This window comes from Necator americanus, chromosome X, assembly GCF_031761385.1.
Source record: "Necator americanus strain Aroian chromosome X, whole genome shotgun sequence".
NCBI classification, from domain to species: domain Eukaryota; kingdom Metazoa; phylum Nematoda; class Chromadorea; order Rhabditida; family Ancylostomatidae; genus Necator; species Necator americanus.
In genome coordinates, this window is record NC_087376.1 from 1,706,771 (window position 1) to 1,828,411 (window position 121,641).

Here is a 121,641-nt window from a genome sequence, read left to right on the forward strand (position 1 = left end):
TTACTCCGCCAAATATTGGCCGTAAAGGAAGTAAGGTCTTCTTGTACGATACTCCTAAAAATTTGTAAAAAAAAATTGTCGAAAAAAATGTCTGGCGTACACATCAACGCAGCATCAAAAAACAAACCCATCATGAAATTGCACTTTTGACGACTAATTGCCGTGATTGCGTACTATACTTCGGTATTTATGGCTTCTGAATCACATGAAAACAACGTGTGTAACACTGTAGAACAACATTCGTGGTTTTCTTTTTTCTTTTTTTGTAAAGTGATTTGTAGTTGAATTGTGAAATTGAGGGAAACGAGATGATTGTGAGGGACAGCGAGAGGTTTGGCTGGTGAGGAAATCCGTTTAGCTAATCGAGTATGTAGCGACGTAATGAGTGGACTCCAAAATGTAATGATGATGCGTCGTCGTATGAGGCGAAACTTCCGCCGTTCGATTACTCGACCTGTTTTGGTCGGACAAATGATAGTAACAGATATGTGGAGGTACGTACATGTATTGATGTTCGGAACGGTCGCTGACTCGGCGACCTCAACGAGCGGTGGATCTCGTCCGGCTGTCATCCTAAAATCGTTCCCATACGACATCTACACGCAAAAGAAAACGTATTTTAATCGTTAATCAGGGGAATTCTTGGAAGAAAAAAATGCGAGAAAAAGAACGAGGTGATCAAGCATACGAAGCGACAGAGGTGTGCGATTGCGGACAATGCTGATAGCGCCTTTCCTAAACGCGTTGGAAGAGTGAAAGAGAGATAATCTGCTTATGGCAGGTACCAACAACGCTAAAAGACCCAAATCAAACGTGAAAATGTAATCAAAGATTAGTGGTTCATTTAATGCCTACGAAATTCTGGAAGATGACGAGGGAATAGGATTCGATCGACGAGACTAGAATAGCAGCATACCTCTTCCATCTGGGGGGCGGAACTGCAGACTCCTTGTCTGAGCCTAGTAATTGAGGTAAAAAAAAAGACAACGTGAAGATAGAAATAAGTTGATTATACAGTAGTAGTAGTAGCAGTCAATGATCGAATGTGAATCTTTTCAAACTCACCTTAGACGGTGAAGATGTGAGGGGGAAAATCTCCAAACACGAAAATAACCAGACCTAGAATATTCCTGAATTTTAATATCAAAATATAGAAGTCCATTAGCATTTGTGAGTAAAAATAGTCGTACGACACTTAGAGTGAACGCTCATAGAGCTACTGACATGGATTTGGGTGTGGAAGTTTGACAATTTTCCACTTAACCTATCCTTATTTTAATCATAGAAATAGGAATTTCAGTAAATTTAAGCAAAAGTTTAGTGCATTAGATTTTATCCATGTTATTTGAGTTATCACTATCCAGATAAGCTCTCTTACGTAATTAAAGTTAAAAACATTTTAACCGTTTTTTTTTTAAACAACATAGTTCGGGTGGGAGGCCGTGATTATAATTGAATAAGAGATGTCCCAGGGGTATCATACAATAATTACCTACTGGTAAGCTGTTCGTAGAAATTTTTGTCGCCTTTTAAGTGAGTTAATTTAGAAACGTTCTTCCTGATTCTTGGAATATATTAATAGTGAGGTATGAGCAACTAGAGCACTTATTAAACATAAGTTTTCACTCACATACACACACATACACACACAATACACAACGATTTGTGGTCGATAATTGGCCCGGACTATGGTAAATCCAGTCAGTTTTACGAGTACTTCTGTTCTGATCTTCAAAACAACATCTACACACGGGATCATATTACTGATCAAATTCGTCATAATAAAATATAATAATTTTTTTTTCAATAGAACATACACAAATACTCTCGACATAAACGCGTCGCCTTCGACGCTCATTAGGCTTATGGCGGATTATTTGTGTTTGTATTTGATTGATAAGCGGAATTATAACGATAAGAAAAGGTCCCTACAACATTGACGTGAACAAAAGCCGACAATAATGAAATTTGATTAGTCAGAATCGACAAAAACGTCGTGGATAAGGAGCTTTTTCATTGCGAATTCTTGCTGAGGTGAACGAATTTGAAACATACTCCAAAAAGGGGATTTTCTAAAATTTATCAATTATATTTCCCCGGATCCGGATGAAAAATCAAAGACCATGACGAAAAATAATTTCATAAAATTAGTGATGATTCTATTAGATGCACAACATTTACAGAGATTTTTACGTTTAACAAACTCGATAAACGAGATAGATGAAGAATGAGACGGCGGCGTATTCTCTCGTGAAAAATGCCCAAATAAGATTACGCATTTACAATCCCGGTGCCATATAATGGGCGCAAATTGAGGAAATAAATCACCATGGTGGTCTATTAGACATATTGGGATATGAGACAATTATGGGTGTCCCCGGGTCCTGAGACCTCTCATGACAGCGTTGACGAGTTCTAAGCGTTCAGTATGTTGTCGATTGAGGTAACGTTGAGAGTAGATGTATGAATCAGTTCGGTTGAATAAATATTTTGTACTGTTTGATGACGTCAACTTGTTAAATCGCCTCACTACTACCTAACCACCTCCGATCCTCTTAAAGATTCTCGTAGGAATTTGTGGTGATCGAATACAAATGCCTGTCTCCCCAGTTGCTTATACCGAATTAAGCCCGTTGAATCGTATGTATTTGGACGTATTAGTGAGAAGAGTGGGTCATTATTAAAGGATCGTCTCAGACGTGTCCCGCAACGATTGTTGTGCGGCGTCTTTGAGACTTACATTACTCATAAATGCACGCGCGCTCGCACGGCTTAAATCAACCGGAAAATATGTCGCATAATTCCCTTTAATTACTCATATTTGCAAACATAGACACAGGGATACGGTAGGATTTGGTAGATGAGGGCTCGTCGATTTCTAAGAAGATTCTTGAGTACAGTGGTTCTATGGAGTCTTTCGCTGGTACGATGCGATTTTTCGAAATCGCCAAAAGGAAGCGATTTAAGGTCCCATCCGTGTCCAGTTCATCGCACGTACCTTAACTGAAGTTATCGTAATCAGATTATCTGTCTCCGGAACGGAGAATATCGGTGACACGAGCGAGGGTGACATTACTTTAGTAGAATTAGCTGAGTTCACACCATAACGCGATAATATAACGCGATATAGATATGCGACGACGCGACCGCCTTGGCAGATGACGCGATTAGATGCGACAGTGGGATTTAGGCACTCGACCGCGAAATGCGAAACGTTTTGTCATTTCAATCGCGTAGACGACATGACATTATAAGGAAATACGAAATCTATACGTGCTATACTACAGTATGCTTGTTGGTAGTGAAAAGAATAAGGATTCAGGGTGAAGAAATTAAAATATGGAACGTGTGGACTTAAACGTATCAGAATATACATATTTGTTAAGCTGTTCGCTTATGATCGCACATCGTTTTTAGCAGATTTATAGAGAAATCGCTTTAAAACGTACAGTGAAATTAAATCGCTCTCGACTGCGATTTTATTGTAACACTGGCAAAATGGTGAATTAAATGTTTGAGGACAGAATTAAACAAATGATTTTGGAATTATTTCGAAAATAAAAATGTTCTAGGAAGGAAAAAAGCATGGAAGAAATGCAAAGATGATTTTAATGTGAGCAAATGGAGTGCAATGTGGCGATAGCTGCACCTTTGATGTATGAGTTTGATATGCAAACGATTATTGAGTCATACGAGCAAATCGGATCGTCGTCCCACCACGCCACAACTGTCGGGCGTTTTAGCTGAACGCCGTACAGCCTATCGAATCCCGTCTATTTTTGTACATTTTTTTTTCTTGCTTAAATCTTATCGTCTAATTCCTTCATGCTATACTGAGAAATTTATGCTAATTCGGATTGTTTATAAGCACCTGCCTAGATTAATACGCTTTTCACTACTCATGATTATAAGATTGACGTTATTCGTAGAATCTCAACGAACACATTCCGTTTCGAATCACTCTTCTAATCATCTCATATCATCGAACTCTTCTTGCTTCTTGCGAAAAATGTCAAAATAACATTCGTTAACAATAAATGTTTTGAAAATGTTTTGTGGAAAGGAAAATAGGAGCTTATAATGACAAAGTCTACTGTGTCACCTTTAGAAAGAAAGTGAAATGGCGTAATGTGTGACGAGGTATGTTCCATGCTTAGTGAATACATCGCATCACCGTTGGCTATCCAGGTCAACTTAGCCAACGAACAAAGACCTTCAACGAGGTGCGAACTCAATGAGGCGAGAAATGTGCATGTTCAGTTCGCAGTACACGGACATTAACACCATCTATTGGTTATTAGCTGACCGAAAATTTAGGTCATTTTAGCATTTATTTCGTTGCTTAAATGGTCCGTTTAATGTTGTCGAATTCACACACACACACACGCACACACACAAACACACACACGCACCTGTCAGAAATATTTTCGAATAGATAAATCAAGGGGGAAACGTTTTAATTCCCAACAATGTGATTATAAAAGAATCACAAATTCGGGAAAAAAGTGGAAAACCTATAAACCAGTATCGGATATTCACATGATTTGAAAAGTTTCGCTAATTAACTCACGTGCACAATATTCGTTGTCGATTTATCGTTGCAGAATCGGATTCTGTTTTTTCTCATCAGAATTTCTGACAAAATTTGTCACCTAAGGGAAGTGGATATTTGGTAATAGAAGATTTTCCAATGGAAAGCTTAATTGAATATTGAAAAGTGAAGGAAAAGCGGAGAGGCTGCGTAAGGATGGGGCGGGTAGGCAATTTATGTGCGGCCAATCACGACGCGCCGGCACACCTCTACGGGCTGATGAAATTAGAGTTGTGAATATGTACGGTAGGTAGGTTACAGCATTCGAGTTCCACTAGGATTTTTCCCTAATACATCTTCCAAACACAAATCTGCTACTCCTCCACATTTTTGAATCCTTCACAAGTTGCCGAGATAGAGAGGAAAAATTCCCGGGCGGAAAAAAACGTAGGGGGAAAATAGAACGTTTGCAGATCGATGATAATCACCGAAAAATTACATATCCGATTCCATAATTTTTAAAAAGTGTTCTAAAAGCTTTTTACGACTGAACACATTTTTCAAAAAGTACTCCTAATTAATTGAATAAACAATTCAGATATTGTACTTTATTTTTAAAAATTCCAATTCTCAGAAACGTATCAACGTCATGTTGCAGTTAAAATCTATGTTTAAAATTAAAAAAAGAGCTTTCTTACAGTCTAAAGGTGTTTTCTCTGCGAAGACGTAGAAAAGATATATGTACTAGAGTGTGAAATTGCGTTGGTCACAGGAATTTCCTGAGTTTCTCTGGAAAAAATAAAAAAAAAAGAAATCTCTTATTCCTCTTTCTAATCACGCCATTAACCTTTCATTCTACAAAAGTAATCCATCACAATAATAATAGCAGAACACATCCATTACTTATCAATGATGAATTATTTTTCGCTAATAACCAGTAACTATGTGTAAATGAGTGAACGACGGAGATGGTTGTAGTTCATACTTCATACCTGTGTTATCATTCGACGAGCGACAACTCATCAATCATGCGCAAAGAACTTCGGCACACACTACGCAGAATCCACAAACTATGCTCAACAACACAGATTATGGATATTGGAAGATATTCGTAAATTCCCTGGGAATTGAACATACCCGAACATCTCTCAACAGACGAATTTTTCAAAAGAAAATAACGTCAGAAATCCAAGAAATTCTGGAGACGCTTCTGTTTTTATGACAGCCGGTAATGTTGACGATGGCGCCACAGAGGTAATTTACCTAGTCGAAAATCAAATATTGCATTTCGAGGATCACATAATCGAGATCGCTTCCTGGCGACGCGCCAAATTATCGGGCGGTCCATTGTGGTCTGAAAGCTGCCGCCTATGAAGGTTCAAATGTCGCGCGATCTAATTGCGATGGCGATTGAAGGGCGACAGGTAATCGCGACTGCCTAATTAGCTAAGCAATTGTAAACGAATTTACCCATTTGGAACGATGGTGGATGCGGAGATTCGCTAGTTTTGTTCTGTTATGACTGGAGCAAGAAACATGACACGCAAAAGAGGAGAATCGCGGTGATTCTCGTGCTCGCTGCCTCGAACGATGGGCACCAATGAATAATGGGCATACACTAAACGCACGACAGTGAAGCGCGCTTATTAAGGTATTTCGAATGAGGAATGGCTGGTCGTGCGCAGAGCGAGGGGAGCCGAATTATGAGGGAAATCATTGCGACACGGCGGCAATTTGTCCATAGGCCCCCCAGCAAAATACATCCAATGAGTTGGCGGTTTCCTCCTCCTTCTCATGCCCTGCTGCCATCTTGACATTATACGATCGACATTAGGACATTACACTAACGGACGCACGCATGAATGTACAAGTTAGCTTACCTCGGCAAGGGATTGATATATCCCATGGAATCGTCACGAATGTAGCTGGTAGTATGAGGTGAGGAGGACATTCGAGCGAACCGAATGGCCGCCAAACCGCCCACGAAGTCGCTTCATAAAAGACATTTTCGCAGCGCAACCAACACGCGTGCTGTACGCTTTGTGTAATTACTGTAAACGTCTTTCTGTGCCTGTAATCGGCCACAAACAAAATTTAATTCGACTAGTTTCTCAACGACTCAAACGCACACATAAGGCATCATCTTTTGATTGGTTGTTTGCGATGGAAATGCGGTCCTGGTCTACTGTAGGCATCTTATACCAGTTCCATGTGGAGACGAGGGCGGTTGTTGCGGTTGTGAGGAGGGCGAAAAGTTGAGCTGCTGAGGTGTTTTGCGCACGCCATCATGCGAATCGCTTATATGCTGTTGTCTTGAATCGAACACGATTTATCGCTCTAATGAATAGCGACAGCGAGTTAGTAGTATAGGAACAATAGGCTAATTGCGTAATTAAAAATCGGAGCGGAAAAGAATTGCGCTAACTTAGTCGGATTACTGTAGTCGACGAGGTAAGTAGTTAGTGAGAAGTTGTTTTTTTCTAACCTCTAACAAGCTACCATGTCCAACGTTAGCTGTTGATGATTGTGATTTCGTGGTGCAAACGACATACAATTTGTGGTTAAAATGTCGCGAATCATGGATTTTCGAGCACAGAAATGGGATAACGTGAAACACGATTTTGTATCGCGTCGTATGTTTACATAGGATTCCAATAAAATCCTAACAAATTTAATTACTCGCACTTGGACTGCGAAATTGGCCCATTAGCACGGCATCGTCTTGCTTTTATTAAAATCCTCAACGACCAAACGCTGGCTACGAAATGAACGAATGCATAGCTGCTGCTCACGCTCATGCCACAATTGAGAATCGTAAACATCCACGAGAAGATGGGAACGAACACACATAGCGGAACATCTCCATACACACACCATCGTGACATCATTGTGGGGGGGGGGGGTGAGCAGCACCAGGAAGTCGAGCACCTGCAGGTGGTGCACGGGGGGCATGATGCGATAGGCGGCCGCCGGCAGACTCACCCCCTAGGTATATTCATCCAATTCGCCCGAGGTAATGCGATTAACGCCAGATTCGCTGAGCGATCAACTGATTCCGAATCAGGGCAATTTGAGGAGATAAAAATCGTTTCGAACGATGGGGTTCGACTGCTATAGAATCGGGTACATTTGGGGTTATTGCATTTGTAGCGCCGAAAAAAAAATCGGGAACTCGCGAACCCAATTCCTCATTCATGGAATTGACGTATTTTTCTGAGGTGTCGTCTACAAGAGGATCATACATTAATTCGGGTTTTTTTTTCGAGCTGTTCAGATCGAACGTAGTTGCCAGGCAGTGGCGATGGATGGCATTTCGAGTGGCGACAACATCGCAAAGATTAGTTCGCCCATACGGACAGTCTGACGTGTTCCACAATGATTCATCCATACATAAACGCTTTAATAATCGCTAACGTTTTCAGCTTTCTTTTCGGTTGACCTCTGCATATTTAAGCAATTTATGCGATTATCGAGACAGGTGCATGAAAGATTAGGCTCCAAAAAGGATTCACTTGAGAAATAGAAATAATTTTCACTTGAGCATGAAAAAAATCCATGCAACTCTATTTTGCAGATTTTCAGCTTGAACAGTACCATCTTTACATAATAGAAACAAATCACTCTGATTTTTTCCAGAGTTGAAGGTATTTATCCGATTCCAAAACTAATGAAATAAGTTATTCGACACCATTAAATGGACTAAACACTTATTAGAAATGAGTTAAACAGAATTTTATGACCTCACTAAAAACATTAGTTCCTTGATTTGTTAGATACTGTCACAATTATTGGTGCGCCAAAAAGAATGTCCCCAAGTAGTTTTAGCTGTAATCTAGAAGGATAAAAGAAGAAAAAAAAAAGAAAGAGGGCTAAAAAAGAAAAAAAAAGAACAGAAGGCTTAAGCTAAATAATAGATGATAAGTGAATGTTAATTCTTTGTATTTAATCTTTTCTTTGAACCTTATTTGCCGTTCTTATTTTCGCGTACACATTTCTCACTTCACAGTAATCATTTCCAAAATAATACAGTTTGAAAAGATACAACGTTGGAACACTTGAATAATTTATGGCACCTAAAATTCTGGTTCAAAAAAACTTTTTGGGATCTTTTTAATTCTTTTCTGTCCTACAAAATATATTCTGAGGTTTTTTTTTAAAAGAAAGATCAGATTTCTACTTGTTTTTAAGAATACAAAAACGTGAAGCTTCAGCCGAAATGAACGTGAAGCACGAAGGGAACTGAAGAGTGTAACATAAATTTGTAATTATGTTTAAATTTTGACAGGACTATATGTCCTGAATCAGAGAATCCGTAAATTTTTGTCTTCAGTTCCTTCTATCTTTTAAGTATAGTTGTTTATAATGTATAAAGTGACTACAGAAATATATTTGAGACCCTAAGCACCTATTGAGTTCTAATTATAATGAATTTTATTAAGAATAGATGTTTCTTCGTTTAAAAGGATTGTCTCACCTTGATCTTCTACTTCTTTGAATGGTTTTTCTTTAGAAAAGGCATGAACTAAACTAACGACCTATTCATGAGGAGGAATAACGAGAAAAATTAATAAAATTACCTGGTCTTCGAAGTGGAACCATTTACCTCGACAGATGATGTTAGTGACTGAGAATCTGAGGATATTGCAATAATTCGCAGAACGAAATGAAAAGCAAATTTATGAGGAGAATTGCCTAATTCGATATATATGCAGTTAACTTGCATTAGAGGAAAATACTTCCGATCCCATATTCATTCGTAGATACTATGATAGAAATACATATGTATATGTTAGATTTATGGTATTTTTATATGAAAACTTCCTGATAAAACTGCAAATTTTTCTTGTAGATGAAAAGAAAAAAAACTAAACATATATGTATATGCGTCGAAATTCAATAATTATGATAATGACAAGCGAAATGTGTGGAAGAAGCGTGCCGACAATGAATCATCTCCTTCCATTGTTATCAATTGTAAACGAGCTTTAGTTGCTTGGATGCGTCAAAGAAAGCTATTAAGAGAAGTTCAAGCGAAAAAAAAATGTGGAATAATCCACATTATTATTGAGGATTTGAAAGAATGGGATAGTCCTCCGGCAGCAAAGAACCATCATACATTTTAAATTAGATGTAGACATTTTAAAGTGAACACCAAAAATTTTTGTGAAAATATCCACGAATTTTCCCTTAAAGGACAACAATAACAGTACAAATTAAGTAATTTTGTTGTCTCCAGAAAGGAGGAATGTATTAGGTCCACTTTAAAGAGAAGTTTTGGAAAAAAAAAACGTCTTTTCGACTAGGTCCTGTCTCTTATCACCTACTTCACAATATATGTTTCTCTATATTACTAGACGGTGGGTCTCATCCTGGACATACTTATTAATCCTGATAAGGATTAGGATTTTTCCGGTTGGCCTCTTCTACAGAAGCTGTGGAGAGGAAAAAAGTAAGTAAATTTATAGAATCAATGTAAGAAGAGATGTTGTATCCATAAATGAGGTCGTAATATGGGAATCATGGAAAATTAACTGAGTTCCACCCTTTTGTGGATTTATCCTTCACTTGTTTTTGTACATGAATAGGCTGTGGATGAAAGATAAGTCAAATGTAACCAGTTAACTCTGTTTCGTACAATGATTACTTTCTAATTACCCTTACAGATCAAGGAAATCCAGGATATTTAACTTACATGGAAGAATATATTGGAGTAAAATGGCCGACTACTCAACGACTTACCTTTCGACATATACCTTACTATTATTATTATTATTATTATTATTATTATTATTATTATTATTATTATTATTATTATTATTATTATTATTATTATTATTATTATTATTATTATTATTATTACTATTATTATTGTTATTACTGTTTTATTATTATTGCTACTGTTATTATTATTATTATTATTATTATTATTATTATTATTATTATTATTATTATTATTATTATTATTATTATCATTAATATTACTATTTTATTATTATTGCTACTGTTATTATTATTATTATTATTACATGAAATCAGCTCAGTTACATACTTTTTTGTTTATAGACGATTTTAACAGATCGATGACAGTATTCAGTAAAATCCGACCATATCAAAGAGGTTAGCAGTCGTGAGGAAGTCATGAGGAATCATATCGGAAATTATATAAGATGAACAGAATATTTATATCGTTGATTTCGCAAATGAAAACAAATAGGATATACATTACAGCAATGCAAGCATGCATACCTTCGATTTGTCACCGACAAGTTCGGCCTCGTTTGCACTTCTGATTAAAATCCTTAGATAAAAGTATAAACACTTCAAAATACTGTGAGAAATAACTCTGTAATAATTTAGAATTCATCAATAGAAATAACCATTGAATTTGAAATGTTCAACTCTAAAATAATATAGAGTTATTTACTTCTTCATGTTTTACTTATTAAAATTAAACGCCTTAGGTCATCTTAGGATATCACGGAAGTTATCCAAAAATAGTACAGGACTATACTTTCAAATGTTACTGTCAATAAACTTTCATTAATAGAGGTAATCTAATCAAAATCTTCATATATTTTGCTGCCAATAAAAATTGTTAATTAATCTCAGGATATGAAATCCTGGACTTCATCGAAGAACTAAACTTTCGTAGAAAAGTTATGCCTTCAAAACAGGAAGAAACTCCGTCCTTAAAGTGCTTTTGGATTTTCAGTGGAAATATGCACCAAAACTGGACAAATCAATTTGTTTCGCTTTTACAAACTCGAAATTTTTTCGAACATAGTGAGAGATTTCCTGTAATTCATTTAAAAATTTTAGTTAATCCTGGAAAGACGAAAAATCACGACATTCACTCAAAAACCACAAATTTCACTTAAACTAGAGGATTTTTTTCCCATAAAAAGTATGTGTTGTGGAATTTTTCCATGATCACCTTCTTAGACAGCGTAACTCACAAGGTCTGGATTGATCCACATCTATCAATGATCATTGATCTACATCTTTCTCTATCTCAATCATTTTTTTAGCGTTTAGAAAATTGATCCGTAGGTCGAAATTAGAGGTCGTAATGAGTGAAAAAGGGGGATAAGGAGAAGAGGACGGATCTTTCAAAGCTGAAATTTACAACTACTTATTTCTATTAAAAAAAACAAATAGTTTGCAATGTCAACGGCTCATTTTTGGGAAGTCACTTGAGGTCAGCAGTCAATATTTGAAGTATGAGGTGATAAATATTTGTATTCCCTTAAATCTTGAGAAATAAATCTTTTCCTGGTTGATTTCCTGTAGGCACTAATCGAACATATATTTGTTACTTAAAAGAGATCAATGATCAACGTAAAAAGGAAGGGAGGATAATTTTAGCGCCAAGAAAGAAAGAAAAGATGAGAAAGGGAAAGAGAGGGAAAATTTTGCACTAATTCAGCAATAAATTTGATGAGATTAAAGATGTTTACGTGTGAATCCATGAATTGAAGTAGTGAGGAAATTGAAATCGACAGCCCACCATCATTCAGAAACCGATAAAGTGTGAGGGCTATTTGAATAACGATAGCTCGCATATGTTTCGTGTTATAAAAGCTGAGCGACGAAAGCTTTACGAGTGAAATTAAGTGATTGCTTGCAGGTGAAGACCGATGATACTCTCAAAATCCAGCACATAGTGCTATCTCGTATCGAAAAATAACAACAAACTATCCGAGAAAAAAAAAAGATCCAGCCATATTTAGAGAATTTTTTTCAATAAAATTGCCGAACTTTGTCGAACTAATAAATTAGTTTCTGGAGAAATCATCGAGAAAAAAAATCATTACGCTTTTGTTGCTATACGACACGTTGTTTCCGTTCCAACGTCCGATGTGTTCCACGCATTTTTCGCTCATTACATGATTAGAAGTTTGTTAAAAATTCCATCAAATGCACTTCAGATTTTCCCTCGACGGTTACTAAAATATTTATTCGCAAAACGAATTCCACCAGGTAGTTATTCTTATTTTTGTGATTTCTATCGCAAGCGAATAAGGAAGAGATTTTATCGCATTATTTATTTACGTCAACGTAAATTCGAATTCCATATGAATCACATCCCATAAATCCTAGAAGATCTATGGACATTTTTGGGTACGGGAAGTGATTTGAGTTCTATCGTCACAAAGCTTCATATATAAAGAGTTCAATAAATACGGAAGAAATTTTGAGTCACTTAACGGAATGTTCAGGATGATCGACCACAAAAAAAAATCAACCAACATAAATTTAGCCGAAGAACAAAATAAAATAAAGGATCGAAGGCGAAAATAACAAAAACCAAAGGAATGTGATCAAAGTTTAGGTTAAAAATTGAGGAACAATAGACTAGAATGTGCCAGCATCATCGATTGAGGTAGCCGAGTGGCATTAGATCAGATGTGACCTCGAATTGCAACGCTACGTTCACATCTAATGGTTTCGTTTCCACGTTTTTATCTATTTGTTTTCTCTTAACTTGTGAAAATTGCTGCTTCGTCTACCTTAATGGCCTCGCTTAGATGTTGAGGAACAAAAAAAAAACAGAGAGGTGTAGAAGAAAAATGAATGTGGTTCATAAAGAGAAGAATAGGTAAGCAGGAATCAAATCCGAAGAAGGAAATCGATTTGAACTCTATCTTTGATTTCCTAGATCTCTTAATAATTATTAAGAGTTGTAGATCACTTCTCAGGATGTAAGAAATATTTCTCTGCATATTTACAAAGCTATCAATTCACGTGCATCCAGAAATAATACAAATATTTAACGCGGAGTATACGGAGCAATACTATTTTATTCATTAAACCTGTTAAGGAATAAGAATAGTCCGAATGATTTCAGTATCCATGGCGTCTTAACAGTCTCAGGATTTAATGCGAGTAATAATATCGACAACTAATGAGCATAATCTATCATTATCTTGTCACAGTTGTCACAATGATCAACATCAACTGGGTCAGACCAACGTTTTATGATTGTTACAGTGTCAATAATTAAGTACATTTTGTAACCTCGCCTAAATATCCATAAATGAATGTTTCTGCAGGGTTATCGCCCTTAGATCCATCTAGATTCCTAGACCGAGAAGAGTTTTGTTCAAATCTTTTTTTTTGGTCACGTAATTATAGAATAGCTAGGACCGTGATAGGGTGTTTATCCAAAAATACGGCGAGAATGGTTTATTTATTATTTATTTATTTCGAACAAAACAATCAGTGGTTCTTTTGAGGAATGCCCCAAAATAGTGATTCTTCGAATTTCTTTGTTGTGTCTACTAAAAATCGATATTGTAGGAACTATCTACAATATCGATGTTCATCTAAATCTGGGAGAATTAATAATTAATAGTAAATAGAGTAACAAATTATTCAAATAATTTAAAGCTTGTTCTCCAGATCCTTAGGTCCCTCAAATCTATTTAAAGAAATTGAAGGAATCATAAATTCCTAGGTCCCATTCGTATGAAAGCACTAAAATTTGATCCGCAATGAGTGTTTCAGTTTTCTGATGAACCTAATAGAAATGTAATCTTAAGCCGAATACCTGTATGAAAGAAATAAAATACCTATAAAATTAAATCCATCAAATACTTACAAGATTAAAAGATTAGAAGTGCAAATTATTAAGATTTTGACAATAGTCGCTGATGCTTGTAACAATTTCGTAAAATTCCAAGCAATTTATCATATTTCAGTAATAATATCTCCATTACTACTACAATTTCCCCCGTTTATCAGAACTTATTATTTTACGGGCATCCACGATGCGCGATCGTGGATTCCAGTAATTTATTATTGCGAACATGAACATAAACTCACTGAGATGGATCAAAAATCAAATTACTGTAATCACGTGCAGCTATATAGAAAATTGTGTACAGTTGATAGACCGTAACCAATGAATAGATTGTGGAATTTTTAAAGCGATAAGGGTAAAATGGTGAGGAAAGATCGTACAGTGCGTAATATCACGCGTATAGGAAATAATTTCAAGATCTTGCGACGGATAGCACAAGGAAAACAAAAGCAGAAAACGTCGTCAAAGATTGTTGTGAGTGTTTTGTAATAATCGACTACTGAAATGAGTAATCATTAAAAATTTTTGTATAGATTTACTGTAGGATTGCGGGGAATATTAAAAGGATGTAGAGATACTAACTTGTTTTTCTCATAATGCAAATGTTGTTCTTCCCGGAAAAGTGTGATTTTATAGAAAATAAAACAAAATACGCCATTATAATGAAATGTGCAACCGTAAACAAAACTGCAGTACTGCGGAACGGTGCCCCAAAATGTGTCCATTAGTCAGTGCTTTAATGGCGATGATTGTTTTCGAATGAATCATTCTAGAAACTGTCTAATTAAAATCAACGATGCTAAGGTTGCCGTTCCCCCCCCCCCCCCACCCTTTTGATTTAGCAAATGTCGACGTCAGGAAATCATCGAAAACTTGATGAAAACTTCGAAAACTCGAATAACTGACATTTTAGTAGCGTCTAATATCACAATTTAATGTCAATATTTGGAGAACTTTCAGAAATGTTTTCTCGAAATATGTATCTAATAAAATAAGACCTCCTGAAATCTATGAGGATGGTTCTTTTCTCTAGGAATACACCTGATAAACTCGGATAAATCACTTAACTTACCTCAAACTACATCAATAGCTCCCGTTTGAGGGCTGAACAGTTGTGTGGAGGTTACAAAATATACGTATTTCAACAATTGAAGGTTACAGTAACACCTTTAAACTGTAAGTTAGTTGTTAACATATTTTGCATTGTGATATGAGGTAATACTGTTATGTAGGAACTCAAAATTTTGCAAATTAGCGGACAAACAGATGAGTGATGGGTTGGTAACTGAGATGATACCGGAGTTCGTTGAAAAGTTACTTAATTTCACGTTAGTGTCCAGGATTTTGTAAAATTAAACTTGAAATTTTAGAAATGAGATGCATAATGTTGAAACCAGACGAAAATTCCAGGGAATAACTTTGATTTTTGAGTGGATTTTCCAAGGATCTTTTCAATTTCTCTCTTTATTCAAGGACAATTTTGTAGAGCCGTTCAACGATCTGAAACCATTCATAGACATCTCAGGCTCTAGGATCTAGGAAAGGTTTCACTTTTCATCCTCTTCTTTCTTCAACTCTGAGTTACGGTAGCAATGAATGGGGAACTAGGGCCCAGGATTTTAATTAGGAAACCATTCCCACCTCTCCATTGAAAATCACGACCTGCGGACTTTAACGTCAACCCTGATCGAAAGCTCTTTAAGATCCTGAATATGGAGTATTCCAGACATAGTTTGATTATAAGAATCAAATATTTGTAACATTTTTAATAGCAGGACCTTTAATAGTTTTATTCGTGGACAATGAGAGAGTAGATAACTGAAAAGCTGAGGGAATGGCTGAAAACATCCCAAAACTTCGGAATAACACAAGTCAGGACATGTTAAACAGCATGTTCCACTTATTTTTAAGTTTAAACTGTGCTAAACGAAATATAATAGGGAATTTGTAAGAAATTCAACATGTAGCACTTCCTGGATCATATGACTAGTGAAATTTTTAAGAAGTAAGATTCTAAACAGTGAAGTGGTTTCTCTTTTCTTTGAAACAAAAAATTAAAAATTGGAAACACTCAAAAAAGTCACATTTTTCACGACAACTGAGAAAATCCTTCGGTACTTTTTTGATCGATAAAAAAAAACGTAGAAGGGTCCCATTTTGTAACAGAAAAAAAAATTTTTTTAAAGGGGAAAAAATTTTATGAGGATCGAAAAGAATAATCTGAGGGAATTTCTTTCTCTTCTTATATAGTGGATTTGGTGAAAGACAGTGGATACAGAGCAAAAAAAAATAGTATAGCCTTTGTCTCAGTCCTATGCAGGGACCTATTCGATTATTGTTAGCATACTGTAAAAATTATGGACCTAACGAAATTACAGATGAAATCCTACGGTTCTGAATTACCGTATGAATGTGGTGATTGAGTGAACAAGTGAGGCTGTCACTCGTGTGTATAACATGTGTCGAGTTGAACGAGCTGAATATTACAACCTTCACTAATCAGCTTAGAGCTGAAGCTTCGATCATATTACCACATAACCATCCTGACAGATGACAACCACCCTGGGCAAATGTCACTCAAACATCTCATCATACATTGACAATTCAAATTTTCTTCTATCACAGTACATCTTTGACCTGTATACGTGCAAAAAGGGCAATTTGTAACTCCTCCAGAAAAAAAAAAACGTGTACATCCGAAAAACCAATGTTACAAGAGTTCAACGGCACTAACCTCATAAATCTCTGAGAATCTTAAGGAAATAAAAGTCCAGAACAGTTATAGATTCTTCCTGAGTATGGATGGGACTACTTGAAGATCGGAAAATTCTACAAAAAGTCCTACATTCATGAGATTTCACTACAGATTGGCAGCAAAATCACGGAGGCGAACTTTTTTTTTCTTTACCCTATAATTTTTCTTTTTTTTTTTAATTTCCCTACAGATCTGAAAAAAAAAGACTGCACTTCTATTCGTTGTAGTAGACCATGACCATTGATCACTTTCATTTATTATTATTATTATTATTATTATTATTATTATTATTATTATTATTATTATTATTATTATTATTACTATCATTATTATTATTATTATTATTATTATTATTATTACTATTATTATTGTTATTAGTGTTTTATTATTATTGCTACTGTTATTATTATTATTATTATTATTATTATTATTATTATTATTATTATTATTATTGTTATTATTATTACTAGTGCTCCTGATTTTTATTTCGACTGAATTCTTCTGAATGCTCTCTATAGACTTCCCCTAATTTCCGAACTCTTATATTATATTCTTATTCTTATATTTAAAAAAAATTGATGAAGAATCATCGGTCTTCCTAAGTAAACTTCTGGAGTTATCTATAATCACCATCCTTATCTACCAACTAACATCAGTTTGGAATTCCAATGCTATCCTCAAAATAGAAGTTTTTATGTCATAATAGAATATGGATTTGTATATATATATTTGATAACATCTGACAGATAATTTTATCAGGATGAAAAATTAGGATGATCTGAGATGATCACAAATGAGATGAGACATTTGCGGCTTGAATCACGTCAACGATGATGTTGATTCCACGAACTTCCACATTTAATTCGATATTGTCGCCGATGAAACCGAATATGTTGAGCCGATTATGGCAAACTCTAAACAAACGCTCTGACAGAAATAGACACTTTAGAATGATGACGTCCCTTAAAAAATATTAATGAACGCTCTACAAAACACTTTTCTATCCTGAAATCAGTTACTGTGAAGAAAAAACTCATCGCCGTCATCACGGTAGAATCCAAGAATTGAATTTTGATTTTTTCAAAAATTCGAAATTCAAGCCAGAAATTCCTTCATCCGAGTCAGATTCCTGTCATCAAAAATCAATAATGAAGACATTTGATAACACTTACAATGAAGGACAAGGATAAAATGTCTTGCACTAATCAATCCGCACAGGGATGCGCCACCACGTTCACTTCAATCCAGAATCTTCCGAGGTTCGCGAACGTATAACCTGGCCTATACAATGCCCTGCGGAGGCTAGCCGATGTGTCATGTCAGTGTTTTTATCCTCGAAGAGGAGCCTAGTACCAATTTATGGACCCCTGAGGGATGAAAAGCTTGGTGAGCACTACGGCGGAATCGAACCTCAGTCGCTCCGGCTACATCGCAACCTCTTACCGATTGCGCTACACCGCTTCGCGTTTTTTTTATAGGTTTACTGATATTTTCACTGAATCCTTGCTTGTACTCGTTTTCCAGGAAAAAAAGAACCTCACACTTTCATATGAAACTTTTTTAGTGCGATTCATGAAGAATGAACTCCACAATTAATCGTCAACCTATTTTTTTTCTCAAATTTAAAAAAAGAGATTGAAATAAAATAAAAGATAAAGAAATAAAATAAAAGATAACTCTACTGGTCTAATAGAAGTTTGGTTGCACTCTTTCTCTTGAGGTTAGTTTGAGAACTGACAAAAATGATTAAGCTAGCAAGATATAAAGTAGATCAAATCATTATTGGCCCTTTTGAGCTCCTACCCGTCCAAAGATTTCATAAGCACTCAGTTCAAAGTTCGTTATAATAAAATTAAAATATTCGCTTACAGTAACTTTTCATTTGAAAAGTTTAATTTAGTTATTGTGGATTAGCCTATATCTAAAAGTGTTTATCGTGAGCTTAATGTTTTCTAAACACATTTCTTCGAACAATTTCGATCTACGGATCGATCCTCGCCACTAGGCATCCCTGATCCTGCCAACCATTCTCTGTTGTCCTCTTTTCTAAGTTCTTCACCAACTCATAGCTGTTCTAATTTTCTCTTGTAATCATTATTGTTATTATTATTATTATCGTTGTTGTTGTTGTTGTTGTTGTTGCTGTTGTCGTCGTCCCATCATAGTTTTAGTTTGAAATTTACTGTAGTACTTCTTCAAAGGAGCTATGGGGAATTAACTGGTGCAGAGTGTCGAAAATTAACATTTAACGAAGTTTCGGTAGGTCGACGTTTTCAAATCCTGTAAATTATACAAGACATCCACACATCTACATATGCGTTCCCTAAATTCATCTCAAAGTGACTTTACATCTAATTTTTGAAATTCTCTCCACAGAATTCCTTTTCATGAAAAATTTCGCCATCTTCGTTTTGTTATGGCACAAATATATGAGGTATTAAATACCTTAATGTCATAATTTTATCCGAACAAGACGCATGGACTTTTAGGTTGGCCGGGTTACTGTAGTCACTTGTCCTATGGATTTACCATCGTGATCTTTGCTTTTGAACACAACACTATGCTTATTCTTCGTCGTTTCAAACTGAGTTGCCAATGATTTCCTCATAATTTTATAGTTTTTTTTTTCAATAGATTTTATAGCTCATGCTTTTACTTCTTTGTTTTTACAGCCTACCTACATTTTCACATCTCCTCAGGTTTTAATACCCACTGTTTTGAGTTAATATTTTTGATTACTAAATCGTGCATGTGCCGGAACCGTTCACGTGACTAATTCCTGCTCATTCTATTCTATTCTCGATGCTGGATTTTCTGTTGTTTACTTAAATATATTTATCCTTTTGGCATCCCATTGAGTGTGATAAATAATTAAGTACTGTAGGCGATAGTAGTGCTTATGTAGAAGTATCCGACTTTCTTCTCGTATGGATCAATCCTTGTGTAGTTTGGTAGTAGCAGCTTTTACTGGATCTTTCAGCTACTTCCAGGAGTTTCTGCTGACTTTACCATTTCTCTGTTGTTCTTAGTAATAGTAAGCGAATATTTCAATGGCATTATCCGCTCCTGCTAATAATCCTGTCCAATTGCAGATCCATAAAGACCGAGGCTGCTCATTGTTCGAAACGTTTCCACAGGCAACTCTTATTGAAACTTTGGAATTTTGAAAAGCTCTTTCTCTCAGTATTCAATCTCAGCATTCAAAAAAAAAACATGCTGTAAATCAAACTACCATCAATTTTTCATTTGGGCAATCTATAATTTCCCACATGAACATGAACAACAAAACGAAGAAATCAACTGTTAAAGACTGATGGGATTAAATTAAGAGAATGTTTAAAAGAAAAAAAAAGGTTCGCACCGCTTACAGGGGAATTTCTAATTGGGAACATACAGTGGTGCTCAGCAAAAATTATGTGAGTATCAAAATTTGAGTATCATCCCTTCTACGGAAAAAAAAGAATGAAATTAAACCCAGTTTACACCGGATTTCACAAATGTGAAGGGTTTTTAAAATCATATGCTCATTTGGCTAGAATAATAATAATTATAATAATATAAATCGATGATAAGCAATTGAAATCATACCAACTGAGTATAACATAGATCACTAAAAACGTTATAAAAAAATCGTTAAAAACAACGACGATTAGAAATTCGGCCGTCATCGTCACAATTACATCGTACGCAAATGCACACAGTCTTTTTAACCGTATCACAGTTAGGAACAATTAGGTCATAACAAAATATTGTAAAACATTCGAAAAAAAAATACGAAATGATGTAGGGATATATGATACAAATGCTGCACTCTTCAAACATTAATTTATAACTATAAGCTTTTGATGAGCTCATAGCTCCACGATATACACCGTAACACAAAAAAAAATTACTATAATACAAGGACCATCACAAGGAACGAAGGTCGCGAGTGCCACTTTTCGGCGGCGGCATGCTGGAAAAAAAAATCGTGTGGGATGAGTACAGAAGGATGTGCACCTCAATTTTACCTCGGTTGTTGCCCGTATGGATTCGGTACAACTCCAGGTATATAGCCGATATGAGGATGTCCCATCGCCGGCGGTCCGGGAGGGAATGGCGGTGCGTTGGGAGGATATGGTGCGTACGGATTCGATACGTACGCTACGGGTCCTTGAGGGGCTGTAACATCAAAACTACAGAGGTTTTCTGGTTGAACATATAATTTTTCTTCAAAATCCTTTTGTATAAACATTATATTTATATAATATGTAATACAAATACTATAAGTTATAACATATTATGTAATATGTAAAAACTTGATACGATAACTTAAATTCAGATCACTTTTAATTTTTTAGGATTAATTTTGTGGTCATTAGAAAGCTGCATATATTCCTCTCGCAACAATATACTTCACTAATACAATCCGCCCTTCATCCAATAACTAAAATATCCAGCTAATTCCTGGCTCGAGTTGTTATTTCTTTCAATTAGATGATAAATGAATTATTTAAAAAAAAAGAAAAAACCGTGCAAATGCAACTGATAGCTTACCAGCACAATAAGGCATTTGAGGAAGTGGTGGTGCGTTCGCGTACGGATTTGGAACGAGCGTGGGTAGTCCTCTGAGATTAAAATTGTTGAAAAATCTTAGAAAAGTGGAAAAACACCAGCCCTTCAAGTCACTTTCAAAGGTAAACAATATTTTAATACAAATTGAGACAACCTACATATTCGCACTCCTTTCGGTAGCAGCATACGATGGTGCTGTGGTATCAGTCGGCACCCCTTCTGATCTTATTGATGAAGGGGCCAATAGAGATGTAGCTGTACTCGTTAAAATTTTCGCCTCCGGCACTATCGCAGCAGGCACATACTGCACCGTCGTATTAGTTGACGTCGGTGTTCCTGCTACGACTCGTGGTTTCTCTTCTTTGAGATCCGTAACAGCTCTAGGAGGAGCTGCAGGTTGTGAAGGAGTCGACGGCTTCTCCGCAGCTAGAGGTTTTCTCTCAGTTGTTTGAGCCGGGACACTCGGAGTGGACGTAGGAGGAGCCAATGGTTTAGCAGGAGGCGGGGCATTTGATTGCGAAACAGGAACAGCACTGGGGATTGGGTTCGGTTTTGATTCTGAGGGAGGAACACCGTTTTTCTGAAATTATTAAACAATAACGCATCGCTTATGGTAATTCATTATTTGAAAATGGTAGGACTTCACACCTCAAGAGGGTCGACTCCGGTTGGAGGATCAGGAATTTTCGCAGGGTTTGGTTCCAGGCGTGGCTTCTTAACCTTCGGTTTGAGATCTTAAAAAGATTATTAATAAGTAAACAACTTATCGATTGATAAGACGGAGGAAAAAGTTAATTGAACTCAAAATCTTACCTAGGTCATTGTCACTGTCCATGTCTGACTCTTCATTCTTGTCTTCGGCTTCGGTCGTTGACTTGGGAGGCTGCGCGGAGTTAGTTGCGGATGCGACTGGAGGTCTACACGGAATTGGCAGTGCTCGTCGAAGGGGTGTTTTCTCCTCTTCCTCCTCCTCTTCTTCCTCTTCATCGTCATCTTCGTCGTTCTCAGCGTCCTCATCTGGTTCGAAGACATCCGACTCAGAATCAGAACTGGAAAGAAAATATTTCAAGTGGAGGAAAAAGTACTCAGAAAAAAAAAAACTGACGTTATTTTCCTCTTTTTCGCCTTCTTCTCATCCGGAACTTTCTCTTCCTGTTCAGTTTCACCGTTTTCCGCATCTTCATTCTCATTACTTTCATCCTCGTCTTCACTGTCCTCCACAACTGGTGCTTTTGATTTTACCACCGCTTTCCGGAGAGGTCTGCCAGTTCGAGTTCGAGGAGCATCGCTGTCCTCATCTTCCTCTTCTGGCTCTACCTCATCATCTTCGTCGTTAGTTTCATCGCTGTACACCTCTACACGTGTTTTCTTCTTCTTTTTCTTAGCCTCTGAGTCATCTGAATATGTCTCATCCTCATCCTCTTCTTCCTCGGAATCGCTCTCCGATTGCCTTAAAAAACGCTTTCAATCATCATTACAGAAAAATGGTTATTACTCTGAATGGCCTGCATACCATCGAGATCGTTTCTTCGACTTTTCTTTGACCTTTTTCTTCTTCTTCCGTCTAGGACCGGCATAACTATCGTCGGAACCGGAAACGATGAAATCCTCATCGCTCTGAGTTGCAACAAGTCTACCGCGTCCACCGCCTCCTCCAGATCTACAACAGGGAAAAATTTTAATGCTTCAAAAATTCATTTAATCAGCTCTCGCTAACCTTTCTCGTCTGAGTTCAGTCTCCGAAGGTACATAATCGGATGAGGACTGCGCATCCTCATCAGCTTCCTCCTCTTCTGATCTGAATACAAGAAGGAAAAATAAAATGAAATGAAAAACGAAGGAAATGAAAGTGATGAAATGGAAGAATGAAACTAAAGAGTTGAGAATGGAATAGAGCAATAAACATAACAACGTACTCATTTGCCTTATACTCATCCGATTCTGAATCTGAATCATCGTTGTCATTCAAATCATTCAATTTTCGACGATGTTTAGGAATTTGACGTGGAGGAGCTCCGGTTGAAGCTCTGGAAATAAAATGCTGAATAGAGAAGTTTCTAATCATTTTCTGGATATTCTTCATCACCTTGGTGTACCATCTTCTAGTTGCTTCTGAGCTTCTATAATATTTGCCATGTCCTTCCCTCGACCTGCACCTCCTTGTGGGCGAGCAACCTCTGGAAAAGGTAGCGTACTAAGCTGACGGAAATTATACATACAAAAAAAAATTGAGTTTGAAGAAGTTCAGAAAAAAAAACAACAAATAAACAAACAACAAAAACCCAACCTTTCATTGCATCAGGTGGAGGAGGGGATTCGTTCAGTCTACACGCTTCTTTGATCACGGAATCAAACTCGGAGAATTTGTAGTCAACCTGCGTACAAATGATATTCGAATCAAGTAAACAGATCTCCCTCACTATAAACAAATCTTTCCACATTTTTTTTCAACGAAATAAACCAACTAAATCATCATAGTTGGGAAAAAGTAGAGATCGTGAGTTCCGAGCAAAGTTTTTTTTTCTTTTTTTTTTTGAAAACAAAGAAGAAGGAAGATGTAAATAAACAAACACAGAAGACACACATTTACCTTCTTTACGGATCTCCTTGACCGTCCCTCAGCAACCGTTTGGACTTGGATTGGCGTGTATCGACGTACATTCGGAGTAATTCTCCTGAATAGAACTCTATAAAGTTAAATGATTTTAAAAAAAGAAAGTCATCTCTTAGAATTCTAGACGATTGGATCTTTTAATGGACCTCTGCTTTTGACCAGAGGAATATTTACGTTTTAACTCATAGCGATAACCAACGACGTGGTCGTTGGGTAGAACCGCAGGAGTTCTAGTGGACGACGCAAGAAGAGTGATCTAACTGAGTTCAATTGAGGAAATGATAGTAGAAAATATCCCAAATATCTTGAATGAATGCTGTTTCCACTTTATTATTATTATTGTGTCATGCACAAGGTTTTTTCTTTCAATGAACATACATGCGGAACTACCGCAGAGTAATAACGAGATAGCAGAGAACACTCTAACGCTGATCTTTATAGGGTTTGAGATAAGACTTCAGGGAAAAATAAGATGAAGATAATCTATTCCTAAAATTTCACTTCATGGATACCATGACGTTTCCCGTATGAAGGTCCTTCTTATTAAATGACGGACATACGTCACGAGTACATTTTAGTGGAAAACGATCAAACGGACTGATAACGCTCGGGATGAAAACAAATCTGCTAACGTCCGCAACTTGAACAATCGAAAGGAAAAAGAATAGAAAGAAAAAAATGAGAATAGAATAAAGAATCACATTGATCAGCCCTATAAAATTATTCGAAATAAAGCTAACAGAATAAGGAAGTGGGAAATAGAATAATTGAGGAAAAAAGTCGACAATTTGTCGTTTTAACCCCTTGTAAATAAAATGATAACTAAGATATATGTTTAAAAATTTGAGAAAAAAAAACGAACTTGACCGCTTTCTTCTTACTACGACGTTGTCCGTCATCACTTGAAGATGAACTTGAACTATCCACAGCGCTTTGTTTTAACTGAAATAAAAAGCAAAGTTTAAACAACTTTTAAGCAATTCATCAATTTGTGAAAGAAAAAAGAAAACAGGAAAGATTCAATTCAATCAAGAATGGTGTAGCGTAGTGGCAAAATATTCTCCCATTGGCTGCACAGTTGATGATTGGAAAATAGCAAACATCAGTCAAGCCCTTCCAAACTTATTCCAGAATTATTGATTGAGAGGAAAAGACACGGACTCCATATATCGGTCCATCTACGCAAATCCTTGTAAAGGCAGCATATCCGTTCTTAAATCTCTACGATTTTGAATAGGTTGTGATTAGATTTCAACGCTACACACATTATCTTTTTTCTCCAATTCTATCAGGATTACGAAAAAAACAACATAATGCTTGGTTCAGTGACTGTCTATACGAGGAAAAATATCGAATACGCTACAAAAAAATACTCTTTAGAAAAAACCAATAAGCTGGCGGTTTGTTGCGGCTAATCGAGCTGAATTGAAAAATGCTAGTACGCCATATTGCACAAAATTAGTTTAAAAAAACCATCCAGAAACCACCTGCGGGCTTAAACGGAACTAATTTACATTCTGCGAAAGACGAATAATTGCACTCGAATAGTTTCTTTCAGGCATAGAATAGATAGTAAAAGATACAGTAATAATAATTGTAGTTAAATAATACCGAAGGACAAGATTCAAGGATTTTTTCTTTTGAAAAAATTGGCAAGAAAAAGTAGAAAGAGGTGCATACGCGTTGGAAAACAGGAAAAGAAATCAGCATATGTGTGAGGCAATAAAGTAAAAATAGAAAGGAATTTATGGGAACAAAAAAAAAAGAGGATTCAAGCTTACTGTGGTTGGAATGATGTTGTTCAATGAGACACCAATGTACTCCATTTCCCGTCGGAATCTGTCTGCTGCCGCTTTCCTTCTGCAAAAACATCGTAAAAAAATCGTTGATTCATAAGTAAAAAAGGGAACGTTCTCATCCTAATAGATTCTATTAATTTCTTTCATTTTTAACACATTTATTTCGGCACGAAAATTATCGTGCACCACTTACTCAAGTGTTAAACTAGAAGCAGATTTTGTTGGTATTTTCTTCATAACACCACTTCCACGATCATATTCTTTGCTTAAACCCATTTCTGCAGTAGGTTTCGAATCATCAACAATCGATACACCATCAAAACCATGTAAATAATTCTTGTCCATGATTGTTATCTGGAATTCCTACGATATTGTAGGTAAGAAGGTATGACAAGGATACGTCCATCGTAGAGGTTCAACTGTGCAGGAAGAGGAAAACATGTGAACAAAGAGCTATTCGTGAGGAAAATGAGGATCGTACTTTTGTCTGTGATCGTGTAGCCAGAATACTATAAACAACTCTTTGTAACAAAGAGAACAGTCGATTCGTAGTCTAGCAAAATGTATTTTTTTTTTGTGTATTGCTTACAATAGCGGCCGGCGCGCAATCGACGACGTATCGCACATAGATGAGAGGGTGGAGGGACGCAGAGCACTTGGCAACAGGCCAAAACACGGGAATAGGCGCAGCGCCAAGAGACCTAATACGGTCGGTGTGTGTTTAATTAAACACAGTGCAATCGCGTGATTTCTCGTTCATGGAGAATGACCTTCAACGATAACTTTCACGGGGCAAGGATTCACGGCAGCTTGGACGACGACCAAGCGGGAATCGTGGAAACAGCTAGCAGTCGTCAATAGTGGCTTGCACTTTACGAGTCACATGCATTGCATTTCGTGTCCGTTAACATGTGGAAACGCTTAATTTTCTTCTAAATATAGTATATGAAAGCATATGAAAATGAGATTGGATGAAATGAAATGAATAGTTGAAGAATAAGTCGATTGGAAGACTCCTTCGCATTGAAAACGCGACGAAAACTCTGGCATAATACTTACTCATCCTGAATAACAACTATGACTCATCCTTTTGCGCCGTTTCAAGTGCAACCTCATCTCAGTCAACTACAACGATACTGGACTACGACAGGAAACAGGTAAGGTTCCTATTCAGCTCATAAAATATAAGCTAAAAGGATAATAAATAGAGGCCGCGGAAAAATGGAGGCCAGATCTGAAGTACTTGAAAGAGCACAATTCAAATACCCCATTGAAAATCGCTTTTCATTCATAATACACAATTTCTCCTATTCTAACACATAAATAGATACTCTAGCGTCAACGCACTTGGCAACAAGCCAAAACATGAAACAAACGAGAACTTAAAAGAACTATAATAGAATAACTATGCCTATATCGAGCATCAACCATTCGAATATTGAAAATACGACCAAACACGTGCAAAAAACACGTGCACACTAATGTGATGCGTATTCAAGTAGAAAATCGAGTGTTTACGGAACACCTGAACGTCCTAAAGATTGATCGTGATCGCTAAGGATTCCTCAAGTTCATGCCCTTCAGTGAAAGAGTCAAGGTTGAGTTGAGTGTTACTCATGAAACTAGTTTTACAGAAACTAGTAACATTCACAATGTTTTTAAGTGTGAAAATGTCGAAAACTCTCGTGTTGTACTTATCATCTGAACACAGAACTCACTTCTTTTCCTCTGCGGCTGCTTTTTTCTGATGAATTAAGAGCATCTCTTGGACGTATGTGAGACATTCGATCAACATTCCATGTTCACATTTTGGGCAGTACCACTTTCCACCAGGAACGAACCTTTAATTAAACGCTTACTCTGGGAAAGAATAGAAAAAAAGTGGAGAACGAAAAAAAGTTCTTGGAAAACCGCGACAAATCCCTTATACATTCGGTCATTATTGCACGGCTCAGAAAAATTCTCGGATCACGACTCTGTTGTGCTGGATTTTTAAACTGGACTTTGAGTCCCCTAATAATCTCACTTGATCTCTATCTCATATTAATTTCTTGGCAAAAAATCCCTTCATTCACTCCAAGCAAAAAAAAAGAACTAGGTTTGATTCGCCTAAATACGGAAGTTTCCTGTATATCCAGAAATTGTCAACAAATATTCGACAAATAGATGTACCAGTGTGTAAACAGAGGATAAAGCAAATGAAACAAAATTAGAAGTTCCTAATTCCTATTTTATTGAAAGAAAACGGACAGAAATGCGGGAAATAATGGGACCACAGAAAAATTTTAAAGGGAACGAAGAAAAACAGGAAGAACTAACCATAAAGGTGGTTTTAAACACGTCGTGTGCCATGCATCATCACAATTGTCGCATAACAGCAACTAAATCTCAAGGAAATATTCGAATTTTCAAAAAAAAAACCAAGTTAAAATTAAAAACAGCAAAATGATCGAGTGAAAAAAAACAACCGAAAAAAGCAAAAAATAATCCAGAACCCACTATTTCTTCATTGTCGCTACGTTTGCAAGCACCACATGAAAAATCACCTTCAGCTCTTCGACGAACCTCTTCTTCCTGAAACTATGAATGACAAATCAGATGTCTCTTAAAGATTAAAAAATAAACAACTGACCTCTTCGCCTGAATCATCCTCATCTTCCATATCATCAACGATCTTCCTCTTTCTACCTCGGCGCTTCCTGAAAATCTTCCATAAACATAACAAAAATACTAACAACAATAAAAAGACTAACAATGACACTAATAAAAATTACCCTGTAGATTTTCTAGGGGTTTTTGGCTTGAATTCGTCATCACTGCTTGCAGATCCATCACATTCTCCATCAGATGTGCCTGCAGATCCGTCCGATTCGTCGGAAACGGCTGGTGTCGACGAGTCCTGAAACGAAACCCTTCGGATGGGAACAATTTCCATACAAATTACGGCCCCCACGTTAGAATTCCCATAGAAAAAGAACTACAGAACTCACCCTCTTCACAACCTCTTCTTTTATGTCCTCATTCACTTCGGAAACGTTCGGTTTTTTCTCATGCGTCTTCCTCGGAGTAATGTACTTTCGGATATTGGTCTGAGCCTTTTGAGATGCACTTCTACGGGGTAAAATTCGACGATCACCCTTCAAAATACAAGTCAAATAGTGGCGAACAGGTGGCGAAATCAATCAATTCCCACAAAATACAGTAAGAGTGTCATGATTTCTTTTGGGGACCCAAACAAAATAGACAATGCGGAAAGTATGGGACAATTAACGTGTACAAATACATTAGCACTTCATTCTGCACGATCTCACCTCTTCGACCTCTTCTTGTTTTTCTTCTTCCTCGTGGACAGCTTCCTCCTGTGTCTCTTGAGGATTCTCAATCCTAGCATTTCGTCTATTTCGTCGTTCTTCCTTCTCTTTCACCATCGTCTCTCTCATTCGCTGGAAATAAACCCTCAAATCCTAGAGAAACGATGGATTCCTCCCATTCTCACCTTTATTGCTGCTTCGTCAAGGAACATGTCGACAAACGTGCCTTTCTTTGTTACCATGTTTGTCAATGTGTGATCAGCATCACCTTCACCAGGTTTATTCTGGAACGAAGTAAAATTCAAAGTATTACGGTATACAGGGACGACTTTCTGGGTATCAGTGAACATACAAAGTCGCGTTTATCGTTTGGATTCTTTACGTAACCCAAATCTTCGGCCTTTAACTTTGCGATGAGACTCTCGAGATCCGTCATGTCACTGGAAGAAACTTCATTGATTGAGCTTATCAGTTTTTTTTAAGTAAAGACCTAATAAATCAAAGCTGAAAAGTCCACTTTAATGCGATTTTGAAGGATAAAACAGAGGAATAAACCTATCCAGAGTTCTCGAATTTCCTTTGGAGAAATCGACTAGGAATCTCACACTCACCGTGCCACTAAGGTCCATGAATAACCACTTTCATCATCTTGTTCCGTTGTGTATAAGCGTAGGCCAAATTTTGAATCGATCTGGAAATAGTAAGCAAGACCATCCTTATCCACTCCCGTTACCATATGTCTCATATCCATCGCTCTTAACGCAGTTGGTATCTGGAAATTGATCGATACATTTTGAAAATTTCCTCAAAACAACGTGGATTCATTAAAAATGAATTAAAAAATTGTCAAAATAAAAACTCACACTTTCTCTTAACCTCAAATTATGCTCTAATTGTAACTCGCACAATGTTCTCAGGATCTTCAACTTGCTGGATATAGACATATGGACGTATCCATATCTGAAATGTTTGTTTGTTGATGTAATTAAAAATTGAAAAGAACATATTGAGGTCCTTCGACACCACTTTATCAGTTGATCACTTAATTTGAATTCACATTATCCACAAACTTTAAGACTGAACAAGTCAGTTGAAAGGTTTTGAAGAAATTCTGGCTGGGAATGAGCTTAATAAGCGGATCAATTCTGAGGATCAAAGCGATTTCCACGTTTACGGACATTAGCTTATGATTCCAATTCATATTTATGTCAACAAATAACAAGAGAGGAAAGTGAGGAAGGTAAAATTTTTAAAAATAGTAGGGACTTACGTCTCCAGTTGTCGTTTTTCCGATGCTAGTAAACCAGTACTGCCGAGGTACTTAAGTAGGCACTTTTCAAAACTGTCATTACTGACGGTCTTCACAATAGAACGACGTAGCAGCTTCAGATGAAGGTCAACCAATTCTTTAGACACTTAAATTATAATTTTTGAATTTAAGGACTAAACCGTAAAGGATATTAACTCAATACCTCTGCCGTCCTCTAATGTAGTGAACATATTTTCTAGTTGTGGAAAACTGACCGGTTCCATTCCTAAGAGATAAAAGAAATCTGATTTTTTTTCTTTTCTTTACAATTTGTGAGTGAAAACCTTGAGAATAAATGTAAACGAACTCATGAGAGTGAAGAATTTGTTGATAAAACTGCAGATGACAGCAAAGTCCGGATCACATCGCAATTGTTCGGCGTCAATCTGTAACTGAGCGATTACGCTGAATACAGTAATAGTAATCGTAACTGGTAAAGTAAGTTACTTGTGGAGCAGCTGAAGCTTTTCGGATAATTCCAGCTGGTCCCGGCTGTTGAGCATCGCTACCATCACCGTCGTCCACACCCACGTCTACATCCTGCTCTTCTACTGTGCTATCCACACTAGGTATAGCTGTAGTACTGTCATCTTCGGCAGTACCGCAGGTGGCCACCGTCGATGTTCTATCGGTTTCCGGTCGATCCGAAGCCGATTTGTGAGCATTTCCATTTGCTTCAACTTTCACCGGCGGATAGTAGTCGCGGGCTTCTTCGCCAAGCTAAACAAACTGGATCAGATCCGTAAAAATACCATCTACATTCCCGAGTCTCATGTCTCCTAAAGTGTTTTCTTTAGTTCAATAAGATCCCGGAAAGAATATGAACATATTAATGTTGATTTTGTCCTGGATTTCAGAAAAAAACGAAGTCTCCAAGGAAGTGTTTGGTTGTCTTCCAACAACATTCTCAGTCATACAATTTTAAGGCTTAGTACTAGAAAGTTATTTCTGGTGAACTAAAAAAAAGATTATTATTAATTTATTTATTTACAAAAGAAATTCATAATGGGACCACATAAATAGGATTAAGATACATTTGTTGTTCTAGTTACCCTTTTACAGTAAAATCTTTGGGTCAAAAATGAGCGCCCGGAGTTTTTTTTTTAATTTGAAAAGAACCTTTGATATCTTCTTCAAAATAAAGACATCGATATAAAAATATATTCAAGTGGTTGTATTTAACTATAAACCGAAGTTTTGCCAACAAAATAGGATTATATTGATTGTATTTGGTGTATTGATTCCATATCAGAGAACACACAGATTATTGATGGCTCTCCAGTGACCTCCGTAGGTGATTCGACGATGGAGGTCACTGGAAACCAATCCGTAATCATGATGTTTTCCAATATAGAATCAAAACGTGAACAATATCCTTAAAAAGAAATAAAATCCCTGAATCAGGATGTAATTTCGAGCACTAATGGTTACAATTTGGGTGGTCCGTGGAATCTAAAGCTCATTCAGTGGGAAAAATAGAAAAATGAGGGAATGATGACGTAGAATCACGTTTAAAAAACCGGTAAATAATAATAAAAGAAAAAGAAAAAACTTTAAACTTAAAAGATTGGTATTGTAAACTACGATTGACCATGAGTGATCGGGGTAAAAAAAATCCTGGGTAAGAAATCCATACAGTGTAATAGTTGCAGGATTATTACACTGACGTAATTCGACACAAAAAAAATTACTCTCTTCAAATTTGCTACGAGAAACTGTATTATTTATCTCTGTAACGACCAATTACTTGAAAATATCCGAATTTTTGAATGTTAGTAGTGGATAAAAATAGCAAAATTGAATTAAAACATAGTCAAACATAAGTTTTTTTCTAATGTAATAAAAAAAATAAAAGCATCACTAACTCTCATCCCATCATCGACTTCTGGTTTTTCTTCCACTTCGGTTGTAGCAGGTGGTGGAAGGACTGTGGCAGATGGTCGAGGAGATGTGCTCGTTTTCTGGAATATGTACGTATTCAGAAGGCTATGGAATTCTCCTGACGATGAATCATCCGTAAAACCTACATTCACTGCTTCGGTGGTGTTAACTTGTGCAGTGGTTTGAGTACCACTCGAGGGCCCACCCATCGATGCACTCATTTTTTAAAACATGTACAAATCCAAAATAATTAACGAGCAGGATTCATAACATAAGCGACACAAAATTTCTGGAATAAATCTGGATTACCAAAGACTATTTGATTGAAAGAAAATTTAAGCTATCAAACACGAAATTATCTCGGATGGTAAGGGATCACACGTGAGGCCATGGGTAGATCGAAAATTCTCGTCAGTAAGCAAAAATCTTGGAGAAAATTGAAGAATTGACGCTAGGATGTCCACAAAAGAATTTCTTTTACAAAAGAAAATAATTTTTTTTTAGTGTCGAAAGCAATGTAATGCATTATTAGCCTTCGAGTTCGGCAAAAATTAAACTTTTTGATAAAAATAAGCGGAATTCAACGGCGAAAACCTTTCAAACCAAGGAAGTAAAGAAAATATCACATTATTTAATAATTGACGGAAATGAGAGGAAAAAACTAAGTGGAAGGGAGCTACTAAGAAAAGCGAGATGACAGAAATAGAAATAGAACCATTTTAAAGAAAATAGATGAGCGAGAAGGAAATAAATGAGAAGAAAATAGAGAGATAATCGAATTCTGGCGAAGGTAATCAATAAAATACTTCATATAACCTCTTCTTTTCATCATTTAAAAATAAAATACAAGTTTCAAAAATGGAAATATACATTCATAGTTTTGGAAGGATTTATAGATTCATGAAGTACGTAGTAATAGTAGTAAGTGGTAATATTGATCGGGAAAAAAAAGATGATTCATTTAAAAAAGAAAACTTCGAGTGTTTTTTTTTCTTCTGGTAGAAACGAGATCAATAGAAGGAAGTTATCGTGTTTAGAGTGAAAATTATGGAATTGATGGGAATGAATGAGGTGTTATTTTTTCTCGGTTACTTGGCTAGTTATTGATTTCCTCACTTCTACTCATACTCATTTGAGATGTTTGAAATTTTTTGAAGTTAATAAAAATAATATCCAAACAATTGAGAGGTTCGTAGTGATCGCAACTTACTAGCGACATTTCGCAAAAACTCACGCACGCGGCGTCATTCTGCACGTCTGCGTTCGACGCACGCAAACTCCCTGCATCCAGCTCTCGTTATCCTGCACTCTGACTGAAGCGAACGCGAACGGATGCTGATGCTTGAGAACACGTCCTAACTGCTGCACCTCTCAATTGTACGTTGAACGGTCGTTGTCAATTATTCGCACGGAATTAGCTGATTTTATCGAATTTTCACAATGTAGCCACGAGAAACAAAAGAAAACGCTACCGTATTTCTTCACGGACCTAGCGCTAAAATATCAAATATTTTAAAATTATCTGAAAACTATGCGCGTAACAAGTAGTTTAGATTGATGGGAAGTTATGGATTTATGCATTGGAAAAAGTCATCCACAGATCAGTAAAACATTACAAATCCGTTTCAATGAATAATAAACACTACATGTTCCCAAAATTTATTTATATGAACTGTGCGAAAATTCCTAATATAGGCAGAAATGGCTCATTTTCCGAAAACAATCCATACAATCCGATATAACTGCAAAAATTAGAGTTTTGAGATCTCAAAAAAATTTTCAATGAATAATTTCAATGAAAAGGTTAAGGAAATTTTTAAAAAAGTCTCTTCCTGAAGAAAAATATTGACTTTTTGAGTTATTATCAGAAATATCCACAAATATTGAATAGCGTAGTGAGGTTCATGGGAGGGAAAGTACGTAGCCCACACATTGAGTGGCTCAGATCATGGTAGGTCAAATTTCAAGACCACCCTCAGTGAGAACGCTTGAACAGCGTTCCATTTCTTTATATGTTGATGTACCAGATTATTCCACCTTTTTCTTCCCCATGCGTTTTTTTCTTAAATTTTAATTGTAATCTTGAAATAGAGAAAAATAGAGAATATTCATGTAGAGTAGGTTTATTTCCCGAACAACTTTCAACTCCAAGAAATCTAAAATTCGACTTGAGAACTGTCCTTTTTCTTTTTAATTTGTTTATTTTGTAATTTTACCTTAATAAAGTTTTCATGTTGTATGTGTATGTGCACGTATATGTACTAATTAATTAGATCAGTAATAATAAATAAATAATAAAAATTAAATTAATTAACTTGTTTTTTCTGGAAACATCCATAGTTGTGCTATAGAGTAGAAACAAGAAGGAACAGAGATCAACAGACATTCTCCTAAGTTTTATATAGATTTTGCGAAGATACGTGGATTATAAGTAGGATCACCAAATATCTATTTTTTTTTTCTGGAAATGCCAGAGTGATAACGTTAGTTTTTTCCTCATTGGAGGCATTCAACGAGGGTAGATCAAAATTGACGTTGAGATCAACATATTGCCACCACCCATAGGAAAAGAAAAACGTGATTTCTACTTGCTCGGCCTTAGGGCGGTCTTTTTTTCATGGATGTGATCAGTTGAATCATCTTTTCGATTGAATTCCATGCATTGTGTCTGCGATCTTTTTTCCTCTGGATGCATCCTTATTAGATATCAATTCACCTATCCAGTAAGTTAATCCTAGGACATTCGGTTGAAAGCATACAGATATGTATGCCTTATCATATTATGTACTCTTACTCTCTTATTGATATTATATTATTATTATGTACTCTCTTATTGAAACCTTTTTACTTTCAGGATTTTCCAGATATCATACACTCAAATCATGACGGATGCGTTGCGTATCATAAATACTTTGAGGAGGAATTTCTGGAAAAGGTGAGTAACTGTGAACTATGGAAGCGATGAGTAAGCACTGTCCGATCATTCACTGCTTCAATGCAAAACACTCACTCAGCAAATTTCTATGGATTTGTAGCCATCGCATAATGTGAGGTCGAATTTCCCTCGGTAGGTGAGTTCTTTCTTCTTTTATTTGAAAGAATTATACTGTTAAAGATAAATTTTGGCAGTTTTTCCAATGTTACAAGTTTTGAACATACGATTTTCAGTTGACATAAATAGTGCTAGGAGAGTTCAGGAAGAGTTACGTAGTTTATGGATTCATTGAGGGGGATAAAAAAAGGTATTCTGAAGGAGGGCTGTTCTAATTCTCTGGAAGTATCCTAGTTTTTCCAATAATCATGCTGTGTCAGAATTTGTTTAGCTCTAGTCGGCGCTTATGTTTGTCCAGCCGACCGCAGCGCATCCGCAGCAACTGTTGCACTTTTCTCCCTGATCTGCAGACAAAGTTACTAATTTTTCACCAAGTAGTCTTATTTTTTTCTTAAAGCTGTGATTATTTTTGCTTTTGTACATGCTTTCATTTCCTACAATTTGTAGGGAAACTCTGTAGAAGATTTTCCGGAAAAATTTGGGACACCTTGCTAGTTGTGAAATCGATACGTGATGAGATTAAGAGGATTCTTGGATGAATTTATTGCGTGATTAGTTTATACTGATACTAGCATTGCACTTTCCGGATAAAGCGGTTTTGTAGGATTTAAAACACTCTCCTTCCCCTTGTCCACGTCTTATTTTGTAATCTTCATCGGTTTTCTGAAATATTTGCATCCCTATGCACTTTTCAGCGCAATTCCTCAAGAAATAAGGGGACAAATCAGCTGAGTTACTGTTTAAGCTACAATTGAGTAATGAAAACAATGAAAATCAAGGGGGTCATACTTTTGCAGCTGTCCAAAATTTGGCGATTATTGGCGCTGTCTGGATTTTGTCAATTCCAGAAATTTAATCATTTCCTTAGATACCCTAAACAAAAACCTTCTACTGGAGTTCATGTAAAATATTTAATAAAAAACTTAAGGAATAAACAATTTTAGTCTGCTAAATTCACTTGAAATATGCTGGAATTACTACTAAATAGTACTTCAGCGTTCTGTGTTTAATTTCGAATTATCCTCAAGTTTTAGGATCTGTATTTGGTTATCGTTTGCTTCATTAACATTTATTTATGTTCTGAGTTTTCAAATTCATTTAAAAATTCTCTCAGTGTTGTTTATTCGAGGATTTATTTAAGGAGGTTAAAGCAAAATTCTCCCCCGCTCTCTAAACGGCCGCTTGAATGAGCCACTGGCTAAAATAATTTTCTAATTGAAGTTTCTAATTTATTTCTAGACTATAATAAATTCTAAAAGAAGTACTTTCTCCTTAAGTTTTTCTTGAACCAGTTGATACGATGGAAATTTTGAGGAAATTTTTTCCTTGTAGTGGTTTTCTTAAAGGTAAGAAAAATAAAAGAAGTCGATGTTAAGGTAAAAGGTAGAAAGGTTGGAGAGCTCAGGAAAAATCATTGAAAAATTACTGGCACATATATTTTGTGATTATAATATTACTACGGTATTGGTTAGGATTTTTCAATAGAATTTCACGTAGTATTCGATCAAATTGATCATCTAATGCCCAACTATTCAGTAAGAGCTTATGTAAACAAACTAGTTCAGGATGGCGCATTGACACAGCGATCGTTAGATATTTTTGTACGTATTTGATGCACATCAATACACTTGTATCCATGATTATTGTCAAACTATTGTAAATATTTCATAGTGGACTTTTGATAGTGAAAATTTGCATTTAATTGATATGTAATGGTAACTGAGAAGTTCCCAAAAATTCATGGATTCGGGCTCTGCTGTTTTTCCTGTAACTCTTCTACTGTTTTCTTTCATCGGAGTATTGCAAATAATCCACAGTTATTTTGATTCAGTTGATCAAATTTCATCTTATTTACGCTACGTTTGCTACGTATTAAATATTTTTAACTTCTTTTAATTTTTGCTGAACAATGTCAGTGAGAAATGGGGAGTTACAGCCGTTTTTCTACTTTTTCGTTGTCCCTTTTGTGGATTAAGAAATCCACCGTTCCTGAATGCCTCACAAAATATTCCATTCCTAGTCATTTTCTCGTACATTTTCCTTTTTGTGCATTTTTTTAATGTTTACTTTCTTTGAAAAGCGTTACTATCCTTCCGGTTATATGTATCTCTTGTGCCTACCTGATCCTGGAAATAGCTTTTCGATGTTGGTTGAGCTAAAACATCCTGGTAATAGCTAGTGGGAACGTTTCTGGAACTCTGTAATAAAAAGTATTCTCTGTTCTATTATTAATTAACTGTCGTTTTTTTTTATTAATTCAACTGTTATTTTTTTCTCTTTAGGCAATAATGTTCTCCAATATATTCTCATGGATTTGCTGCTCGTCCAAGGAAAAACATTCTCAAAATTCGCCATTGTTTGCTGAATCTGTTTGAATTTTAGATAATATTTCTTGTCACCAATTCTGGAAAGTTGTCCTTCCATGCCTTGACTGCAGGACTTAGGAAGGTACTATCCATCTATTGATTTCCATGGAAGTTTTACATCCACGAAATCAGTTCTAGAAAATGAGATACAATGTACAATTTAAAAGGGGGCCCAAGATTATTACTGAGTCTGGAGATTATTCGGGGGATTCTGGTGATGTTACCCAGAAATAAATCTTAGGAATAATTTCAAAAAAAGAAGAAAAAACTTACATCTTAACAAATTGTTGTATTTTTACATAGTTTTTATGATTTTTGAGACCTAGCACAGTGAAGACTTTGTAGCGAAGTCGTCTACACTGTAGTATTCACCCACTGACCATGGATGAGCTCCTTCCAGAAAGCGTTCGGGAACGCGCAGAGACTTGAGCGTGAAACCTAGGAGTACGGGCTGAGGTTGCGCTTTCATGTTTGCCACATTGCTGAGCATAAGCGGCGGAAATGAGTTGACGAGCGAGTCACTGAGGATTGGCGTGACGATGAGGTTGTGCGCGAACCGTACGGCGAATTGTTTGGACTGTCCGGGCATGGCGGGGCCGATGTTGTGCGGCGGTCGAGCAGTGCCGGCAGTTGGCTATATCTGACGTGTTTGCGTTGCGAGGCGCGCTTACTCCACCCCTGAATCAGGGCTCCACGGATTCGACGAGCACATTTTGCATGTCGTTTCAGTTTTTTTTTCACGGTCTCTGACCCTATCGGGTCGGCGTATCTTTTAGCTGCTAAATGCGATTTCTGTACATCCATCGTTTCGTCGATGGACATACGACGTCCAACTATCTGCTATTCGTGCGTCTACGAGTTTTTCTTGCGGTGAGAGTGTCGGCGAGTCGAAGAAGTTCAGCTTCTTGAGCTTTCCGTCCCGCCTCTCCTCCCAATCATTTCATAGACGACCGCACTTAGCCGAGCCACTCATTCTCGCTCACCGTACCCTGTTCCAGCTTTCCCTCCTCGTCTTCCTCCTGCACCTGCTGCTGACCACGACCTGCCCATCAGATCATATAAACGACTGGACTCCACGTATGGTATGGATGAAAATCGTCAATTCTGGATCGATATTCAATGTGAAACATTTACAAATTGGATCAATCAGCAGGTGGCTATTACGTTTCGAAAACGGCATCATGATCATGCCCTTATTCATGTGTGTGTGTGTGTGTTGCTACAGCGGAGGCCGGATACATCGTACTACCTCATTTAGAGTGATGGGATGTGCAAAAAAGGCACGCGTGCAGTGCATTGTATGAAGTTTGTGAATAGCTGGAACTTCATATGAACAAACCCTTTTGTTGCGGGATATTTCACATTTTCTCCACACACAGCAAGACTCACTTTTTCTGGAATTTTTATAGTAGCACCTCGTCAGGATGCTATTCACTGAAACTTTTAATTCCTAGCTAACTCTATTTTCAAAAGAAAAAAAGAGGTGAACTATACGTGGTGCCCACTAGGAAACAAGGAATTGAGGCAAGAGCTCTAGGATTTGTATGAGTCACGTAACAAACCTCTTGAGTCTCGAGTCACATCGTGTTCTTCTCGATCGATTCGAAGGATTTCTTTTTGCTGGTAAGGGTAGTGTTTGCAAATGTCTCCTAATAAGTGCGCTGATGTGTGCGCAACGAAGGAGCTGCACCAGCTCGAGCTACCTCGTCCCTTCCCCCTCGACTGGTCATTGTTGACATTTGACCGGCTATCCGTTCATTGATAGTTGACAGTTTAGTGAGTGGTGAGGATCTGAGTGACCACCGCACTCGATTGTTCGAACGAGATCACCTCAAGAGGAGTGCCGGGATATTTTTTCCTCTGATAGCGTAGCTAAGCGAAAAAGAAAAAAGAACGAAAAAAAAAACAATAAGCGAACAAGAGAGTGGATGTGGACGGTATGAAGTCTCAAAAAATTTTTCATATAATTTTTCTTGTAATAAAAGGAAAATAAATATACTGGCTGCTCGACGCGCTTCAATATATTTCGAAAAGTGACCTTTTTTCCAGATAGAATCTCCACAAATAACTGATATATCAAAAGATCTCGCCAATGGAGTGACTCTCATCCGGTTGATTGAAGCCTTACAAGGAAGGAAATACTATGGAAAGGTATTCCAGAGAAAAAAAAACTTGAGTAGCTCGGAGAAAAAAAATCTTATGTTGGGCTTTTTTTTCGACATACTCGACTTTCCTTATTATTCTTCTGTGAATTTTTTTCTATTTGCAATCTTCAAGTGTTTATTTACTCACAAATTCTTCGCTCTTAAGTTTTCAACAGTGAAAAATCGCAGAATGCGGGATTTTCAGGAAATAAGCAGTTTTCACAAGAATTTCTATTAAATTCGTGTCAGAATTATTTTTGTTGAAAAATTCCAGATTTATGATGAGGATCCTACAGAAATTCAAATGTTACTCAATGTACAGATGGCGTTGGATGCACTTAGAGAAGATGGCGTTAAAACTGTGAATATAGGTGAGAATATTTATTTATTTTTTTGTTTTTCTTTTTATTTTGTGCTACCTATTTTTGCGATTGTTTTGATTGCTCTTTTTTTTAAAATAATTTTTTTCCAAACTTTAGAGATTTGTTGAAAAGTTCCAGATTTATGATGAGGTCACTACTGGAATTCTTTTTTTTTTCCCAAACTTAAAAAAAAAATTATTCCTGCAAGCATTTCTTCCAAGTGCTCGTCGTAAGAAGAGCTTCGTCTCATGTCGAAACACTCGCACTCTCTTCTTCTGCTAAGGCGATTTTCATGTTGACAAAAGCGTCGAACCTGCCGTGAAGCATCCCTCGTGACTTTCTCCATGGTTCATGTATAAATGGACTGGGAATATTTCAGGAAGTCACGATGTAGTCGAAGGAAACACAAAACTTATACTCGGCCTAGTATGGTGCCTTATTCAACGCTATCAAATAGCATCACGTAGTAAAATTCCACCAAAAAAATTAGTTATGGCCTGGATTCAGGTAAGAAAATGTCAACATTTTTAAAAAGTGATTAGAAGTTGAATTTTCGGATTCAGTCAGTCCTTCCCGAGCTGAAACTCACGAATTTTCGAACAAATTGGAATGATGGAAGAGCATTGAGCGCATTACTGGAATATTGCCAGCCTGGTTTATGTCCAGAATGGAAAGGATTGGATGTGGAACAAGGGTAAGAACTAGATTTTGAGGTCAACATAATTTTCTGGATATTTTCGACGATTTCATGGAATTTAGTTACGCAAACTGTGAAAGAGCGTTGAAATTAGCCACTCAGTACTTGGCTATACCACCTATTATATCGCCAGCTCATCTCAGTAGTCCACATCTGGATGAGTTATCCTGTATAACCTATTTATCATATTTTATTATGAGAGGAGCGTGTGGATATAGAGCCACACTTCACAGAGTTCAACAGGTACGGTTTTGCTGAGAAATTCGAGAATTAGTACAACTACTGAACTCATTTCTGGATAACTGTTGTTTAGCTTCTTCCTGACTGTGCAGTTGATGATTTTGAGATGTCATGGAGTGATGGATACTTGCTTTCATTGTTAGTTGAGGCTGTTGGAGGCCCGGTTAGTTTGATTAATTAAGAAAGGAGGCAAAGGTCAGTGAAAAACTACGGGGAATCAGGAGAATCCAGAAAAGCTCAAAACTGTACATCTCCTGAACTTTCATTTGATTTATGAATTATTATGTTACATTTGTTTATATGTTATTATTTTTACTATGCTTATTGTGTCAATATCTACTATTAAATTTATATTATTATTTACTTCTTGAATTTCCAACTAAGAAATTCAATTTTGAATTTAAGTTTTCAAAAATTTCAAGATCTAAAAATTTTATTTTAAGACCATTGATGTGGAACAGATGAAGTTCGAAACGTTTGAGGACTGCGTAGAGAACATTAATATCGGTCAGTTTCGTTTTTTTTTAAACTGTTAAAATATTTTCATGGATTAAACGGTTGCTTAAAAGCTAGTACCAATATTCTGGATTTGTAATTTGCTTTTTACTGTTTGTTTTTGAAGTCAATTTTCCAAACGACAACTTTTTAAGCGCTTGAATCCGCTGCTGACATTGGAATAGGATCGCTCGTAGGAGCCGAAGATATCGCCGATCCTCAGGGAGAGCATTTAGGTAGGCGGCTTTATGGAAATTTTTCTTTTTTTTAATTTGTATACAGTACATACAGTATCTATGCATCGTACCATCTGCATTTCTCAGTATAAATATTTTAAAGCAAGTATTATTACCTCTTTTTAGAACGAATTTAGAGTTTTTCTTGTTTCATTGTTAAGTTTTCCTCAGTTCTCAAACCTCTATTTTTAATGCCTCATTTCTCTCATTCAGTAGAGATGGAAGAAGAATTTTTTTTTTTTGCGGGGGCGGTGAGCAGCGAAAAGGGCGGGACGTGCGAAAAATCAGTATCTAAAATTAAAATTTAATAAAGGTAATAAGTGTGGGATTCAAAGAGTAACGACGACTAATTTCTCACATTTATTTATTTTTGAATTGTTGATTATTTCTGTATTTTTTAAAGGTATAATGGCACTAGCGGCTGCTTTATGCTCTGTTGGACCTCAACCAAATTTACCAGTCACACAATGTTTCACAAATCAACAGGTAACTTAAAGTAGTTATTATAGAAAATTTGAAGGAGATATGTATAAAAAAAAGTGGAAAAAAGTCTGAAAGGATTGCAACTTATTTATTTAAGATTTATTTATTCAAGAGCTTATTTAAGAGAATATTTAGGTTAACCTCGATCTGGCATTCGCCGATGGTGGTGAGGTCCGCGTTGATGAACTCGGCGTACGAGGTTAGCTTACTTTCAGTTATTTCAATTTTTATTCTTTCTATTGGATCTAATTTTTTGAAATCTTTTTTCTTTATTCTTCTTCTTTGGACCCGACTTGTGATTAATCACATTGATCTACAATCAATGATGTGACCTGACCTAATCAATAATCGCTCGTTTTTCCCAAGTTCTGTAGCATTCATTTTAATTCTTATGCTGTGTTTTGGGTTATACTAGGTTGTCGCTCACTTTTGATCTGCAACCGGTCCGTGAGTTAAAAGCTTTTATCAGATGACGCTATTATTTCTCCTATTTTTTGTTTTTGTTTTTTTGTTTATGCTTTTTTTGAAAACTTAGGGCACATTGTAAAATTTTTTTTGATGATTCATCCATGCGATGCCCATCGATATGAATCCGGGACAAATTTATCGGTTTTTCTGGTAGCAAGCCTTTCAACTGTTGAAATAAATTTGTCCTATTTGCTATTACCGTAATCTAAGTTGTTTATATTATATCATTATTATTTAAGAACCTATTTATATTTGTATTTTATTAACAAGATATATAGGAAAGTGGTAGTATGAATTAAAAATGAACAAAAAATTTCGTGTTTTCCGTTGAAAATGAAAATGAAAGTGGTATATTTTAAACAAGTAATTGTATTGGTGAGGATTTTTTAAATTTTTTTTCTCAACTCCAACTAGAAAATAACGCTTTGAAATGACACCAATAAACCGGATATCGACAGTAATTTCAACTACTATTCGGATCTATGGGGAGTTGTAGCTTTCTACTGATTCAATCTAGCAATTTTTTCTTGAAAAAAAAACTCAGAGATAGCATTTGGTTTTATAAAAATGACAAAAATTAAAGTAAAATATTAAAAAATAAAAGATTTTGTTAGTTTTGTTACGCCAAAATGTCGTTGATATCTATCGACCTTCAAAGGTCCTTCATCCACCACAAAAATTCGGGAATGCAGATCACACAAAAATTACCTCTGTTTTTTTTTTGAGTTTTTCCTGAAGCACGAAGAATGTAATAAAAAATAAAATAAAATAAAATAGTAAAAAATGTGAAAAACACTCCATTTTACCCATAAACAAGAAAAAAATTGTTCATTTTGTCTATTATCCCAGCTTTTTGTGGGAACTCAAACGTTTCTGAGAAGGGAGGTTTAAACATACATAGATTTTAACACAATAAGGACCTGAGGGGAAATATTTATGTAATTCAGTGCGTCACTTTGTAAAATTTCACCAATCTGATAAGCTTTTGGAAAATTCTAACGCGTTTTTTTTTCTGCTCACTATAACAACGATAGCTTTTGTTAGCATTCACAGTTGTGGATTCCACCTCTTACATCCATTGTTTGACTCAAGTCGTCATCGTATGACAGTTGCGTAGGGAATTCTTTTGTAAATATTATTGTGAGTATTTGTGAGTCCACATCTTTCGTTCATGGATATCATGTACTGGAATAAGCCAAGTCGGCTGGCTTCGTTTTGAACGTTTTTTGTTCTTGTCACAACTATATACAGACTTTATTTAAAATAAAGTAATTATAAAGTGAAAAAAATAATAAAATGCTGTAATGAAATACTTGAATAATAATTTTTTGGAAAAGATTTGATTTTATTCTGGTATCCTGGCTTCTCTCTGTTTTGGACTACTACTATCCATAACACTTTTTCGTTTTCCCAACCTTCATAGGTTTCTTAACTATCTAAAATACGAACCTATTCATCTCTATTCATACGCCTGATCGGCTAGGATAACCGGTTTATAACAGCAGAATTCGTGGATCTGCAGAATGCAGCAACAAAGTACTAATTAGTATGTTGTAATTTGAATTTATCCAGTTGTAACATATGTTGTTGTACTTTTGTGGTAATTCTTAGGATCCTTAGGAGGTAGGACCTGTTTCTGAGTGAGATCCATTGCATTCCTGAAATGAGTGGATAGCTTTAGCTTAGCTGAACTATCTAAGTTAAAAATTGAGTACTCTTTCGCATATTTAATTGATTTTCTTCTTCTGATCTTTGATTTTTACTGCTGAAATTTATCCTTCATCACCTGTTTCAAGTAAGAAATGTATTTTTTTCCTAATTCAGTTCGTTTTAGATTTTCCTTGAAATGACTAATTTTTTCTCTGGAACGATTGTCATCATTTATGGAATATTTTTGTAACAATTCTAGGAGGATTTATTAAATATGATAACTAACGTTGAAGAGACAGTTGAAAAGAAGATGAAAAGAAAGTTTCTATTTCCCTCCTTCCTGGATTACTTTGAACGGCCGCAATACAAAAATTTCATAATAAAACAATAACATTTTATTATAAACGAAAAAAACTAATTATAAACAATAATAAAATGAATAAAAAGTGAGTAAATGAAATAAATAATGAATAATAAAATAATACTAGAAAATAATAAATAATTTTGAACTTTTTTCAACTTTTTTTTGCACTTAATAATTTTCTTAACTCTAATTTTTTAATGATTCTCTAGGCTTTCAGTACTAGTAGAAAATAATTGAAGTAGCTCTTGTAGAACTGAAATTTTTAATTCGGTAGAGACGAGAAAAAATTGTAGGTTCCAAGGTTCAAGAAGACTACCCTCGAAATGCATAAATTAAATTAAATTTTTTGCTGATTAAATTAATTAATCTTATTTTTTTACTCAATACATTTTGAATCTCTTGGTTGGGAACTGCTTTAGTAATGAGAATCCAGAACTATAAGCATTGTAATTTTGATTTCATTTTTGATTTTCTCAGTAAACAAGAAAAGTCTTTCACTACCACAGCGAAATGTTGACCAGTTTCGGTAATTTATTGCTCCACCATTTTCTCTGATTGCCTGACAAAAGTGTCACACAAATGTAAACTCAGGATTGATCTTTTTGGAGGTTACTGTGGCTAGGTTGTAACAAAAGTAATGCTAAATAGGTTTTTTTTTCTCGGAAATATCTTATAGCTTTGCTGCTTCGGGAATATCTCCAAATTTTCTCGGATGAAACAGAAATGAGAGAAATTTTAATAATTTTCTTCGGCGATTTTTACATAGTTTTACTGTTTTCCCTGCCTTTTTTCAAAAAAGAAATGCGCGGATAAAAAAGATGGCGAGGATTTTTTTTGTGAGGGTAAGATATTTAAAAGTGTCCGTGAACAAGGTTAAAATATAACTTATATGATTATAAATGGAATTTTAAGCAATTTCAGTGAAAATAGAGAGGTGAGAGAAGAAATCTTTAGGAGACTAACAGAAACTTTTTGAAAACCTCAGCAATCCATACTCGAGGAGACGAGTTCGCACCTCCCTCGCCTCCCTCATCCTTAGGAAAAGTGTAAAAACATTAGTAGTAGATATAATTAAGTGCTTGTTTACGCTTACTGCTCATTCACGTGACAGCACGTGCATAGTTGATTTAAATTTTCTCTTTTATTTAAAGTCACGTGCAGTGTACGACATGGAATTATTTGTTTATTTATTTGTTACGTACAGTAGCGTACAAAAGGAACGCTTGCTACCAAAAACAGCAGACAAAACACAGTAAGAACAAGTTTTTCAGGAAAATCGATAATAAAATTATATTACTGTAATTAACTAATCGTTTTTAGACTAATCTTTTATAATCGTGAGATTTAGGAGCTACATACATTTTAAATGAATTTGATTACATTTTAAATGAAAAATGAATTCATTTTTCTTTTTTTCCAGTGATTGGCCCAGCCGGTCGTCCAGTGTCAGCGGATTCCGTGAAACTTCGAAAGAGTCGAACCTCGTCCGGTGCAGTTTTATCAATTATTCCACGAGAGTCCGGCTATCATCAGGTTCGCCCTATACCTTTTCTAATATGTCTGGTATTTGTGAGGACATTCGTTCGGCCTCATTTCGGAGTTTTTGATCTGCTATAACGAGCACTACGGATGTGTCAGTGGTCGTTTAGTTGGCCTTAAACCTCAAATCGAATTACTCTTCCATTCGATTTTCTTCATTCTTCTGGAAATGTTTCGTGTTTGTTGTGGTCGGCGCGATTATCGATCGACACCTAATAAAGGAAATACTTTTTAAAAAGTATGAGCGCAAATTTCGATTGTGTCTTTGTGATATTTGGGGGATTATCCACGTTCTTGTTCCTCCGACCGTATCGATGACTTTCTACGCTTGCAAAATCCACGAATGAGGATTTCGTGGATGGATTTGTAAGTGCGCGACGAAACGGGTATATGTTGTTGATACATGTTGATCGGGTTCGCGCAACCAAATCCATCCCAATTTGCCATTCAAACTCCGATCCGAAACGTTGAGCGGTCGGGCGGTCGGACGGATGGACGGGGGGCGCAGGGGCGCAGCAGAGTCGCAACGGGCCGCGGAGAGCGTCGAGGAAGACCTTGGCGTATTTATTGCCATCCCGGCTCCGCCTCGAACGCCACACCTTTTCACGGGCCTTTCAGTCAAGCAAACCCTCACATCTCATCGCTACAAACATTCGTTACATACATTTCCCTCATTACTCATCCTCTAACCTCACAATATCCTCTAAAAATCGGTCACCGATCAAGTATAATTTTACTTAGCTTTTTTTTTCTCTTTTTCAAAATTCTTCTTTTTCTTGGAACTTTTCTTCGGATTAGAAAGTGCAGCTTTATCTATTCAGGATTTATGAGATAGTTGATATTTCGTGTATCCATGGATGAATAATATAACCGATATCATTCGCTCTACTGTTATTACGAGCCTGTTCGCCCGCAACTATCGCCTTTCCACCTTGACCTCTTCTGCGGTAGAAAATCCCGTTATTCCGTAGTTGGAAGCGATTTACTTGATACATGAGCTAGTAGTCTTTTTAATAGGATTTTTGATTTAAAAAAAGAGATATAACTAGTCCTTAGTATCCTAGAAAGTTCATGGAATAAATTCCTCTTTGAGTTGCGGATTTTTAATAACGTGCTCTTCTTTTTTTTTGTGTCCGAACCACTTCAATCATTGGTTGAGGTTAATTTAAGTTTTAATTAATTTATTGATTTTGTAATATCTGTTGTGATATGGTAATAACGCAAGTGTTTACGATGAATAGTATGGGGGGTTGACGAACGAATCGAACGATCGCGCATTACAACGGTAAGCGAGCAGTGTGTTCTCCATGGCCATGATACGTTAAAAAAAAAAGTTCGACTTCCGTCAAAACGACAATGACATCAGCTTCCTGCTTTTTTTCCCACCCCACCCCGCCAATATAAAGAGGATCTCTGGATTCATTCGACCATATGTCAAGGATCGGCACTTTTCGCACCACGTTTCATACGTTTCTTTTTTTTTTCTCGTCGAGAAGTGAATCGCTGAATTCGGTCGATAGAACGACGATAGATGTCAGTAGGTTTTTCGGAGTCACTTACTTTACCAAAAAAAAAAAACACAACGTCGCAGCCATGCCCAAAACTGGTAGCCGAGAGAGGATGCGTTCAACGAGGTGAGTGAGCCCCCGCACAACGTTCACGACATGCACCCTCACCATTACTGCGCGAGGGGCTGGCTGGGATCGCCAGTTTTGCTTGGATTCACATGCGAACGATTACCAGTTACAATGTTGGGATTTACATGCATCATTAGAGCGACGAATTCCTTACGGATCATTCCTTTTTTTCGACGTCAGCCGCGTTTTTTGGGTGTCTGCAGCCATCCAAGTTGTATCCTTATATCGCAGCTTCTGTCTTTCCGTTTCTTTAGCTATTTCTCATGGATACACTTAAAATCTCAGGATTTTAAATGGTCCCCAGACTTTTTGGATATTGTTTCGAACGGATCAGTTATGTTTCTGATATCCATCATAGTCCCATTTCATCTTTCCTGACTCCTACATCAAGATTTCCTCTCTGAAAATTTAACAGCCATTATTTTGTCATTTGTTATCCTAGAATTTATGTGTGGATTACAGTTCTGGAACTTATAAGAGTATCCTGAGTTTTCAGTCAGTTGATTTCATTCAATATTGTTTTAGATATCTGGATTTTTTTTGTCTATTTTCCGTCATTAACATTGAGGCGCCGATTTTTTACATCCATATTTATCTCTGGAAATTAACTATGGATTTGTTATCCTCGAAAAGAGATAGGATTCCGCACATATTTCACTCGTATATCTTGGTGGATCTTCCTCGAAGATTTGTCTTATTGCGGATAGCCAGCATTTCACTATGCAAAATATATTTTTCCCATCCTTGAGAAATTTTAAGGATGTATTTTTCAGGAGCGTTATTGCTACTAACGCCTGAAGATTAAAATTGCAATACTTTCGTAGCAAATAGTTGAGGAAAATGTAACTTTTTTGGAGTTTTAGTGAGAATTCATCTTTTCTTTCTCCATAAACAGTTTTTTGTGGATTTCTCCAGCTACAGTTCACCTTTTTTGCCTCTTCGTTAGACATGTTTTTCCAAAATTAAGCTCTAATTCTATAAAAATTTGTATGGATTTGAAATAAATTTTTGTTCAGCGAAGAATATCTGCGAGGTCCGAAAACGTTCTTTACTCATCTGTTTTCTTAGTGTAACATTTTCTGGAATGTTGCCGTTGTGAATGATTACTTTGGGAATGATTTGTCGTTTTCTGTCATCAGTCTTTTTCTTTGTGTGCCCGTCGATGCGCAACTCGGCAATACACCTTACCCTACATAGTTGACATCCACAAAATTTCCTAAATTACTTTATCGATTGATTAAAAATCTGGTCACATATTTTCGTACGAAGTAATTGCGTATTTGATCAAATTAAGATTACGATTCATTCATCTTTCTTCGCTGTTATTTTCTCTTGATAATTGGAAAAATTTTAAAGATCCATCTATGTTTTTTTGTTTTTTGTTGTCACAGATCCTTTTCTTTTTTCCCTTATTATTTTTTATTCATATTCACCAACATTTCTTAGAAATAACAAAGCGATTACTATGTTTTGATAAAGGGAACGAACGGACTCCATCCACGACTTGTTTATAGGTTTATTGTTTATTGTTTGCTCATTGTTGATTGGTTGATCTTGAGAGTGAAATTCTAATTATGTGCTGAAGTAAAATCTACATTATTATCAATTTTAATTTAATTATTCATATTTAATGTAAATAGTGAAGTCCTTGTGAAACTGTTACTGGATAAACTCCGCGCTCAATCGTTCTGGATTCTGGATTGGAACATCAGCCGGACTGGCACTATATGTATTTGACTATTTTCAGCTGTCGATCATAGTTGCCCCGTAATATCTTTTTATTTACTGTGTACAAAATTGGTTTCACTAGCAGAACGTGCCGAACGTCACGAGAAAAACGTGAAATGATGCTCCGAAAACCGTTCTGTGTACGATCATTCTCTTCTCGTATGAAGAAAATGACATGATTTCTCATAATTTTATATCGGTAACGAAATGAAGCATGACAGCAAAAAATGGTACGGATTGGAACGTTCTTGCACGTGCTTGCATAAAAAAGTTTGTGAATAACATGTCGAGACTCTCTAATATATGTCGTTTTCGTTTTGCAAAAACCTGTTTCATCTTGCCGATGTTTTGGTAACTGGACCCTGATGAGGAATTCCTTGCCCGACCGTATACGGACGTATTTTGTCGGTTGTTACCCGTCACTGTAATCGATTCACATATTAGGAACGTGTTTAAAAATCGTTTATAGTTTTTTTTTTAAATGCAAGACATATTTAGTAAATATCAAATACATAGGCTATATAGTATATTACCACAAATGCCATTCTAAAAAGATAATCACATTCAACTAAGGGAAATATACATTTGATAGATAGTTCCTGAAAAGTATGGATATTGCATTTAACGATATACTTCTAATTTTTCGGCACGGTTTTTGAGATTCTCAAATATATTGTTTTTATGACGTGAAATCCTACATATTCCATGTTTTTTTCTTCGATTTTTCGCGAAACATTTACGATCAATGGCAATAAGAGGAGTTTATGGGTTTTTCAAATAGAAATCGCGACGTTTTACAGATGTTTTTTTTACGGTCAGAGATGTGTCCTTCTCCTAGGTCAGACATCATATGACGGGAAAAAATCCTTTTGTCTAGATTTTTAAGTTTTATCGTCGTGAAGTTTTCTAGTTTTTCAACACTTTCACTTCTTGAAAAGAAAAGTGCTTGACTGCTGCTAATATTCGCTTTGCAAAGAGTTTATAAGGGGGATTTTTGGGGAAAAAATTGTGCGAAGTTATAAAAATACTATTTTCTCCTTAATATATAGGCATTAGCTACTTTTTGGTACTTGTTTTTTTCATTATATATTATTTTATTATTTTTATTTTTGCTTATTATTTTTGTTTCTATTGTTACTTTTATTTTGTCGAAAAAAAGGAGAGGAACGGTTTAACAAGCTTTGTTTCTTTTTTCTTTTTTTTTTGAATAGATTTGCTCTCGAAAACTGATTTCTTAAGAGAAAAAAGTACAATTTCATGGAAAAACTACAACCTTATCATTAAATTTTGCAAAAAGCTCCAACATTTTAATTTCATATTTTGAATCAGTTCAGATGTTAATAATTTGATTCAAGAAATGAAAAAAAAATTCGTTGCTCTTGAAAATATAGGAATTCATAGGTTTTTTTTCCTGAAATTGCTGAACGTGCTCGACTACTGGCTCCCAGAAGAAATAATGGATTTTTTTTTTGAAATTAAGTCTTAATTTTGATGTCACGAAGGTGTATACATTCCAGAAAAGTCACATCCTTTATATTAGTAATTCGCCTGGGTCAATTTTTTTGACCCATAAAATATTAATCGGATTTGACAACCGTTTTTCAACCATTAGTTCATGTTCTAATCATATGTACACCCAGTTTTTTTTCCTGAAATATTTGTGGATTTTTTTCCAAAAATGTTGTTAATTAGACATTGTATTATTTAATATTAACTTTGCATTTTTTGTCACATTATTCAATATTTATATATTATTTAGTATTTGTATGAGTCAACTTTTTGTTACAGTCAGTATCTGAACTCCTTCCTTTCTTCCTCATTTCATTACTTCTTCATCTCCTTTCCTCCATTTTTCCTAAAAAAATCAATTTTTGATTATTCTGATCGAGCAACTGTAATTGTATTTGCAATTGTAGAAATAAAGGGAAAACTTCTTTCTCTTTCTTTCCTCTTTTTTCTTCTCTTTCTTCTTTGCATTTCTGTTTTTCTTCTATTTTTCTCCTCCTAACTTGGAAAAAAAAAATATTTTACGCAGCCTTCTTGGAGTGTTTTTGTGCTTTCGCGGTGTTTTTTACAACTTGTTTATTCTGGGAATAAGAGGTAATTGTAGTCAAAAAAAAGGCAGGAGGCCATTCCAGTAAATACATACTTGTGGTTTTCTGTGTGATGTCGTGGTCGTATTGATGAGAGAACGGAGACGGTAATCCAAACTGTCAACTGTAACAACTCATACCACTGGATTATTGTCCAGAATTCTAGTGAACTTCTTTTAATTTTGAAATTAGCGAGAACTGTCGGAACTTTCGGAAAAACCCGATGGATTAGGTTTCCTTCTTGAAAATTCATATTTTAAGGTGAGGATCTATTGTCAAGGGGTGGAGTTACCATCAAGTCCCATCTCATTGCACGTACTGTCACCGGAAGAAACTCGAGCAGCGTCACGAGCGATTTCGAATTCGTCACGTGACGTCGTAGAATCACGTGTTGACGTTGTGCCAACGAATAATAGTGAGGACAACGACGTGCCACTCCAGAAATCCGATTCTGGATCGGACGTTGATATATCGCATAAATCGTTTGCACAACGACGTCTTCACATCATCAAACAATTAGAGACTCGAAACGGTTCGGTACGTGATTTTATATAGTTACTAATTTTTGATTTTTTTTCGTGACCGCACGTGCCAGAGTTTTGGCACGATAGCATTGAGGACTTCTAACTGCTACTTTTACTTCTCTTCCTTTTTTCTCTTCTCTTGGTTGTAGAGAAATTCAGGCTACGTCATCTGTTTCAGACTAAAAAAGGGTCCTCAACCAAAAAACGATCCAACGAACATTTGTCGAAAACAGACAGAAACAACGAAAAGGTCAGTGATTTTGGGTCCCACTCTTTCTTTAAACCGGAATTTTAATGCTGTCAATTTCAGACTGCACAGTTGGAAACGTTCACGAATCAAGACATGTCCGTAAGACCACCCGACGTTGGTCTGGTGTCATTCTCCGGTCTTACCGAACCATGCAGTGTAGGTTCGATTGTGGAAGTTGTGGTAAGTCCATTTATTGTTCCTCTGCTAAATTTCTGGATGTGCAGCTATTCAAATTCATTTTTTAACCTTGTCTGGGCAAATATTTCCGTTTCGCTCATGATTTCCTTTCATATAAATATCGGCTTCTATTACACTGCTACTGATCCCGGCTATTTTTTCCTGGAAGCTCCTTGATTTTTAATTTTAAGGGAGGAGTACATGTGTACTATAATGGTCTCATTTTTTATTGTCACTCCCAAATTTTCCACAAAACATCTGGTAATAAGTCTGTATATTTTCTCTTTTCTTTTGCCTTCAGTGAATTGAATCTATCGAAGAATATCCAGGACCAAAAAGGGAAATTAAAAAAAAAAAACGAATAGATTTAAACAGAGAAAAACTGAGTGAGATCTTTATTCTTGTTTGAATTTTTAAAATTTCATTATTCTAAGTAATAATGAAATAATCCAAGGAAATTAGGAATTTTGTTCCTGCATTTCTTTATTTTTGTTTTTCTCTAGCATTTATGGAGCTTAGAATAAAGTTCTTCAATCTGATATATAAATCCATAGATTTTTTGTGGAGATAAATTCTATGTTATTCGTATTTTAATAAAATATGTTTCATTTCTATATTCATCTATATTATTATCTGAATAATTCACTAATTCAATGCATTAAATTTTCGAATGATTTCCGGGTGGGCTTGGGTTTGCCGGAAATATAATAAATTTTGAAAAAATCAAGGTTGTACAATAAATGATAGAAGAAAATATCAGAATTAAGAGAAATACCACAGACAGAAATGCCTGTAAAACCAGCAAATTTTGACAAAAACTTCATTTTTCAACTTTTTTTCCATAGAAATTTTTGCTATATTGAAATCAACTTTTTTTCCATGGACATTTTTGCCATATTGAATTAATGAATTTTTTTTCTTCTTATTATGAAAACGGGACTCATTTAGTAGTTTGTTTTTCGGTGTGGTCGGACATGGGGGGCGCTGACCCCAAGATAGCATCGCTAGCGTGCTAGCAAGGCTATCGAATGAGAATCGATGATGTGTATAAGGAAATTTGTCGAGGAATTAAAAAGAACAAAATTTTAATTCAATGAAAATAAAGAAATTATTCGCTAATCTGTTCAGATAAATGCCCACGGGGATTGTACGGCCGGATCTGTTCAAGTGGATGCAGTTGCACCGAATGGACGAGCTCAACAATGCGTAGTAACTAAACGTGCTAACTCATATTCGGCTAGTTTTACACCTCAACAAGTTGGTGAGTTCATTCCTAGGATTTGTAAATGGATGAGATTTAGCACCTGAGGAATGAGGAATTGATTAAAAAAAGTATAAAAAAGGAAATGGAAAAAGGATAAAACAATTCTGTTCACTCAGATCTCTGTTAATCTGTGGCACTACCAATGAGTTCCTATAAATGTAACTGATTTACAAGTAATATTTATTGAGAAAAAAGTTCTACAAATTTTTTAGGAAGAGAATTCAGTCTATAACTGGAGTTTTTATTTCATCTATGACCACTTTCTTATTTTTGCGACCTTCTATTTATGTTTTCCTGGCGTTCATACATATCCTTTCTCTTTTCTCCCCGATCAAGGATTTTTTTTTCCAGAATTTGGGTGCCACCTGAATGTTATTGTTTTCAGCTTTCGAAGATATGGAGGGGTTTTTGGAAGAATCATTCTTTTCTTAGGAATAGCTCTGGTTTTTCGTTGACAACTGGTACCTAGCGATTTTTTCAAAGGATTTTTTTTTCAAAATTTGAGGCTTTGGGATTTGTTTCGTTGATGAGCAAGCCAAAAAGTTCTGCAAAAGAGAATTCTAGTGAGGATTCTGTAAGGTTCATGAGCACTTAAAGATTCAGTTTAAGGATGAGGTTCAAGCCCTAGTAGGAACCTATACTAAAAATCCACTGTTAGTTTTTCCGGCTCTTTTCTTAACATGCCACTCGTGGATTTCTTTAAGAAGAATTTCGACAACAATAGTTATTTTCCTTACGGTTACTTTCTCAAGAGAGGTTTGAAATTAGTGAACAAAAGGTCTATTTCTTTTTGGATTTTTTTATTTACTGTGTTTAATGGAGTGCCGAAACGAACGAAAACAAAAAAAAAGAGAGAGGTGAGAAAACAAAGGTAAGTACATGAGTAATAGGTAGACAGACAAAAGGAATTTTCTCTATATACTCCTAGACGTCGGTGTTTTGTCCTTTAGAGGGAGGAGGAGGGGAAAAAAAACCTCACGCGCAAAACGACATTCACATTCTGTCCACTTACTGTCCTCAACCCTCACAAAATCATCCTAAACTAAACGCGTGCGCAATATCGTTGACTATTTCGGTGTATCGAGAAGGTATTCTTATCGGGACCGATATCTCTATAATTCGTCCTCTTCGTAATGACCTTTGACGAGTGATGACGAGGAGTGTATGAGTGAGTTGAGTTTCCTGGAGTGTTGAAGACGTTAAAGGAAGTGTTTACGGAGGGAAAAAAAACTCGAAAAAAAAAACTTCTATCTGAAAGTTTTTGATGAATTGACCTTGAAACGAGGGAATCATATCGATATATTGCATTTCCCGAACATCGTAACTTTTAGGTTTATGGAAAATTGGAATCCTCTACGAGGGAGAACACATTCGAGGAAGCCCATTCTCATGTCAAGTAAGCTTCTTTTCTATCCTTTTTTTTGATTATTATTCATAATTTCATACTTTCCCTCATATTTTCTGTCCACATTCCTCCTCATCTTACCACTGTTCCTATGGAATGGAATCCTAGGTATTCGATGCTGGACTGGTCCAGGTATACGGATTAGATGTTGGTCTAGTGGGACAAGAATTGCGATTTAATGTTAATGCTAGTGAAGCTGGAAGAGGAACTCTGGAGGTAAATACGTTTTTTTTTCTTCGTTGTGGTTTTTTTGGTAGTTTTTTTCAATTATTTACATGTGCGATGCGCAGAATATTTCTCTAAGGGGTCAGGATTTGAGGTGGAGAGTCAATATTTCCGGGCTCTAAGATGAAACTTCAAAGCATGAGGTTGTTTATGAGTAAACATGTAGTGTTTATGCTCAATTAGTGAACGAAGGACCTTGATGTTATGCGTTTTCGAATAAAATGATTAGTCGAATTGAATTGATTGAAGAGAATTAGTCGAACGAATCGTAAATCTATGTAATGGTTTAAGAAAAAATTAACGAGAATTAAAAATTTAAGAAAAAATTTTGCTTGTGAATGCGATTTCTCGAATATTTGTTTGGTAGCTACTGTATGTAGCTTCAATTCATTTAACTGCTATACGTACGTAGTATTGTGCTGCGATAGTGCTGCTATGTTGCTGCAACTACGTTAATCAATATTTGCATTTTGAATTGCAGGTGGTAAAAAAGAGGTACTCTACAAAAAATTTGGACAAAATGTTCAACGATTATGTTTAGTATGTGTTTATTTAGTAATATTTTCCAATAATAATCTTATAATAATTTTTAACGTTTTTTCTTCGTTTTTTTCTTTTTTTAAGTTTTTTATTTAAATGACCAAGGGACAATCATTTTGCTAGAGAAGTCGTTTAAAATGAATGCGAACAGTATTATTTATTGTATTATTTGCTTAAAAAATTATATCGCTTGAATTTTGTTTGTAGGTCAATAAACTTGGCCAGGTCCCTGGAAGTAGTCTAGTACATTTATGTATAATTCCGAAGTGTTTGGGTCTAGTTAGACTTGTTTTAATGGAATAGGTACGGTATCTATTTATTTAGTAGTATTTTTCTGGAATAATTTTACAATAGTTCAATTCAATGGTTTAATAATTATCTCATAACTATCTTATTATAATTAATTAATATTTGAATAGTGCCACCCCTTTTTTTTCCTGGAAATCACTGTTGTGCTGCAATCTTGTTGTGTAAAATTCAGGCGAAATTCTAGTGAGCCCTGCTCCATCTTGTTTTTTTTTTGTTTTATGGCACACTTGCAGGTGTTTTCAATAAATAAATAACTAAATAAATAAATAAGTAACTTGCAAATAGTGTCTAATGACTGCACTGTTGAAAAGTTGATCGTTTTCTGATCGTTACTGTTTTGCTATTAATTCGAATTATTTTTGCAATATATTTTGTAACAGAACAATAACCTGTCGTTCCTGGATTCGAACGTTTCGGCGACTGTTTTCTCGTGTGAATCAGCGTTGATTGAATTAGGAGCGGTTCTTGACTGATTGATTTTCTTCCTCATATGGGTGGTATTATGATGAACTCAACCAATGAAAGTTCCTGGATGAGATTCCTAAATATCTCTTGGTTTAAAGATTATTTGATAATGTGATTTTTACAATATTTCGATGCGTAAAAACCACAAATTGTGGACATTTCCTCAATGTGTTGAAGTTCTCGAAAACATTTTGGATAACTGAACTTTTCTTAGACGTTAAAAAAATTGACCGTTAAAAAAAAATTAAAATTAAATTTAAAAAAATAAAATTAAGTCAAAAAATTAAGTTCTGAAAGGTGTTCGCTTGAAGCCTTGCGCTTTTTTCCACATCCAATCGCTTGCATAACTGCCTTCTTGTCGGCTATTTTCCCTCTCTTCTGTTTTCACTCCTCCCTCAACTCCTGATCCATCGCGATTGAGATGAAATCCACGATCTCTTGCTTATTCATTGTGCTATAAGCGGTGTGTGGAAGGCGAAGAAGCATCGTTCCACCGAGTCGAATCGATGCCAATTACAACTAGTTAACCAAGTTACTCAAGTAGGTTTCGGGTCGAGTTTCGTGGCCGGCGTCGGCGGCGGCGGCGGGCGCCACCCCCGTCGCCACAAGTTGCCGGCGTAGGAATGTCGTGGTGGTGGTGGTGGTGGTGGTCGTACGTCGTACGTCGTATGTCGTAGTGTACGATCAACGTCGTCGTCGTCTCTCTCTCTCCGTCCGTCCGTCCGTCGCGTCCGTTCTGTTCGCGATGAACGTCGCGTCTCCACGTTCCATGCGCTGCCTAATCACTACCAGTCTCTACGTCACTCAACACTGTATGCGGACTGTGATAGCATCGAGCCTACGTATCCTGGCACTTGATCACTATATGATTAGACATTCGGTGCCGACTACATCCTTCTATATTCGTTATGTGTGCGACCGCGATTACATTTGGTCGTTCAGGCGGAAACATACGTATTTCTTGACAAAACTCCTTTTCTAGTCATATCCTCCTTCCACATCCTCTTTCGCATTTGAATTTCCTGGATATTTGAATTTGTATTTGTCCCGCTCATAAACCATGAAAATTTCTATATCAACCTGAACGAAATCCCCTGTTCAGACATATACTCTCATGTAAAATTTGTGCAACAAATATAAAATTTTTAAACAACATTAATGAGATCGTAGGAAGTCCGTATCTTCTGACCTTGATTTGACCGTTCCGTTAAAAATCGAGAAATTGCACTCACTGTTTTTTTTTGGACTTTTCTGAGGAAAAAAATTTCAAAAAAAAGAATAAAAAGGTATTGTATTCACATCTCTTTCCATGTGCACTTGTTTCTTTTCATGATCCCATTTTTGCAGAAAACCCGTCAAAAAAGAAAATAGAATTTCTGTTTGCTCAAAATATTTAGTGGTTTTCCAATAAATGGGTCGTTTCTTAAGGTTTTGATACACAAATCGATTTAAAGAAGAGGTTTTGTTGGCTAGATGGATCAAACTGTTGCTTGTAACTCGAATTTCTACTTTTTGTATTTTTAGGAATTGTATCACTCTATTTTTGTGATGTTTTATATAGTCGGAACTCAAAAATCTCTTTAAAAAACTCAATATTTTTGTATTTGTTTGTGAGGAATTCCTTGAAATATTGATATTGAAATATTTCTCATAGGATTTGATGTGTATACTAAAGGCGAGAAATCGAATTTTCCCGAAATTATCCTGAAGTAGATTTGTGGAAAATTACGCTTGACGATCGATATTTGCTCGACCTCAATAACTTTTTTTCTTTTCGAAGCTCATTCGTGGTGGTATCCTCGAATCAATCACATACTTGAAGGATTCGCTTTTCAAATGTTGAACAATTTTTGCAAATGTTTTTAGTTGCTCATTCTTCCACATGCAGGTTTTTTTCCCGAAAAATATATTTTTATCTTTTTTGTCGCGGTATCCGGTAGTGAGGAGTATCCTAGAATTTTCCGGAACTTTACTTGAATTGATTATAGGTGGTTTTAGTACAATTTAGAGTATAGAAGGATATAGCCGTGAATTTCCTGATGTCTGTTGAGAAAAAAGAACTTTCCTCTGAATACTCATAAAATGAGGTAAAACAGTTAGGTAAACAGGTAAAACAAACAGTAACCAGTTATGTGGCTACACCGTCCGTAAAAATTCAAAATGATTCTTTTTTGAAATACAGTGACATTTTTAATGGAATTCCTTTCTCTTATAGTGGAGAATTATGCTATACATATGTAAAGAAATAAATATGTATATTTTTGAATATTTGCTACTAATTTTCGTTAGGATCAATCTTTAAATCGTCCATTTCTCTGCTAATCACAGACACCAATCAGATGTTTTTTTTAATTTTTTTTCTTTGTGGAAGGAAGTTATTATTTCCCTCTCTAAGACCCTTATCCTTCCGGTTTGTTTTCAAATTAGAAATTAGATCTGTCTTCTCTTTACCTTCTTTCTTTTATGTCTTTTCTACGCAAATCCCCCTCCCAGCAAAAGTTCCTTGTTTAAGGCAGTCTTATTCTAGTTCCAGGATTCTTAGGAATGTTTCTAGTTCAAAATTCCTACCATACCTTGGATCCTATTATTCGATAATGAAAAGAGAATGAAAGAAGTAACGTGGTGGTAGTAACAAGTTCCATCTTTAATGATGTAATAAAAATAGTTACTTTAAACTTTAGATTCGAACATTTCTACTGTACTCCACGCTTACTGTTCTCACTCTATCAATTTTTCTTTCTTAGTTACGTGAAAATTTTCTAGGATTTTACTTTTGAATTTGTAAACTATTTCACTCTTATTATTATTTAAAAATTCAAAATTTAACGAAAATCCTGCCAACCTTTGCGAACTTTTCCAGGTACCTCACAAGGACAGTTTACTTCTTCCTTGAATTCGTTCCTTCAAAATAACTAGTAAAATAAAATAGAAGCAAAAGAATGAAAAATGATTAAAAAAAAGAATAAAAAGGAATAAAAGAGAATAAAAAAGAATAAAAGAGAATAAAAAGAATAAAAAGAGAATTAGTTAAAACTCTTGCTGATCACTTTAGTCATTTTTTCTGATCTTTGCTTTTTTTTATTAAAGAATTTGGGCTAATGATGGATGTAGAAATCATGGAAGAATTTTTTGGAATATTCTAGCATCCTAAAAAGCTATAGATTCTTAAAATATTCTAGCAAACTCTCTTATAAGTTATGGATTTGTCCTGATGTCTTAGTAATGTTTGTTTTGGCGGCATCTTCAAACAATTTTTTTTTGTTCGTGAATCATTCATTTCTGGTCGGTCATTGAGAGTGAATTCAGCGAATTTTCTTATAAAGAACATAATTTTGTTGAACTCGCCGCAGTCAATTGTTTTTTTTTTCAACTATTGAGTCACTTCCATTCCCTGTTTACCTTAATGGATCTATTTGCATTTGTTTTACTTTAGTAATTAAAGTAGAATTGATAAAATTAAAGTAGTAGGTGATAAATGAATGAGTAAAGTACGATTTTTCCCCAAAATGTCATCCTCAAATTTCGTTCTCAACACTCTACATACCTCATTTTTGAGGTTGTTTAGGAAAATTTGCATCTAGCACATATATACACGATCACTACAGTAATACACCAAAACACTTTTTTCCGGAGGTTTTTTGGTTGAGGAAAAAATAGAGCGAAGTCATAAAAACACTGAAAAAGAGGAAGAAAGGAATTTTTATGAATCCTAGGAATTCTTTCACGTTGATTGTATGATGTCATTCTTGCCAACACTATTAATTAATCACAGAATATGATAAGAAAAAATGCTAGGATCTTTGCTTCCATGATGTTTTTAAAAAAAAATTGAAGAAATATTACCGTTTCCTCTCTATTCATAACGCAATGACGTGTGCCGAGAATGATGAGGTAGAAATTTCCCTCCACTTGAAAAATTTGATTTAAGGTCAGCGTATTACGTCACGGTCGTCATATTCCATCAACAATCGAAGAAGAGGGTACTCCACAAGTGTATCGGGTTAACTTTGTTCCCGACGGTGCAGGACAATATAAAATTCACGTACTATTCAATAGAATGGAAGTGAAAGGTATGAAAAATTTCTTTTTCCAGATGAAAATTATATAAAAATTCACTTTTTTTTATTTATATGGCTTTTTTCTTGAGGTTCACCATTTATTCTGGATATCGCTGACGCTTCTGCTGTATCAGTTTTTGGTGAGCAACTTCGTGGTGCATCCGTTGGTCGTCCAGCCTCATTCATGATCCATGCAGCTGCGGCTGGACCGAACGATATCACTGTTGCGATTACAGGCATGATAATTTTCTGGAAATTTTTGTGGACTATTGCTGATTCTGATTTGCGCAAACAATTAGAGATCACATTTTTTGAATTTGTGTTATTTAAATTTTGCAAAAGTGAGTTAAAGAAGATTATATGATAATTTTGCAAGTTAACGTTTGAAAAAAAAAATCGGTAACGCTCCGTGTGGAACGAACTGTAACTGTAATTACAGTCCGTTTTCGTTCTCTCATTGTAACTACATTTAATGGCGATAACTAGATGAGTTTTTTTCTTGGAAGTGCTCTTTTTAAGTGAATTTTGAAGTGTTTCTATTCTACCAACAATCAATAACTACCGTACTTGTCCCTCACATTTATTGATACTGTAAGAAGAAGATACGAGTGGTAGTGGGAGGAAAAAATACAAAAAAATATGTGCTTTATGGCCGAGTATTTTCCGGCCACTTTCCTTTAAAATCCTCTACAAATGTAATAAATATGTTTTCCTTTTTCCTCTATTTTTCCTTCTTTCCACAAAGTAATTATTCAAAATTAAATTTTGACTAACGTAGTTAAACATTTTTTTCCAAGGTAATTTATTAACAGAATTCTGGAGAAAAATAATATTGCGTTCTTTATTCTAAAAGTGAGGTATATAGAAACAAAAACATATGCGAAAATTCCGGAAAACATATAACATTACTGGATGAGGAAAAAATTGAGTAAAGACCTAAAAACATTGAAAAAGAGAAAGACAGAGATTTTTACGAGCTCTAGGAACTTTTTACTCGATAGTAAATTTTTTGATTCTTGAAATCGCGTAAAAACGAAACCATAAACTTAGCATTTATATTATTTCAATCATTATTTATTTATTATTTAATGTTTATAGGAATCAATTGATTTAGAGAGAGAGGACACGAGTCACATTTTTTTTTAATTGTTCGCTTTTTTGGAATCATCAACCGTTGCCCGCTTTTTCTGGAATGTTCATCCTTACGTCTCCGTTCGTTCGAAATATGCTTGAATTTTATTTGTTCGAATATCGTTAAATCTATCATTGATTATTTATTGTTTGCGAAAATCAGAAGCAACAAAATCGTGCCTTGTTTGTCCAACTGTGCTATTTGTAGTCTGATTTTTTTTTTGTTTTTTCATATTCATATTGAATTTTAATATGAATATTTTGTTTGAAAGTACATATGAGCTATCATATGGTTCACATATATGTTTATATATGTGTATATGTATGTGTGAATATGTGTATGTGTGTATGCAAGTGTGAGTGAATGTCCCCGCTTCAGTTGAGTTATTTTTTGTGCCTTGTTTTTTTTTTTCTTTGTCCTTAACACCGTTTGAGTTCTGCTCACGACACTATGAGGATAAATGGAAAAATCCGAGATGCTCGATCGCTTGCTCGCTTCGGATCGCCGGAATACGACCTCAATTCTTCGGATGGATGTTTTTTTCTATGCTCGGCGCATATTTGTGTGCTTACGTTCGTCTCGTTCGATGTCTAGCTAGTTTTGTGAGTGTATAATGTTTATTTTTATGTTTGTTCACGTTGTTTTCACACTATTTTTTTTTCTCTTTCTGTTATATTTCACGTTGACGTGTTGTTAGCGTTAGAGTCCTCTATGCTTGTGGATTTCCCGGATGTCAGGGATTTTTTTTTCGTTTCCTTTAGCACCATCAGGAAATCGTCGTCATGGTGTGGTGACAGCGCTCGATGATGTCTCGTACAAAGTTGAATGGATACCACAGGAAGCAGGTGTGATTATTGTCATGGTACCTTTTGTTTTTTGGTAGTTTTTGACCTACTGGGTATGGATTAGTTCGATTTTCTCCTTTTTTTTTGCATGGATTTCTCGTGGTATTCCCATGGATGTTCTAACAAATGGTCGTGAAAATCACGTAAAATTCTCGTATATGGCAATATTTGCTCAATATTATCTCACACTACCAGCTACTAATCGATTCTTTTTCAATTCACTAAATTTTTATTCATTTATCCCGTCATTTTGTCGTATATGCCCCAGTTAATTGTTCGAGTCTTTGATGAAGGGTCCCATAAGTCCCTATTTCAAGCTTTTTTTAACCTGAATTTTAAAGCGGAACCTGTCAGCTGTATTTTTGTGCACGTTCCTATTTTTTTCGTCCCACAATTCTTGACTAGTACTTTTTGTTGATGACTTAGGACGTGTAAATAGGCGTAGTGAAAATGCACTAGATACCGGGCCGGGTTTCTCGATTGTACTTCGGTTGTACCGGAGTACTTAAGTTGAACAGTACCTATAGGGGTTCATTTAGTTCCCTGATATAATTTAAATCGTTCTGTAGGTCATGGAAAGATTTTTATTTGTAGTTTAGTTCAAATAACAAATGGTTTTTTGTTTATGGCTGGCGATGAATGTGAACAGTTTTCGAAAAGCTTTTGTTTGAGCGTTGTGTTGTCATCGATGATAACACATCGGGACTTCCGGACGGCACCTATTGTTTCTTCTTCTTTTTTTTTCTTCGTAATTTTCACACACACACACACTTCCTTTTCACTTTTCCCCCATCCCTCACGTTATCCTCAATGTCGTTGTTGCTAAGGTAAATCTTTCCGAAAGACCGGTTTCAGAACAGGCACACAGAAATTGAGTTGCATGACACTACATTGCAGCAATCCCCCAAATTATTACTCATGTTCCTCATTTTTCTGGATTTGATTCATTTTTGATTGAATTTGCTTTTATTGCAAAGTACATGTTGTGAATGTGATTGCGCAAAGTTGTTGTTTTCGAATAAAAAACAAAAAAAAAGCTGCCCCGTAATTTTTTCGGTACTAAAACTAGCCGATAAGACACTGTATGACTACGTTACGAGCATGTTTTGTGTACAGAGATGTGTTTTGAGGCTGTTTTGATTTGATTACAACAAATTTTTACTGTAATTGATTGAAATTTAGCTTTTTTTGGTCTTAAATGATTAGTTATTTGAGGTATTAGCCTTAAAAGAAGGATTGTAATGTGAAAACAATCGGTAAACGAAGCTATTTACTAAAAAAAAACAATTATGCGAAATGTTTTTCCCATTTGTTCTTATACGATTCTATTTGTCATATAATTGTCATAAATGACATTTCGCATAAAGAAGCACATTTTATTAATAAAACGACCTCTTTTAATTCCTAATACGATATTTTTTCATCACCATGAAAGAATTATTTAGCACGGGAAACTGCAACTGGAATTTCAGGATTTTTGTGGATCATATAATGCTGTATTGTTTTTTTATGATTAAATGTTATAAATGTTACTGAATCGACTAGAAGTGATTTTTATTTGATTTTCAGGTGAACACGCTGTTGACGTTCGTATATTCGATCAAAGCGTTCAGGATTCACCATTCGCATGTAACGTTGGTGCACCGGAAAAAGTAGCAGTACGTGCGGTCCCAAGACGTATACTCACCAAAGATCTACATACAGAACATAGTTTTGAAAGTAAGTAAACTAGTACTATTAAGTATTTTATTTTGTACGATAGGAAATTATCGTATTGTAACAAATTTACATTACGAAGTTACGAACACACTTGACACTTGTTCGAACAATACACGGAATCGCAACAATGCGCCGCGATTTAAAATCGCACGCTTGACGCTCGACGATCTATTGTTATACTGGTGGCAGCGATTTTGAGTCAGCTGTGTTTGTATGTATACTGAGATTCAGTGCACCGCTTCAATGTTTTGCTGTATTCGCTCAAAAGCAACCAGCACTGACAGTAATCGCCGGCCGGGAAACAGAAAAAAACCTCCCCTTCCCTCCCCCTCCTCTTCCTCTCCTCTTCCCCCGTTATCGTACCTATCGCACAATTGAATCTGATGATCGTTCTTCCATTTGTGACGTGTCACACATCACATGTGTTGTTTCATGGAAAATGCGACTGGAAAACGAGTCTGTAACAGGCCAACAGCCCATCATTTTCGTTCACTTTTTATGGTCCGCAAAATTCCGTCACATCTCGTGCGCTCGCTCGCGCGCGCGCATTCGTTCACTCGCTCGCTCGCTCGCTCGCGCACATACACACACCAACATTGAATGAATACTGTTCTGCTGTGGCATTACAGTTAAATCTGTTTACTGCGTTTTCCTGCTCGCTGTGTTGGAGGAGGCGCTGCGCATGCGTCGTTTTCGTTGAAGAAGAACTGCTGCACCGATTGCTACGATGAGTCGTCTACATGTTTTCGTCATTCCCCTCATCTCCTCAACAGCGCGTGCCGTTTGAGTTACCGGTAGCGAGATGCCTTGTCAGTTCACCTACACAACGGGTAAGTTGCAATATATTATAATGTTGTAGGAAGTACAGTAGTTCATCCGAACCATCGTCTTATACCTATAAGTAAATTGAATAAGTTCTGGATTCATATGAGTATCTTTTCATGATTTCCTGTATTTGAGTCAACAATCCCCCGTGAGTGCAAATAACTCAGCGATCGGCCAAAAGTTGCTCATGTCTCGTGCTGCTGCACGTTCTCGTCACTGACATTCATTTTTCCCGCTAAGATCAACGTTATGCGAATTTTACCAGGTCACAAGCGAATTTATGCGGATTTTTCTCATATTTTTCCAACCTCCTAATCCAGTTTCCCCGTATAATCCAGAAGATTCATGGTATTTTCATTGATTTCCATGGAGAAAAAGAACAGGAGCCGGGTGAACTTTTGGATGCTCCCGTAATATTTCCAGTATTCCCTTGATTTTTTTTTCAAATTCTCCTTCTCATCCTTCTTCATCTTCCTTAATTGCTTTCTATGATCCTTAACTGTTGTAAAAACCGGGTTTCATCGATGGATTATCATCCAGAATATTTCTTGTTAGCTTTTCTCGTTGACTCCATGAATCGTTTGCACTTACGTGTGTCACGTGATGGGAATTCTTTCGCATTCCCTCAAAGTGATGCTGTTTTCATCCTGTTTTTATCGTCTTCACGTGTTTACCGCATTCTTGGGACAGGCTGGGTGGGTCACCTCAATTTTACTACTTCAACAGTAATTTTATTACTACTTGTTTGACTCAACATCCTCCTCAATGTTCTTGTTGCTTTGGTTACTTCTTGCAAAGAAGATTTGAATTCCCAGGAAATTATTTTCTAATTTTCTGGACAACCCTATCGGTAGGAAGTAGGATTACACCGACTGAACTATTTTTCTTCTTCAACACTCCACTAATAAACCTAAAGTAATGTAAACTAGCCTATTCCTATTCCAATGTGCAGTTTTTTTTTTCTTCTCTTCCTGAACAAAGTCTGGATTCAGGTTTTCTTTTGTGCGGAAATATTCGAATGATCTAACTTATTCGCATCGCTGATTTCTCTAAAATTTGATCAAGAATGGTTTCTGTGACTTTATTGAGCTCCTGTCATAAGAAAAACGTGTCGGAAAACAGTTTCTGGAATTGTCCATGATTTGATTATTAGAGATTTTGAAGTGCATCATGAATATTGATGAATTGTTTGTTGGAGAATTGGTCCCTAGGAATTCCAGCATTATAAATACCTCTGGAATCGATATAAATATTGCTAGCATAGACGATGGGACCCTGTTATATCTCTTAAAACTTTGATTTTTGTGTATAACAGAAAAAAAAAACTTTTGAAATATGTTCATAGTGCTAATATGAACTTCTTATTATATTTATACTGTACCATATGTACTATACAATACTTATACTACTGTACTTATCATCATTTGACTAATTTAAAGTGGTAATATTAACTGATTAGCTTTTTTCTTGTTGTTATAGGTGTGCATCCTGAAAAAATTTAATTTTTTTTCTGTTGTCTCTGTATATTTCTACATTTTATCGTTTTTCGGATAACTTCTAGCAGGGTTCCACTGAGGAACTTCAAGATTTTTCTGAATAAGTGAGATGAGATGACCATCTAAAATCCGTAAATAATAATAATAATACATAAAATAATAATAACAATAGAAATAATAATAAAATAATGGAAAAATTCCTGAAAGAAATGAAAATTTTATATCGTGTATTTTATTACATATTATTATAATAATAATAATATTATTATTATTATTATTATTTTATATAGCGTTTGCTAATTTATGTTACGGCTTTAAATGTCAATCTGATATCAAGTATAATCCATGTACCTAATAAATGAAATAAAAGAACGATTTTAATCGATATTTCTCTCCGGAAATCAAATCATTCAAGGATGTCATCACTAATTTCACTTGATATAATTGTATAGTACATGACCGTATCGTTTCCTATCACATTCTTAACATATTTTCTGTTAAGTGATAGAAATGCCCCCGTGAAAAATATCCTTTCACTCTCTTTGTGACGATAAGGTTTACAGTACGTAGGTCTACTAACTGTCTGAATTATTTCTTCCGTTTTTCTCCCTTTCACTAAATATACGCCTCAGATTCTGGATTTAGCTCTACTCTTTACACAGGATATTATTGAAAAATTTTATCAGCTGCTTTTTCTAGTTGACGCCTCGTCGGCCGGATCGGGAAATCTGGAAATAATGATCAATGGAGGCCGAGTACCATGTCGAGTACGGGAAATTGTTAATCGACAGTATAAAGCTGTTTTTACACCGACACAGGTCTGGATTACTCTGATACTTTTTTCCCCTCGGTAAATCCAGAAATTTTTTGAACGTAACGGTTGTTTTTTTTTCAGAGTGTAACACATACGATCGAGATGAGATTTAACGGTGAGGAAGTAGCCGGTAGTCCATGGCACATACCCGTTGAGGATCGTCCAGAAAGACGTCATGATGCAACTCGGTAAAATACACTTGTAATAATTAACGTAACGATAAAAATCCCAATTTGTTTTGTGCTTTTTTTTCAAGGATTGTTTTTCATATTCATTTCTAAAGTCAAACTGAAAGACGACTGAGATCAAAAATGGCTCTCAATTTCAACTCGAAACAGGGAGAAATTTTTATGAACTCACTTTTTTTTTTGAATTTTCTGCAAATTTTGTCTAATACTGAGAGATTTTGCCATTTAACGAGCTTATTTCCATCCTCTAAACCATGAATCTCGCTCTTGGATTGCTTTGCCAATCCAGTTTTTTCTTAAAGATTTCAGACGTTTCCCTAGAATTAAATTATATCAAAAAGAAAACTTTGTAGGTGTGGTGGGACCCTCCCAGATAGTCATCTCATCAGTTTTGTTGTGTATCATCAATAAAATATTAAAAGTATATTTCTTTTTATAAATGTCCTTTTCTGGAGTGATTTTGTGTAAATATTTTGTCACCTGTGCCAAAAATCGATAAGGTAAACCATTTCGGTTAGCAGTAGATTTTTCGGAAAATCCCAGAGGTCCTTAATTGTACCGCCACATCAATAGATATCTATTACATGTGTTTTTCCGTAGAACGGAGAAACCAATGGATTGATCAGTGATTTTTCGCCCATTTTAAAATTTTTAGAATTTTTCTACTTTGTTTCGAGAAGTTTTCCAGGGGGCAACTAATATTCTGTACAATGTTCTAGGATTTCCATCAGGTTTATATCCCAGGAAACTTGTACGAATTGTTTTATGTCCGAATATGTATGTTTTTTTTAAATGTTTATATCAGCTACCTTCTAGCTATCTATTTGTACGTACATCACTTTGACTCTAGGAAAACTTCCTAAAAAAATCAATAACGCATGACACTGTGTTTCTGGATCCAGCATTTCGTGTCACAAATACATGCTGGGAATTTCTGAGAATTCCTGAACAGCAACCAGATATTCAGAGCCAACCATCAGCCAAATTTTCCTACTACGCTACAACGCGAGACCATCCATAACTAATCCAACCGACCACCGCATGTTCCTGGACTCATTCCAGTATTTCACTGATTCCAAAAATGGCCTTCTAACCTCCTTAGCATCCAGTCTCTTTTCTTCTAATAAAGGAATACTGAGATTTTTCTGAGCAAATAGCTTGATTTTGTGTGGGGAATATTGATTGATCCCTGATTTGCTTCATGGAATTAGAAAAAAATTACGCAGTCATTTTAAATTAGAGCAATAAATTATTGACCAACTCAGTTTATACTCCTTTACCAGGAGAAATTTTAAAATCAGAATAATTTGAAATAAATTCAGCATGTAGTTACGTTTCGTTCTTTAAACGTTCAGATCATGAGCGCACGTTTCTTGCAGGGGTTAAGATGTGTACGGAATATTCAGCATATTTCCAGAGCTTGTTCTGAATTTTGTTGATTTTGATTTTTCTTTTGGAGAATGTTGACTTTTCTTTCGAATTTTAAGGATAATTTTGCGGATTTAGTGTTTTCTTTCAGGGAAAAGTTTCTTTAAATTATTAGTACTTTTCAGTACCACTTCGTACTACTCGGAATTGTCTGGCCCTGGATTGGTCCGTGCGCCAATCAATAAAACGGCATCTTTTGAAATCACAGGCGAAGGACTAGAAACGAGCGATATTCAGGCGAAAATCTACGGTAATTTAGGAGAATATTTTCTGGATAACAACATCGAGATTTGATTAATTGTAACTGTTTTAAGGACCTGATGGACGTGAATTTCCGGTGCGTATTTTGCCACGTGGAAATGGTCGGTACACAGCAGAATATCGTATAGAACAGGTGAGTTCTAACCTCATTACTCCAGAGTTCAAATGAGGCAAATTTTACCTTCTTTTCTGCCAAAAATTGCTGCCGAAGGACAGTTTAATTCGTTCGATTGTGATAAAGTGAGTGAAAAGCAAAAAAAAGACAATTTTTATCCATTTTGTTGAGAAAATAATCTTGTAAAAGAAAAAAATAAGCAAATATCTGCTGTGAAAGCGAGTAAATCAATAATTCCATGTTTTTTACATGAGATTATTGATTTAATCGCAAAAAGATATGGACTATAAACGCGCAAATTGTTCCTGCTATGATACGTATATTGCTTATGTTTTACGCGCTTATTTTCTGCGTTTAGCAACTTTTTTTTTGTTCCGACACCAATTCCTGTTACTGTAAAGGTCTCACTTGTGCAAATATATTTCGTTCAACGATTTATGATTTGGTAGGGTTCTGAAGCGGGTAACAGCGTAAAGAGAGAGGAAAAAAAACTCTCAAATAACTGGTTACCACCGCACAGCAAGTAATGATCAATGAACATGTTTCAATTATTGACAAATTTTGTTATTATGTTAGTACATACAAGTAATGTAAGTTAGTAGTAAACATGTTTTGTAAAAATTAATCGAATACGACATTGTTGACGTTGTTGACGTGTTTTTAGTTGTCCTTCTTTTTTTAATTCACTCAAATAGGAACTTGATCTGCATTCAGAGGAAAGTTATTTACTCGAAATTTAGCAAATTTATTAGTTTGTAACAATAAATGTCAAGGAAAATAAGGATAAAAAGGAAAAAAAAAACGAAAGAATTTGAATTCCGTTTTTCTCTTCTATTATTGTCATTCTTTGGCTAGAAACGAAAAATTAGAAACGAAATTTGAAAAAAAATGAAATTCCGAATTTTGGCAACTTTTATCCACGTTTTTTCCGTAATTTTTGGGAAGAGTTTTTGAAATTTTCAGCATTACTTGTCAGATTAGAACTACATTGATCACTAATATGATTACGATAAACAAGTTTACTATTGATTGTCATAATAAAAATCTGTAGGTGACAACGTACATGTAATCCTTAAATTTGCGAACCTTATCCGAAGGAACGTTTTGGAATCAGGAAAAGAAAGAATTTTCGAAGAAGGTCAATGCATAATCGAATGTCACGAATGCACTGCCAAAACATTTTTCTCGAACAAATAAAGAATTCCGCTGATCGATTCCCGACGACGACCAGAAATTTAGAAGTGGTAGCAATTTTATCCTAACTATGCTGGAACTGAATAGGAAATAACCTAAAATTTGATGATGACGCAGAGTTCAAACAAATCCAGAGAGACGGCGGTTGCGCCGGCTGCGTCGACAACAATAACATCGAATGCCGAACGAAAAAAAATACATGCATGTTAGTGTGTGTGTGTGTGTGGATGAATGTGTGGATTTGTTCGTGTGTATGTATATGGGGTGTAATGATCAAATTTCTACAGGTCGGCGAACATCATCTAACCGTATGGATTGCGGGACGAAAAGTGGAAGGGAGTCCGTTGTCGGTGGCAGGCTACTCAGCGGATCGAGTGAGGCTCGAACCGCTCGGGGGCGGTGCAGTCGGGCATCCTGTACAGTTTGTCGGTGAGTCGTTCTGCGCGCCATACAGCACACGCTGCATTCATTTCCCCCCCACACCCACCCTCCATCCCTCATCACTCTTTTCCACTCATCTCAAACTTCGACCAATCGAATCAGCACAGTTCACACCGAATCATTTCCATAGAACAACTAAGTGTACTCGCCGCCGCTGATCACTACCACCAACATCATTCCTTCTCCTCCTTCTTACCTCCACCTCCTCCTCCTCGTTCGTCGTCGTCGCACCGACCCCGTTACCACCTCGTCCCCCTTACGTCCGTGTAATGAGTGTTCCGCCAGCTGATGACGACCGTCCCATATCGCGGATGGTCGACGAGCGGCGGAAGAAATTCAACTATTATTCACAGTTATATGTAATTCCTGCAGTGGATGCTGTCGATGCGGGGAAAGGCCAACTTGAAATTTCCGTTAATCAAGGACGTGTGCCGAATAATGTTCAGATGCAAGGAGCTGGAAGGTGAGCACTATGGATACATTCAGCATAACATAGCCCTGAACGACGTCTTCTCGTTCTCATTTCACAGAATCGCTATTTATTCCGTGTTCAGATGTCTCGTCACATTCATTCCACAACATCCAGGCACATACGTTATAGATGTGACGTTCAATGGGGAACAAGTGCACGGTTTGTTTGTTTTTTTGTTTTGTTTTGTTTTTTTTCCGTTAATCGTTGAAATGTGCAATGTGTGTTCGTGAAAAGAGTTGTTTCAGCTAAATAAATTTCTAATTCTATATAAACATTGATTTATATTCAATTTATTCGAATAATCACCTTATTCGTTCGTTTTTTTTCCTCCCGACCCTCTCCCTCTCTCTCTCGTTTCCTGTCGTTATTCACTTTTGTGTGACAGTAAACATTATCAATAAGCAACAAAAATATATGTGTTGGCAGAAATTTCTTTGAAATAATATTTGTATAACGTGTGAGAATGTCGATGTTTACATAACTTCTCTATTTTTATTTGATTTTGATTCTGATTGAGATTTAGGATGCCCGATCAAGGTGGAGATTTTACCGAAACAAGTCGGTGAAGTTGTTCACGCAAATCTCACACCAACAGCCGTTTCCACAGCGATTTCAGCAGGTTTGTAGTGAAACGTTTTTTCCAACGAATTGCCACTTACCATCACCACCATGACCACCATTTAAATCTACTCCATCATTTCGTATTTCTTCTTTTTTTCTCCTTTAAAGTTTTGTTTTTAATTTGACGTGGTTTCTATCGAATCGTAGGTGTGAAACAGATTAAATAAACGATTAATTGGTGTGTAAAAATAAAAATGAGTTAGTAAGAGAAGTCTATAATAAAATTAATAAGAGATAATAATAGTAAGAATAATAATAAGAGAAATATAAGTATAAGTATTTTGAGAAGAGTGGAGGGTGAAGTTGCAATAATGATTATAGCAATTTTTCACGCTTAAGTGCCACTTGAACTTAACCAATTCCAGAAATTCCAGTGAAAATGAGGGGAAAAGAAGCGCCGTATATTATATTTGTATAGAATTTTTCGATTCGTATAACCTCCTCATCACAACCAATTTCACACTATCCACTATTCTCTTCAACTCTACGAATGTTCACGGCCGACTGTACACATGAAAGTAGATTAGGATAATACGTGTGTCGCACTCCATAACTAGTTATCAAGAGGAAGGCCGCTTACCTTACCCCGATCGGCCGTACATTTCGTGGATGATATATAGCACGATCGAAAGCCGCTACCATCATACTGGCTGATTTAACGTATAACGAACGTGAACGTGAACGTGATCAGTGTAGATGACATAACGTTCCACGTAACGTTCACGATCCGTATGCCAACGGCTCATGACGAGAAGAAAAAAAAAACTTGGCCTAGTCCCGTTATTTCATAGTTCTTACGAACCACACAATCAATCATTTTGTAACTGAACGTGTAATTTAAAACGGGAGAACGGTTTTTTTTTCTATCTCTCTCCTGCGCATAACGATTCTAGAAAGTTTCATGGGTTTCTGGATAGGGAGAGTATAGTTCGTAATAGATTCGTGGATTAATACAATTGAACCGAAACGTTTAGGAGGTTCAAGCGTTGCTGGTGCATTCCGACAGTCTCGAACCCCAACGTCACCCGGTCTACTACAACACAGCCGTCAACGATCCGCAGAAGCACTGAATCCCAGAAGTCCAACGCTACTACGTGAGGCTCGTGGAAGAGCGGAAAAACCTTGGACTCAAGTGAGATAGATATGAGTTTTTTTCCTTTAAACTTTGTTAAAATTTACAATATTTCACAAAAGATATGTATATGTAAAGCTAATTCACTTACAACCGTTCCGAAAATGTTTGAAATCCTAAAAATTGGATTTTTCCGTAAACATGTGCCTATTTGTTCCAGTCTTATGCCCCGACATCATCACGTCTCAGCTCTTCACTTTCACCAAATCGTGAATGGGCTGCTAGTAGTACATATGATAGAATTTATACTGCCGATAGGACACTCTCACCAAGTGATCCATCCAGGTATTCATGGATATCCATTCGTCTATCTGACAGTATTTATTTTACAGTATATAAGTATTTTATATGTTAGCTTTGTGTAATTTTTAGGACAAGACACTTCACTGAAACAACAATAACGCATCGCAGTCCATCACCGCCGAAAACGTTAGTTTAATTTTTATGGATTATATTCCAACAAAGAACAATTTTTGGTATTGTGTTTAGAACTTATGAACAAACAAATTACCGTCGTCGTTCACCATCTCCGTCCGGTGTACGGTACGTTGAACACTGTAAAGTGATGAGATCATTGTGAATATTTGTCGAAAAGATCAAATAAAATTATTTGCAGATCCAGAGAATTTGCTGAACGCCAAGTAAGGACACCTTCACCAACACGCTATGAACGTAAATATCAAAGCCCATTTACTGGTGGAGTTCGACAGCAAGAAAAAGCATATAGGTAAGAGAGTACAGATTCTGAATGTCAGGATTTTTTTGTGGATTTTGGCTAGGAACGCCGTAAAAAATCTCCTAATTAATTCAGGTCACCATCACCAATTAGCCGTGACGATATTCGTTCACGTACCAGCGATCGGGTCGTATCACCGTTTAGGTAACATTACTGTCATTTCACTGCCATTCTCGTTTTTTTTCTGGAAAAATTGTGCAAAAATGCGTGAAGTCTGCAGTCATGCTTTAGATTTGCACGCATTTACAGTTCTGATTGGTTATTTCCACCTGAATTCGTTTCAGGAACACACCATCACCAGCAGCTGGTGAAAGAATACGACGCGTAGAGCAAATAGATCCAGTAGCAGCCGAGGAAGAACGTGAACGAAGGAGAGCCCAAGCGGATAGAGAAAAATTCTCACCTTCCTCAGTTGGTTATACGGTAGCTCAATATGGACAACCGGGTAGTGTTACGATAGATAGGACTCACTCTCCGGATAAGTGAGTTACACGTGATTTTTGTATTACCGACAAGAAGTCTCTGATCCTGGAATTTTTTTTCTCGGAATCATATTCTTAAATTAGTCTCCAGTAACGGTTCAGTGTCGCTTCAATCGAATCTAACATTTTTTCCAGATATCCGGCACCACGATCCTATAATGGAACGCTTGATAAGAAAGAAAAAACTCGGGATGCTGTCAGTCCATCAACATACGGTTCCAAACAGGTGAATTCCGGAAACCATCCGGAAAATATTATAAATATTGGAAATTGAATTTTTTTTTCATCACGTCATCTTTTCAGAGGCCTGAATCTCCCGAATATTCTGCTGTGTATGAACGATTTGATAGAAAAAAGGATGAACCTCCTCCAACTCCAGCTCATGCTCCACATCCTGAACCATCTAGGGTGAAATCAGCTGAAAATGTGCAGGACAGACATAGGTAATGAATTTTATTATTATGAGAATTTAGAATAAGGATTTTATTACTAAAAATATTTTATTCTTATTCTTTTTTTCTTACGAACATTAAAGAAATATAATCCACATTATAGAGCTCGAAGTCCACCACCTGATTACGATACCGGGCCTTCTGTAATCCAAACGGTAGCAACATCGACTAAGGTGAGAAATTATGGATTTCAATGGCAAAAATTTAGTATAATTCAATAATTAAGGTTAAAAAAAATTCGCTTCAAAAACGTCAACAATATCCATTTACTCGGATTTTTCCAGAGATCTATTGCTTAATGTCGATGGATTCAAAGCGATTTTCTTCTTTACGTTTTTCTTCATTATTGGAGCGAGCCACTTTGCCCTATGATATTTCTGTGATTTTATTTCCGGAAGCAAACAAAAAAGTGATATGGAAACGTTCTCATTAAATGTTAAACTAAAATTTATGTACTTTGAATGGAATTTAGTTGTGCAACAGTTGCACTGTACACGAATCCATAGAGTGTGGTTTATTTTCATGGACTATGGTGCAGGTTAACTTTACAACGTTCGCTCCTACGTTTGTGGATATTTCGCTAGTCATACTGTACTCGTTAGGTGAATATTTGAACTAGACGAGGTTGTGGTATGATAGACGTTTGAAAACAATCAAAGAAAAATCACAATGGATTGCGAGAGCTGGGATTTCTCGCCGAAAAGTCATAGAAAGTGCGAAGTTTCGAATTCGAACAAGAAAACGAATAGTATTTTTTCTATTCTCCAGTATTTCTAGGATCTAGAAGTTAAACAACAACAATCTCACTTCCTCGAAACATTTAGGGTTTGATCTGACAGTAGCAGGAGAGATAAATAAAATAGAATATTTTTAAAAATAACCCTAATACTTTATCCAAAAAAGTGTCCGAGACGTCGATGCCTCCCCGTTAATTATAAGTGTAATATTTAGGATTTTTCTGGATTTTTTCTTGAGTCTTTGAGGTAGCAGAACTGCCTTCCAACCGTCTGGAATCTTATTTGTTGCTGAAAAGAAATAAAATAGCAGAAAAAAAGAGATTAAGTAAAATTAGAATTTGTGGATTTATTATCGCTATGCCCTAATTTCTTACTCAGAAACGTGTCGGCCTTTTTTGTTCTGGATATCTATCGAAACGGATTGGAGGGAGAAACTCATTTGTTTTTTTTTCCTCATCCATACAGCAGCTTAAAAAAAAATCAGTGATTCTCGGGAACAGCCCCTCCGTTTAGCTTATAAATAAGTCTGTCCTTGTTTTTTCTTTTCCAGCACTTTCGTTCACCTTTCCACCACTTTTTCTGCAATTACACTATCCGAGCATTGCATCAGAATCGCTTCGCAACAAACATTCAGTGAAAAGCAAAGCAGTTTTTCCAGGAAAAAAATTGATTCCTAGTACTTTTAATAAATTAAATCAATCGGGAAGGGTGATTTCTTTTCGTGTACAATTGCACATTTCAGAAAAAAATGTTTCAGGGTTGATTTGTTATAATTTTTTTAAAAACGGGATATGTTTTTTCTTTAGAATATTTTTTAAAAACAGCATAAACAGAAAAACATTTTTTTTAAAAAGGATATTGATCTGCCACGAACAAACTTTTCTCAGTTGAAGTCAGTAAAATGCAAATAATTAAGACATTAGTAGTTTTTAATGTCTGAAACACCATTTTTTCTAATACCATGCACTAAATAGGAATTGATTCTCAGGAATTTCATGTTCCTTCTTTTTTTCGAATTGAATTTTTACAATATAGTAATGAAATAATGTTAAGGAAATTTCGCATTTGTTTTTAGTGACAAAAATCTCTTTTTTTTAATGACAAGACAAAATTGTTTAAATTTATACCTTCTTTCCATGTCATATGACAGAATTCCCACCGTAATCCTTTTTTTTTCTTTTTCTGAAAGCATTAGGTGGTACTACTTTCAGGATATGTAACAAGTGGTTTAAATTTGTGGTGCATATATATTAGATAGGAATTGATTAGAGAAAGTTAATTAGGGAAAGGAAACTTCTAGGTAGAGGACACCTCTAGTGGTTGTTTTTTGTTAGTTTAATCAAAAAATGGATAAGTTATGGAAGTGTCCCCGAAGAAGACACTTAGGCTAATCCTTAAAGAGCTTTGATATCCGGAAAAAATTACCAGAAATGCCTAGAAATGCCTAAATTTTTGGATCAAAAACAGGGAAAACACATTGGTAGTATAGAGTCGATACTAGCACAAATTATAGACATAGCGCAGATGGTCTTAGATCCACGAATCCACACGAATCCACACTAATGAATGGATGTGTACTGATTGATGTTTGCGCTGGTTTTTTGTTATTGATAACTGCCTGCTACTATGAAACACAGTCATAGTACGAAGGATAGGATTCAGTAAGTAGTTATTCCAGACTTCCATCCAGACTTCCAGACGTTCAAAGATGGACACGGGTGGGGGGAAATGGGAAGGGAAATGATGGGGGCAGTTCTCGCGCACGTACACCCACACACACACACATATGTAGTGTGTAACATTCCTGTTAGTGTCCTAATTAGCTTGTGATGTGGCGACATTTTATTCCTCGTTTGTTCCTACTCCCACGCAAAACTGATTACGGTATTTTCAAATATATGTTTTCCATGTTTTCTCGAAAATTCCTAGTAATTTTGTCACAGTTATCCAGTAAAAAATTAATTAAAACAAATCATTACCCATTATTCCTTCCAAAAACAGCAACAATAACTGCATGAGGAGAAAAACGACCCTCAAAACTTTACTACTTAAGATTACTCGTTTAATTCGTGTTTAAATTCACCTAAAAAAGTTTTTAACAAATTTTTCAAACACCTCTTTCAAACATGTTATGGTACAAATTGTTTATTTGTCATCAAATAATTTTTAAAATAAGTTAGGGAGAAAATTTCTGGAACAGAGGAATTTTCTTTTCCTATGATTTACTGGGGAAGCAGTCGATAACAAATTGAATTCCAAAAAAAGTAGGATTTTCAAGATGGTATCCAAGAACAAAAGGGAGTTTTTAAGGATTAGAGGAATGATGAAACTGTTCCCTAACTTTCATGGAGTCATTTATCCTTAATATATTACTCAATAATTCCTTTAAATCCTAACTATCATCAAATATTTATTTTTTGTTACATCTTCTTCTCCAAAGAACAACCTTGTATGACCTTGCGGAACGAGTGGAAATAATTTTCTACGCAATACTTTCGTCACATTCGGCACTTTCGATTTATTTCATTTTGTTGAGATATTTGTTTATTTAGTTGTTTTAAGGGGAAATTCGTGATATTTACAGCATAAAAATTACTAAAGTGTAAAATTTCGTGTTAAATAACAAGTTTTCCACAAGTTATGTCTTTTTTTTTCTACAAGTTATATCCTGAAAGGTGAACAATAAAAGAGATGGATGAGACCAAATCCTAGATGTGACGTTTTCGTTATTCGAAATTAATCTAATATTCTTCGTTCTCTTAACTCTTTTAACTAGAATTTGAAAAGAAATCAAAAAAGGGCAAAAAATCTCTTCAATTTTTTTCCGATCCAGAACATTGAAAGGTTTTTAATTACAAATGCATATTTTATAACCATATCTATTCAGCTCGATAACAAAAGTTTTGTAGAAGGTACCAGTTTTTTTTATTGTCGACATATTGTGGAAAAAAATTGATGAACAGTGAAATCGAATTCGCTACATATGTTCAGTTTTTTGCGCTTTTTGAGCTTTTTTTAAAATTTTTGGCCCTAATTTTGAAAGAAAAAATATCGTTTATATGGATGATAGTAGCTCGTGTGCTTTTCTTTTTTTTTAAATTGGACAACCAGAAAAAAAAAGTAAATAAGTATTTGTTTAGCAAGTTAAAAGAATAACCTTTCTTTGACAAGAGGGAATCATATCAAAGCAAGCTTTTTATGACGTAAAAACAAGTTTTGTTGTCGTAGAAATTCTTTCCTTTTCTAGATTTTTACTATTTTTTTTTCTTTCTTCTTGTCATATCCTTCATATTTCGTTTTTATTAAACTTTCATGTTTCTCTAAAAGAATCAATCGATTATATGAAGGTGAAATTATTGGTTCGCTGATGTTTTGTTCGTGAAACATTCGTTTTTGTTTTGGTTTCACATTCCTTCTTTGTTGAATTCATGTATAAGGACGCGGACAACTATCGCTTTTAATCAAATTTCTCAGTTTTTCATAACGTTTTCTTCTTTGTGAAATACGACAAATTGTTAGGAAAAGTAATACGATTTGACAGTTAAATGAGGGGAAGAAAGAGTCACGAAAAAGAACCTGACCTGACTCAGTTGTGAATGTAATGTGTAATGAGTTCAATGTGCAACTTTTTATGCACATTCATTAAACTCGTAGAATTCTCACCTATAGAAAAAAAAGGATTTTTGCGATACTTCTAGGATCTAAACTTTACAACAATAATACCCCGGTATCCTTTGATTTCCTCGTTTTCTCTCTTCTACTGTTTTTTTCCCGTTACAGGAACCATTCATTAAGCGCTTTCTTTCCCGTTACAGGAATGATTCTTTCGCTTTTTTGAAATTTCCTTTGAAGTTTTTAAACAGAAAAATCACTTTCTCTGCAACAACTCAAATACAAACAGTTAGTAATAGTTTAATTAATTAAATAAATTTAAGTGGAATCTGTAATTAATTTTATAATTTAACTTTGGGATTTTTATACATGAAAAAGATGCTTGAACTTAGAAACAATATAAAAGAATATCCAAAACTATTATGAATACTAGAAGAAATTCTGATAAATATAGCAATAGAACTGTAGATCTAAAAATAGGGTACGAACCACTCCATGGCTAGTTTACGAAAATATTTGACTTTTTTAATTAATTTCTTTTTGTCATGAATAAGTAGTAAGAAAGGTGCGCTTCTAAAAATTAGTCTTCTGGAAATTTTCAGACGAATTTGCTTAACAGATTACTGCTATTAGTTCTTGGAAACATTCTAGGAGTACGGATTCTGATATTTTCGTCTATTTTTTTCTTTTGCAGTAAGTTTTGCCTGGATAAATAACGAGAAATCCCGATTTCAGGCTTACGACGAGCCATCGTATTCAGAAACAACTTCGATAACTCGAACAACCTACACGATCTCACCAAAGAAGCTGGAGAAAGACATTGAAAAGTTTGTTCCGCATTTTCATCACGGTTTTCAATCCTTGATTTGATTATTATGTTAAATCCAGGAAACCAGAAGTGATCCCACATCGTGGCGGTAGTCCTTTTGGTGAGAAACCAAAGAAGAGCGCTAAGGATGATCTGAGCTTTTTGAGGACTCAGTCTGAGGTGAATTCATTTAGTTCCGAGAAAATTGCTGTTATTTATTGCTTTTTACATATATACACTAATTGTAACGATCACTTTTGCATTTGTTTTTCTTCAGTTCATCGACCGTGGTGGCGCAATCCCGTCCTCATTACCTCGAAGTGAGGAGAAAAGTCAAATTTACGAACCGACAACAGAAAAACTGAAGCGGTAACTTGTTCGCTTGCCTCATTCACCACGTTCTTCCTGATTTCATCCATTTTCTTTCCACTTTTATTTTATCGAAGATCTATTTGGTAAATACAAAGAGTCGGACCGCAAAAAAACTACGTTAGTTTGGATCGAGATCTGGATTAAATTTCCAATAAAGTTCCAAATTGAGGACTTTCATTACTTAGCTAAAAGTTCTTTTTTCTTTCAAAATGGTGTAAGTTTACTGTCATCTTCTTAATTTTGTAAATGGTTACAAATGGTTGTTTTCAAAGTTAATTTTGCAAGTGAAGAGAGTTGAAAATTGAAATTTTGCAACAAATTTGCAAAAAAAAAAACGAATAAAAATTATGAAATTAAAAATAAAAATTAAAAGGAATAAAAATTAGAATAATGAATAAGCCATTTATTTATTATCTTATGACGTCATATTTTGAAGCTCACGTTCTCTGTTATCCAGAAATGAGGAAATAATAGCCGTCCAAAAATTGCGATTCTGGAATTTTTTAAAATCACTTTGAAATTCTAGTAAAATATTTACACTGCACATTTTTTCTCAAGAAAAAATTGACAACAAAATTTATGTTATAGGTTTTTTTTTTTCAATTTTCTGTAAAATAATAATTTATAAATTATAGAACAAGTGAATTATCACCAATGCCTCTGGCTGACGAGGCTCAACGTACAATGGAATATCTTCGAGTTCGTGCTGAGGATGATAAAATCCTGCAACAACACGGATACGGAAAGAGATCATCATATGAGTGAGTATCACAGCTCTTCTATCTGAAAATGCATTTTTTTCCTCGTGATATCCTTCAATTTCAGACCATCAATCGAAATCCAAGAACCAGCATCCGATATTCGTGATGACGTGATCGAAGTGGCTGGATCCAGAGATGATCTCACCACTGGTGGAAAACCTGCTGATGCGGTAAGTTTGCTTTGTGATATGAGCTCTTTCTTCCTTGTAGTTCTTCTTGTTTTAAAAATCCTTGGATTTTTTCTGAACGAATAATTTACAGAGCCCAAGAGTGCAAGCATTGGAACCAGTTGCTGAACTACCGCACTCACCAGCACCCTCAGCTAAATCAACACCTCATACAACGCCGAAAGCAAGCATGAAATTTAAAAAAGTAATTTTTATGATTTGAAAGAAAAGGTTTCAAAGTTACCGTCGCCTAAAACAGATCACAAGATTTGTATTTATATATCATTTATATATTTATATTATATATTTATTTTATATATTTATTTTATATTTTTATATTTATTTTTTGGATTTACATCTAAAAATGATTTTATTTTTAAATATCTCTGTGATTTGCGTTGTATTCACTTAAGAATAATGAAATTTTGAATTTTCTCAAAAATATAAAAGTTATTTTTATATTTCCTTTATCGTAGTGGAAGCTATGTACATGTATTCTCTCTAGAACTTTTGAAAATTTAGCATTTTTTATCCAGAGAAGTTTCCATAGTTAGAAGCACTTCTTTTTCAGGAAGGCAAAGAAGGAAAACCATTCGAATTCGGCAAGAGCAAATTTACCTCTAAGCATGAGGTGGTGAAACGAGGAAAAGACGTTGAGGTATACTATTTTGTTCTAATATTTTGATACTAATTATCAATTCTTATTTTAATTTATTGAAGTAGGTACCTATTTTGCCGCAATGTTTTTATTTTTTTAGATGAAATTACTAAATTTTGTTATCTTACAACATCCTCATTGGCTTCTGATATCCTTAATTGTGTCCCATTACAAAATCCATTTTGTATTTCTGGAAAAAAGTTTTCATACTATTGAATCTTTAAGGATTAAGTTATTTTATTACAAGAAAATCACAAATAACAGTTCATAGAAGTTTCTCGTCTTCTTCTTTTCCCAAATTAACTCTGATAATTTCTTATTTTGTTGCTAGGCTGATTTTGTTAACTGGTTACTATTACTATTGTCAATTTTTCTCTTCGACTAATAATTAATTTTCTATTAAAATTAACTACAATTATTAATTAACTAATTAATTAATTAATTTTCTAGGTGAAATTAGAGAATCTCAAACTTTCCAAGGAGGATACACTTCGTGTAGTTGTACTACGTGAGTGATGAATTTTTATTTGTACTAACTACGAGATTTATTTGTTTCTTCTTCTTCTTCTTCTTCTTCTTGTTTTTTTTTCCTCACGACGATTTTTTTCCTCGCTTTTTCAGCTCCAATGCGAGGTCAGGTTGTAGCGCCTGGCACTACACAACCAGAACTTGAAACGAAAGTAAAGAAAAGTGGCAACAAATACGAGATTTCCTTCAAACCAACTGAAGTTGGAACTCATAAGGTTGGTGAGGGGTTTTTTCCCTCAATTTTTAACTTCTTCAACCCGTAAACCCAAGTATGGAAGCAATTTTTGTAATTACTAGGCACATATATAAGAAATTTTTGACCTTTCTGTACAAAATTTTTCATCGTATCAACAAAATATTCTTTTTTTTATTTCCACATACGTCGTCATTTTTTTAAATGTGTTCATGATGTCTAAAATCCAAAATCCAGAAGTGGGACAATTATCCACTCGCTTTTTTTGTATATTTTTCTCTGATTTTTTGCAGAATCAGTAAAAATAACGGTTGAATACATTTCCTGAAATAAATTGTGCATGAGAATTGCTACAAATATCACTATTATTCTTCTGAAGCTTGCGAATCCTGGCACTTTCACAAATTTTCAAGTATTCGTCCGTTTCCTTTCCAGGAATAAGACAAATTTGATTAGAAAAAAGTTAAAATTCCATTGTGAACGTGGCAAAATTTGTTCCAACGCCTTTATTGTTCCTATAAATTTCTGTCAAGAAAAGTAAATAAGTATAAAATATAATAATATGAAATATAATTCTTATAAACTTCTGTCGTAATCCATAAAATCATAGTTTTTCCATTCTTTTGGGTTTTTTTCGAGGGATTGATTAGAAATACTTTTAGGTATTCGCCTACGTGAACGAGATCCAGCATCCACTTTCACCATTCCCAATCCGAGTCTATGATTCATCCGAAATTATTGTTGGCGAAATTCCAGGACGATCTAACCTTAATGATACTGTTGAATTTACAGGTGGGAGTTTCTAAAGAAACCTTTCTTTCGGTTGTTTCACTAAGGCGGTCATTTTAGTGGATGCTGGACGTGCTGGATTCGGGAATCTGGAAATGGCGATCAAGGATGCTGATGGTGTAATTATTCCATCACATGTTGCCCAACTGGAAAGTGGAACGGCGAAATTTCTTGTGACGTTTACGCCCACCTCTAAAGGCCAACATACTGTTAATATCACCTTTAACAAAGAAGTGCTCAAAAGTGAGTTCATTCCTTGCACTTAAATATCCAGAAAATCCAGTAACTCACGAGTTTTGATCTAGACTCACCGTTCGAAGTGCTCATTACCGATCCACCGGCGCCGTTAACCGAACCCGTTGATGGAACCGCCTCACCATCTCTCACTAAGAAAGAATTGAAAAAAGATAAGGAGGATAAAAAGAGAGAAGAGAAGGAACGCGCTAAGCGTGAAAAAGAAGAGAAGGCAGCTACGTTAAAGAAGGACAAAAAGGTGGATATTGGACTTTTCATAATTTTTATTTTCTAAAACTAAGCATCGTTGCTCTGGAAATGTTCCACTGAAAATTAATTTATTGATATTATTATTGATAAAAAGGTCTTTTTTGATCCACTATCATCCAGAAAGTGTTGTTTATTAATGATCGGAGGAAAAATTGTCGCTTAAGACTTATCACACATTTTTTCCGCTCCTTAAAAACGTTTCTTTGGTACTTTCTTGTCCATCCGGGATCATGAACTCCCAATTACATCTTTTCCTCCACCTCACTCCCTTACTTCTTCTCCTTCACTCGCCTAATGATTTTTTCGTCTATCATACACATATATCCAACTTATTCTTCCTAAGAGATTCGTTAATCCATATTTTCGGGCAGCACCTTGTGTCCTGCGTGGATCAATCGTCATTTAAAAAAAGAAGAGAAAAGACGGTTTAGGATTTCAAATATCACTAAGTAACTTCTTCCAGTTTTTCCACTTTCTACATCACTTGAATCCACTTTTTAAAGCGCTTAGTCGTTAGGATTAGCGCAGAAGTGAATTTACTGGAAATAACAACAATTCCATAGAATTTTATAAAAGCAATTTTCTAAATAAGTACTCTTTTTAACGTTTCCCTCCTCTATTACATAAACCTATTTTTCCTCCCTTCATTTCTAATTTTTCTTGTTTTATTTGTTTAATTTCCCTTGATTTTTCAGAGTAAACATAAGACCGTATCAAAAACATCAGTGACGAAAATCCCATCGCTTTCACGTGTTGGCCAACCGTCAAGCATTATCGTGGAAGTAGCTGGACAAGATCAACTGGAAATTATTGTTACGGGTACGATATCTGAGTACTGTATTTCCAAAAGATACTGTACTGTTATTCTCGGTTCTGTGCAATAATTCCGTTATGTTTGACATCGTACAGGTCCATTGTTTATTGTGTTGATTTTTAATAGTTTTGTTTCAGTGTTAGTTGTCCATGTAAAATATGTCAAGTAAGTTTTTTTTGTGCGTATTTTATGTCCCTGTGAGATAGTGTGTATGTACGAGAGATTAAAAAGAAACTATATAATTTGTGTGCTTTTTCTGTGACCTCAATGAGTACATGTTAATTTTTTTTTCTCAATTTAGATAATAAAAAAAATCAAATTGGAACCGAAATCATCGAAATTGAGCCTGGAGTGATGCAAGTAAACTTTACACCTCAAGTTGTTGGTAAGTGGTGGTCCCCAGATCCATGCTTCATTAGTTCACGTCGTTTTTTTTTGTAGAGAAAAAATAGCTGGATTTTTTTTTTCTTACAGGCGACCATGACATTGAGGTTAAATACGGTGGAGTACCAATCACAGCGATACCGTTCACATGTCGAGCGTATGATCCGACAAAAATTAAAGTTGGCACAATTCCAAAGGGACTTTTGGATAAACCCGTCTATTTTACAGGTTCCCAAGTTGTTTTCTACAAGTCTTTCGGAAATGTTTTCGGGGAATTTCCCGGATTTTGTTTTTTTTCACTTTCAGTGGATGCATCCGAAGCTGGTGTCGGTAACCTTGAGGTGGCCGTGAACGATGGCCGTGTACCTTCAATGGCCCATGCTTTGGGTCAGCATCGTTACGATATTTCCTTTGTACCAAAAGAAAATGCCGATCATACAATCACGATACGATTTAATAACGAGCCAGTACCAGGTACGTCTCCCGCAAATAACCTGGTAGTTTTCTGGAAAAGTTCCCCTTGATATCGTTTTCAGGATCTCCATTCACCTGCCATCTTGTATCCGCTGCCCAAGCATCCGCATCAGGACCTGGCCTCGAACGTGTCCCAGTCGATGAACTGACCGAAATTAAAATCCAGACAAATGGTTGGTTGAAATCGGGTCGTCGATGGATATTTTTGAACTTTAAATAAATTCACAATGGATTTAGTTGCCTCTGATGATGAACCTGAGGTACGAGTTCGCGATCCTCAAGGTAATGACCTTCCCGTAGAGGTTACGAATAATCGTCAAGACGAAACACTTTGGGTGGCCACATACGTTCCAAAGTGTGTTGGTAACCATCAGGTAAGGATAGTTTTCTCACGGATAACTGAATTTCTGTGGTCAAATTTTTTGTTTTCTGGAAATTTTTCTTGCTTTCAGGTTGATATATCCATGCATGGTGAACCAATTGCCGGATCTCCTTTCACTGCCAAAGCGTACGATGCGAGAATGGCACGACTTAGCCAATGTGACCAAGCGGTTGTCGGAAAACCGTGCACATTTGCCATAGGTTTCAGTTTTTTTGTCTCCTTATTTCTTCCTGAAACCCGAGCGAAATCATCCTAGAATTTCTCTTCAGATGCTGCACGAGCTGGAGCTGGTAATATGGAAATTATTGTATCCGTAGATAACCGTAATGTACCAAATTTTGTTCAAGCTGAGGGTCAAGCAAAATTCAAGGTTTTTCTTATTTATTTATTTATTTATTTATTTATTTATTTATTTATTGAAAACACTTGAAGGTGTGCCATAAAACAAAAAAAAACAAGATGGAACAGAGCTCACTAGAATCTCGCCTGAATTTCACGCAACAAGACTTTGAGATTCTGACTTTTTTGAGTTCATACTTTTCTCTGCTGGTCTTAGGATCACATTTATGGAATTTTACAGGTGTCCTTCACTCCACAAGAAGCTAAAGAGCACGTAATTAGTGTGCGTTTCAATGGTGTCAGCGTACCAGGTGAGAACTATCGCCATTTTTTTTACGCATCAACGAATCCTCAGTGCGCTTGGCGAGGATTTTTTTGCCCTAACTCGTTTCGCGCTCCTTTTATGTTCGTGTCCGGTTAAAGTCGGTTCGTAGGAGGCCTAAATTTATGCATATGCATATATCCAGGATCACAAACGGCCAAGTTTTCGAAATTGTACTCGTTTGTACAGGTTTCTACCGTGTAGGGGTGTATGCTTAGATTTAGACGTGGATTTAAATTAAATTATAATTATATAAATCATTTATTATTTTTTGTTATTATTCCCCGTTTCAGGATCACCAATGAGGTGTATGGTAGAAGGCGCTCCACCGACTGGCACAACTTCACTAACAACCATGGCACCATCGGTATCCACAGGTCTTACCGGAACCGCTATGGAACGTATGGAAAAATCATCATTAACGAATGACCTCAAACATGCACAGGTCATTTTTTTCACTCCTGGATCTTATCCTTAATCTCTGTTTTCTACTTACACGACTATACACACAACACATCGAACCTAGCCTAGCGAAAAAGATACATATCGACCCATTTTATATATCTACACATGTCTTGGAGAAAATAAACCCTGCTGGATACCGCAGCGATATTCCTCGATTTGCATCTCGTCCTCTCATCTTCCAGAAAATCCTCGTATTATTCTTTAGAATCCTTTCTTACAATTTTCTTCCCGAAATCTGCTAGGATATGTCCGACTTATCTCATCATATCATCCACATCCTCTCCTGCATTTATTCTACTCGTCTTTCTTTATTTAGTTTTTTTTTCCCCACATCCTTTGTTAGTACCCTTAAAATCTCTCGGAATTGAAGATAAGTAGGACAGACAGGTGGCAATTAATTGTTTCTCGCTTTTTTTGCTAGCCTTAGTTTTGTGGATTATTCTGTTTCTTTCATTTTGTTTTCTGGATCTTTGGAAATTATTGGAAATTCCATCTACAACCACATTTTTTATCGTAAAAACTTTATCTGTCGTCCTGGGCTATTATCGATCCATATAAAAGAGAGAGAACTCAAATCCTAAAGAAAACAGGAACATTTGATTTTACTAAAAAAAAATTAATCGATTTTTAAGACTGGCATCTTTATTAGTGATATAATTTCTCTTCAAAAATTCACATCTTACTCTTCCTACCCAACATTTTTCCTCTCTCTTCATTTCCGATTCCTAAAAATAATCCAAGCAGAAATTCCTATGTTATTCTATGTTTTTTATACGTTTGGTCTAAACTGTTTTAAAAATCCCGAAGCAGAAAATGTTCTGTTTTTGGTCTGTTATTCCTTGGAAGAAAAAAACTTCTGAAAATACCTCGAAAACTAGTTATGTGTGTGAATTTCCAATACTTCTATCATTTTTATACCGTAAAAAAACTATTTTTATGAGAAGAAAAGTATGTAGAGACAAATAAATCTAAGGATGTTTGCGCTTTCCACTTCACAAATTCAAAATAATAAATAAAATAATAAAAATAATAGAAAACGTTTTCTCATCGAACTAATCGAGATTGCATGAAATAAATGCAATAAAATTTGCAGTAAAAAAAAAATAAAATTCCATTTAGATTTCTCATGAACCGTACTATATCAGAATAATCATTTAGGTCGGACAAAAACGTGGATTCAGTATCGCCAATCCAGGTGGACGAGCTTCCGAATGCAATGTGGTCGTAATCGGTGAGTACTACTACGGTAAAATCCGGGCGGATGGTCACCATATCCTCAAGAATTGTGACGTCAACAGTGTCCATCCGCCTTTGTGCACCTTAACGTTCGTCGGTGTCCCTCGGTTTTACCTCGTTTTGTGGGTTCTCAATGGGTTACGTTCTTCTGTTCTGTGGGTTGTGTTGTGTTTGTGTGTGGGCGGTGTGTGTGTGTGTGGTTGCGGTCTATGTTATGTGGATGTCCATATGGTGCAGCTTCGGATGGATCTCGTACACCGGTAATCATAACGAAAGGAGAAGAAACATTCTATGCGGAATTCATTCCGACCGTTAAAGGTGTGTAGTGGCTTTCTTTCCTCTTTCTGGATCTCTTGAATTGTCTAATATTATCATAATTCAGGATCTCATGAAGTGAATATTTTTCTTGACGGTGAAAAGCTGAACGAGATGCCGATCCTGGTTCCGGTTCGGGCCGCAAGAGCGAAATTTCCCGCAGTGTGTTTTGTTGGGAAACGTTATTCTTTTGATAGTAAGTGTTCAAGATTTCACTTCAAAATTAGTTCATGGATTCATTTAGTCCCGCTTTTTTTTCTGGAATCATCGTATGTGTTTTTTCTTTGTAGTTGACGCTGACAACAAGAATGATGTACGAGTGGATATTCGAGATCCTCACGGCCGGTCTTTGCCCGTCCAAATTGAGGAGTTGCCAGACAGGATTGTACGAGCCTCCTGTCGCTTCAAGGAGGTCTGTATTTCTGGGATTGTTTGATATCAAACATTGAAGTTATTCTCCATCTTTAATGTAATTCTGTAAAGAGCAGGCTATATAGAAATTCCTGCTCAAATAGTAAAATTACATGCCTTTCTTTTTTTTCGATTTCTGAAAATAAAACTGAAAAAATCCGATCTTTTTCTGTTACTATTAACAGCTTTTAAATACGCAAAAATAGCAAATTATCTCACTAACTCCGTCCCTCACTACCTCATTATAAATAAAATCTTCTTCATTTCTTGTACGACTGTCCTTCTTTTTTAGAACATCCTAAATCAAGTCACCGTAACGTCCTAGATAATTACTCTTTTTTTTTAGCGGAGCGCAATTTCTTTTCTTCTTAGGTCATACTTGTTAGGTAGGTATTTTTTGCCCCATATCTGTAACATCTCTGTTCTGTCAATGTTTTCTCGATTTCGTATTCCTTACAGTCACGAATCGGTCAAATTCTTTAGTTCACAGTATTTTGGCTGCGTATGTCCTTGACGGCGGAAGTAGTACGATTTTAAAGTGATCACCAGCTAGAAATTGTTTGCTAACATGACGTCTTAACGATAGTTGCGATTTTTTTTATTAATTTTTTAATTGATTCCTTACCAAATTATTGATTGATTGGTTGATTTCTTGTTTAAATCTTTTAGGAGAAATTATTAGTAGGAATGATCCGACTTTCCAGGCTCTGACAAAAGCGACAACGCCAAAACGTTAGCCGTAATAAAGTTTGTTAACAATCTTGGCTGTTGCTAAATTGACTGTTGACAAGTATTAGTAGGATTAAATTAATTAATATTAATTATTATTAATTAGAAAGAGAACTATTACATTTGATTAATATATAGTGATTCAAAAATTCAAATTTAAATTCAAAATTTTAATGCGATGACTAAGATGTGAAAGTTTGCTCCTTGTTCTTATCGTGCGATAAATCCACAGGTCGGCACTCATCCGATCGACACATTCGTTGGTGGTCGAGCGATCGGCGAACGAGTGCTTCAACGAGTTGTCGACCCAGCGAATGCCGTACAACTCGTCTCGGAAGTGAAAAAAGAAGTGGTCAGTGAACGGGCCGAACATAAAATTCTTATCGTATCTGGTCTGGAAGAAGAGGTTGATGTAGCCGTACGAGGTGATAATAATACGTTTTTCTTGGATTTTTCCCCTGTTTATCCTTCATCATCTAACCGATATTTTAGATCGTGATCGTAGTTTACAAGCTGTCACATTAGTAAAAGTTTCTGACACGTTATGGACCGCTTCGTGGATACCTAAGGTGAAAATTTTTTGCTGGAAATGAATTGACGGAGAATTAGCACACTTCTTCTTTGTGTTTATAAGTCTCAAGTGCTCAACAACGATTAATTTACGATCAATGCGAACGATTTCCTGAAATACATCCATAATAGTTAAGATTTTTTGTTAAAGAAAAGAGAATTTCACATAAATAAACTTTAAACCGAACTCTTCGCTAGAACTGTTCATAACATCACTTTTCTCTCTCTTCGTTGCGCTGCATCCTAGAAATGCAAGACTTTCTTACCTCTCCAGAATTTTTCTACATATTTCTTTTTCAGAATAAAATCTCGTGAATACAGTTATTAGAATTTTTTTTCTTCTCAAGCTCTTTTGTTATTCAGTTTTGATCAGTTTTTTTTTGAAAAAAATATCATTTGTTTGCTGGAAAACACCCAAAAAAACAAAACACTGGGACTTTCGAACGTTATCCTTAAAAACACGTGGTTTCTTAGCACTGCTATTTTAAAAAGCTTCTATGACGCTTATCCAGTTATGTAGTTCAAAATTTTTCCTAACTTTTCGAAGGATATACATTCGCGAACCCAAAATTTGTCACAAAATTCGTTTTTTGTCGGATAGGAAGTATTGAGGTTTTAAATTCTTGTTTGTAAAATGTCAGCGATATTCTTATAATTCTTACGGCCACTTTAACTAGTATTTTTTTCAATAAAAATTATTTAAATTCGAATTTTGCTGCTCTGTTTTCTTTACTCCGAATTTTCAGATGGAAGGCGCACATGAACTGGCGATTTCTGTTGCTGGAATTCCAATTGCCGGCTCTCCTTTTGCGATACCAGTTCTGGATCCGTCAGCTGTTCGAATTATTGGTTTGAGAAACGATCGAGTTGGCGTTGAACAACAATTTAACGGTACTTTTTCTATAGAGGAATTCAAACGAATGGGAAATTTCTCAAGAGTTCTACTTCGAGATTTTTAGTTGATTATGTGAATAGTGGAGCGTTGTCAGCATCCGTAGAAATTCGTTGTGGATCAAATTCTGTACCATGCGGAGTGAAACGAGTAAAACCTGGTCTACTTATGTGTTCATTCACCCCAACTATTAGTGGACTCTATCAGATCGACGTACACATCGATGGATTAATTCTACCAGGTAAATCCATGATATTTATGTTGTTTCGACGTCATCATAGTGTTTTTTTAAAGGAACGGGACCTAATTTCTCTAATAATTTCCTAATTTTTCTCACAACATGGAAGCAAACAGTTTGTACGGAAAAATTTGATACATCTCAAAGCTAGACAGTGCTCTGACATTAAATCTGCTTATAAAATACGAATTCCAAGGATCTCATTTTCCTAAAGGGTCCCTGTATGAGCTAGAACTGTATTGTACCGTAGTACTACTACTTGTTGTTAAATGATAAATGGCTGGAGATTTTTGACTTGTATCCACCAAAGAGTATCCCTGAATAGGCCATTTATACACTACTGGTACAAGTTTTGAGAAAATTTGAGTTTCTAGGAGTTTGGATGAGCTTGGATGAGTCAAAATTGCGCCTCTCTCTAACAATTGATCTGTAGCGATCGATAAAATAATAATGGATGGAACAAAAGTACTTAATAGAGTGTTGTAAGAAAAGCGCGTACAGGAACCCTTTAGGGAATGAACTCCTTGGAATTTTTTTCCCTTTTTGAGTAGATTTATTAGTGTCAGAGCAGTGTCTAGTTTCGAAATGTGCCTAATTTTTAAATACAAACTATTTGGTTCCATTATTTGTCGGATTATTGATTGTTTAGAATGTCCATACGAGTGTAACATCACATCAGAGGGATCAGTTCGCGCGACTGGCGACGCATTACGTCGTGCGCAACGCGGCCGCATCGCTCGTTTTGAGGTCTCCCTCAACGACGCGACCCGCGGTGAGCTCGACGTCATGGTTTCAGGTGACATATCAATAACATTTCCTGGTTAACTTCACTTTTTTTCATGTTTATATTTTAATCTCCCTATTTCCAGGTCCCTGAACACTTCTTATTTTCTTTTTGCATGTTTACGTGTGTGCCTTCTGTGTTTTGTGTGTTGGTGCAGGGTATTCAAAGTACAGTAGGCAAATAATTCCGAGATCATATTTTTGTAGATCCCAACGGTGGCCCATTGCCCGTGCGCTGCTACCGACAACAGGATGACAGTTATTGGGTGGAGTTCACTCCGGAACAAACTGGTATGAAAGTAAATTCGGCCTCCGTCTTATTTTGCTTCACCTGAGGAGGAAACTTTTCTTAGGAACTCATACCGTCGAGGTAACTTTCGGCGATATACCGGTAGCTGGATCACCGTTCAAATGTGAGGTTGTCGATCCGAAAAAAGTCCGAGTTAGAGGACTTTCCGATGCACTACTGCTACGTCATGCTACTGTTATCAATGGTAAGCAGTATTACTGTGTAGGGACCATAAATTTTTTCAATTTTTGCTGGAAAACCTTCGATTTTCAGTCGATCGCAGACAAGCCGGTGCTGGTGATCTCACAATTGAGGTGAATGATCCTACGGGAGCTCCTCTGAAGGTTGAGATGCTGAAATCACCTGGCGGAGAGGATCGAGCTACGTTCCTACCGAATCAGACAGGTCCACACAAAGTGAATGTGAAAGTGGCTGGATTCCAAATTCCTGGTGGGTGTACAGATGATTACTTTAGTACCAAATAAAAAATAATAAAATAAAATAATAAAATATGTTTTTCTATCTTTGATTATTGTTTTTTTTGGTCGATGTTAGTGGACCTCATAAATGTTTTTCCTAACAATTATTTAAAATTACAAAAAAATATTTTTATCAGGTTATCCTCAAACCATACTCGTTTCTGAACAACAACAACCGAGCGTCTACGGTGCAGCCATAGATCATTCCATCAAAATCGACGAACCAGCCAGTCTTATTTTCGATCCGAAAGGAAATAGTGGTGGTCTTAAAGTGAATGTCGTTGGGCCTAGGGAAAATAAGGTTTGTATACAGTAACTTACCATTTTTCGTTTTGTTATAAATGAAGTGCATTTAAGGTTCGTCACAAAGTAATGCGACGACCCAACGGCACATCAGAAGTAGTGTTTTCGCCGGAAGAAGTCGGCACTCATATTGTACACATCGACTTCAACAATAAACCAATCGCCGGTGAGTGGATTTCGGGAGTTTCCTGAACTTTTTCCGACGACTATTCTCATCATTTCAGGAAGTCCGTTTACGGTACGTGTCGTCGATCCATCGAAAGTAGTGGTAAACGATCTTGATATGGATCGCGATGGTTCTTTTTTGTTGCGGCTTGGCCAGCAGAATGTTTTTGACGTCGACGCTACCGCTGCCGGACCCGGTTCGGATATTTTCAGTGATCCCGAAAGTCGATATTTTCTACTGAATTAACTTCTCTCACTCCAGGCAAACTTCGTGCGGAAGTTCGGAATTCCGAGAGTGTGCTGCTCGGTGAAGGTCCGGCCGTCGACGATCTCGGTTATGGAAAATATCGCGTGGCTTTCACTCCCAGACAACCGGGACGGTAAGAAACGTAGTCAGCTGAAAATTGTTCGGTACATTTTTTTTCGAAAAATATTCTGTTAAGGTACTCGATTTATCTTTACTGGAACGAATTACCTGTGGAAAATGCGTTCCCCGTACGTGCGCGATCATCCGAAGAACGTGCAACTACGTCACGTGAATCGTTAGCTCCAGTTACACACGTAAGGTGCGTCAGAATCTGATTTGAGCCCCTTGTGATTGCCTTAGGGCCTCAATACCTGGAATATTTTCAGGGATAAATCGTCTTCTTCAATCGATGACGATGTGTCACGAGTGATGGTTCGAGGTGATGGTTTGCACCGAGCTCAGCTGAAAGAACCGAATGAATTTATCGTTGACGGCAGCGACGCATCACGAGGTTCGTTTCTTTTACGAGTTTGCCAGGAAACCTTGGATCTTGTTCGGAAAAAGAAAGATGAAACAGCTTCAGAAGGCCGGTTAACAGCAACGTTATTCGGGACGAAGGCTGACGTTCCTGTTCGGGTGCAACAACTCGGACATAATGTCTATAAGGTGTGAAAATTCAATTAAAAAAATTATTGTCGACATGAAATAATTGAAAAGTTTCCCTCAGGCCACGTACACTCCGCTCACTGGAGGAAGCTATGAACTTCACATACTCTGGAATGGCAGTCATGTCAAGGGGTCTCCATTCAAGGTGGATTTAGTTTTTTTTTGTATAGATATGATAATAATAATAATAATAATAATAATAATAATAATAATAATAATAATAATAATAGTAATAGTAATAATAATAGTAATAACAACAACAAAAATAAAAATAATAGTAATAATAGTAATATTAATAGTAATAACAACAATGAAAATAGAAATAATAATAATAATAATAATAGTAATAGTAGTAATAATAGTAATATTAGTGGTAATAACAACAATAAAAATAAAAATAAAAATAATTGTAATAATAATAATAATGGTAATAATAATATCAATAATAATAATAACAATAATAATAATAATAATAGTGGTACTAATAATAATAATAACAATAACAATATTAATGGACAAAATTGGAAAATAAAATCAGCATATAGTTTCCAGAGGGATTAATTAAGCTCTGGATATTGACAGGTCAGCGCCGATACTGCCACCTCACCTGCTGAACTGATTTCGGTTGACAGTTCTTCACTAAAAATTGGCATAATTAATGATGACATCAAAACCCTCATTGATACCCGAAGAGCAGGACCAGGTATTAAAAAATTACAACAATTTTTTCCCGAACGCTACTCATATCAACAATTCTTAGGACAATTATCGGCTCAATGTATGGGACCAATAAAATTGGCATATTGTGAGCTATACGATCATAGAGATGGGACTTACACGTTAAGTGTAAGACCAACTGAGGTATGAATTGAATATTTGAGGGAAGTACTGTATAATTTATCCATGATTTTGTGCTTCAGGTAGGAAAACACACATTGGTCATCAAATACAATGATCAACATGTTCGAGGTAGTCCATTCCTCATTCATGTATCGTTGCCTCCGGATCCATCAAAGGTTCGAGTGTATGGGCCTGGAATTGAACATGGAATTTTAAGCATGTGAGTTTCATATATTTGTTACATTCAGTAAAATTCAAATGATATCACTTTTTACAGGTTCAAGTCAAATTTCATCGTTGAGACGAGGGGTGCAGGAGCTGGACAGCTGACCGTACGAGTTCGAGGTCCAAAAGGAGCTTTTAATGTTGAGATGCAAGTAAGTGTTCCCGCATTTTAAACAAATAATTTTAATAATTTATAATATTTTGAAGAGGGAAAAGAAAAATGAGCGAACAATCCACTGCAAATATGAGCCAAAGGAGCCTGGAGATTATCAGGTAAGCTGAGTTCTATCATTTTCCTGCCTTCTAAATGTTGTCGCGAATTTTCATTCTATCGCTTCAATTACAATTTCCTGTCACTTCCGCTTGGAAACGGGATTTCGCTCACGATTTGAAATTTCCAGAAATACTGCATCGTTCAAATTACCGCACCTAATCTATCCTTAATTTTCAGGTTGAAGTGAAATGGCATGGCGAACACGTACCAGGAAGTCCATTCCTTGTGATGATTGTGGACACAGAGCAAGAGTTGTCACGTTTCCTACGAGGAGAAGCACCTTCACCAACTCCAGCCACTCCATTTGTGCCTCCAGGATGGGTTGGACCACCGCCAATGTTTCCGCCACCAATTGGTCAACGATACGGACCACCACTGCCAATGGGACCACCGATGGGTCCGCCGATGGGCCCACCACCACCGGGTGCTATGATGCCTTTTAATGGTCCACCACCGCCTCGGCATAAAGCTAAATATCATTGAAACATATTGTATTTGGTACATAATGGCAGTGGTAGTTAATCAGTAATGACATATATAGTATACTGAGATTAATTGTCTAGCATATAATGTCAGTTATCCAGGTACAAAAATAGTAATCCCGAAAATTTCGTCTCATTAGTGGACGTCGATTTTATGGTAGTCCTTGTCAGCACCGATGTGATATGGCTCAAAGCACCGCTACTTACGTGATAATCTTGCTAACTAACTTCTAAAATCTGCCGAATAACAATGAATGCTCAGATTTATATATATTTTTTTCGTCTAAAAAATCGTTTAGCGCGGTATAAACTTCTCTTATGTGTTATACATATATGCTGGCCTTCATCTATTATTTTTTTCTCACTTTCTCTCTCGCTCTCACTTGATCATTCTGTTCACTTCTTTTCTTCTTTTTTTTTCTCATCTTCATTTAGCTTGTGATAAAATTCTCTTCTTCATTTTTTTTCTGTTCATTTCACCTGTGTTTGTACTTTTCGTAGGATTATTTTGTCGATTCATGTGTTTTTTTAGTGTATTTGTACTAATCGCTACGCTGTCATCGACATTTTATGAGTCTCCTGTTTTTTTTTTTTGATACTTCAGAGCTGTTTTTTTTTCTTTCAATATGAATGATATATTCTAGTATTAAAGTTCTATATAAGTCACATTAAAATTTCTTCATAAAAAAAAACTGTTGTTAATCAGAAGTATCGGTTATCCCAGAGAATAGAGAGTACTGTAACAGATTTTCTGATTTTCTAAAAAAACGTACCTCTTTTTTTGCTTTCAAGTGAATGTGTAAAATATGTACAGAAGAATTCCAGTCAGGTTACATTCCAGAACTTTTGACGATACTGTCATGATAGATTATCGTCTACATCTAGGATCTGTACATTGATCATCAGGTTCCCCGAAGAAAGTATAACATACATACGAGTGACGTGGTGAGGGACCATCATATTTATTATCAAAAAATAGAATTGTTATCTAGTGCTTCCTAGAAAGCTGAAAAAAATATGGGATCCAGAAATTTCCAGCAGCATTATTTGAAGGAGAAAAAGTCGTGTTGAGACTTCATCTTCGGATAACGCCCAACAACATGAGAAAAACTAGGATTTTTGCTATATGTAAGCGAGTAGGCTACTAGGTTACTCTACTTCCGTGAAAATATCATGTTCTTCAGGATAAATAACACCGGGAAATCTTCCTGAACCCCTTTGAAAGTGCCAACAAATCAGCATAAGGATAGAAATCGAAAGTATAAACTCATCACCGAAACTGGATCCGTCGTTTAAACGGTAACTGCTCACTTTTATTGATACCATAATTTTTTAATCAGAGAAAAAACACCACAAATTACAATTTTATTTATTTACATCAGCATATTTCATTATCAACACGGAATTTACATATATATATAGAGGCTACATATGTTGTTGTTTTTTTTCTAATTGAAAGTTTTCGCTTGGAATGTGCGTGAGCTTCCACCAACTCTTAGATTCACACGGGGACTATCTTGTTGTTCCATGACGGCAAATTCCTCACGGGTCCCATCATCCTCCGAAAAATCAACGGCAGGCTCGGATTCTTGCGATAAATTATGCCAAAAGCAAGCTTTCATATTCTCAAATCGATCATAACAAGCCAAATAAGTGAAATCCAATTGAGTGACATTTCCTGGACGTTGATCACAGAATGTCATACACTAAAAATGTCCATAATTTCGAGATTTCTGGATAGTATATGGATTTTTCTCCAGACTTACTTTGTATCCAGCTAATGTAGTTGCTACTCCATTTCTGGCACAACATTCCCTGTGATCTCTTCCTTGAGCAGCACAGTACTGCATATCAGCGGCCGCTTGCATTGGGCATGAATCTTGCTTGAAGTACATTGCCTGGAACGATCCTCTTTCCTCTTTTTCCTACTTTTTTCTCCCCTCTTTCTCCTTTTTTTCCTCTTCTCCTTTTTCCTACATCGAAGGGGATTTTTTTTTCGAATTTTGCCCTTGATTTTTATGCAGTAATAATGTAGTAAAAAGGAAATTCACGGTGTTCAACCAGTTCCCAGTGAAAATCCACGTTTATTCATTGAAAACTCGTTTTAGACGCCGGTCGTTAGCTTTAAGGAAACAGGAATCTCGCTTTTTTTCACGAAAACGAAAGTTTCATGATGCAACGAAATCGTTCCGCATCCGAAACAAGAAGATTTTTTCCCCTGGAATTACCTGTAGAGCAGCTTTAGTGTAAGTACGGAACGAGCATTTGTTCAAACATGAATCCGGAAGATTTCTGTCTATACAGCATGACATGAATTTTTCGTCGGGTGTGGCTGCTTTCTGGAAAAAAAGTACATATTCGTGTAGTGGAAAGTTAATTGACAGAAGTAATCCAGAAAGGTAAATCCACCTTTTCGCGACCGTCTACTGATAATGTTAGCGCGGATGCAGCACGAGCTCTAGCACGATAGCAACCGTAATGACCACACGAATAACCACCTCCGCATCCTGAAAATTAGTTAAAAGTCATATAGAGTTGAAATCCATAGAATGAATGAGTTAAATGCTGAATAAACAATCCAGTAGATTTTACCTCCAGCGCAAGCAGGTGGCGGTGGTGGTGCACAACCACCTCCACAAACTCCTGAAGCAAAGCAGGCAGAAGAAAAATCCACGTATACGGCTAAGAGTAGGAGTGACGAAGCCAAGCTAATTTTGGACATTTCTAAAACTTTGTTTGGAGTAGTGCGATGATAAACGCCGCAAGTTTAGAGAAAAAAACGAAGTGGATTTCTGGAAAAATTATCCAGCATCAGACCAGGATTATATAGAGGATAGGATGAAAAGCTTCTAGTAGCTAAATGATGTCGCAGACTTTGTTTTTGTCTGAGTAGTATGTCTGGATGGTATGTATGACGGTTTGTTACGTGGTGGGTCCCCTTTTATACTACCCCGACGAGACGAGGGGGGGGGGGCACGGTCGGTCGTCGCCATCGGGCCAGAATGGCGGCGTGTAACACGAATCTGAGTCACCTCAAGAAACTTTTCATTGCGATGGCATAAAACTCGATGAAAGCTTCGTCAACAACCTGTATCAACGCTGATATCCATGTGAATTTCACTTTTCTATCCTAAAATGTCCTTGAATTCCAGAAGTGAACGAGAATTATCTGAGAAAAAAGTCAGCGAAGCTTCCGAAAAAGAAAACATGGAAAATTCTTTCAGTGAACTTTGAAAATTTATTTGTTTATTTATTTATTTATTACGCTCAAAGGCGTGCCCAGAGTAAGAGGCAAGGAATGAATACAAATAAACAATGGAAAATCCAGCAACGAGAAAAGAGTAGAATGAGAATAAGCAATGAAATAATGAGTAACAAAAAATAATCATTTTAGAACTAGTCTTTTAGTTTAAAAAAATAGTTTATAAAGAATAAGGCCACTTCAAAAGCATCCTCTTAGAAAGGCTAAAAAAATTTGGCTATTTTTGAGCTGTCTTTGGAGTTTGGCCCACCAAAGGTACCATAATCACAGTGCCCGAGGGGGAATTTTCATTTAGAAACGTGGCGAAATAAAAACTCAAATACAAGCAGGTTCCATTAGGGAATTTTCAGTTTCCAAGCAGCGCTAGAGCCTTGTAACTTTAATGTATTTTCTAAAAAAATTTCTACAGGTATTGTTTGAGTTATAGGTCCTACATGGGCTCAGTAGGACTTTTGTAAGCTTTTTTTCTGAACAAAAAGGAAATTTATTAGCTTGCTTATCTTTTTGAGATTAAAGTCGATGAAATATTTTTTTCAAAAATTATTTAATTCGTTATTCAACTTTGACAAACATTGAAGAATTCAGAAGCTGTTGTTTCGTTCCAAATCTATAAAATATACTTTGATATGTAGGAGAATAAATCAGATGATTTAGTTTCTTTTCAGTCTTATTATTTCTTTTTCTATTTTTCTTCCTATTTTCACTTGTTAAGTATATTGATTGATAATAGCAGATTGATAATTCATCTATTTTTAACTCTGTTTGCTCTAAGTTTTGAGATATCAGTGAAAATAATTGAAAATATAAAATACTGGACCGTCACTCAGTGTTACTTTTTTCAAAAAGATCCTTACTAATTGAAGCTATAAATCCAACAATAAACTCTAAATTAAATTCCTTACTATTCATGACTATTCGGAAATAAGAAAAATACCATCAGATAGCTCTCCTCGAACTATTCCCGAAAATATGTTCATTATTGAAATTTATTGGCAAAAAAATCGCAAAAAGCGGAAATAAATAATTTAAATATTAACATTAAATATTTTAATATTGAATAAGTAATAAACTAGTGGAATAAATTAGTAGGATGAAAGAAAAAATACAAGAAGCGTCTTTACTCCGACTATAAAAATAAAATCCTATGTTTTCAACTTTACTCTTTGATCTTCTTACATTCTGCCGCTCTCCTTGAACATCTAACCAAATCCTCGCTTGCAGATAAGCCAAAATTCATTGTTAAAGGATAAAGTGTTTGGTGTTGTTCTTATTTTTTAAAATCTATTTATCCTGTCAAATAGGACTTCTTAGCAATTAATAGTCCTCGCAAGAATGATAGCCATAGTTGCCCTGGAACGGTTTCGAACCATCGACCATTACAGTCTTGGCGCCCTTACCACTGCGCTATACCTGTGTCATTGTTAAATATAGTCAAATCATTAAAATACCAAGGATATTCTTGACTAATTTACAAACGATAGTGCTAAAAATCCTTGTTAGGCATCACTCGCTGATCTGGCCTCATTTTCCTCACTGTCTTCCAGTGATTCCTGATGGCTCGGGATTTACGTGAAGCAACGTCAATACGTTCCCGTATCAGAATTCCCGTTCTATCTACCTCAATGTCTTATCGTGTGCCTCACACAACGTATCGTCATAGGTATTGAGAGGTGGGTTTTGTCCTCGAACCGAACTCGTTTGCCATAGTATTGTCGTCACTATACAACGCATGATAGCTTTACACCTCCATCGGGCTTTCGACAAGAAAACCCGTGAAAGAACGGTAGTGGAACCAGTGGAATGAATCATACAATCACCGCCGCTCATTACGTAAATGTTTTGTATCGGCATACGGTTAATGTGATGAGGAACGCAAACGGTTAATTACGTAACGATGACGTAAGATATAGCGTAAAAATACGTTTCAAACACAACCAGTTCTTCTATTTGTTCTCACGTCAATGCTCGTTGCAAATCCGGTAAAATCGTCCTTTAATGCTTCACGATCCAACTGGTTACGTCTCAAATTGGAGGGAATATCGTTGAGGTAGCAAATATCTCCTCAGTTAAAAACAAAGAGACTTGAAACATTCCGTCACGATTCATTTCCAACAAAACAAAAACATCTTTCAAGTGAAAGTTGTGAGTGAAACGTTAAAACATCGGCAGAAATCCTCATAACTATAATACTTACTGTTTTGGAAGTACTGGTATGATTTTCGTATTGGGGATTTTCGTATTGGATTAGGGTATTTTTCACTTACAAAAGAAATAATGACTTCAGGTTTATATACACTAGACTGAACTCATGCAAATATTCCGTAAATCAAATAAGTTGTATTTTGTTAGTAAAGAAAAACAGAAATTTTCACCTCTCCTGCCTTCAATAGATTGCTAAAAGAAGATCTGGATCCTGGAATCTGCGCTTTAACACCTTACTCTATCGTATCGTGCTCTTATGTGAGGTTTTCGATGTATCAGAATGGTTGAAATAATATTTTAATTGATTTACTTTTAAAAATAAATTTTCTAACAACAAATCTAAGAAAAAATATTTTACTCGAATGTATCTCTTTTTTTCTAGGAAAATGCCAATGAAACGAATGGATCCTTTGCCAAGAAAATTTCTTCTCTTTTCTTTTTTTTCTCTTTTTCTGGTCCATTCAGTGCGGAACAGCAAAGATCCATCAATTTCTTAGCGGTAGCTTATTGATTATCGGTGAGAGTTTCTTTTCGTTAAGGGAAATCTGAAAAAAAATTCATTATATTAATTAAAAGAGGAGCGAGTGTAGTGCAATCGGTAAAAGGTTCAGCTGCGACGGCACGATCACTCGGAGGTTCGAGTCCGCCCTTGTGCTCACCAAGCCTTTCATCCCTCCGGAGTCAATAAATTGGTTCCAGACTTGTCTGGGAGGATAAAAGCACTGACTTGACACATCGGCTAGCCACCGCAAGTCATTGTATAGGCCAGTCACACGTTCGTGAACCTCGGACGATTCTGAATTGAAGTGAACGTGGGGGCGCATCCCAAGTGGATTGATTGACTCCAGACACTTTTTCCTCCATGCTTTAATATGATTTTAGTAATTAAAATATTCAAATATGTTTTGTATTATTCCCTTGCTTGAAATCAGGGAAGTTTTCAAAAATATCAAATACAGAACCCGGAAGGAATTCGTGTATTCTAATGTTTTCAGTTCGATTTCCATTTCGATACGTAGGAAATATCATAATCACCAGTTTTTAACATAAGTTTTGGAAGTATTCGTCAAAATCTTCATAATTTGTTGTTTGAAAGCTTTCCAGTGGGCAGTTCCAGAAAATTTGTTTCTTGTACTAGAAAATGAGGGTTGGGAGCTGAATTGAAGTGAACGGATATCACGAAATTGAACGTGCTGGGATCTCTCCACGAATATATAAAGTTTGAGATGTACCTCATGAGTTTGAGAGTGTTCACGCTCAATTCCTTCTAATTATGGAGGAGAAAAGTCGTGGGAAATGGCGTTGTTCCACCGAACGTCCCTGCGATGCACCTAATGACGTGTCACGTTTGTGAACGCAGGCATACGCGCTGCGTCTGCTAGCGAGCGGGAGATTCAGCGTCTACAGCATCTCTGCATCCGTCAAGTTCGTATAGCATAGCTCTTTTCCGCTAACCAAACAATAGACATTATAATTTGGTCCCAAAGACGAAAGAGTCACGGTAAAACGAGTTTGCCAGGATTCATGTTATGCTTCTACACAGGTCAAGTTCGTCGTGCAATGTTTTTTCCACACTTTACACACCACACACTTTAATTGATACGCAAATGCAGACGGATTACGGGAGGATGGTATGTATATGATTTATCTTGTGAAAAACTAGTAATACTTATAAGACGAGCTACAGTAATTTCTTGGACACCCGACATACGCTAGTAATACTCATCTTACCTCTGGATGGGTCAGTCTCGTCGAACAGGCTGTAGTTCGGTAATCGGCATGGTACACATTTTAATTGACACTCAAAAGCAGGTGGACTACGGTAGGAAGAGGTCGCTGGGATTTATTCTCTGTATCATATTGCATCTAATTATAAGCAAGTCAAAATAACAAGATTACGATCGAGTGGGACCCTTACTGTGTTCGTTGAATAGACCCCACTCAGAAGCGCCCTTATTTCTCGAAGTAAATAATTAAGTCAATCGGGACCCTAAGGCTTACGTATTAGTCCTAAGGGATCTATGACATGTAAGCTAATGTTACTAAGAGAAAAAGGTAAGTTAGACCATATTTAGGACTACTCTTGTGAAGAACTACTGGATCTGCAATGTTCTCCTCACCTTGGAAAAACAAGTTCGGTTGAGCTTTTTAAATGTTTTGTTTACGTATCGGCAAGGACATGACAAACATGAAATGTCCCTGACGGAAGCGTGTTCCTCAGTAGACGCACAAATGTTCAGGGAAGGGGCGGGGGTTGTACGAGTTACCACGCTCTGCGTCTCGAATACGCGCGAATATTTAACTTTTAAAGTATTTCAAAATCATGTGATTTCATTTCGGATTCGTTACGTTTGGCCTGTTTTCGTACTGTATTACGTTCTCATCATTATTTTTCATCGATTGTTGGTAATCCATAAATTTTGATTTTTAAGGAATTTTCTGGAGAAAATGGAGTTGTTCGTGCAACGGAAGAAAAGAGTACAAGAAATCAACGAAAACACTCCGTTTGCTAGAGTATGTTGTAGCACTTTATTTACTGGAAAAGTTCTCCTTATTATGTCTTTTTTTACTTTGTTAAGGAGAAGAAGGCGAGGGAGGCTGTTCGTGCCGCTGTTCCCCTGGATTCGCTTGATCATGTGAAGTCATTCCTTAATATTGTACGAGAAAACGAAAATGTTATGGTGTGCACATTTTTAGTGTCTTTACTGTTTTTTTTTATTTGAAATGGTTGTTGTTTTTCTTTTATTTGATTCCGTTTGGTTCAAGGGAGAGATACAACAGTTGAGGTTCACCTCAAAATTCCCCCTTCACGAGTACAAACTTATCCAAGTGCCAAAAGATATGTTAAAAGACGTTGTCGGCGGACAAAAGTAAGATTTGCAAAACTAAATAAACATGTTTTTTTCCTCACACCATTTTATCAGCAAGAATTGTTTATTATATGATTGTTTAGATTAGTTTTCCGTGGTGATATCGAGGATTCTCCTGTGCTTTGTTCCGAAACAGCTACATTTTCTATAAAAGATGTGGAGACATCAAATTCGATGTTTTTGGCTCCAACTCTAAAAACGTCTTCGGAAGTTACTGATTCGGCAGAGAAGTTCATCACTAAATGTTCGGTGTGTTCCTTTTGTATTTAATTGTTTTCTTTTTTTAAATCGGTGAACAAGCTCATTTCGATCTCCTTCGTTATACCTCATTTACTGTGTTTTGCCAATTCTATCATTTTTCAATCATAGACAATCATTTGAGAAACATGAGAAGTAGTTGGGAGTTGATTGATCTCGGAGAGTTCACAGGTTGTGAGTTCACAGTGACTTTCCCTTTTGATCTGAGGATATTTCCATTGTTGGGAATGTTGTTTTTGACAGAGATGTTCCAAAAATCTATATTACGCTCTTCGTTGCTCTTTAATAATGTGAAATTTGATTTTTTTTTCCAAATCTACCTTTTGCCAAGTTTGTTTCTCTCTTGTCTGGATGTTGGACCTTTGCTTATACAGCAATTACTTTTTGCACTAAAAAGAACCACTTTTGATTCTCTACCCTTTTTCTGAGGTTGCTGCTGTTTTTTTTTCTAGTCGAAATCAATATTAGAATTTGCCAGATGTATCTGTGAATTGTTTTCATAACAAACAGTCATGAAAACAATTCACAGAACAGTTTTCAGTGAATTTTCGACTGAATTATTCATTCTTCAACAATTTATTTTGCATTTTGCCTCGAAAAATTCTCCCTTGATTCATCGTTTAGTTCCGATTCCGTATTTCATGTCCATTTCAAACTCATTCTCCTATTTTTAGATCAATTCCCTCTGTAATCATTACTTAGAACTAGAAAAGGTGTCTTGTGTAACTCCATTCCGGCTGCGTGAATTGTTGCATCGTAATGAACTTCGATGGAATTGGCCTTCGGAAGACTCAGAAACCGATACGTACGTTTCCTTCAATTTTATCTCCTATGAGTTCTTGTACAGTAGCATTGTTAGGTTTAATTAACTTATTTTCTAGATATACCCAGGAAGATTTGTTGGACCATGTCCAGATGAGCGAGCGAGAGATGTCTAACTTGATTAATGAAATGCCTGTTGTTGAACACAATGGTTAGTTCTTACGTCTACTTTTTATTTCTGAATTTTAATATGGTATTTTCTGATCAACTTGACTGATTTTTCCTTAATTTGAGTGGTTTTCGTGCAAAAAAAAGCACTCCAATTACTATTTGAGTACAAAAAACTCCGATGCAACTATATAGCAAAGCTAAAATGTGAATTTATTACCTACTTTCTGTGTTCTGAATTCTATCTTCGTTCTGTTTTCCAACGAAGGCTATTACTTTCTCTTAAAGGCATCACCCCACGAATCTGAGGTGGTACGGATTTCACGTGGAGTATTCGTATTCGGGATAGTAGATTATGGAGAGGGGGGTGATTCCGTCCATTTCTTCCCAATTACCGTAAAAAACGATGAAGATGCGGCACGTGCACAAGGCTGGCGCGCTCCAGTCGAACTCCTTGTAGAAAATAGTGCCCCAGAACGCCAGAAGCCGTATCTACCGGGCCGTTTTTTGCGGCAATTAGGAAGAAATGGACGGAATCACCCACCTCTCCATAATATATGATGCCGTATACGAATACTCCACCTGAAATCTGTACCTCAGATTCGTGGAGTGATGCCTTTAAGGTGATTTATTTCCTCAAATTATTAAATTGCTGACTTCTGTCTTTTCTGAACTGAACGGAAAACTTCTTGAGATTTGAGCTAAAAGGTGAATTTGAGGGGATTTCTTGTAATGTAGATACGTACAATATATTCATTTAATACAGACACGCAGCACTTTTTTTCACATATTTCTGTTAGTATGTATTTGCTCTACAGAATGCACAATATGCAGAGAACTGGAGAACCAAAACTAGTTTTTCTAGATTTTGAGTTGAATATTATCATTTAAGAAAATAGTTGTGACCCTAAGCAGATATTGAAGTGAAACATTGAATTTTACTTGTGTGCTCTGCTTTTTTGGAACGATTTTCCTACGTTTGGAAAAAATGTGATTTACATATGTATTCTTTTTTCTTGACAATTCATTCCCTTACTATTATCTTAATCCCAGGAAAGATACGCTGGCTATCATTGGATCTGCGAAGGAAATTCTTTACTCTACTCATTGACGCTTTTGACGATGATGAACATCCAACCGTCAACATAAGTAATCTTACTAGTAGTGCTCTTCGGTCTTTCCTTCCTGAAAACGTCACGAATCAGATTATCGATTGGTTCCTGAGCAATATGTGCAACAAATCGGATTCTGAAGGTACACAAATTACATTTGGCAGAGTTCCATTGATGGAAGAGTACCATTCCTTGCGTATATACAGCCTACACCGTGAATCCTGCACCATTTGTACACGAAGTTGCTTCTCACGTTCTACAGGGACCTTTCCGAAGGATTGAAATGAAAAACTTTGAAAAAACAATGGAAACTACATTGCCATGTGGAATTACGATGGAGTGGGTATTTTTTTTTATCTTTTGATCGATTCTTCACTAGAATTTTTTTTTCTAATTTGAAGTCTCGAATTTCACAGATCCGCTCACCTTTTGGGTATATCGGTTAGGTCTGAAGATGTACGAGATTCCTACATCTCCTACTTGAATCCTGAAGATTTACCGGAAGACACCAGGGAAAGGTTGGTGCATCAGTGTTTCGTTTCTTTTTTTCCAGTTTTTATATCGCTATTAGAAACGTTTCTGGACATTATTCTTTTAATTCGACAATATCCAGGTTGCGAGTGTTGTTCTCGTTGCAAAATACGTGGACAATTGACGAAATCTCCCCCTATTTGAAAGATATCTGTGCCGATTCAAGAGCTATGAGGGTGCTTTTGATCAATTTATGTTATTCGACAGATCTCCCATCTGGAGAGAAAGCTTTTTGTTCCTTGCGACCTGTATAAACCTCTTTATCCAGAAAATGTCTTCATTTTTGTGTTCCTACACTAGTAACATTCAAAAGGTGGCTTGTTAGTGTGAACATCTGAGCTTGTGTAATGTTACGTACGTGATTAATCACGGGATTTTGCGGTGTCTTCGTTGTACATTTCTATAGGTTTTGGATTTTTATGGTCTTTTTAAAATATACTTGCTTACTTGTAATATTTCTTCCAATGATATCGTATCATCTCATTGAAATGTTTCTTACAGAATCTGTTTCGTTAAAATAAAGATAGAAATGACATTCCTTCTCATTTGTATCATGGAATTATGAGATTTACTCGATACATTGGAAAATTCAGAAATGATATGGCAACTACAGTTTCATATCCTCTACTTACAGTTAACTATGATTCAGATTGATTGCAGATTATTATGTACTTCATATATATCAACTCAGGAATGGTTACGGGTACTGTTACTTCTATGTGATTTAACTGTGTCAAACTCTGGTCACAGGTATGAATTTCACCTTAATTTTTTTCATATTTTCAATTTTGTTCAGATTTGAAGTTTTTTGCGCTAAATTGAATAAAATTGAATTCTTTTGTCATCATCTCTACTTTGAAATCCTAGATTTATCCTGGAAGTTACTCGAAAGAAGTTAATATAGAGCAAAGTTAAGCCATCGATACATTTTGATCTCGTTCGATTAGTACAAAAAGTATTGGTCAGCGTTCACTGATTCCCCGTGAGCTATTAACGGATTATCCAATAGTTCTGGGGATTAATTAATGCTGCTGGGAGTATTTTTTTTTAATTTTATATAATTTCTGTATTTTTTCTGTATATTATCATCACTGTTCTAGTCGACGTCTGAATTTTTTGACATTTGAACTCGTTAAACCTCGATTTATTCAGTAAGATTGCGTACATGGTCGGAGTTTTTCTTCGTAAAACAGTAGTTCTTTAAAGCTTTTTTTATGTATTTATTCTTTGTGATACTTTTCAAAATACCATTTGTGTAGTTCACTAGATAATAAGTCAATTGAGGAACAGTGTACCACTGTTCTAGTTCTTTTTTTGTGGTGGTAGCGCCAGCCACTGTTCACTTCGCCATATTGAAATCCTTTCAATTGAGTAACTATATCAGAAACAGGTAGTATTTTTATGTACATCTTCCTTGAATCTCTTATCTATTCATTTCTTTTTACAACCACAATATTAAAATCAGGAAATGAAGTTGTCTCTTCGTTTTTTTTTTTGGACCATAACAGTTGAAAGATAATGCATGTTAGTACCATGTTAGTAGTAGTAGTTATGTTAGTGCATATGAAGAAGAATGTTGTCATACTGTATTCATAAACTGTAAACACAGTAGTTTCATTTCTATTTGACAAATAGACCGATCTTGCACAATTCACTGCACCATTTTTCACAATTCTTTGGTTTAGAAGTTTCAATTTGTCTTGTCCTAATGTAAATTCCATTTTTCTTGGATTTTGATGTGATTCTCCTGCTATTTTATTTATGGTAGCTTATCGGGAAAAGTCCAGTGCCGGAGCCTTTTCTGGGATTTTATTGTAAGAGGATTTATGGGTTAGTTCAGAAAAAGTAAGTTATTTCGCAATACCTCTTGGACGGTGGGAAATTGTTTCCGGAGCATGTTTTCGCTCATTTCATCCTTTTGACGTTTAGTACTATGTTTATTTATTTAAGGCCATATAGGGATGCCCTAAGAACTCACTTAAGAGTGCTCACCCTCGTTCGCTATTTTAGGACAATTATCCGGCTTCTTCGGATGCCAAGTGTCAGATTAATGTTGTAGTTGTTTTCTATTCCTATTCAGTAACAACGTATTGTTTTATTTTTTTTTTCGTTCACTTCAAAAAGAGCTAATTTTCACAATATCATGCTTATTTATCGTAGTCATGCGAATTGTTATTACAGTTTATTTCTGAATACGATTGTTACAAACAACGTTTTCTCCATCTCAGCAATTCTAGGGAATTACTGAGTTAATTAGGTTTCAATAAACTTTCACCCTATTGTGGATGTACCATATTCTAAACCATGAGCTATGTTCTTTTTTTTATTTCCGGAATAAGTGAGCATATGCATAAAAACAAACCATGCTTCCAAAAAAGCTGTTTTTTTTCTCTGTTGGTAGTAAAAGGCAGAACAAACATCACAGCTGAGCAAATCAATTTTCGTAAACATTAATCAATCTCGTAAACATAGAATTTCAACAGCATTAGACAGTACTAGCTATAAAACTCATTTGTGTTCACGAATACAGTACTAGATGAAGATGAAAGAACTTTTTTTTTCTATTTCAACTTACGCAAAGTGAATTTTTTTTTTGGGATTATCACTTTCGACTTCAGCGTCTTCGTATTTATTGCATTGTTTCTCATTTTTATCATTACTAGATAAGGAAAACCTGAACTGAACCGCATGGGCCAGGGTAAATACTCGCATTGTAACTATATCGATTGGACGATTGATTTTCGAAGATTTAGGAACTAGATCTCGCCTATTTCGATTCCTATGTCCAATTTCGTGTTCTATTTCCAATTCTACGAATTTAAAACGGGAAGAGGATTTTTACGAAAAAAAAAACTCATAGCTCTACTTCTCTTTTGTTCCCTTCTTTTTTTTTCTTGATATGTTTGGAGCAATTTTTCTTGAAATTTGTTTGCTAAATTTGATCGTACTCTGATAGACAAAAGAAAATTCTGGATCGTTTATAAATGTATATATCCTGAATTTTAATTGTCGTAGTATATGTGACCATAGAATTTCCTGGATGCATGTAGGGAAAAAGTTCTGAACCTTATCGGTATGCGTACGTCTATATATGATTCTTATATGTTATGGCGCAATCTATTCATTCTTACTGCAATGTTTACGCTACGAACAATTCCTGACCAGACCCAGGATCCTCTTTGCATATGAACATTGTTTGTTTTGTGTCATATTATTTTTACCACAACTGTTGCATGTATTGATGTTTAGCTATCTCTTGTAGAACTGTTCTATCACATTGCTCACTTTTTTCCCCCCTTATGATTTTCTTTTAGTGGTTTCAATCCTGAAAATTCGTGTTTTTCTGATCTTTTATGCTTTAAGTATTGGATTTTGTTTTGCTCTCGACGTATTTAGATTTTTCATTGGAAATATAAACATAATAATATAATAATATAATGTTAATAACATAAATATCTTATAGGTTTATTTATTTCTTTTTTTTTTTGCTAAAGTGACTAGGGTGCACCCGCAATAGTGAAAGAATGAAAGCACTGAGACTTCCAAAGAAAACTTCTTTGCAAAGTAAGTTAAAGGCATCACCCCACGAATCTGAGCTGGCGCGCTCCAGTCGAACTCCTTGTAGGAAATAGTGCGCCAGAACGTCTGAAGCCGTATCTTCCGGGCTGTTTTTTATGGCAATTAGGAAGAAATGGACGGAATCACCCCCCTCTCCATAGTCTACCATCCCGTATTCGAACACTCCACCTGAAATCCGTACCACCTCAGATTCGTGGAGTGATGCCTTTAATATATTATAAAGTAACGCGCATCTTTTTTTTTGTACGAAGAAAATTAAGTGACGATGATTTACCTCGTAAAGTAGATCCGCTTCTTTTTCATGGTCAGTGCGAAACATTTACGATTTGCATAAAATTAATCTCTTGCACTTCACGTCATTGCTTCACGTCACTTCACATAAATGAGCCTTAATGGATCCATGGATTGAATGGGTGCAAATTATATACGGTTTCTGAAGTATGTAATGGGCAATTAGGTTGAATTATATCTTATAAGACGCTTATTGTGTTTTCCCTTTCAAATATTTTTTTTGGCAAGAGTAATTTTTCGAATCAATAACCCATAACTAAGTTTTCATTTAGAAATATTAAGGAAGATTTTATGGCGGATATTATGGATTTATTTTTTGAATCAGCCGCAACTTTCGATTATCGACTAACAACTGGTTTCCGTCGTATTTTACAACATTTTATTACTTGTTCAACTCGGTGCTCTTTTTATTAAATGGCAATATGTAAAGTGACTAAATTTGGCAAACTGGCGACGTTTTTCAGATGAATGACTAGATGTTCATAGTTCAAATCATAATTTAATGACCTTTCCACTTTTCGGGATAAAAAAAATGTGCAGCAATTGAAGTCGAATTGAATTCACGTGAATATAAGATGGAAAACAGATGTTCATAAGAAAATGTTTTGTTTTTAAATAATTTTTCACATCAGTGACTAGGGAGTTCGTAGATCAATGCGAGTCATGGAAAAAAAAACTACAAATTTTTAAAGTTTTATTTCTGATCTTATTTACCTACTCATTTTTTTCCCTCGCTTATGTTTTATGGAAGTTCAACAGTAATTCCCAGAGCATTGTTGGAACAAGAAATCAGCGCCGGAATCATACGGCTGAAATTTGCTACGCATTTCCATCATTTCGACTACGCTAGCGCTACTTCCGATCCATCCATTAATCGAGACCATTCCTCGGATATCGGGATAACTTCCTCTTCCAGGATTGACAGCTTTGTCCGTGATTGGATAGGGGATTTGGAATCGTTTTTTTTTTTCAAAACTTTGTTTTCTGTCGTAAATATAAATGCTCATTTAGACTATACATAATCCTTAAGGATTCAATGACTCTTCCAAAAAGGAGATCCTGCTTTTTAAATTTGTGCATCAGAAGGAGTTTTGCAATTTTTTTTTGGAAAGCAGAACTGCAACTAATTCGCTTTGTAAAGTTTAAATGACTATTTTTATGGAAATAAAGGATGTTTTTGTCTTTGTGCTCCTTCTACGTCGTTAATAAATCCTGATGCTTACTGGGATTTCTTCAGGGATGGTTATAACAGTAACTAAGAAACGAAATGATGTTAGACTCATCATAGCCGATTTATTTTAGATGTTGAGTCTATTTAATCGAGTTGTTTTCTTTTTTTCTGGAAAATAGCAGTTTACAAGTGGTTACCATTGTTTCACTTTGATTTATAAAAAAAAAAACATACACAATGGAGAAGTTAAACTTTTCCGGCTCTGCTTTTTTGAGGAAATAGTGTAATTTTTGGTTTGGTCAGTGCCTTACCTGGTTGTTTTTTTTTTGCTGTAGATTTAACCGTTGGATCCCGGTTGTGGCAAGACAATCAAGGGAAAAACTGGGGGAAAAACTGTCTATTAGAATTCGCAAACCTTTGTAGTTATAGCCTTGTACAGGTGTCACTGATCAAGTTAGTTCTAGAATCCTTGCAATAATTCCAGGATAACTGTCATCTTACAAACGTGTGAATGTGAACGCTCAGTCTATGAAATTGTTGGTCGAACCGTTGATCCTTGTAATAAACTGTCCTGCTACCAGGCCAGTGAGCATAAGCTAAATTCATGGAAAAAATCAAAATTTGTTCCTCAGCTTAGCACTAAAGCGAGTAGTATGGATAAAAAATCCAAATAAATACTAAACGTAATGTGATGAGTACTAAATTACCTATGCTGGAATCGTATTCGAAACCGATCACTGGTTGTTCTATTCTTTTTTCTATCTTTTCAACATGTATTTACTGTATTTGTTTTGTATTTGTCCTTGCCAGATCTTTTTTAACACGCCAACGAGCGTAATAAATAAATAAATAAATAAATATTTAAGTGTAATGTGGTTGAAATACGGAGTATTCATTTAGAGTACCAGTAAGAATGTCATGTTATCATATCAAATTACTTGTTGCTACTTTAATTACTTTACTATTTTGGGATGTCATTTTTCTGGCGTGCTATGAATTTGAAGTGTTAACCTCTTTCAAGAAAAAGTAATTAATTGTATCTTTCGCAGAAATAATCAATGTACGAAAAGTACGCATTGACGTCATAATTAATGCGTATGCAGTCAGCCAGGGGCCTTACAAAGAAAACTGTCTATTTAAGGCAATATTATTCCTCATTTGAAATCACTTTCGCTATTTTACTCGAGAAAATAGGTGAGCAAAATCTTTAACTGATATGTACAGTGAGAAAAATTCTGCAGAAACAGTTAGGAGTAAGTTAGTGGGAGGGTCACCGATCGATTACAAAAGTGGACCATGCTATAATTGCAAAGTACCTGACTTCCATCATGGATTTGACCTCTGCCCTACGGCTATAAAGTGTCAACGGAGAAATCTTGGGCGCAAACCGAGTAAATGGTGACTCAAAGTTCCACCTAAATCTTGAGAAATCATCTCCTTCTCCTATCCAGACAACTTGATCCAAATATTCACCTTTGAATATTTATATCCTACATTTTCTAATATTTATATATCTTTATATCTTCGTATTTTCAGCTTTATTTGTTCATATGCTATATTTTTTATTTGTCACTTATTCTTACTTTTTTTAAAGCTGATACATAAGAGAGCGTGACCATTTTTCGTGTCTGGATGGAACCATGTTTAACTTATTGAGTAATTTTCAGTCCGAAAGGTTGAAATGCGAAAAAAAAAAAGTTTCTGGACTATCCGTACCATTTGATATAGAGTGCATTTTTCATGGATTTCCTTCCGAAAGATATCAATTAGCTTTGTCGATCATCATAATTGTATTAATCGGACATTATGTTATACAACTAAACCGCAGATGGCTCAATTCCTCTTCCATTGTTCGAGTTATGAATGCCATACATTATTGATTAGAAAGCATCTCTTTCGACTCATACGGAAACACAACCAACACCTAAGGAATCTCTTTATGTTCAACGATTCAAAGAAATTCTTCTTTTTCTAGGATTTTTCACTCCAACCACATAGTTATTTTGGATAATGTATATTTACATGAGTAATTTATTAAAATAGAGAATAATGTAGTTGGTGTTTTTAATTAACAAAAAAAAAATTCCTGATAGACTTTCATACGAGAAAAAAAAAGAGAAAACATATTCATATTCATTTTTATTCAGTCGTTTCATAAGTTAAAATTATAGTAATGCAGTTCTAAAATGTTATATACAGTTGTGATTCCAGTTACTGGTTGGAAGAAATGTTATTTTTTTCTAGAATTTATTTATGAACCACTATTTATCCAGAAATATTTATGGCTGTTTCTCATAGTGCTTATTTATTCCTACGTTAAATATTGCAAAATCTTTTGGTAGTTCTGGATTACCAAGACCAAAAATCAATTGCAATATGAGAAAAGAGCGTTCATAAGCCTGAGGGTGTTTATTTTTGTTTTAAATATGTTTCAAATAGGGTTTATAGATAAAAAGAGAGGAAACGAGGAAATATGGATTGAGGTTTCGGTCCATGGAAACAATTTTGTCGACTCTATTTAGAGGAGGTTGCAATTTTCCGCGTTTGCAAGATGCTATGCTATCCAGGCGCGCTCCTAGTTCCAGTCTTCGCCGTATCAGTTGTCCTTGCAACATTCGGCACCTAAGAACCTGTTTGATTTCTCCCAAAATACGGAAGTCTTCTTCGGATTTCTCAATGCCACACGTCTATGGTGTCGGGCATTAGTCGCTGGCCGACTTTCACCTGTGTCGATCCTTTTTTTTTCCTCATGTTAGCGTGTTCTGACCTCAATAGTGTTTCATAGATAGGATTATGTATGTGAGGTGATCCGATAGCGCACTATTTTTCGAGCCGAACTTTTGTATCGCAGCGAGAATTTAATTCATCGTTATCGTTCAACCGTGAAAAGGTTGCCATTCACATCGATGTCTTCGTCAATGTTTCCGAATACGGTAAGGTTCCGTCTGTGTTAGCACTTGTTCCAAGAACTTCTTCGATCGCTTTTCCTCTCCCCATCCTAGAAGGTACATTAGGGTTCTTGTTGGGGTACTGATGATCAAGGATTAAGGATTAGAATCACAACTCGACTACTCATTTGTAGAACATTATTTTTGAGCCGAAAATATACTCGACTTTTTTTTGTTGTTGACGAAATGCGCAAAGGTGATGTCATTTCTCAGAATATTTCTTTTTATTTTGTGACATTGACATTAAAAGGATTATTTTTTCCTGCATTTTTCATTTCTTTCTACCTGCTTATTCGAATATTGTGAAAAATTACCAGGTTATAGTATACATTTTGCTATGATTTCGTCTTCACTTCTTTTCCATGACTTTTTCCCCCAGTTTTTTTCATGACTTCTTTTGCAGGACCAGTTTCGTTCAAATCTCGTTTTCCGATTTCTTTTTTTTTCCAAATTTCCGAACAGTTTGTTGATTACACCGTCTCCTTATCTGTCTGGTTCTTCCTCTAATCTGAATTTCCTTTGATTTGAACTTTGCCTTCGTTTTTGTAGCTGTTCGATAATACAAAACGTCAGCAAAGCGGTCATTACCAACTCTGTCACTTAAACAAGAGTCCTCATTTCTTGTGAGAACAAATTTATCTCTCTATTAGAGGATTAGGAATGCAATTTTCTCTTAGGTTCCATCTTTTTTTCATTTATCTGGTTTTTTTTCAGTGTTCGATTTGCGACTATTTTTTAAATCCTTTTTTGAATATCAGAAGATTAGCTGATTTTCATCGGAAAATAGACTATTTTTAAGGATAAGATATGTGTCTTCTGATAGAAAAAAAAACGAATGAAACTTTATTCTCTCTGTTTTTTTTGACGGAGTTCTATATTCAATTTTTAATTTTGAAATATGTATGAAAGTGCGATTTGACATTATTAGTGACAATTTCTCGAAAGATATGGAATTTCTCACTAAGTTTATTACTTAGTTTTTAATAAATTATCATTTTCAATTAAATTTAATACCCAACTTTGGATGTGTGTTAGCACATCTGACTTAAAAAAAATATTAATTTGCGACTTTCCGAATACCTCTCCGGATTCAATTTTTCTTTGACGGCTATATTGTTGACATTGACGACGGCACATATTTTGCTTTGAAGGACAATATTTCTTGACGGAAGCGTCCACGGTTTTCTGGATGATGTGAAATACAGCGTACTCGCTATAGGAGTGTATCATTTGCTTGATATGCTACACTGTAGTGGTTGGGTTACTTTTGAGTTTTTGGGAAATTTATCCTGAACGATTGGATGGGTTTAATTTCATTATTTAGGATTTATTTCTGGATTTTTACGGTTTTTTTTTTGTACTGATGGAGTAGAACAGCATAGAATTAGGTAATAATGTAGTGGTTGTGCCTCTATGAGGTTTTCCTCTTCAGTAATGCTATCAATTGACCGAAGCTGGTCCACATAATAGTGTTATCAGTTGAATAGATCTTTTGTGTGTTCATGTACGAACAATAGAACGGTTCTGCTTGAAGTCTGAACGTGTTCCGCTGCCAATCGTCGTTCCAGGAAACTCGCTTTTGGCGTACTCGATCAAAACTTGCCGTACAATCTGTTACAGCGGTCTTGTTGAAAGAGATGTGAACGTTCGCGTACGTCTCGTTCGTACAGTCATATCCACACTTCCATTCCTTTCAGTTTCATTCATATTATCCTTGAATCCATTATCCTCCATTTATTTGCTCAGTACATTTAAAAAAAAGCTGAGCTTACAAAGCATGTTTTAATGTCTCACATATGTTTTTTTTTTCAATTTCTGGTTGCGTCCTACGCAAACAACGGTGCGTGTCGTTACGTCGTTGACGTCGCGTCGTCGTCACTGCTGTCGTTTTACGAACCGGATTGCGTATGCTTTGTATTGTTTTTTTTTTCTCATCGTTTCTTTTCAAAAAAAAAAAATACAATATTCGATTTCAATTGTGGGTGGTGTGCAGTTTTTTTTTCTCTCTCATGAAAACATGACCTCGGATTATTGAACAAACATTTAATGGCAATGTTGTAATAGCAGTTGTACTCTTATTTCTAGTACAGTACTCTCTATTCATGTCCATAAAATGTTTACATCTTCCTTATATTCCATATGATTCTAGAATTTTCAATATATTTCTTTTAATATTGTATTTGTATGATAATAGTGTTTTTCTTTGAGGAACTATAGAGATTTCCAGGACATCTTCATCTCTTCACAAAAGATTTTCGACGGTTCTTTAGTATATTTTATTTCCAAAATATTTTCTTCATATAAGGCCTGTTTCAACTTATAATTTTTTTTAGAAAATTTTTTTGTGATGCTAATGAAAAACCCCAGTTTTTTTTATTGTTCTTAAATTTCTATCAGCTCAGTTTACTTGATTTTTCACATGTTGAATAGTCCTGGATTTTGACGCGACTGTGTCCAGTATTGGAATGATGAACGTATCCAGTTTTCGACTCGAAAATTCTTTAATTTTGCTTTGCTGCCATTTTCTCAGGCAGTTTTCCAGTTTTAGCTTTATTTTCAAGAGAAAGTTGGTGTCCTTGGGGAATTCATGAACTCTAATTTTGCTTTTGTAATTTTTATTGAGAATATGACGATATTTGTAGTCATTAATTTTAATTTTGATAATTTCCAATAGAGGTATATTTGAGTGAAACACTCTAGAATATATCAAATGTGAATTTTTGATTATCTGGGACCGTCAATTTTAATAAAACAGAAACTTACTGCTATATATTACTTTCAAAAACAAATAAATAAATGAAAGATAAACAAAAGTTTTTAAAAAATATTAAAAAAATTCAACTTGTTTATTTTATTTCCACATATTTTATATATTATTTTATTTTTCTGTTGTGTTTCTATCATTCTCCACCAGATTTTTATGCTCATCGTTACGTGCGGAGATCGTTGAATAGTTGGATCGAATCGAATATCGAATAGTTGGGTGATCTACATTTCGGTGCATTCGAATACCAGTTTGGAAGTAGTGAAAAAATCCAGTAATTCCTTATCCTTAGTGCATAACATGATCTTGGATAAATTCTGAATATAGCGTAACTAGTATATTTTTCTCTTTTATTGAAATTATTTTATTGTGGGAATTTATTGGAAATTAATAGTTCAGATCATTCTATAGGTCGCGGTCACAAGGATATTTACTGAAGGCTTGAGCATATACATGAAGGAGTATTTTTTTTTCAAAAATTTTATATTCTATGGGCGCTAATTGTGTTTGAAAAAAAAAATTCTGTTTAAATTTGAAAAAATGCTGATACACTGTGTATTGTGTAGTTACAGAATTAATCTTATCATGTTTCCATGTGCGTACATACGACGGTAGATATGTGCGGTGCGTTATTTATTTGCTACATTGCATGATAACTGTGTAGTCTTCCGTACCAGTTGGTGTTTTATCGTTAAGACCGTCGATTAATCAAGCTACTATCTGCTAGATGTGCACAGTAAACGAGTACTGTTTATTGTAACTTTACAGAATTGACAACCTATCTCTGGTACTGTAACTGAAAAATTCCGTGTAATAATCGTGAACACCGTTTTTTTCGTTCTTTCTTTCTATTTTTTGCTGGTTACGGTAGTTTTTTTGTGCTGAAATTGATGGGCAGACGTGACCTAGAGTCATTCGTGTGCCTCCAGTTAGTTCGACGACATTTCGATTGAGTCGCGGCTCCTTCTTCTCTCCTTTTTTTTTGTTGTTGCGTTTCCTCGTAAGGTCATTCTAAGGCTGCCTGCTTTCTGATCCTCTCTCTCCCACAATCTTCCCACATTATTTGTTCACCTCGGGAAGTATCGCATTTAAAACCGACCACTTTCCATAGACATCACATCACTTCTTACTATAGTGTTTGTCTATCCGGAAACGAATGTCTGAAGTGTTGTAATGTGAACAGTAGACGTACCAGGATGATGAATTTTTCCAGACCATTCACACATATGCCGGATACACCATCGGATGCATTATGGCGAATTGCCGCATTTGCTGTCATCATGCTACTTTCCGGACGTGATCGATGGTGGATCGTGTTTGTGTTGTATTCGATCTATCGACTTACACGTACCGAAATGTTCAATCGTATTAGAAAGACGGCACGACGAGATTTGAAGTGAGTGCACAATATTTTGTTCATGTGATTTGTGTTAGTACATCATCGATTATTTTGTATTTCTATTCAGTAGTGGCTATCCATTGAGTTCTTTTCTGGATTGTTCATTTAGTGTACGCAATCTTTTACCATTCAATTCTGGATAGTAAATCTATTCTTCTGGACGATAATTTTGCACTAGATTCAAATTAAAATTTTCCCATTCGGTACTGTTCCCATAGTAGTTACGGGCGGCCCACTTCACAGCAACAGAATCGATCCCTTTATGATCTCAGTCATGATCTTTGAGTGATAGTGAGTGCGAATCGTCCTCACATCCTTACAGAACATTTTTAAGGATCCTTTTGATTGTTTGTTGATAGATATATGGTTAATTCTCACTATTCTCGTACTTTTGTCTTCCTCGTTTCATATCTGCTGCGTTTCCTCTTCTTTCTTCCCGTTTAATTTCCTGGAATGTATCGAAAGTGGAACTTTCACATAAAAATCTAGCAGCGATGCCTGCAAACGATTGTTTTTTTACGGTTTCTTGCCGGAAATTGCTAATTCTTGCTCATGAGTTTGGATTGAACGAATTTTTCAGGAGCAAAAAGAAACGAATGTAGAAGAGAGTAAAAATCTCAATAATGTTGAGAAAAATACTGTGTAATGCAAAGCTGTTGTCTTTAGAAGTGATTGGATTCTTCTATTTTCCTTGAAGGACTGATTAAATGAATTTTATTAAGTTTTTTTTTGAAAAAAGAAAATGTCGCCAAATTGTACTACGTCGATTGTAGCACTGACATTCTTTTGATTTATTAAATTTAATTAATATTGTGGCTGATCGTCCAGTAAATTTTCTTTTTACTTTACTAATGCATAAGTGATTACTTACTGCTCATAATGAAATGATTTTCTTTTCCTCAATTTCCTCAATTTGTTTCTTTTGATTGAACATAATTATATGTGCAACAGGAAATCGCATCATGTTTTTTTTTCGTTGTTTGTAAGGCAAATTGCACCATTAGCAGGGGAAATGACGTGATTGTAGCAGTGCAGAAATCTTGCATTTTAGCGAAAACTGTTTTTTTTTCTCGAAACGATTTCTCCCTTAATTGCAGACGAATCAAATTATCGAGATAAAATTGTCTTATTGCATGGTGTGCAGGATTCGATTAACTTTAAAACGGAAGTGTTTTAAAATTTAAAAAAAGCTTAGCTCATGTTGACAGCAGTTATGGATGGAAAAATAGAAAAAAAAATAAATTTAGTGAAGGGGATGGGACGAGTTCGATTTCCAAGACGCTATGGATACCAAGGATGATGCATTCCATTTTAGGCACACCGATAAAACTGTTTCATGAATTAGTAGCCGTTTTATTTTTTTAGCGTTCATTAGTGGCATAGATTTAATATTTTAGAAATTTTGTTCCA

General features: G+C 35.7%; 5 protein-coding genes across 11 annotated transcripts in view; 3 read left to right on the forward strand and 2 right to left on the reverse strand.

The window, feature by feature from the left end:
• Nucleotides 1-17,102: 17,102 nt before the first annotated feature.
• Nucleotides 17,103-19,406, forward strand: RB195_021227 (uncharacterized protein; the record flags this gene model as incomplete). Its single annotated transcript, XM_064207852.1, has 3 exons — nucleotides 17,103-17,248; nucleotides 19,041-19,128; nucleotides 19,359-19,406. 3 exons carry the CDS (start codon nucleotides 17,103-17,105, stop codon nucleotides 19,404-19,406), a joined length of 282 nt encoding a protein of 93 aa, XP_064063733.1.
• A 1,372-nt stretch (nucleotides 19,407-20,778) lies between these two features.
• Nucleotides 20,779-32,558, reverse strand: RB195_021228 (uncharacterized protein; the record flags this gene model as incomplete). Of its 2 annotated transcripts, none has more annotated exons than XM_064207853.1 (32): nucleotides 20,779-20,824; nucleotides 20,880-21,030; nucleotides 21,406-21,476; nucleotides 21,582-22,003; nucleotides 22,072-22,157; nucleotides 22,237-22,472; nucleotides 22,529-22,873; nucleotides 22,937-23,083; nucleotides 23,141-23,221; nucleotides 23,340-23,450; nucleotides 23,510-23,600; nucleotides 23,711-23,798; nucleotides 24,014-24,098; nucleotides 24,900-24,979; nucleotides 25,819-25,897; nucleotides 27,555-27,677; nucleotides 28,156-28,217; nucleotides 28,336-28,410; nucleotides 28,469-28,535; nucleotides 28,611-28,735; nucleotides 28,827-28,973; nucleotides 29,148-29,279; nucleotides 29,333-29,431; nucleotides 29,500-29,587; nucleotides 29,759-29,919; nucleotides 30,011-30,107; nucleotides 30,418-30,562; nucleotides 30,620-30,682; nucleotides 30,764-30,842; nucleotides 30,904-31,176; nucleotides 32,322-32,417; nucleotides 32,484-32,558. In XM_064207853.1, 32 exons carry the CDS (start codon nucleotides 32,556-32,558, stop codon nucleotides 20,779-20,781), a joined length of 4,026 nt encoding a protein of 1,341 aa, XP_064063734.1. The 2 variants fall into 2 exon arrangements, with proteins under 2 accessions (XP_064063734.1, XP_064063735.1); XM_064207854.1 differs by having other exon boundaries at nucleotides 32,484-32,546.
• A 4,890-nt stretch (nucleotides 32,559-37,448) lies between these two features.
• RB195_021229 (uncharacterized protein) lies at nucleotides 37,449-96,915 on the forward strand (the record flags this gene model as incomplete). Of its 4 annotated transcripts, XM_064207858.1 has the most annotated exons (90): nucleotides 37,491-37,557; nucleotides 38,754-38,908; nucleotides 39,805-39,906; nucleotides 40,174-40,270; nucleotides 40,641-40,768; nucleotides 40,825-40,955; nucleotides 41,021-41,201; nucleotides 41,272-41,361; nucleotides 41,642-41,705; nucleotides 41,849-41,929; nucleotides 42,333-42,415; nucleotides 42,548-42,611; nucleotides 46,315-46,427; nucleotides 52,153-52,428; nucleotides 52,594-52,665; nucleotides 52,726-52,845; nucleotides 53,971-54,103; nucleotides 55,438-55,502; nucleotides 55,620-55,727; nucleotides 60,979-61,120; nucleotides 61,198-61,344; nucleotides 63,002-63,085; nucleotides 64,655-64,804; nucleotides 65,593-65,634; nucleotides 67,825-67,943; nucleotides 68,021-68,127; nucleotides 69,681-69,805; nucleotides 69,870-69,949; nucleotides 71,413-71,554; nucleotides 71,939-72,029; nucleotides 72,121-72,197; nucleotides 72,562-72,657; nucleotides 73,634-73,791; nucleotides 73,952-74,076; nucleotides 74,164-74,220; nucleotides 74,281-74,334; nucleotides 74,408-74,518; nucleotides 74,603-74,671; nucleotides 74,812-75,009; nucleotides 75,145-75,235; nucleotides 75,313-75,452; nucleotides 75,565-75,634; nucleotides 80,546-80,637; nucleotides 80,699-80,798; nucleotides 80,896-80,987; nucleotides 81,626-81,751; nucleotides 81,816-81,921; nucleotides 82,013-82,123; nucleotides 82,490-82,576; nucleotides 83,027-83,084; nucleotides 83,198-83,319; nucleotides 83,960-84,089; nucleotides 84,147-84,329; nucleotides 84,392-84,579; nucleotides 85,286-85,409; nucleotides 85,706-85,789; nucleotides 85,879-86,016; nucleotides 86,095-86,262; nucleotides 86,325-86,435; nucleotides 86,500-86,636; nucleotides 86,715-86,844; nucleotides 86,914-87,014; nucleotides 87,225-87,294; nucleotides 87,599-87,750; nucleotides 88,929-89,001; nucleotides 89,244-89,324; nucleotides 89,389-89,517; nucleotides 89,612-89,733; nucleotides 90,694-90,886; nucleotides 90,954-91,030; nucleotides 91,778-91,922; nucleotides 91,991-92,164; nucleotides 92,811-92,933; nucleotides 93,152-93,235; nucleotides 93,298-93,438; nucleotides 93,507-93,683; nucleotides 93,850-94,013; nucleotides 94,070-94,181; nucleotides 94,240-94,377; nucleotides 94,443-94,560; nucleotides 94,624-94,746; nucleotides 94,814-94,938; nucleotides 95,011-95,093; nucleotides 95,155-95,238; nucleotides 95,676-95,796; nucleotides 95,854-95,954; nucleotides 96,014-96,153; nucleotides 96,211-96,310; nucleotides 96,366-96,431; nucleotides 96,610-96,915. In XM_064207858.1, the coding sequence occupies 90 exons, from the start codon at nucleotides 37,491-37,493 to the stop codon at nucleotides 96,913-96,915; spliced, it is 10,515 nt and encodes a 3,504-aa protein (XP_064063737.1). The 4 variants fall into 4 exon arrangements, with proteins under 4 accessions (XP_064063736.1, XP_064063737.1, XP_064063738.1 ...); XM_064207855.1 differs by lacking the exon at nucleotides 65,593-65,634 and having other exon boundaries at nucleotides 37,449-37,557; nucleotides 92,811-92,957; XM_064207856.1 differs by lacking the exon at nucleotides 65,593-65,634 and having other exon boundaries at nucleotides 95,005-95,093.
• Nucleotides 96,916-98,362: 1,447 nt separating this feature from the next.
• Nucleotides 98,363-99,636, reverse strand: RB195_021230 (uncharacterized protein; the record flags this gene model as incomplete). Its single annotated transcript, XM_013451727.2, has 5 exons — nucleotides 98,363-98,620; nucleotides 98,681-98,812; nucleotides 99,143-99,253; nucleotides 99,324-99,421; nucleotides 99,507-99,636. 5 exons carry the CDS (start codon nucleotides 99,634-99,636, stop codon nucleotides 98,363-98,365), a joined length of 729 nt encoding a protein of 242 aa, XP_013307181.2.
• Nucleotides 99,637-102,137: 2,501 nt separating this feature from the next.
• The window catches only part of RB195_021231 (uncharacterized protein), a gene marked incomplete at both ends in the record, with an annotated part of 26,713 nt that continues 7,209 nt past the window's right edge, over nucleotides 102,138-121,641 (forward strand). Inside the window, 12 exons of one of the 3 annotated variants that reach the window (XM_064207861.1) lie at nucleotides 104,827-104,892; nucleotides 104,958-105,059; nucleotides 105,145-105,248; nucleotides 105,332-105,497; nucleotides 106,181-106,311; nucleotides 106,388-106,479; nucleotides 107,490-107,690; nucleotides 107,755-107,887; nucleotides 107,965-108,066; nucleotides 108,162-108,255; nucleotides 108,729-108,829; nucleotides 120,046-120,228. In XM_064207861.1, the coding sequence (XP_064063741.1) occupies nucleotides 104,827-104,892; nucleotides 104,958-105,059; nucleotides 105,145-105,248; nucleotides 105,332-105,497; nucleotides 106,181-106,311; nucleotides 106,388-106,479; nucleotides 107,490-107,690; nucleotides 107,755-107,887; nucleotides 107,965-108,066; nucleotides 108,162-108,255; nucleotides 108,729-108,829; nucleotides 120,046-120,228 (1,475 nt within the window). Of the gene's footprint in view, nucleotides 102,224-104,810; nucleotides 104,893-104,957; nucleotides 105,060-105,144; nucleotides 105,249-105,331; nucleotides 105,498-106,180; nucleotides 106,312-106,387; nucleotides 106,480-107,489; nucleotides 107,691-107,754; nucleotides 107,888-107,964; nucleotides 108,067-108,161; nucleotides 108,334-108,728; nucleotides 108,830-120,045; nucleotides 120,229-121,641 lie in introns of those variants that run through there. The other 2 variants (XM_064207859.1, XM_064207860.1) reach the window with 2 other exon arrangements.